This window comes from Polyodon spathula, chromosome 10 (genome assembly GCF_017654505.1).
Source record: "Polyodon spathula isolate WHYD16114869_AA chromosome 10, ASM1765450v1, whole genome shotgun sequence".
Taxonomy (NCBI): domain Eukaryota; kingdom Metazoa; phylum Chordata; class Actinopteri; order Acipenseriformes; family Polyodontidae; genus Polyodon; species Polyodon spathula.
In genome coordinates, this window is record NC_054543.1 from 22832913 (window position 1) to 22964246 (window position 131334).

Here is a 131334-nt window from a genome sequence, read left to right on the forward strand (position 1 = left end):
GCTAGTGGAGGCGAACGACAATCTTATCATAAGAACTTAAGAAAGGTTATAAACGAGATGGCAGGCCTCCCATTTTCTGTTCTAAATACCTTTAATCTCCATTTGTGACCTGGTTCTTGTTTCTTTTTTCATGTCGAAAAAGTCCTGTGGTTTGAGATTGTCAATACTTGTTCAAGACTGTATAGAATGAAGCCGTGATCGAACAGCCTTTATATTAAATACATACATCAATTATTTAAACAATGTAGTAAATACGTAATGTTACAATAAAGTTAATATAAATTACATCAAAATAACTCTGTATAGGTAGATAATCCAAACAAATGTAAATATGGGACATTTAAAAACGATCAACCTCATTAATAAATGGTTAATTTGATGTGAAAATGATTAACCCTAACCACACACACACACGCGCATAATTTAATGAGATGTATAATAATAATAATAATAATAATAATAATAATAATAATAATAATAATAATTTAAAAAATCCCTAGATAATTTTGTTTATTTATTGCCTTAAAAATAATTAAATATATAAATGAGTGTGTTGTCACGGCAATTGGCGATCAAAGAAATAATAAAATAAAATAAAACAAAATAAAATCAATAAATAACAATGTCATAGCCTTAAAGTCATAACTTTGAAGTCATAATGCATTACAGGTGTTACTGGGGAATGTTGTGTGTGTTTTCAAGTACGTCACTATGATAAGCTGCAAGGTTTGGAGACAGCATTTCTCTAGAAGTTGCGTGTGACGTCAGAAAGACAGCAGCCAAGAGCAGCCGACGCAGCAAGCTCTGGATAACAGAACGCAACAACTGTTCCCATTTTTCTACGGGTGTTCCGCCCAGTGCACCAATTGTCACATGAAAGTTACAACGCCTTCAATTATGAGGTAATGTAGCCGCACCTCTTCCACCACCACATGTCCAGCTCCAAGGTTGCAGTTATACAGTCTTGGTCCTGTCCAGTGTAAATGTATTTACTAACAAACCAATCACGGCCAGCACATTTCCCCACATCATTGGTGATGTAACTTAAAAAGTGAGTATGTAGATTTAAGAAAATGCAGACTCATTTCTTCAATAATTGTCAGGTTTATTTAAACATGCAGGGAATCAGGTCCCAGATACACACAAACAGATTGAATGAACAAAAGACACATTACATTTTTATAGCAAAACCCAGATTGGCTTTCCCCTCCCCAGTCCTGGCTGTGGGTCAATCACCAAAGACTACATCTGGCTGATCTATGGCCATTTCAGGGTCTGTGTGCAGTGTGAGTAGTGTGTGAGTAGTGTATATAAAATCTAGTGTTGTGTGCAAGCAATCCAGTCACTTAAAACTGGACTATTCTGATTACATCTTACCTTAGAGTCTGGGGCCCCTGTGAAAGAGGGCGAATGAATCCTAGTCAAGTCTTCCTCCCGACCTGTGAGGGCGCTGTATAACAGGAACAGTGTGCCCCAGACTAGATGGTTTGGCAGTTCATTCCGGGTTCAGTCGGAAGTTGGCCTTCCAGAAAGGGGGCGGAGTCACAATACCAGAAGTCATCGCCTTAATGCGGTAGGAGATGTGTTGAAGCTGACACCCTGGGATCCTTCAAGAAGCTGTTTGATGAGATTCTGGGATCAATAAGCTACTAACAACCAAACGAGCAAGATGGGTCGAATGGCCTCCTCTCGTTTGTAAACTTTCTTATGTTCTTATGTGTCAGCCATGGATTGGAGAATACGTGATTGCACTGTTAACGAACGGGGCGTGACTGAAGGTATATCAGGGGATATGGTGAAGCAATTTGTTCCTTTGTTATGATTACAGAAAGACATGAAAGAAATTATCGAATGGGAAGAGCCTCTCTGACCTGTCAATCACTGAGCACATATAAAAAAGCTGCCCTATCAGGGCCCTGCTGTGAGGGGCAAGTCCCTCCCACCTCCTGCTGAAGAGGGATGTCCTCACAGTAGCATATCGCCATTTTCTCTCTCACATCACTGAGACAACACTAGGATCGCTTTGCGCTCTCCTTGTGCTGGGACTTGGCTCTTTTGCACGGCGAAAACACTCGGGATCGAGTCTCTAGCCTGCAAAAACTGATTCGCTACGGTAAGCTTCTACATTTTCTGAGTATTTTGAGATTGCTAGTCGCCTTAGTCTCCTCAGGTAGATTCTACTGAATAGAGCTGGATTCAACCCCTCTATTGAGATTGGCACTAAGCTCTTTTCTCTTCTCTCGTAGTCACTGTGCTTGATCGCGTGAGCTATTGTGTCACCTGCTGTCGGATGATCCTCCTATCATGCTGCACCGACCCCAATGCTGATTGATTCAGCTCCAGCTACATCCAGCTCGGTGCCGACTCCAACGGCGATTGACTCACTCCGCGCCGACCCCGATGCCGACTCGGCACCACCTACAGCAGTTCGGCGGCGACCACCCTCTTCCTTGTTGCTGACACCGCCGCAGATTGACTCGTCCTTACCTCAGCGCCGACGATGGTCTATCGACGCCGATGGTTACTCGGCACCGACGCCCACGCTGCCATGTCAATGCGCTCTGCAGGGTCCTCCGCTGGGTTTCAACAGTGTGACTAGTGTGCAGCGAAGCTCCCAAAGGAGGATGGGTACACTCGCTGTGTCCGGTGCTTGGGACCGGCTCATGTAGCCAAGGCGCTGACAGGAGAGTCGGACAGCTCTCCTTGTCGACAGTTCACCAATAAAACCAGGCGCAGGAGGGCAGCCATCTCCCCATCGGACTTCCATTCCTCGGGGCGTGGAAGGGCACTGTCTACTACAGCCCAGAGTCCTTCTCAAGGGACCTCTGGAACCCTGCCTACTACAATGACAAGGGCACACCGTGCCCCCATACCCCTGGTTCACCCTCTCCTACCCTACCACCGGTACGGAGGTGTAAATGCCCCTACATGGAATCGCGGTCGACACTGCCTAGGCGACACCTTTCGAGGGGGCATTCACCGGGCGGTAAACACTCACCGAGGAGGTACTACTCAGGCTCAGGCTGTGAGAGCCCAGCAGGCCATGCTTGAGTCCCATGCTGCAGGCTCAGGCTACAGGGCAGCCCCAGCCCCCGCTCTCCGTCTCCGGCCCCACCTAGACCTCCAAAGGCCCGACAAGCTCTCCTTCACTGCCTCAAGGTTGGACATGTCCGACCTCGTCACTACAGTCGGGCAGGCCACAGCTGGGGATTCCACACCAACCCTCCTGCATACCTCTCAGAGGGAGGAGTTTCGTGCTCTGATGCAGCGCGCATCTGCTGCCACTAATGTTCCCTGGCCGGTGGAGCAGGAGGGAAAGGGGAATTGCTTCCTTAACAAAGAGGGCACCCTACACAACATGCTCTTCCTCTCTGTGAGGACTGCTCCCTCTGTCTCCAGAACAGCGGAGTCCCTGCTGCACACCGCCGGAGCCCAAGAAGCAAGCCTGGGAACGTTCCCTCTCATCAGGGACATGGTCAATACGCTGGTGCAAGAGTCCACCTTCACCAGAGGGGATAAAGACCCTACCTGCACATTCAAGTCATGGAGGACTAGCATGGGGAAAGCATATGCTTTAGCGACATTGTCGGCGAGAGCGGTGAACGCCATGTCCATCTTGGTACTTTACCAGTCACAGTTAGCGGCAAGACTGCAGGAGTGGGCAACGGAAACAGATGCATTGGAGCTTCAGGCGGTGACAGGGGTGATGACTGACCTGATGGGGGAGCTAGGTCAGTCATCAGGGAGGTCTATGGCGGCGCTGGTGGCCGCCCGCCGACATCTTTGGTTGACCCAGGCCAAAGCAGTGGAGACAGAGAAAGCTGCGTTACTGGATGTCACAATAACACTGGGGCAGACGTTCGGAGCAATTGTGGATGCGAGCCTTAAGAGGTCCCATGGAGGTCGCTTCAAAGTTCTCGCGCCTTCCTGCCTATCGCCAGCACCCTAGTTGGCCTTCCCAGTCTGCAGGGGCAGCTAGGCCTGAATGCCGCCCTCCACCTCAGGCCAAGCAAGCAAACAGAGGGAAAGCCGGTGGTAAGGGACCACCGCTGGCCAGGGGTAACCAGTTGTCTGGTTGGAAAAGATGTGCCCTCTCCCAAGCCCAAGAGATACCGGCTGCCACCTTCCCCCCTCACAACCGGACTGACCACTGGACACAACCCATGGCGAGGCTGCACCCAGGACTCCTGGGTGCTCACGATTATGAGACTCGGTATTGCGCTACAATTTCGCTTAGGCCCTCCACCCTTCAGGGTGTGCTCTCTACCACCGTCGGACCAGCATGCGTGATTCTCCTCCAACAGGAGATCGCCAATCTTCAACAAAAGCATGCTGTGCGCTTGGTAAATCGAAGCGATGCCCTCAGCGGGTTCTACTCCAGGTACTTCCTGGTACCCAAGAGGAACGGCAGTTTCCGACCTATTCTGGACCTCAGGTTCCTTAACATGTTCCTCAAACAACGGAATTTCAACATGTTGACCGCACAGTATATCTTCCAGTCCGTCCAGCTGGGCGACTGGTTCACATCGATCAACCTGCAAGATACCTACTTCGATGTCCCGATCCATCTCGCGCACAGAAAATATCTATGCTTCGCCTTTCAAGGCAGTGTGTGTGAATTCAGCGTTCTGCCATTTTGGCCTCTCGCTGGAGCCCTGCACATTTTCCAAGAGAGACACTACAGTCTGCTAGGGCGCCTAGCACCAGAGCCCAGTATTTGTATAAATAGAAGGTTTTCCAAAACTGGTGCATTTCTGAGGGTCACGACACTGTGACTTGCCCTATTGAGACTATTCTGTTTGATGCGGGGAAATCTGCATCTACTCAAAGTCTACTTGGCAGTAATATCGGTGTGCCACGATATAATTGACTCTGTGTCCGCTGGGTCACACTTCCTGGCAGTGCAGTTTCTTAAAAGGGCCTGGAGGCTACATCCTCCGATGAAAAGCATGGTCTATAAGTGGGATCTGGATCTGGTGCTGTGGGTCCTTATGGGTCCCCCATTTGAGCCCATGACCTCAGTAGAGCTGCGCCCTGTTTCCCTCAAAGTGGCATTTTTATTAGCCATTACGTCTGCCAGAAGAGTAAGTGAACTTCATGCGCTGTCCATTGCTGACACCTGTATGGCTTTCACAGGTAATGACTCACGGGTAACATTAAGAACTAACCCGGCCTTTTTGCCAAAGATATTCTCTTCATTCCGTATTAACCAACTAGTGGTTTTGGAATCTTTCAGACTCCCCTCATGAGTCAGGGGAGGATCACAGACAGCACACGCTTTGCCCGGTCCGGGCTCTGAGCTGTTACCTGGATAGGACAGCGTCCTGGAGACAGTCCAACCAGCTGTTTGTCTGCTATGGGTCCCGCTCTAGAGGTCAAGCCCTTTCGAAGCAATGTCTGGCACACTGGGTGTCAGATGCCATACATTTGGCGTCAGGGGACATTAGGGCCCATTCCACCAGGGGCAAAATGACTTTGTGGGCTCTCTTCCATGGTGCCTCCTTGGATGAGCTTTGCAATGCTGTTACATGGACAGGTAGTCAGACATTTGCACAATTTTACCACCTTGATATTGCAAACCAAACAAGGCCCTCCCTGGGCTCTAGGGTGCTGCAGGCAGCGTGCCCTTAGGCGTCAGGATGGCTTTAGAGGCTATCGCTGTGAGGCTGTACTGTTGGTAACCTGGAGCCACGACAACTTTGGTACGGCTTCCCATTCGGTAATGGTTGTCATTCCACTTGAAGGGGAACGTTAGGTTATTACCGTAACCCTGGCTCCCTGAAAAGAATGACCACCAATACCCTTTGAGGTCGTGTCCCCAACTGACCTTCGATTTCGAAAATGGCGATATGCTATTGTGAGGGCACCCCTCTTCAGCAGGAGGTGGGAGGGACTTCAACCTCACAGCAGAGCCCTGACAGAGCAGTTTTTTTGTATGTGTTCAGTGATTGACGGGTCAGTCTCATTCTGTAATGGTTGTCATTCATTTCAGGGAACCAGGGTTATAGTAATAACCTAACGTTTCTGATGTTTTGTTTTGTCTCTCTATTAACTGTCACATTTGTCATTTATATAAGACTAAACTCTAGGAGCTGTAGCTAAACAACCAGCTAACAAACCCAGACTACACTTCACCATTGTGCACGTTTAAACTTGTAATTCACCACTTACACTAATACAGTACAATTAAGAGCAAGATACAAACTACAATGGCTTCAGTCCTAATAAGAACAAATACAAAACACAGTACGATTTGATATCGGGGTAATCCAAGAGCAGAGAACAGTGCTGATAGTCACATCAGGATTAGACAGGAGTGTAAGTGAAATACAAAATACTACAGATTGGATTAAGTGCAGGATTAAATACAGTAAAACAGGGAGCAGATATGTGCAAGTTAAAGTGCATTAAAGGCAGAGTGCTATATTGCACAGAAAGGAAGAGTTAAGTTTTACAGGTGTTGTCTGAAAAAGTGTGTTTTGATTAGGCACCGAAAGGTGGTCAGGGATTGGACAGTCCTGACATCCGTGGGAAGGTCGTTCCACCACTTTGGGGCGAAGGTGGAGAAGGAGCGGACTCTGGAGGCAGGGGAGCGTAGGATTGTTATAATTGAGCAGTGCATCACCTCTACACCTGCGCACTGCAAACCATTTTGCCGCAGCCCCCTCGTAGCTTTACAGTTCTGTTATTTATTATCTCCTAATGTGCTTGTCTGTGACTCTGGCCCTCATCAATTGCCAGCAGTACATGCATTTTGTAACGGACAGTCTGCAACCTTGTACTTGGCTTGATTCATGCCAAAGCTGCCCGATTCCAGCCTTGCTGAAGCACCCCCAGATCATCACCAATTCTCCACCACATTTCACAGTGGGTGCAAGACACTGTGGCTTGTAGGCCTCTCCAGGTCTCCGTCTAACCATTAGACGACCAGGTGTTGGGCAAAGCTGAAAATTGGACTCATCTGGGGGTGCTTCAGCAAGGCTGGAATCGGGCAGATTTGTCTTTGTGAAGGACGCATGAATCAAGCCAAGTACAAGGTTGTCCTGGAAGAAAATTTGCTTCCTTCTGCTCTGACAATGTTTCCCAACTCTGAGGATTGTTTTTTTCCAGAAGGACAATGCTCCATGCCACACAGCCAGGTCAATCAAGGTGTGGATGGAGGACCACCAGATCAAGACCCTGTCATGGCCAGCCCAATCTCCAGACCTGAACCCCATTGAAAACCTCTGGAATGTGATCAAGAGGAAGATGGATGGTCACTAGCCATCAAACAAAGCTGAGCTGTTTGAATTTTTGTGCCAGGAGTGGCATAAAGTCACCCAACATCAATGTGAAAGACTGGTGGAGAGCATGCCAAGACGCATGAAAGCTGTGCTTGAAAATCAAGGTTATTCCACCAAATACTGATTTCTGAACTCTTCCTAAGTTAAAACATTAGTATTGTGTTGTTTAAAAATGAATCTGAGCTTATTTTCTTTGCATTATTCGAGGTCTGACAACACTGCATCTTTTTTGTTATTTTGACCAGTTGTCATTTTCTGCAAATAAATGCTCTAAATGACAATATTTTTATTTGGAATTTGGGAGAAATGTTGTCAGTAATTTATAGAATAAAACAAAAATGTTCACTTTACCCAAACACATACCTATAAATAGTAAAACCAGAGAAACTGATTATTTTGCAGTGATCTCTTAATTTTTTCCAGAGCTGTATATATATATTCCTGATTGTGGCGCTGCATTTCTGCCATATAAAAATGTGAGAAATGTCATGTGTGTGTCCATCTGTCTGCGGTTATTGGTCTTATACAGTTCTACGTTTATGCAGCATACAGCGCTGTGAACACAGTTTATATTTTCTGCACTCTTAAATTAAGGATAGTTCATACACACACTAGTACAGCCAAGGTGGTCCGTGAGCCCCCTCAACTCACTGATATGTGTTTGTGGGTTGCTTTGAGCTCCCTATGAGAGATCCGGAGACAAATAAGCCCTGTATGAAGCTAATCTGATATGAATCATATGCAATGTACGTATGTTTTCAGTACCAAACAATAATAAGTGTCTTCAAATTCAATTAGATAACTTTGTAACACCAGCCTGTCTGTGCCAATGTTCTCTTTACCGTTAAACCTATAATATGACATCAGGTGTGTTATTCTATTTATTATTTATTAAACTGAATCCTGTTACTTTGATTATTAAGTGGCTTACTTAATATAAAAGTCAAGGAGTTAACAACAAATAAACTATTTGTTTATTTGCAACTGCCCCTGATAATTATTTCTTAATTTTATTTAGAACTTTACAGCAAAACTGCCCTTTTAATAATTCTAAAATAAAACCAAACACAAAGACACTGCTTATTGGAATTAGTCTGTGTAACCTATACTTTACATAACACAAAACGTTTGCAAATAATTATATACTTTTATAATTATACTTTTAAATAAAATCAGTTCAGTCTCTGTAATTTCACTAAGTCCAGATTTAGGCTTCTTCCAGTGTAGAACGCAGTAATTCATAGTCACAACAGTCCACAAGCTCATTGAATGTTTTAAATATAGCAAACTGTCTCTTAACTCCTGGTTTATTTAGTTACCCAACTCATTAAGCTGTGGCTCCTGGACTTCCCTGCCAGCTAACACTATCTCTGGAGCCTTCCTAGCTTCCCTTTGGGGTGCTAGATAAACTTTAGCTGAGTTTAGTTGGTTTCACTTGTCTCTGTGACTGTCTCTTCTGCTCTGCTCTGCTTGTCTGCTGAATCAGGAAGAGTGCACTCACACATAATCGTAAATCTCAAAAAACTACTCACTTCTAAATCTTTTGTAGTCATTTTTATATTACTTTAGTATAAATACATGTTAATTTGGATTCATATGTTGTTTTTTTCTGACTTTATGTGAACGAAAAGACACACATTTGCCCGTTTTCCCATTGGAAATAGTGATATTTTGAAATATCACTGTCCTAGTCACAAAAGCAAAGTTTGTAGGGAATAATAGCCATTTTCTATACTTTTGAGGCATAAGCAATTAGGAAATAACACTTACTACCCAGGAACAAAAATTGTGTTACATAGTGTTAGCAATCGAGTCACGGTACAGCTGCATAAAAGCTACATGTTTTCACCCACTCGGTTGGGTGTTCGGTGAGTGGAGAAAGGGATTGGAGACGGAGGTAATAAATAATTAAATAATAACGTTATTAAAATATAATAATTAAAATATCTGCTCACCGTGTTTTGTGTAGTGTTAGTCTGTTTTGTTTGTCTCTTTTGTTTTGGCGAATGTGCCGTGTTCTGTGTTTTTGTGTTTGATACAACCGTTTATTTTCTGGCTGTCTGTTCATTTATTAAATGCTGAGCGAAACTATTCGCTCAGTTCCACCAAACTCCACCTCTCTCTGTCGTTTATTTCCTGTTTCTGGTCTGACGTCACCCACTGCAGCCGTCTTTGTGACAAGGGTTATGACTCAGGGAGCCACCCCTCGGAAGGAAGACGGTCCCAGAAGACTGGGACATGAAAAGAGAGAGAGAGAGAGAGAGAGAGGTACCCAGCGTCTGAGACTTCTGTAAAGGGGCGCTCGTTAGACCCCCAATTGGCCGAGACTTCATGCTGTTTGGGACCTGAAATAAGAACGAGGCATAGAGTTTAGTATGGGACTCGAGCACGGAGTAGCCATGTCCCAAATTGAGTGTAGAAGAGAGCCTCGAGTGAGGCAAGATAAGTGCAGGAGCTGCGAAAGGACAGAGTGTGGCCAGGGGTCCGCTCTGACTCACATGGTGAGAACCCCTCTGAAGGTAAAGAGAGGCTGATGCCTAGCCCTGAGGTCGGGGAAGTGAGACTCACTTGACACCCAAAGGATGGACCCCTGGCTCCTCACGAAATCTCCCATATGGACAGAAGACAGCACATGCCAATGCATAACACAAACAAAAGACCAGGAGGACAAACGGAACAAGCAAGAGGATGGCTAGTAATTTAGTAGGATGTGACTATGTGTATACCTGCTGCTCAGTGGAGAGGAAAAAACCCCTTGATGCTAATTAGGAGAAAAGCTGTAGTGGCCCCGGCAGACAGGAAGCCCCCACTCCGGGCATGCTAGCAATTTTAGAGGAAGCAGCAACTACATCAGAGAAGGATGAATGAATGTAGGAATCCGCTGCAGAGGAGGACCAGCTCCCCCACACTCGTGATCAGGCTGGGCGGGGGGGAATGCGGGGGGTGAGTCGAGGAGGGAGGCCCGCTCAGAGGCGAGGGTGGAGAGGAGGGAGGCCTGCTTGGAAGCAAGAGTGGAGTTGAGGAGGGAGGCCTGCTCTGGAGGCGAGGGTGTAGAGGAGGGAGGTCTGAACTGAAGAGGCGAGGGTGGAGTCGAGGAGGGAGGCCTGCTCTGGAGGCGAGGGTGGAGAGGGAATTGTACTTTATTCACAGGGTTATTGCATTTATTTAGGGTTAGAGTTAGGGTTAAGGCTGAAGAAGAAGAAGGAAGCGATAAGTAGGACAGAATGCCGGCTAGAAAGGACCGGACCTAGGATAGAAGCGTGGGTGTCTCAGAACGGCACTGAATTTGAATCAGCTGCTCCGAGTTTCAGCTTGCTTGTTATCAGGAAAACACACGCGGCTGCTTAAAGCAATTAAAAATGTAATTTCTCCTTACTGCTTCTAAACTGCTCTGCACTTTTCCACGTCTGTACTTCTCCCAGGCTGTCGCTTTCACTCGCTGTCGCTGGAACGACTGCCTCGTTTATAGCTGCGTTGTTCTGCTGTGCTGTTGGCTCCTCCCCTCCCCGTGTCTCAGAACGGTGCTGAATTTGAATCAGCTGCTCCGAGTTTCAGCTTGTTTGTTATCAGGAAAACACACGCGGCTGTTTGACTTTGAGCTGCAGTGTTTCCCCAATGTCCTGCGTTTTCTGATTAAAGCAATTAAAGATGTAATTTATCCTTACTGCTTCTAAACTGCTCTGCACTTTTCCACGCCTGTACTCAGGGATGCCGCTAGGTCTATTTTAGAGGGGCTTTAGCGCCCCCCACCCCCCACATAAATCAATATATCAGTCAATATATTTTCTCTGTGATTTCTGTTTTTTCGTCAACCGCTCCATCGCATCTTAAACTTCTTAACGGGCGGGCACTAGGACCTGGGGGAGGCTGCTGCTGCAGAGGCTGCTGCACGCGCTAGTTACTGTTAGGCCTGCTTGTAGCTAACATTTTGGTTAACGTTAGCTACTTCTGTGGCTTGAGACTGCTAGCTAACAGTAAACGGACAGGAAGAGGCTCTGACAGGACGGATTCATGCAGATAGGCTACGATGAGAATTTGTGGTAAGTTAGAACAGAGAGAGAGAGAGTATTCACTACTATAGACTTCGGTCATAATCAAACCTTTTTAACCAATACGTTTTTATGTGAGGCTGCCTGTAAGTTACAGTGCAACAGACGTTGCGAGCTAGCTAACGGTAACGTTAACGGTGTCTTTTAAGTTAAACATAAGTTATGTGGCGATGATATCTAATTAACATTGTATTTAATGTAGTTTTGCTATCTGTGCCAGGCTATAAATGAGACAGATGACGTAACATCATGCACATATCTTTTTATACTCAATTGCTTTCATTCAGTAGGCCATTGCAAAACAATTATCAGTAGATCATGTGTAGAAAAGGTGACATAGTATTGATCACAATGTCATTGTATTATCCTCAATTTCTCAACTGTAGGCTAGCTAACGACTAACGTTAGATGGATATACAGAAATTCTTCAAGAGAGGCAGTGCCAGCAGCTCTGCCGAAGGCCAATACGGTGAGAACTGAAGATTTTACCAGTTCAAACAAACAAATTAAAACTTAAACTGATTAATCACCTATTAAGCCTTGAGTTATTGTAAATATGAGTTTAATAACAATACATGTCAAAACACAGCAGGCAAGAATACGTGAAAGAAGCTGGAGGCTGACAGGGCTGAGGGAGCATGGCTGATGAAGGTTAGTGATAAAAAAAGCGAGTAGATGTTTAAGCTTTCAGTTAAATTTGTACAGTATATGACAGCATATGTCTTACTTTTGTTAGGCATAAATAAATGATGTTCATGATATCTTAAAGGGTCATGCAGAAAGAGAGGCTACTGTGTAAGGCAGAGATCAACATGCGAGCTGTATAAGTGAGAGAGAGAGCAAGCATGCCCAGAGAAAGAGGGACAAGAAACAAATCCAGAGCAAGAGGAACAGCGAACAGATCCAGAGAGGGAGGGACAACAAACAGATCCAGAGAGGGAGGGACAACAAACAAATCCAGAGAGAGAGGGACAACAAACAGATCCAGAGAAAGAAAGTAATCAAGCCGCTGCAGCAACTCCTTCCAGAAATGAGAGCGATTTAGGTGACAAAGACACTGGGCCCAGACAAGTGAAACTGAATAGCTACCCACACGAAAGTTTTGGTACACAGAAAAGGGCATTTCAGCACTGCTGGTTTGAGAAATACAACTGGGTAGAGTATTCTGTCCACAAAAACGCAGCTTTCTGCTTTCCATGTAGAGTTTTTGGCAAAAACATTAAATTTGATTCTTTTGTCAGTAATGGCTGCAAAAATTTGAAAAAAGCTTTGTTTATCTTCGGTAAACATGTGATGGCACAAACACACAGAGACAGTGTTGTGGCATGGCAAAGCTACTAGGCAACTAGCAATCATGGGAACATTGCTCAGATTTTAACATCTGCCCATGCTAGTGATATTGCAGAGAGAAGGGTGTATCAGGAGAATTGTTGCGGTCACCTCAATGTTAGGAAGACAGGGACTCTCTTTCCATGCCAGTGATGAATCTAGTGAAAGCACAAATAGAGGGTACTTCCTAAAATGTGTGGAGCTTTTGAAGGAGTTTGACCCTTTCCTGCAAAGGTACAATCCATCAAATGCGACGTATCTCTCTCTCCAGAATCTCAGAATGGCATGATCGAATGCTGTGCTCAAGAGATTACGGACACCATAGTCTCTGAGATGTCAAAGTCTGGAATGTATGCCAGTATGGCGGATGAGGCCAGGGATGGGCAGTCTCAACAGTTGGCTCTGTGTGTTAGGTATGTGACAGAGGGGACAGTTAAGGAGCGTTTACTAGCACTAGCAGAAATCAAGTCATTTGATACCCAATCGATAGCAAATGAGTTGCAACAGCAGCTCCAAATGAGAGGGGTAGCAGGCCTAAAGTGCGTTGCACGGACCTATGATAGTGCAGCTGTCATGAGTGGGTCCAAAGGAGGTGTGCAAGCACATGTCAGAGTGCTGCATCTGGAGGCAATTTATGTACATTGCTATGCTCATGAGCTTAATTTGGTGTTGTGTCATACTTGCAGGGCTATTCCAGAGGCTGCTGAGTTTTTCAGTTTCTTGGAGAATGTGTATTCGTTTTTCAGTACATCCCTAGTTGATCACCACAAGTTCAAAGAAGCTCAGTCCAAACTTGGACTAGCATCAGCTGAACTTGTACAGCTCTCAAACACTCGCTGGGCCTGCCAGCTGCGGTCCATAAATGCAGTCCTGGACACTTTAACTGCTATTTTTGTCTATCTGCATTTGATCCCCCATGGCTGTTGGTCTGAGAGCAAAGCTCCATAAGTTCTCCACTGTGTTTTGCTACTGATGTTTCAGTCCCTTCTTTCTATAACTGAGGGATTACACAAGTTCCTCCAGAAAGAGACTGTATGACAGAACCAAAGCACTCTGTGAAATTAACAATATTCCAGAGGCAGATGCAGCAAGAAAGCGCAAACAAAGGAAAATGGGAGATTTTGTGGTGGAGACCTCCTTGGGTTTAGGCACAGAATTGTCATGTTCCCAAACAATGAAAACAGAGTTGTTGCTTCCCTGCTTGGACAGAATGGTTTGTGAGCTTGACCAGCGGTTCTTGACTGTAGATGCAGGTCTGCTCAAAGACATACAGGCATGCAGCCCCAACTCAAAAAACTTCCTAGATACATCATGCTTAACTGAGTTTGCCAAGCACTACGGTATTGATGTTAAAACAGAAGAGATGTTGGTGCCCAGAAACTTTCTTGCCTGGAAAAGAGAGGCTGGATGTCCTCCCAAAGATATGCTTGCTGTGCATAACCTCCTGGATGATGATATGTTTCCTCCTCTGAAGGAAATCATTCAGGTTGCCCTCACAATTCCTGTGAGCAGCTGCTCCTGTGAAAGGTCCTGTAGCACTGCACCGGCGGCACTCCTTGTTGCGTAAGACAATGGGTCAGAAAAGGCTTGCAAGTCTTGCAGCCATGTCCATTGAGGGTGAAGTGCTTGGGCCACTAAGCCACAATAGTGTCATTGACCGCTTTGCCACCTTTAAAAATAGGAGGCACACTTTGATGCGTCCACCCACAAAATAAGCATCAAGAGAGAGAAGCAGGAGGAGCAGTTCTCTAATATAGGTTGTAATATTTGTTTGGAATCTTATTTTTTTTATCAGATTTTATTCCTAATTATTTTTCAGTTTTTTTATTTTATTTAGCTCATTAGTTGAATTTAGTTTTTCCCCATTGTGGATGATACTGTTTAAGATGTTCCATGTGTCTGAATTATTGGGTTAATTTTGAGCAACAATTAACAAAAGGGTGAAACTTAAATAAAGATTTTTTTCTAATGGTATAATATGACCTGCATGTCTTCTCATTTCTCTCTCTCTCTCTCTCTCTCTCTCTCTCGTGGAGGATTGTGGGAAGGGCTTGCAGAGGTGTAACGCCGGTGCGGTATGACCGGCAAATTTAAAACTTTATTTATTTATTTTGTTTGTTTTGATAGTTACTTAGTTGTTCTTCTTGGGGTATGTAATTGTTAGTTCGTAGGTTAGTGGTGTGTGTTTGGGGATCCCGTAATGGGGTCTCATTCAGGAGGGCCGGGGGCTCTCACCCGCCGACACGAGGTCCGTTGCCTGCTTGACCCTGGGGTTTCGGTGGAGGAGTGTCTGCTGGCAGTAGGAGAAGTGGGGGATTTGAAAATATTAGGTCAGCGTCAAGAATGAATAAAGCGCTGGTAATATTTTTAGTGGAAGTGTTGCTGGTAAGCAAGCTGGTAGAGGAAGACTTTACAGTAAAAAGTAAATTTGTTCAGGTTTCCCCTCTAGTAACCCCGGTAATGAAAGTTGTTTTTTCTAATGTGCCCCCATTTTTAAAAAATGAGCCATTAGAAAAGAATTTAGCGCGTTATGGTAAACTTGTGTCCCCAATTAAGGAAATCCCACTGGGTTGTAAAAATAACAGTGTTAGGCACGTCATGTCATTTAGAAGGCAGGCGTTTGTGTTATTAAAAGATCCAAATCAAGTAATAAATGTAGCCTGGAATTTTAATGTAGAAGGAATGAATTGTGTGGTGTTCGTCAGTTCTGAGATGATGAGGTGTTTTTACTACGGAGAACAGGGACACCAGAGGAAAGCCTGCCCGAGAATGGAGGCTAGAGCGGAGACAGGGCAGGATCAGGGCGATGCTGGCGGGGAGGAAGTTGGGGGTGAGCGGGAGGAAGAGTCGGCTCCCCCAGCGCAGCCGCAGAGTGAGCCTGTGCTGACTGAGGAGGAGGCGATCCAGTTGCCGAAGGAAACCAGAGCAGAACCACCAACACCAAGGCCTCGCACAAAGAGACCCAGCCGTAGTCTGTCACTGACGGGTTCAGAGGATAACACAGCTACTACTGAGAATGGTGAAGAACCATTCAAGGTAGTTGTTAAAAAGAAAAGATTTCAACAGAAGGCTGCAGAGCTGCTGGATGGCAGAGCGCAGCCAGTACAGAACTCTGAACCAGTGCAGACAGGGAGACTGAGAGCTCCAGACGGGGCGTCAGTCCCTCCCAATGTGGAGGAAGAAAACACAGTGGACGGTGAGCCGTGGGCGGTACAAGACTCTCAGCTGGCTGAATCTCAGCCGCCTGAAATAGTGACAGATGTGGCAGAGACCGGTGTCGAGGAGTCGGAGGGAGCTGCAGAGGAGCGGATTCTCGGGGGCGAGCGAGAGGACAGCGCGGAAGAGATGGAGGGGGAGCACTCTGACTCCTCGTTTATCTCAGACATCCCTGATAGCCAACCCGTCAGTAAGAAAAAATTATACACGCTTGAGCAGGTAAATGATTTTATGACAGAAACAAGGGAAAAGGGGAGTAGAAATAGAGAGTTTTTTGCCTGATTTAAGGTTATTTCTCCACTCCTCTCATGTTATCACAAGGAAAGCAACAATAGAAGAATTTGATCAGCCAAAACGTTATAGATTAAAAAAAATTGTTCAGAAAATTAAGAAGGATTTTGATAGTGGTTCAAAATCTCTTGTTTGAAAATGGCTGTGTTTTATGAAACTTCTTTTATTACTTGTTTTAGTCTGTTAGTTTTTTTAGCCATGATGGAAAAGTGCGTTTTTGTTTCTTTTAATCTAAACGGCTGTAGACAGTCTTTTAAGAGGACACAGCTAGTAGAGTTTTTAGAGCAGAAGCAGGCGGGGGTGGTGTTTCTGCAGGAAACGCACTCTGATCAGGAGAATGAGGAGGCGTGGCGAGCGGAGTGGAAGGGGCTGTGTGTGATGAGTCACGCCGTTAGTACTAGTGCAGGAGTAGTCGTGCGTTTTAAACCCAGCCTAGGCGCAGTTTTATTAGATATGAAAGAAATTGAGAAAGGGAGGATTTTAAAAGTAAGAGCTAGGCTGGGTAGTACAGTATATGTTTTTATTAATATTTATGCCCCCAATAGAGGGGGGGAACGAATTTTTTTTTTTTATAAATTAAAGCAAGCTCTTTTTAATATTAATAAGAACAATGTGGTGGTACTAGAAGATTTTAATTGTACTGTTAATTTTAATATTGATAGAAATAATGATGAACCACACCCTCAGTCCTCCAGAGAGTTGCCTGCAATGTTAGAGTCCCGTGACCTGGTTGACATATGGAGATGCCTGCACCCCAGTTCAAGACAGTACACCTGGTCTCAATATCACACAAACTGTGTATATAGAGCGAGATTAGACCGGTTTTATACTTCTAAAAATGATTTAAATAAATTAATCAAAGCAAGAATCATCCCCAGTACTCTCTCTGACCACCACTGTCTATTAATTACAGTAATAATTTAATCAGAACCCCACAGAACATCTTACTGGCATTTCAATGTAAATTTACTACAAGATGTAAAATTCAAGCAACAATTCAAACTTTTTTGGATAATTTGGAAAAAAGAAAAAGCACAATATAAAGATTTAAGACAGTGGTGGGACATTGGCAAAATACAAATAAAATGTTTTTGTCAACAATATACTATAAATGCAACCAGGTCACTGAACACAGCCGTGAGAGAACTGGAGTCAAAAATCCTCCTCCTAGAGAAAAGTTTAAATTCAGAATTTAAAGAACAGACCCCAGAGAACCTAAAAGAGCAGAAACTCGCGCTGGGGAGCTTGCTGAAGAAAATGGTGAAGGGGGCGATTGTATGTTCCATATTCATGGAGTTGAGAGACATGGATGCCCCCACCAGTTACTTCTTCAACCTGGAAAGGAAGAGAGCGGACAGTAGACAGCTGTGCTGTATCAGGACTCCTGGTGGGAAAGAACTGCACACCCAGGAGGAAATCATCAGAGAGGCGGTGTGTTTTTACAAGGAACTTTATAATAAAGAACTGTGCTACCTAGAGGACACTGAACGGCTGCTCCAGGGGTTACCCAGCCTCAGTAAGGAAGAGCAGATTCAGCTGGACGTTGACCCAACAGGAGATGACCGCTGCTGTTAAGCAGCTCTCCAGTGAAAAAGTTCCCGGGATCGATGGACTGCCAGCAGAATTTTATAACATTTTCTGGGATATAATGGGGAAGGATTTGCTTCAGGTTCTGAGAAAGAGCCTCAGCCACAAGGAACTGCCTCTTAGCTGCCATAGGGCAGTGGTTACACTGCTGCCCAAGAAGGGAGACCTTTGCCAGCTTAAGAATTGGAGACCTGAGTTACTTTTATGTTCTGATTTTTATCAAAAACAATCGCTAATAGATTAAAAACAGTTATTGGAACTGTGGTACATATGGACCAAACATATTGTATACCAGGTCACTCTATTTTTGATAACTTGTTTTTTATTCAAGATTTTTTAACTGTAAATGATATTTGTGATTTTGATGTAGGAATGGTCTCCCTGGATCAAGAGAAAGCTTTCGATAGAGTTGACCACACCTACCTCTTTAAAACACTGGAGGCCTTCGGGTTCAGCCCTGGTTTTATCTCTTATATTTGGCATTTATATTCCAACATGTTTAGTATTTTAAAGATCAACAATGGGCTGAGTCAGCCCTTCCCAGTGTGCAGGGGTAATAAGCAGGGCTGCGCCCTGTCTGGTATGCTGTATTCACTGGTTATAGAGCCCCTGCTGTACCTGCTGAGGGTAGGGTTAGCTGGATGGACAGTGCCCTCCTCGCCCTCCACACCCTCCTCTGCCACAGTGAAGGTGTCTGCCTACGTAGACGATGTGACTGTGTTTGTGAGTGGGGATGCAGATATCCAAGCAATGCAGCAGACTCTAAATGAGTTCCAGAGAGCATCTTCTGCCAGAGTAAACTGGGCAAAATGTGACACCTTCCTGTCGGGCAGCTGGGATGAGGGCACCCCTCCTGTCCTGCTTGAGGGGCTGGAATGGAACAGAACAGGCATTAAAGTTCTGGGGGTGCACCTCGGAACAGAGAACTACATGAAAAAGAACTGTGAGGGTCTGTTGGACAAGGTGAGGGGGCGGCTGCAGAGATGGAAGGGACTGCTGGCCCAACTGTCCTTAAGAACATAAGAACATAAGAAAGTTTACAAACGAGAGGAGGCCATTCGGCCCATCTTGCTCGTTTGGTTGATAGAAGCTTATTGATCCCAAAATCTCATCAAGCAGCATCTTGAAGGATCCCAGGGTGTCAGCCTCAACAACATTACTGGGAAGTTGATTCCAGACCCTCACAATTCTCTGTGTAAAAAAGTGCCTCCTATTTTCTGTTCTGAATACCCCTTTGTCTAATCTCCATTTGTGACCCCTGGTCCTTGTTTCTTTTTTCAGGCTGAAAAAGTCCCTTGGGTCGACACTGTCAATACCTTTTAGAATTTTGAATGCTTGATTAGGGCGCCACGTAGTCTTCTTTGTTCAAGACTGAACAGATTCAGTTCTTTTAGCCTGTCTGCATATGACATGCCTTTTAAGCCCGGAATAATTCTGGTCGCTCTTCTTTGCACTCTTTCCAGAGCAGCAATATCTTTTTTATAGTGAGGTGACCAGAACTGCACACAATATTCAAAATGAGGTCTTACTAGTGCATTGTACAGTTTTAACATTACTTCCCTTGATTTAAATTCAGCACTTTTCACAATGTATCCGAGCATCTTGTTAGCCTTTTTTATAGCTTCCCCACATTGTCTAGATGAAGACATTTCTGAGTCAACAAAAACTCCTAGGTCTTTTTCATAGATTCCTTCTCCAATTTCAGTATCTCCCATATGATATTTATAATGTACATTTTTATTTCCTGCGTGCAGTACCTTACACTTTTCTCTATTAAATGTCATTTGCCATGTTTCTGCCCAGTTCTGAATCTTGTCTAGATCATCTTGAATGACCTTTGCTGCTGCAACAGTGTTTGCCACTCCTCCTACTTTTGTGTCGTCTGCAAATTTAACAAGTGTGCTTACTATACCGGAATCTAAATCATTAATGTAGATTAGGAATAGCAGAGGACCTAATATTGATCCCTGTGGTACACCACTGGTTACCACACTCCATTCTGAGGTTTTTCCTCTAATCAGTACTTTCTGTTTTCTACATGTTAACCACTCCCTAATCCATGTACATGTGTTTCCTTGAATCCCAACTGCGTTCAGTTTGAGAATTAATCTTTTGTGTGGAACTTTGTCAAAAGCTTTGTGGAAATCTAAATAAACCATGTCATATGCTTTGCAATTATCCATTATCGATGTTGCATCCTCAAAAAAATCAAGCAAGTTAGTTAGACATGATCTCCCTTTCCTAAAACCATGTTGACTGTCTCCCAGGACACTGTTACCATATAGGTAATTTTCCATTTTGGATCTTATTATAGTTTCCATAAGTTTGCATATAATAGAAGTCAGGCTTACTGGTCTGTAGTTACCTGGTTCAGTTTTGTTTCCCTTTTTGTAGATCGGTATTACGTTTGCAATTTTCCAGTCTGTCGGTACCACCCCTGTGTCAAGAGACTGCTGCATGATCTTGGTTATCGGTTTGTAAATTACTTCTTCTTTTAATTAAAACACATTTAAATTAAGACAAAACCAGAAACTTGTATTGTGAAACCACATCTGCAGTGTAATATAGTCCCAAATTTAATTAATTTTTTGTTTATTAAAAATAAATTGTGCACGTTAGTTTATTGTGAATTTCTGCACTGAAAGTGCCATCTCACTAGAAACTGGAGAGCTGAACACAAGATGTGATGACAGGCGGAGTTTCAAATGATACTAAGGAAGTAGGAGAGCAGCTACAATGGAGACTGAAGTCAGATCTTGAGGTGAGTTTGTAAGGTCGTTATATGTGAGGTTCACATATTCTAGTACTGTTTTCAGGCTTTTGGATCGCAAAATATGTTTGTTAGTTGTCGGACAGCCTCCATATGAATATCCTTTTTTTAAGTACATTAACCAGCCCATGCTGTAGTTTTTTTTTTGGGGGGGGGGGGGTTTCAGTCTTTGTTTTCTTCTATTTCATTTAGCTGTTCCTCATCTACTGTTGTGCCTGTTCTTGCTGTTGCACTTATTTATTTATTTTCAGATGGACTGCTGTCTTCACTCAGAAAGTCGGTGTTGTACCAATTATGTGGATTTTCATCCTCAAATATATTAAAGGAAATAAGTGAAATGCCACTCATTTTTGGCAGTGATTTATAACTAATAACAAATAAAATGGCAGTTTGTCATGGAATTTAGAATGTAGAGGTGCGTAGTGATTTATTTAGTGTGATGTGGCTCATCAGTATGCAAGCAGTGGTATACGCTATATGTACACGCATGGTCATGTGATGCTGTTTAACCAAGCAGAGGTGTTTATTTATATAAAAACAATTTCTGATAGTATAATGTTTTTAGAATAGCGTGTTTCTTAAAGGTTAATTTAACAACAAAAACAGGAACCTACTACGTTTTCTTTATATATATATATCTCAAACTTTGCCCCAAATTTCTTAAAAAAAAAAAAAAAAAAAAAAAAAAAAAAACTATAATCACCCACTGTACAGCACGAAAGCTAAAGCAAGTTGTGCTTACAATTGAAAAAAAAGTTGGAAATACTTTCACTTCTGGATAAAATAGCACAATATTTTGGAATTTTAAAGAAAACTGACTGATATTAAAAAGTCTGTTGTCTTTGATAGTAGAGATGGGACTTTTTGCTCGAGAGAAGTACTTGAGAATTACAATTTCCGAGTACTCGAATCAAACATCACTCTCCTCTACATACTGTACTAGTGTACATAAATCTCCCAAAAATTGCCACAAGTCCTATTTGAAATGCCAAATTAACACACAATCAAGTAATGTATTAAGTAATTAATAAAATGTTTGCTGCCTTGTGTAATTAATTGTATATGGTCAAGTATTCCCAAATCATGTATAGTATTCAAATTCATGTATCCACACAACTTTACATTAAATTGTAAAAAGAGATGCCTGGCCTACTTGTTTGCACTGTGTCACGGGGTCCTTTACTGTGGTGCAGTAGTTCCAACATACAAAAAAACTGTACCAAACAAACAGCTGTTCGGTCCAAAAAGCTTACAGAACTACTTCAAGTGATAAAAGCCTTCAACCTAAGTAAAGATTGGGGAATGGGGTTCATGAGTCTGTGGTAATTGCAGCTTATTCTCCCTTTGAAAGCTTTGTATGAACAGCTGTAGCACGATTCTAAGTTTTTCCAGCCTCGCTGTTATTGTTTTATGGGTCGGCATAGTATTGGGATCATCTTCCACTGATTTAAAAAATGCTGCATTCACGATTCACACGCACTGTCCTCATAGGGGATACCGTGATCACGCCCTGTTCAGCGAAATCTATAGCGAATGTTATGGGTGTTTGCTTTTTATTGTCATCAGTAACTCCATCAACAATTCTGCATATTTTCATTTCAAACTGTGAACACTGAACTTGTGTTTTTGTGGTACGGCAATTTTGTTTGGCAATTTACATACCATGGTTTTCTCGTCTGTTCCTCAAAATACTTGCAAACGTGGCTTCCTTTGTTTAGAGATACCACTTCAAATATAGAACCAACTCAGAAAAAAATGTTTATTAACCCTTTGCGGTCCTATGCCGGACTAGGTCTGACATTACAATTTTCCCTTTCCAGTCTGATGTTGGACCCTGTCTGACATTAAAAATGACGTAAAGCACGGGTCTCTAGTTGTTTTTTCTCCTGAAAAAGTAGAGAAAACCTTTCAATGGCCGAGTGATACCGATAGGCGCCGAATGAAACCGAAAAAAGTGCGTATCTCATAGCCCCATCCACTACAGCGATAACACAGACATAACAAAAGAGGTAGCTGCTTATGCAGCCAGTGCTTAAAGAATATCACAGACATTTGCAGAGTTTTTTGGAATGCATTATTGATAACTTTGGTGATTAAACAAGTGATCAGGAGATGATTTATCAGTATGCATGTCTGTAAAGAGGTATGTGAAAAATACAGCGAACAAGGGGTGGGGCTTGGCTGTAGATGCAGTACTGAGTGTCCTTTTGCCATTCAATGCCCTTTATACCGGTTTTAAAAAAAAAAAAAAAAAAAAAAAAAAAAAAAAAAAAAAAAGAATAAAATGTACACAGCGCGTGTAAAATAAACTGCGCCTGAAAATAAATTGGACCCGACGCACCTGGCAAGCACTGAATAAATGCACAGGGTTAAACGTTATTTAACCTCGCCATGGAATTGATACCATACCATGTCTACTACAGGCATAAACACACACAGTGCACCAATGAAGCGCCAGATCGACAGAGAATAAAACCCGCCCCGGTGTCAATCTTTCTGTTGCACCAATTAAAAAAGCTACTTGAAGGCAATTGCCAAACCTTTTTGCGACGGACTACTGATGATAAATGACTAAAATCAATGCATAAAATATGCGCTTGGTGACATGTCACGTGACCGGTTATACGTCTAGCATATTATTATACGTTTTACCACTTCTTTAGAGTTTATACGTGTAACGCCCCTCCCACCCCTGTTAAGAGTCTGAAGTACACAACTCCTAACCCACTGTAAGTGACGAGGCCTGGGTTCCCAATGCTTATTTAAATTATAATTTGTCTGTTAGAGATATAGTCGTACTGTTTCTTAATGCACATCTAAATACACATGTACCCCTTAATAGGAATTATTATCAATAATAACACACACACAATCAATAGAAAAAGGCTATGTCTTAAAACAAATAACATATTACCAATATTAGAAATAATATATTTACTCAAATAATATGCGTTGCTATACAAAATAATTAAACACTTACACTACAGTGGGCCCACACACACATGCACACACGTGTACTGAATACGTGCACTAATATAACAGAAATATCACGTTGCAGGCCTGAACCGTCGCTCGGGTACGTAGTGGCAATAATAAAAAAAAAAAAAAAAAAAAATGCCCCTTCACTTATTTATATCAAATAAGCAACAAAATTATACTTAAAACAAAAAAAAAAAACGGTGTTTTGAATGTAAGCAGTACTCACGACCAGCAACACAGTTCAGTTTCTTTCTTACAAGGTAAGTTCGTAGAAGGACATAACAAACACAACGACAGCTGAAAAATAGTCTTTTCCAACGTGGCCAGACGTACTCGGGGCTTTCTCCTGGTCACCCCGAGTGCTATCTGGGTCTCGGCAGCAGTTCCAGACGCCAGCAGAAAAGTAAATTAATAATAAACAAAAAGACTATACCATAAAATGACGACTGTCTACAGCAAACATTTGGTTTACTGAAATATATTAGCCTCTTATACTCTGCTAATAAAGTACAAAATATATCGTTCAGATAATATTTATTTTACTATAAAACTTTTCTTTCACTCCCTCACATTGCCTCTGTTCCTTCGCACTCTCTCGAACCTCCTTTGTCTCTCGCACAAACCCAATCAAATTGGTAAGTCCCACCCCCAAATTCCACTACCTGTTGGCTAATTGGTTCAGAGGGGAAACCTGTCCAATAGAATTGTGCTTAGGTGTAGCAAGCTAGTAAATGTGATTCTGGTGCATTCTAACTATGTTACAAGAAATATAACATTTTTATTTAAAGGAATAGCGCAAATTTGCAGCCGGGCTACATACAAGGGATGGGAATTTTAAACGTATTTGTATGCTGATAACATTTGACTGAGAAACCAGGATACTTATAACAGGGTGCAATCCCCTGTATAAAATGTATTATTTGTTTTTGTTATTCCAGTTTGTCAGGAATAGGGAAAAATGCTGTCCCTGCCAAATACACGTGCAGACTGGCTAATTAATAATCAATTAAGCCCAGCCACAGTCTCTCCACTTGTGGGAGACATAACCAGAGCAAGGAGTAGAGCACAACCACCAAACCCAGGACTACAATTCTGTTACTTCTCGAACTAAAAGCAGATAACTACCTCCAGAACAACCAGAGATGATTACCTGCCAGCCCAGCATCTTCAGCTGAACAAGAATAACAATTGTTTATAGCCTTGCTCTGTCTGCTATTTGTGCAGCCATTAAAAGGTAGCCCCACAATGCTGCCTGTTCACAATACTTCAGAGGGCTTTTAATGCAACAAACCTCAATGTAAAAATATATTTTAAAAGCCTTTAGAATTTGTTCACTGTGTGTTCTGACACCCACACAATAATAAAACAATGAAACAAAATGGGTTTGGTTCCAAATTTCAATTTATTGAGACTTGGTTTAACTTGAAGTCATGAAATTCAGACAATAACTAAAGTTTATTCATCATTCAAACATCTTCATGATTTAGCCATTTACACCTGTTACTCAAGCAATCCAGCATTTGTACATTTTTTTTTTTTTAAAACATGCAAACCACCCTCAAACTGTTTAAAAAAAGAATCACAGCTTCGTGCAGTTTAAAACTGCATCTCCATTAACAAAATGGCACAAAGAACAGTTCACGATTACATGTTTAACAAGATTGCCATAGAAAAATCATATATTACAATGGGCAATATATTTCAAGACCAAAAAAAGAAAACACTAACATATTTCAAGCTCTCAAGATATTTCATAACTTGTGTGACCATGTAAAAGTTTTTATTTATTATTATTATTATTATTATGGTTGTCACAAACTCTGATGAAGAAAAGGTGATGGGGAGGGGAGTAATGCATTAAAATATTGTAAAATTAAACTTAAGGCTTCCTTTTTAAAATTGTTTAATTTATGTCACACAGAACCAATAAATGTCAGTCACACGTTCCACATTCTTTATCTACGGCTTTAAGGCTGTTGCCCACTGGATCCATTCCGTCATTTATCATCTGTCATCCCAAAAAGTCGTGCATCAATCCAATGCACACTAGATGCATGAATATCATACTTCAGATCACTGATGTGTACGGGTGGCTTTGTAGTAAATATACCTAGTTTCAGTATTTTAATAAAAAAATTAATACGATTATGTTGTTAATTGTTACATAACTTTAAACACAAAAAAAAATAAATTTAGTGCACTAAGATGGAAGTTAAAACATTTCCTAATTACATTTCTATTAGATCTATAATAATGTATTGTAATACATTACAAATAATTATATTACACAACTGCATACAGTTGTCATAGCATCAGAAACCATGAGACCAATATTTTATTTCAAACACTCGCTCCTGTATAAATCAAAAAATTGGGAAGCTAGCAGTGAGCTACCGAAAATACTTATTCTGTGTATGGAGCTAGAAATTATCAATTTCATACCCTGCCACTCTCTTCTATGTGTTAAAAAAAATATGGTTGTTATAACCTATACTGCACAAAATCCACTTGTTTATATATGCTACTAGTTCACAATTTCTTGTTTTATAATACATATCATTCATGCCCAAGTCCACGGCAATGTCTTTCCATACGTTTTCTTTGTAATCTTTGTTGTATTTAATCGAAGTAATTCTTGTTTAGCGAAACACAATCAGTTTTTTCATTTTGTTAGGGAACTGTAAGAATCCATCCCTCTTCAGTTGTTTTTCATTGGTCAATATAAATTTTTAATGCACATCAAATCTAACTTGTTTTGATTCCAAAACTGATGCATCACCATCATACAATTACAGACTCAGTGTGCATGGTGCAATAGGGAATGCACATGATCGATTTTTTCTTCTTAGGACACATGTTAAAATCAGATGCATGATCAGATCCAGTGTACAATGGCCTTTAGAATTGTACAGCTTACTGTTTGTATTTTACTACAACAATTGTGCTACAATATGGGAAAGCATGCTTTAAAAACTATTGGTACTAAGTTATCAAAGTTTATTTACACGTGTAGCATTCAACCCCGATTACCTATTACATGTTTGTGCAAGAAATTATGTATATGCCATATTTATATTACAGCATCAAAGAAAGGGGATTTACTAGAAGAAAGAGGCTGCAAAAGAAACAAGCTTGGTGATAAAGAATATATGTAAATATAGCTAGGGTAAAAGCTTAATTTAAAAATATATTTATATATATATTGCTGCATGTATGCAACAGAACAATAGTAAACTGAAATTCCAAAAGTTCCAAAAAATAATTGCAGTTTGATATACAAGCTTTTGGACTTCTGGCCCCTGCAAACTAAACAGGATTTACAATAACTTAGCAGACTGTTTCCAATCAAGCACTTCACATAACAAGCAAGATTTAGACGTCACCAGTTCTATATGCTAGTGAATCTGTAAACAATTTTTTACGGTTTTTATACACTAGAAATTCATAAGATGCGGTGAAAGGCCATTTAGAGCCAGAAGAATAATACATTTCAGCAGGAATTGGTCCACAGGTTAAAAATCGAAATTTAAAATGAATTTAAAACACTACCTTTTGCAAAACACCCTTTACAGTGATGACATACATATTGTATATTTTGAAAATCCCTTTACAATGTGCATCTTTGTTGCCAGCAATGTAGAATGATAAACTAAAGATTGTCCAATTTAGGTTGCGGTTTCTGCTCTACTGCATCGTAGCGTGAAAATTCAGAGAAGAATTTCAAAAAGTCCTTTGTCAACTATTTTTTTTTTCTTTCTTACACATGAAAACAATGTACTCTCCGAGAGAAAAGCAAAAAAAAATAAAAAATCCCACCCCGCCCCCTTTAAAAAAAACAAAATCTAGAGACATTTCTTTTCTCCACCAAAAGCTAGTTTTCAGATTTAAAATAAATATTCTACTTTCCAGGTGTAAACATGCTCGTCTCTTTACATTCTCAAATTAAAGGTTGAACCTTATTTAACTGATTTTTTTTAACAAGTATATTTATGGAGAGTTCCAGCTCACTGTGTCTGATAACCTGCCATCCCAAAGCCCGCTTGGTTTGGCATTACAGCAGGAGCCCCCTGTCCTTGCGCCGGCTGAGCACCAAAACCTCCCACCCAGGCTGGGGATTGAGACTGCCTGGAAAAGAAACAACAAAGTGACAGGTTTTTTTTTTTTTTTTCTGGGAGCGGGGGGGGGGGGGGGGGGTTGGGGGGTGGGAGTAACTTTAAATGCTTTGTCTCAGAGGGTATTTAAGAAGTTTGTTTATAACCTTGATATGTTCTGTGCTGCCGCCGCCAACAGCGAATCCCTGAAACAAGAGGCTACATTTTAGTGGGTTTATTACAGGGCGCAGACCTGCTTATGTCTAACTCAGTTTGCATTTAGACTATCACTTAACACTAACTGCAATAAGACACATGTGAAAAAATCTTAATTGCAACAAATATAGTTTATAAGAGGATCTTCTGCATGTAAATTCTTTTTGGTCCCAGCTACACACGTTTTACATCTGTAAAAATATATCTTAGCTGCTGTTTATAAAATATCAATATTCAAATACTGCTTTCAATGCAACTTCCTGTTAAATAAATGTAATTCTTAATGCAAATAGGAGCAAAATGTTTAATGCCCTAGGTGGTCACCTAGTGACATACAGAAACTACAGAAGACATTACCGTAACACTTCAATTAAACCCCTCCGACGTTTATTTACAGTATTTGCCAGCAGACCAGGACCACATTGGAGACTAGCGAATACGTTAGATCTCTAGCTTCACATGGTTCATGCGGTCATTGAGAAGCCGCTAACACACAACCTTGTAACTTGTATCTTGTAAAAGATGTGTCAGGGGGAACCAAGTAACAGTTTTGTTTTATAACATTACATTGTATTGAACACCATCAAGTATAAAGCGAAAGTATTATCATTGTCTTTTTATATACAGTGGTTTGAAAACAATTAAATCCACTAAAAGGTAACCCTGTAAATATCAGAACATAGTTGTGTTGACTACGCTTAGAGCACAACAATAATAATAATAATAATATTAATAATAATAAACCTCAAACCTGTACATTAATACAACAAAACATATTAAAATACACCAAGAGGTTTGTATCTAGCCTACTTTCAGCACGCTTCAAATTATCAAAACTTTTAATAACGTAATAAATGCAGCGGTTCCCCTACCATTCTACAGGCCCGGCGATACGCCAGGTCAAAAAAGGCAGCCGCCGGGCTTACAAAATTGGAAATAAAAAATTCATAATTGCGCATGTGAAGTTAGTTTTCAGGTTTGTTTTAGTGGATCAGGCTCTGCAAGGCTCCTGTGACGCCTCGCCACCCGTTATGTAACGAGACGTATTTGGTGTTTACGTCATGTGAATGACCCTGTGGTTGTACTGAAACATGATTGGCTGTGAAACTACTGCCAATGCAAGAAGTGGCCAATTATTGCATTGAAATCTGACTGGGTGAGAAATGATACACAACGAAAGAAAATCATCATTTACAGACACTCCGGTAAGTATCATAACGATTTTTTTTTTCAACAGTTACAGTAGCCTAAATTAGTTTGATTCCAGATCAAGCATTACATTACAAAATATAATTTGTTGTTTATTAACATTTTACATCTGCAATGTAACTTTAATGATGACATGAATATCGTGAGATAATTACTATAAAATGTTGGTTGGATCATATTATTATTATCATCACCAGTAGCTAGCTAGCTAAGTTACTAATATTTGGGGTAATGTTGAGACTACATCACATACGCGGAGATAAATGATTCAATTTTATCAAAATTATTACATACTGACATTTAATTGTAATTAGGCCTGACAGTCTGAAAGTAATAATGCTCGTCTTGCTTTCATACCCTTCGCATTCAGGGCTGGTTACATTTAACTAGTATATATATATATATATATATATATATATATATATATATATATATATATATATATATATATATATATATATAATATATATATAGTATGGGCCAGTATGCCAAAAAAAAAAAAAAAAAATCAAATCAAACTAACTAATCCTAACTTTCCCGCCGCATGTCATATTTGTAGTACAGTCTCTGAGACTCCATACCAAAGTGCTGTGTTGGTGGTACTCATTCCCGTGACTAGGGATGTCACGGTATCAAAATTTGACAGTATGATAACCGTCAGAAAATATACCACGGTTATCATCATACCGCGCATTGTCATTTTTTTATAATCCGTTTTTAAATGGCTATTTTAAAGAAATACACTCAAGTCAAGTAATTTAACAAGAAAAATAACTAATTTAAAGTTTTAGAACAAATACAACACACTGGTACTACAGTTCTATCAGGCATTAGCTAACTGGACATAGTGTTCACTCTAGCTCACACAGGCTCAGCAAAATAATGCTGCTTTTTTTTATTTCAAATTACTGTGGAGAAACACCAAAATATTAAATTTTTTGGGCTCAGCCTGGAACGAAAGGGGGTAAGGATGTGACCACTGCAACTGAATACCCACTTCATCTTTATCAGTTTGGACGGCATCCTATTAGTCAGGTTTTTAACCGGGGGTATGCGTACCCCTGGGGGTACTTCTAAGGGTTACAGGGGGTACATGCAAGACGGCTCAGAAATGCACAGATAAAAACGAAAGAAAGAGAAAATAATGATCTTGAATTTAACAGTATTATATATTCTCTAAACCACAATGTATACCTATTTAATCTTTGTTTAGCAGCTCAAAGTGAACGGCTAAGGAAAAAAACAATCATGTCCACATTTTTCAGCTGTATGCATGTGGTTTCGATTGCGTGGATTTCCACGCTGATATATAGGTGAATCAGGGGCCGGTTGTACTAACAAGATAAAAAAAAAAGGATGTGATCCGGGCTCACTGGAGCCGGATCTTGAGAAGGTGTTGTACTAAAAAACTGACCATGAGCAGGCTCCACTGATTCAATTTTTGATCAGATTCTGGCGCTGCGCATGCCGTAACTAGGGAAACTGACCAATGAGAAGCCAGTTAGCCACCAAACACACAAACAGCTAGCTGCAGCATCGGGTCAGGGCAAATTATCAACACACTTTGAGCAATTTGAATCAAGAGCTGATGACAGCTGCCACTAGATCGAGGTTGTTGGAGAAGGCAAGCTCATTAAGAGAAAAAGACAGTGTTCAATCCGATTAAACCAATGATTTAATTGTAATCGATAGAATGAAAAACAGCAGTATGACTGTCAACACACAAAACGTGTGTAATATTTAGTTATGACACTGTTTTCTGTACAGCAATATTTTCTTAATACAGTATTTATGGCTACTTTTAAATGCACCGTTACTTAGATAGCGTTAATGTTTTCTACACTGTTAAAGTATCTCCGTTTTCATATAATAAATCAGGGAAACATTTTTGTGAAATCCTGCAACTATTTGAAAAGTATATTAAGTTACAGTTATGTCAATTATTTAACTAGTGTGCTTATTTAAAGATTACTTTAGCAATTGTAAAAAGAGTTTCCTTTACATATTTTGATGGGGTCTGTCAAACATATATTTATATATGTTTGAATATATATTTCAGTCTCATTCGTTCAGTCTCTAATTCGCAACCATCAACCGTAGAGCAGGATCAGAGCTGAGTTTTAAGTGGAGGAATCACATTATTTTGTTAATTCCTTTGTTCAAAACTAAAAACGTTTAATTTCTCCATTTACAAAATGTTCAAAGAAGCTCTGATCTTAGTCTTAGATCGAAATAGGATCAGACCTTGTTTGTTAATTTAATTATGATACCCGGTGTTAGTCTGTACCGTCTTAATTCTTCCTCGTCGAAAACCTCAAGGGTTTTGCCTATCTTTAAAAACCCCACCTATATGTGTCTGAAGGTTTCGAATAAAATTAATTACATTTAGTTCCTCCATTTTTCAAAAGTGGGATCAAGTTCTGATCCTGCTCAAAAGCAAGATCAGGTTTGAGCTCAGACTGAGAACTGATCCATTTAGTACAAAACAACTAGGATCAAGATCAAGATCTGAGCCTGGTTCCGGGATCGGATCCCTTTAATATAACCAGCCCCTGGAGTCTGGCGATTGCCTAGAGAGAGGTCTGTGCTGCTCATAATCTCACCAATTCTCACCAGAAAATAGGAGACACTTTTTTACACAGAAAATAGGAGACACTTTTTTACACAGAGAATTGTGAGGGTCTGGAATCAACTCCCAAGTAATGTTGTTGAAGCTGACACCCTGGGATCCTTCAAGAAGCTGCTTGATGAGATTTTGGGATCAATAAGCTACTAACAACCAAACGAGCAAGATGGGCCGAATGGCCTCCTCTCGTTTGTAAACTTTCTTATGTTCTTATGTTCTTATAATCTTTGCCATTTTCAACTTGCCGTATCCGTGAAGCACAGTGTTTCTGCTTTTTTAGAAGCATAAATGCTCTGGTAAGCATACACAGTCATCATACTTTGATGGTTTTTGTTTATTACCGTGGCTGCATTTTATTAACAGTAATAGCGACTGGTTGAATGTGTGTTCAGTGTTTGATACATTTCGTACTTGCAAAAGAAAAGCAAAGGAAGTCAGAAAGTGAAAAGCAACAAAGTTATAGAGAGTCCCTTTGGACCATTTTTAGTTAGTAATTAAATTAGTTTTATCTTGAGGTTAATGTTTTTGATACTGTACATTTTAAACAGCATACAATTCTGCTGAGATGGGAAGTAAATAGTAACGTGATAAACATTTACAGTGCAGACTATTTTGTTATAATGACTTTTCCCAATAGAAAGCTAAAGATTCCTAAATACTACCTTTTAATTCTTTGCATCCAAGTTTTAAGAATGAAACTTACTGTTTGGTTTTCTGTCTAGGCAATTTGTCAGTCCCACACTTGTATAAAATTATATATTAAACAAAATGGGAGAAAAAAGAAATGTGTTAACCAGATTATTCTGCTTTTTATTGCAACTGTGGTACCATTCATTGAGCAAAAATTGTAAAGGGTACTTTAGCTGAAACCTCCAGGCACAAGGGGTAGTTTCAAAAAAAGGTTAAAAACTCCTGAGTTAAGAGAAGCAAATTGTTATCCAGCAATAACCAATCGAGTGCGCTCTAAGACATGCAGTGGTCACCCACTGATCTGTCAGCAGAGTACAAAACTAAATGATTAGAAGACGGCGCCTGCAATTATTATTTTTTTTGGACTGCATGTTAACAGGAACAAACACAAAAGGAAAGATGAAAAGTTAAGGTGGGTAGGACACAGTTGCAAATGGTGGTCCATTAAATGGGAATAAAACTGTTAATTTTTTAATAAATAAAACCAAAATCTCTATAACATTATCAACTCGAGGAGTATGTATCTGTGGAGTATCTGTGTTTAGTTTACTGAAAATCATGTTTGCTAGAGATCATTGTTTAGTAGGGCTGTTTATATTAAATACATCATCATTTATTTAATAGCCTACTTGGATAATCTCATGCATGACAGTTTTCAGAACTTGAGATGTCTGTGTTCATTAGTTAGTTCTAATGAACAGTGGTTCACCGATGGACAAATGGTGAATAAAAAAAAAAAAACGCACCCATATCACCTTAAATCGTGTGAACTCGGTAATCACAGTATAGAAAAATAGTTGCTGTTTCAAAACCGTGGTTTACTGTGACATCCCTACCAAAGACATGGCAAATCTTTTACAAAATCGGGTTTTCTACAACTAAGCAACCAAAAGGAAAGCCAAACAGAAAGCGTTGAAATCAATAAATCAAATAAATTATTGAAAAAAAATTAAAATGAACATGTAGAGTGAACATCTGGCTTCATTATGACTGAAAAAAATAACGTTGTGTTTGTTTGGTGTCATTACCTAGACTTGCAGATTTGACATGTGCATTCAACATGTCGTTTACATCATATCCAGTCTCACAGCAAGACGTCCCGATGGATACCCAGATACGTGATCGAATAGTTTCAGTTTTTGATTTAGGATCCGATGTGTTCAGGTCAAAAATGCCATTCACAATCTTTCCAGGACTCGCTGGTATCACTCAGTAAGATTGGTGCTGACTTGGGAGAGGCTACACAAGCGACAACACTTTGAGAAGGATTGTTACTTTTTAGGATTATGAATATTATTTTTAATAGTGTTTATTATTAGGATTAGGGATGGGAATTTCAAATAGTTTCCTATTTGAATAAACAGGGTGCAACATTTTTGTGTATTCAATTACCCAAACTCTGGTCCCTTATGCTCCCAGTAATAAAAGGGAAATACGTGCATACAAGCAGACATCATAACGGTGTAAGCTGGTACAGTTCAGCCGGGTTCACAAACTGTACAAACAATGTCCAAGATGGGATTTCTTCGTTCCATACCCTATTTCCTTACACACAAGCTTTTCCATTTGTTTACTGAATTAAAGCACAGAACTCAATGGAGGAGCAACATCACAGCACGTATCTAGCAATTAAAGCAACAGTAGCATAATATTACACAAACCAAATAATTTTTGTGTAGTGTATTGAGAATAAAACGTTAGGTTATTACCATAACCCTGGTTCCCTGAAAAGTTCCCAGGTAACAGCGCAGAGCCCAGACCAGGCAAATCATGTGCTGTCTACGGTTCTTTGACTGCAAATGTGAAAATGGTTGTCACTTGGAGCATTGTTTAAAATGGGCAGTTTAGTATTGGAAAGTAGAAAATCCAAACCACTATTTCACAGTTCCTAAAATAAACACACACACACACATATATATTCTCTATACTGGTCCAAGAGTTTAGCTGTTTTCACCATGTTGCAGCGGCAAAACTAAATCACTTAGAATTACCATCTGTTCCAGTACCAACAGTCTGAAACTTTCTTACATCAGATGTGACGTAAACACGTAAATACCTGCTTTACACAATGAGATATAAGTAGTCAAACTAAGGTAAAATTGTTATTCTCCTTCCTTCTGTTTCCTTTTTTAAATTTTTTTTAAGAGTGTGTAGCGACTATTCAAACAGAAAAGCTAAATAACTGGACATCTACCAATCATGTGATTCCACACGTTGGTCAACGTCAAAATAAACCAGAGAAAGCAAGCAGTTTGATATCCACACCATTTATATTAAACAATGTATTTATGTTTTAAAAAACAGCACATATTGCACAAAAAAAAAATGAATTACCATGGTTTAAACTTCCAACATGACGTGCTTGTAGAGCACACAGCCTTAGCCCGCTGCGCTACCTGGCAGTTGTTGAAATGCGTTAATTTTTTAATCTTACATCCATGCCTGATCAGCTTTTGCTGAAAACAGGTTTCTGCTCGATTCTAGAAATGCTCTATTTCCTGTTTGAAAATTTCTGGTTTCATATTTGGTAGAATGTAGCGCTCCGGGCAGATTGTTCCCCAAGAACTGATCTAGGATCAGTGAGAGAAACAAAAAACAAAAAATACCTTGTCTTTGAGTCCTAATAGCGGGAAGGCAAACTGTACCCTAACTTTCTGTGTTTTTCTCTCACTGATCCTGGATCAGGATCTGCCTGCACCGAATGTAGTTCCTCATTTAACACTAGAACCACTGGGTTTATGCCAGCAGTAATCATTTTGACTGGGTACAATTTAAACAGCTTTGATATAAAAATGAAACTATCAGACACAACTCAAAATATTTATTTATTTATGAACATTATATCAAACATTTGCATAGCAGAAACACTATTTAAATGAAAAAATAAACAAGTCTTTTCTTTTTGAAATTCGGGCATATAATGCATGACGTAAAAATTAAAAACTATAATAAAATAAACATTTCAAAAGAAGCTATTGTACAAAACAGGTGTAAACTGATATATGTACATACAATATTATAAAAAGGTAATTATTTACAAAAACAAGGATTTTTTTTCACATTAGCCTACTGCATGACTTCCAAAAATGAAAACTAATAAACATTTCAAAAGAAAATAGTGTAACCAGCTGTAAACTGGTTATATGCAGGCCTACATACAGAACTGTAAAGTCTAAATCATTACTGATAAAAAAAAAAAAAAGTCAATAACTCTGTTCACATTGTGTAACGGGAATGGGCATTCAAGGAAACATACTTCAAAGTAGCCTCCATATTAGCACAATCCACACAGATGTAACGCTTATCAACTTGTGTGCATTTACCATATACTGCTCTTTCACACTGAGCACAGATAGACGTTTTATTTTTATTGCATTTAGTTGTCACTGTTTTCTGTTGCGTGTGTCACTTGATGCGCACTGTATCCAGGTTGAGCTGCGTTTTCCTGACGCTTTGCAGCTTTCTGATCGAAATGTTTCTGCCAAAGCTTCCATGGCTAGCATCATAAGATGATATTTGCCCCTGTGCTTTCATCGTACAAAATGAAGAAACTGACGGCTGCCATGTCCAGTACATTGTAAGATACAGCAAGTGGACACCGGTGCTTTCACGGAGAACTAAGTTTTGCGCAGATGGTGGAAACTCTCTTCTCGCTTTGTTTACTGTTCCAACCAGGCTATTTTTTTTTTTCTTCAATTGTTTTGCTAATTCAGTGAAATAAAAATGGTCATTGGCAACATGCACCCCTTTTCCTAAGCACGGTTACATCAGCCTAAGTAACACATTGCCACGCAGTCTCTGACCAGCTGGATGAATTTCATCTTTGCACAGGTATGGGTATGATCTGCTGCCAGCCAAAACCTGATCCCAAATTTGACAGGCTTGTTTGACGTGTATTGTGTCCACCGACACCATGCTTTTGTCAGAAACAGCTGCTTGCCCATGTATTGTTTTATGTTTAGCTTGAAACAGGCAATGCTTTTTTCAGATAGGTCGTTACAAATTCCTGCTGCCAATGCAAATATATCTGTCATTGCTTTCAAATCAAAACGCAAAAATATCAAGATTTCTCAGCAGCAGACTAATAGCTCGCGCAGACAGCCAGACGCCAGTTCTCCAAGGAATTGCTAGGATTACAATAGAGATTTGGAAAACACATATCTAGACTTCAAGAGCAATATTTTATTCAAATACATAATGCTGTAAACTCAGCAGAGGTAGAGATAACAGACTTGTATACATATACAACATAGCGTATTTATAGGTTTGGCAAAAGGATGTATTGTAACGCCGTCAAAATGAATACTTTTGGCGGTTCTAGATAGAAGTGCTTATAACTTTTTATTGTGCAACTCTGACTTTCAAACGCCGTCAGGATATTTAATATATCTACTTAGGAAAAGTCAAGAACAGACAACCGCTGATCTTTAACACACGCAAAGTACTGACGGGCACGGCTGGACTAACTCGACATTGCCACCTGTTGGCAAATGGAGTGCCGTACTCGGAGCCAGTTTTCTACATAGGTTAAAGTGTAGAAGAGGATGCTGGAAGTGAGAAATATGGTAAGGGAAAGCTGAATTATCGTTGTGTTTCATTATTAGTTATTGTCAAGTTCCAATATTGTTAAATGCATTACCCTGTAACTTATTACCCTTCCATTGTTATTTTTGTAATATATGGATGTCACCTTGAGAGACAGAGCAGTGCTCTAGGGTGGGGAAGGGCTGTCTGTGTTATGTGGGTGTGTGTGTATGATGCTGATTTGTTGTTAGCCGCATAATAAACTGCATTAAAAATGCGAGATCCTTTGTGTGTGTCTCCAATAATTCTCATGCTCGCTACAGTATTATAAGTATATAAATAAATTAAGAAATAGCAAGCTAGAAAAATACACATCATATTAATTGATTTGGCTGATGTGTTTATCCACAGCAATTGACATGTATATACCTATATAAAAAGGACAAGGTTTGTGTAAAAGTATATATATTAAGAGGAACGATAGTTCCTCATACAAGTTAGAAAAACTTGTCGGAAATAGGGATGAAACGAATTTCCACGATATGAATAGTTGCATGCCCACTTTCACGATACACCGATTATCACAATAGTAGCTGTTATTTTTCAATTACTTTAACTGAATAAAAAGAAAAAAAAATAACAAGTTGTCTTTTTCCCCCACTGTTGAATATGGACTGCAACACAAGGCAGCTACAGACTTTAAAAAAGAGCAATAATCTAGCAAGAATGAAAAAAATTACTAGCACTCAGGTGGAAAAAAAATAAACTAATAACTACTAAGTGTGAAGTTTGTTGGACAAACGGTTTTCAAACAGCAGTTTGTTGTTAGGGGCGCGTTTCGATACGATTTGTGGCAGCCATTTTGACATTAATTTATCACAGCAACTTCTGCTTCGTAAAATTGATGCAGGTTTTGATGCCGATGATATATGCCAAGTTTCAGATCAAATCATTGGTTACCAAGAATAAGATTTCGAAAGGTTTTATCGAAAAATGTGTCACGGCGCCAACTGCAAGGACGCAGCAGCAATTTTTTTTTCAGCATCTGACAGCCAATTTATCCAGCTTGTTACCTGCCAATTCAGAACCTGATCCTATCAGTCACACAGCTTCGAAGCAGCAGCAGTTTAAAGTTTTAACAATAGGCTTCCCAGCCTTTGGCTTGGAAGCCTAATTAAAAAAAAAAAAAAAAAAAAAACTAACAATAACAATATTATTACTAATAATAATAATAATAATAATAATAATAATAATAATAATAATCTTTAACAATAACAATAGGCTTCCCAGCCTTTGGCTTGGAAGCCTAATTAAAAAAAAAAAAAAAAAAAACTAACAATAACAATATTATTATTACTAATAATAATAATAATAATAATAATAATAATAATCTTTAACAATATCAATAGGCTTCCCTGTAGCAATACAAATCATCTTCTGTGGAACTGCTGAAGTTGCTGATTTTAAACTTGGCATATTGAGAACTAAACACGCTTAGACGGGTACTGATACTGGGGCTTGGGAGCTGTAAAACTGTCTGACAGTTCTAGTTTAATTTATAATTTAAGAAAACACATTTCAATACCGTTATCAACTTTGCCCGAGGTAGCCTGTTTTTCTGGTGGCATAATAGCCTATAACGTGTACATTTTACTGAACGTATTGAAATGATATACTCATAATTGAGGGTGGAACAGAGGACAGTATAGGGAGGGTGCCGCACTGGAAAGAAAAAGTATGTTATTAAAGTGACCTTGCTTGTTGACTGCTGACGTTTTTTTAACTCCACCAGGAACTAAGTATAGAAGGGCATGTTTGAAGTTGTTCCTGCTTACGTGGTTGTGCTTTTGCCAAATTCGTACATCCTATGGTATCATATTTCCCGGCTATACATATATTTTGTAGTGAAAACACACCCTTGGGCTGTCAGTTAAGTCTCAAAGTATCAATCGATTAATATGGGCGCACAAAATATAATCGTTCTAGTAATTATCGATGATTGCACCATACATTTTCGGTGCATTCCTCTCCCTGTTACGTTATTATTTTAATATCATTGCTGCTTAGTAAAAGTGTGTGCACAACAACTGAATGCAAGGGGTAATTACACCTAGGTAGCTCAAGAGAAAAAGAAAAAGAAAACACATTCCAATGGGAAAAAGGGGCAAATGTGTGTCTTTTCGTTCACATAGTCAGAAAAAAAACATATGAATCCAAATTAACATGTATTTATAATAAAGTAATACAAAAATGACTACAAAAGATTTAAAAGTGAGTAGTTTTTCGAGATTTACGATTATACTGTATTTACATTAATACAGTAAATTTTCCCATTGGAAATAGTGATTTTTAGAAATATCACTGTCCTGGTCACAAAAGCAAAGTATGTGGGGAATAATAGCCATTTTCTATACTTTTGAGGCATAAGCAATTAGGAAATAACACTTACTACCCAGGAACAATGTTGTTGAAGCCGACACCCTGGGATCCTTCAAGAAGCTGCTTGATGAGATTTTGGGATCAGTACGTTACTAACAACCAAACGAGCAAGATGGGCCGAATGGCCTCCTCTCGTTTGTAAACTTTATTGTCTTATCAAAAACAAACAAAAAAAATAATTGTTACACGCTGTTATCCAGTATTTGTATCCATGTATACAATGAGGAATGGAATAGATTTTTTATTTAATCATAGAAGCCTTAGTACACACCGATGATTTTACCCTTATTTGGAGAGAAAATCATTTGTTCTGCTTCCAGCCACGTTTACTGAGTATGCAACTGTTGTTTTCTACAATTATCGAATACTTAAAATTAACGATACGATTATCACGAATATTCGTAACAACAATAAATCGTACTATTGAAAAATCGTTTCATCCCTTATAGCATCTGTGGAGTAGCGGTTAGCGCACTGTGCTCCTGACTGGAGGGTTGGGAGTTCAGTCACAGCTGCTGGTCCAGTTAAAGATCTGACTGTATAAATGAGCTATGTATGTCATAACTGTAAGTTGGCCTAGATAAGTGTGTCTGCTAAAAAAAAAAAAAATACTCGTGCCTGGTTAGTATTTGGATGGGAGACGGCCTGGCAATACCATGTACTTTAAACTTTTCTTTGGAGTTTTACTCAGTGGTGGATGTCGATGGTATATGCAGGTAAACTGTGTTTACCCACTTTAAATTTGGGCAATATATTGTTTACCCACTTCTCATATAAAGGATACAGCGTTTACTCACTTCTACTTTCCTGTGATGTGAAAGTCCTGTGTTAAGACAATATGTTTTAACGGTGAGCGTCTTTTACGTTCAGAGAATGTGAGCAGAGCGGTGACAATTCCGTTCATTGCTCATAATAATATCCTCCTCTCCCCTGCTCCAGACAAAATGGTATTAAAAAAAAAAAAAAAAGTAAATAAATTAGCTGTTTTTCCCCCCATCGTGTTGCGGATTGTAGATGAAAATATGCATTGGTCATTCAGAAAGGAATACCATTTAAATTGTCTTCATAAATCGCACTACTTAACCCAAGTAAAAAAAAAAAAAAACCTATGCAAAAAAGCCAATAAAGTGCTCAGATAAGTTGTAGCGGTGGCTAAAAGATTAGCTGTATTACTATGTGTTTAAAATGAAAGGGACTGCTACTATAATGATCCTCCCGACTCCACCTCCTAGAGGGCAGAGGGCAGTTTACCAGGACAAAAGGACTGCGTGTGTGAGTGCACTCTCTCTTCCTGATTCAGCAGACAAGCAGAGCAGAAGAGACAGTCACAGAGATAAGTGAAACCAACTAAACTCAGCTAAAGTTTATCAAGCACCCCAAAGGGAAGCTAGAAAGGTTCCAGAGACAGTGTTAGTCGGCAGTGAAGTCCAGGAGCCACAGCTTAAGGAGTTGAGAAAGACAGTTTGCTATATTTAAAAAGGCCTTAAAACAAAAACGTTCAAGCTTGTGGACTGTTGTGGCTGTGAATTACTACGTTCTACACTGGAAGAAGCCTAACTCTGGACTTACTGAAATTAAAGAGACTGAACTGATTTTACTTAAGTTATATGATTATTTGCAAACGTTCTGTGTTCTTATGTAAAGTATAGGTTACATAAACTGATTCCAATAAGCAATGTCTTTTTGTTTGGTTTTATTTTAGAATTATTTAAAGGGCAGTTTTGCTGTAAAGTTCTAAATAAAATTAAGAAATAATTATCAGGGGCAGCTGCAAGTTGGAGACAGTCTAAACGAGTGAAACTCTTAATGTAATTGCTCTTCCAATGATAAGGCTTACTGTGGATATCAGTGCACTGAATAGGTTAGTTGGATTTTATGAGTTTACGTCTCATTGAATGTAACCAAGTGTAAACCTGCGACTCCCATTTTCTGCTCTGAACCAAAACACACAGACAAATTGTTTATTTGTTGTTAACTCCAACTTTTATATTATATTAATATTATATTATATTTATATTAAGCAAGCCACTTAACACCGTGTAACTATTTTTTTTTTTTTTTTTTTTTTTGTTCCTGGGTAGTAAGTGTTATTTCCTAATTGCTTATGCCTCAAAAGTATAGAAAATGGTTATTATTCCCCACAAACTTTGCTTTTGTGACCAGGACAGGTACATTTCAAAATATCACTATTTCCAATGAGAAAACTGGCGAATTTGTGTCTTTGTTCACATAGTCAGAAAAAAACAACATATGAATCCAAATTAACATGTATTTACACTAAAGTAATACAAAAATGACTACAAAAGATTTAGAAGTGTAGTTTTTCGAGATTTACAATTTATACTGTAAATTTACAGTATAATCGTAAATCTCGAAAAACTACTCACTTCCATACAAAAGTATGGTCAAAACCACAACCATCTCATTTAACAATGGAGTCACTCATACCTTTGAACGTTTACACACAAAGTTTGAAATCGTGGACATTGTCTACGTTGTTTAGAGAGCACTTCCCAGTCACTGGTGTTCATTCAATCACCATTCACAAATGCCAGGGTAAGACTCTAAAAACAGTTAGGATGGATCTTGGTAACCCCATATCCTCCTATGGACAAAGTTTCGTTGCACTTTCCAGAGTTGCATCTTAAGCAGTGTCCACCTTATCAACTTTTTGACCCCACCTGCATTTAGGCACCTCAAACTCCACTTGCAGAGTACAATAGGCTCAGAGGGATTTATTGCCCTGTTGATAAGCTTGAAGGAGATCATCACGCACAAGGGATACAAGGTTAGATTGAGTGCATTTCATTCAGCGAGCTATCACTAATGTTCAGGAACAACAACAGCCTCAATTGTCTAAGAGAACACTTGCAGTTACACATCCATTCAGAGCCTTAGCAACCCCAATTTCACCTCATGCTATGCAAATGCAACATTGCAGTTCCTTCTTCACTTGTAGCCTCTGAAGGATTCATTAAAACATAGTCAGCAAGAGATTATCAGGAGCTTTGTTTACCACTGTGCTCACTTGCCATCCACTGCATCTCTAACTACTGGGGATATTTGTCACTTCTTGGTGAACCCTTCAATAGGTGAGCAGCAACAGTTTCTCACCACACTGCCTGAAATTTCTTGCATGGTTTCAGTCATAATAAGTGAACTTATTCAGTCAACAGGAAGAATGATTGCAGTGCAAACCAGACAATGCCAAGTTTACTGCTGTGCAGAAGAGCAAACATTACTCTTCCATTATCATACACCAAGGACAGGGTGTTACTTCAAGACACTGTCTTTTCTTGCTGTGGGTGCTACTGGAAATTGGGGGCATGCAAATGATGCACTCATTCAAGTCAAACCATAGCCAACAAATGGAAAGGACATGGCCTTTTATCAGATTGAATGCTTTACAAATGCCTTGCATTGGCCTAACTTCACAACGCCTCTATAACAAGGAGAATAATGTTTTTTTTCACCATTAAAATGTATTAGTATACTACCCTTTAGCACTGACATGCATCTGTACTTTAACCATTCATAACCAGGGTTCGATATTAACCATGGCTCGGTGGCCCGGGGCCGGTACAGAGCCCAGTTTGGCCGGTAGTTATGAAGCACCACAGGTTGGTTACGTTTAACTAATATATATATATTATATATATATATATAGTGCATATGGCTTCCATTTTATGAATAAAAATGGGCCAGTAAAATGGGCCAGTGTGTCAAAAAGCTGAAGATTAATTTACAAAACATTTAAAAACATAACGAAACTAATCCTAACTTTCCCGCCGCACGTCATATTTGTTGTAGTTAGAATCTGAGACTACGTACCGAAGTTCTGTGCTGCTACTCGTTCCCGCGGCAAATCTTTTACAAAATCGGGTTTTCAACAACTAAGCAACCAATAAGCCAGAAAGGAATGAAATCAATAAATCATAAGAATGTAATTATGAAAAAAAAAAATTAAGACAAACATTTAGAGTGGAGGCTTCCTTATGACAGAAAAAAAAAAAAAATGTTTAGCATTGTTTGGCGTCAGTTTCCCAGACTTGCAGATAAAACAGCATCTTTATTTGTTGTGAATTCAACTGGTTTACACCATGTCCAGTCTAGATGTCCCGCTGGATACAATATCCTGATGTCTGACTTTTTGATTTGGGATTCGATGTGTTCAGGTCAAAAAATCCAAAACTTGGGTAACATTGAAATTAGAAATTTAACGTTATGATGAATATAAAGACATACTAATTGTTAAACACAACGACACAGTAACTATAAGAAAAGGCAAGATACTTGGAGTTGGAAAGGAGTTTTTATTTTAACTCTGGACTGTAATTCAATGTAAAACATCTACTGTCGACTTCCTGTGAATGGATGGAATAACGTCAACATTTGCACTGACCATTAAAAGTACAACCAGGTATCCTTGTTTTGGATTATTTACAGGTTATTGACTAAAAAAGTGACATGACTTGGATTCATCTGATGTCAGTACTTGTTGGCTAGTTGTAATTAGTAATTTTAAACTACTGTAATGTTGGGATGTATTTTCTACTGTTTTGGCCAGGTTACAATATTTACACTTAAGATTTTATAAATATTATTTGTTAGAATTAAACATATGTAGAATATTTAGGCTGCTATATGATAGGTGTTATTTTATTCTCAATACACTAGAGCAAACATTTTGGTGGTTTGTGTATTATGATGCTACTGCTGCTTTAATGGAAAAAAGATATGCACTGTGTCGTTGCTGCTCCATTGAGTTCTGTATATTAATTCAGTAAACAAAAGGAAAAACTTGTGCCTAAGAAATCTCATCTTGGACACTGTTTGTACACTTTGTGAACCCGGCTAAACTTTACCAGCTTACACTGTTATGCTGTCTGCTTGTACACATGCATTTGCCTTTTGTGTAATCGAATACACAAAAATGTTGCTCCCTGTGTATTCAAATACGGAACTATTTGAAATTCCCACCCAAATCCGAATAAAAAACTATTAAAACAATATTCATAATACAAAATAATAACAATCCTTCTCAGTGCGTTTTTTGTGCAGCCTTTCCCAAGTCAGCGCCAGTCTTGCTGAGAAATACCAACGAGTCCTGAATGGCATTTACCTAAACACATCGGATCCCAAATCAAAAAGTTAAACAATTCAATTGTGTATTTCGATATTCATTGGGACATCTTGCTGTTAGGCTGGATATGATGTAAAAAAAAATGTTGAATTCACAAGAAATAAAGCTGCTGTTTTATCTGTAAGTTTGTGAAACTGATGCCAAACAAAGGCAGAACTTTTTTTCACTGTCATAATGAAGCCAGATGAAGCCTCCACTCTAAATGTTCATCTTCATTTTTTTTTCCCCATAATTACATTCTTACGAGTTATTGATTTCAGCGCTTTCATTTTGGCTTATAGGTTGGAGTTGTAGAAAACTCAATTTGTAAAAAATCTGCCATGCTGCGGGAAAGGAGTACCAGCACATCACTTCGGTACGCAGTCTCGGAGTCTGTCTGTACAACAAATATGACGTGTGGCGGGAATGTTAGGATTAGTTTGTAGTTATGTTTTTAAAAAATGGTTTGTAAATTAATTCAGCTTTTTGGCACACTGGTCCATTTTCCTGGATTCATGAAACTGAAGCCATGTGCACTACATATATTACACTAGTTAAATCTAACCGTTCCAGTCATGCTTACGGGGAGGCGAGGCGAGGCAGCGCAGGGACCTTGCAGAGCCTGTTCTGCTAAAACAAACCTGAAATCTAGCTTCACACGTGCAATTATAATATATTCTCTCTCATATATATATATATATGCTAAATACATGCAGAAATCGAAAAAAAATTATCTACATCATGCGTCACTATTTAAAACTTAACAGCCTGTGGTATAACTGGAATGCTAAAGTGTTACTTTTCTGGCAGGCCAAAAAAAAAATAATCTTTTCGAAAGAATGTTTAAATCGATAGAAGATAACAATCACCATCCAAACTGGTGAAATACTTTAACGTATGCATCTTTGGTGACTAATGTGGAAAGAAACTAGAGATTGCCCAGTTGAGGTTGTTCTATTGCAGTGGTACTCAACTCTGGCCCTTGAGACCCAATCCAGTCTAGGTTTTTACACCAAGCAGGTTCTAATGTAGTTAACGGAAGTTGGCAAGGGGCAATTAACTAATTTTGGACCTGGTTGCAATAAAGATCAGGTGCCTCATTTATCAAACTTGATGTAAATTGGATTCTGATTTTGAGCGTATGCTCAAACCCATAAATTTGAGAACACAAGGAAAAAAATGGGATTTATCAAATTGGCGTACGCCACATCTACGCACGGTTTTGTTGATAAATCACACTCATTCTATAAATGAGCGCAAGTGCGCATGCTTCAATTCCCTGCCCTCAATTAGCCTTCTATGGTGCATAAATAGCGGCATATATCAATGTGACAATGAACATTCTAAAAGAGAAAGAAAAAAAGTTCTAAAGCAGCAATGGCAGGTGCACAGCTAAGGAAAACCAAGAAAGGAATCAACTCCTTTGGTCTGGAATCAACTCCCCAGTAATGTTGTTGAAGCTGACACCCTGGGATCCTTCAAGAAGCTGCTTGATGAGATTTTGGGATCAATAAGCTACTAACAACCAAACGAGCAAGATGGGCCGAATGGCCTCCTCTCGTTTGTAAACTTTCTTATGTTCTTAAAGGCAAATTTCACAGAGTGAGATTGAGGTTCTGTTAAGCGAGGTGGAAGCTAAAAAGTCCTCCCTTTTCAGCAGCTTAAGTAGTAGCCTGTCAAATGAACAAAAAGATGTAGCTTGGCAGGAGGTCACCGTTGCTGTAAACTCAGTTTGTTCTGAGAGCTAGACCATGAAAAAAGAAAAAAAAAAAATGGTGGATGTAGCGGAGGTGTCGGGGCCCAAGTGTGGATCTCAATCCAAGGGTTGACCAGAGGAAGGGTGGAAGGGTGCTGACTGATGTAGGCCTAAAAACGCAAGAGGATGCCGTGACCGAAATTCGAAATTTAAACAAGACATTACTCGACATTAACACAACATTGCAGGCACTCGTCAGCAGTATCTCTGAGCTTTCTAAACAAACAAGTGAAAAACAATAAAAAAAAAAAAAGCTTGTCTGCCATTAATGCTAAAAGAAAAAAGTTGAAAATTTCACCAAGTCATAAAATGTCGTCATCATGTTATTCTTTGGATGTGCATCGTCGTAATTATATTAACCATATGCTATTATCACATTCTGATTATCCACTTGTGCTGATGCATTTATATGCTAATATATCTATTCGGACATTAACAGCAATAAAGCTATAGCCCTGGAATAACTATTGTACAAACGCCCAATATCTTATTTTACTTAACAAAACATGCTTCAAGTGTGCAATTAGGGGTGTTGTGATATGACAATAAAAAGATAATCGTGATAAAAATTCTGACAATTATTGTATCGTCAATATTTTTCAGTATCGCTGTAATTTATTTATATTTATGATTAGTCAACCTCAAGTCATAATTTGTAATGCTAAATTATTCATACAAATAAGTTCAAATTGCAGTGATTTTAAAAAGTAATCTGCCAGTACCATACTGTATACTTTGTTCTGCATACTCTCTTCCAGTATAGAAACTTTGATCTACTTTTCTAATGCTGTGATTGGTCGTGTTACGTGGCCCACTGTGTAAGATCAATTACGTTTGAATCACATGTGAGTTTACGGCACGCACTGCACTACATGATAACAAACAGTGAAGAGGGAAGCCAACTGTACCCCCCCAAAAAACAAATTAAATCAATAATATGGGATTATTTTGGTTTTAAAAAAACGACGGTCAGATTGTTGAAGAGGGGGGTCCAATTTGTAAAGTATAGTTAGTGTTCTCTGCAAGAGCAGCAACACAACAAATATGTTTATGCATTTAAGAGATCACCACCACTGAAAAAGCCTGGACAATTTTTTTTTGTTAAAAAAACAACAAAAAAAAAAACAATGGGGGTGATGACTCAGTTCTTTCTGTAAGGCTTATTTTATTTTACTTTGTAGATGCTTCAAATTATTTTTTATTTCATAGAGTTATGCATTTCAAATAATGAGTATTGGATAAATATCTATTGTATTATAAGCACCATATTTTTTTAGTTTAAGATTAGGCTTTACTGATTTCATCCCTATTATAACTTAATAAATAGTAAACCTTATACATTTGTAAGGGTTTTTCTTTGTAGTTCTTTGCAAATTATCGTGATAACACACAATAATTGTATGAGAATATCGTGACACCCCTACATGCAATATAGCTTTTCAGCCACTGGAAGCAGTGTACAGATGGTCAGAAGTTTGCGTAGAGGTACATACTTTTCCACGTCAGGTTGAAATTTGATAAATCACAAAGTTTGCATGGAAGCATATACACAGTTTACACACAGTTGATAAATGAGGCCCCAGAACTGGAATTGATCTCGAGTGCCAGAGTTGAGTACCACTGCTCTAATGCATCAAAGTAAGGACATTCACAGACAACTTCATATAATCCAGCGCAACACTGAACTAACAATGAAAATGTACGGAGACATATCTAGGATTACTTACTCAACACCAAAACCTTGTTGATTCCATGCCTGGCCATACATGCCATACGATTGCATCTGCCAGCCATTAGCCATGTACTGTCCATACTGCTGTGGGTTTCCATACATCTGACTCCACTGCCCCCACTGGCCATACTCCATCTAAAAGGGCAAATAAATATTAAGTTTGATTATACTTAGAATGGACAGAGCAAGTCCTGAATGCAAATACAACAGATACACACCATCGTAGCAAAATGACTGAAGTGACTATAAAGGGCTTATAGTTAACCTACTTGGAATTGTGGAAGCACAGGTGCGATTAACAGACAGCCCTAATAGTTATACAATAAACTTTGAGTAAACACTTAGAAAGCACATGCTAATTGTAGCAAATACCTTTGCAGATTAACAGAATTCTGTATTTACAAATATGGTCTTGTATTTCATTTATTTTTTAACCCTCTGCGGTCCATTTATTCAGCTCCTGTCAGGCACATCAGGTTCAATTTATTTCCACACACGCTGTTTAAAAGTAATTTTACTCAAAGTAAAACAGGTTTAAAAGGCACTGCATATCAACAGGATACTCAGTACTGCATCTCCAGCCCAGCCCCGCCCCTTGTTCACTGTATGTCTCACATACCACTTTATAGTCAGTTTTAATGCGGTCATCCTGAGAACTGCACGTAAAGTAGTTTTGTTAGTTTGAAGTCTTGCCCTACCTGTGGAAAGTTTTTTGTCATGTCGGGTGATTCTTTACCCCAATAACACTTCACAACGTGGCCTTCAATGCTAGTCCCGTTAACTGAAACAATGGCATGAGCTGCACTTTCATGTGAAGAAAACCTGCAAAATACAATTCAATAGTGAGTAACTGAGGAAAGTAAAGAGCTACTAAAACTTTTATCCAAGAAGCAGAAAAACTACTTTACATGATGTGTAAGAAGATATATGTATTTGTGTAATAAAGGCAAAAGAAACAGCGGTACTGTTATCAATAAATCATATGTAAAATCAAAGGCGGTTAATGTATTTCTTTATGCAAAACAGATTTGTCTAGAATAACTATGAACCATTACCCTGCCTTTTAATTATGGCTACTCATGTCTTACCTGATAAATGAATACCCTTTTTCAGGGAAAACTCGGATTTCCATTATTTGTCCAAATGGTGAGAAAGTCTGACGCATTAGTTGCTCTATACACAAAAAACAAAAACATGAAAAGTACAATACTAACCAGCCTTGAACAAAAAAATGCCTCTGCACACAAGTTAATATCAAGAACACTGGAAAAAACACATCATCGTTTCCCATGCTTGGGCAAGTGTTAATAATGCATTTTTAAATCTGCTTCAGCTTCTAAAATCCTTGTAAGACTAATACAATGACTTAACCCTTTAAGGACCGGAATCATGTTAACACAATCATACTGAAGTGTGCTTCTAGGACCGTAGTACAGGCTTAAAACGCATATCATTGCTTAGGGGAGTGACTGACTTTCACTTCCTGATAGTTTTTTTGTGTGACGTCAGAGAGGAGCATTTAGTGTTTAGAGAGTTTACAGCAGCTAGGCAGAGACAAAAGCAAAAACAATCGCAGGAACTTGTTCAGAGCCAATAAAAAAAGGGGGAAACACCAAATCTGATGTATTTGACTTATTACATGACAACATTTATTCTGTCATGTTTTTATATATATGTTTTTACAACATTTATAAATATCAAGAAACAAGTAGATAGAAGCATATAGTATTTCAAGAACTAAATGCATCAGGTACATTTTCCTTATTACTGATAATAAAATGAATAACTTATTTTATTTCTAAACATTTATTGAGGACGAAATAATAAAAAAAAATTTAGATCTTCAAATTTTCATTCAGATAATACGAGTGTTTCTGGGACTCTTATTTTGCGCAATACAGTAACGTTAGTGAGCCCAATTTTGTTACAGAACATTAACGGGTTTGTAATTATAAAAAGTTGTTTTAAAACATTCCTGGGTCCAATTGTATTGTCTACCCCTCAGGTAGTCCTCATGCAAATACTTAAAAAAAAAAAAAAAAAAAAAAAAAAAAAAACACAACACTGTCTGAAACCAACCAAGACGCTACTGTAAAAAATAGATTGTGAATTCTCTAGGAAGAGTCAACTGCAGCCAAAACACAGCTAGTCCTGGGGACGCATCCTACTGAAAAATACTTCATCCTGAAAGGGTTAATGATCTTTGACTGACTGAATAAAGCAAACAAATGATCCAACGGTCTAAACAGAATGACCAGCAAGCAAGCTGTAACTTGACATGAAATTGCAAGATTTGTGTCTGGCATAATATTTTGGTTGTACCTACAAAATAAATGTCAATGACATTTAAAAAAAACGATTGGAAATGTGATACTGAATTTCCCTGTACCTGATCAATGGTCATTATTGATTGGGCTGAAGGCTATCATAGAGCAATACATACCTGTTAATCCTGACTGAATGCCTCCACAGTAGACAGTGCAATTCTGGGGGCTCGACTGATTCACAACATCTTCAAATCTCAATTGCTTAGAGCTGTCTATACATTAACAGTACACAAAAAACATGTTCAAGTATTTAAAGTAACACAAAATGTCCATGGCTAGATTGTATTTTATTATTAACTCCGACTGCCTTCATAAAACAAGCAATCCATAACTGCTGTACCGGTCCACATAAAACATGTAATCCTCCAAGACAAGAAGGTTACTTACTTTCTTGGACATTCTTTGGTGCAGGTGGCTTACGAGTAGCCCAGTTAGTCCGAATCTGTCGACCTCCCAACCACTGTCCACCCATGTGTACAATTGCATTTTCTGCATCCTGCCAATGGAAAATAAATACAATAAATAAATACACTCATAGTAGTACACTCAACTACAAGCACAGATGGAATGATATGGATTAAAATCATTCCTGGACCCGACTTGTACCGAACAGGTTTTCTGGTGCAGAATTGTCAAGCAACACTCGGGTCTGGTCCGATTTTGTTTACTCATTAATACCCAAAAACTGTTGATCACTATTAAAGAGAGAGATGGCCGTTGCTCTCTTTAGTACTAAAAACCATTGTTTATAATTCCAGTTGTGTGGACTGGCTTCCCCCAGCAGCACATGACATGGCTTGCAGAGCGCAGCAGCAGACATATGATGCATATTGAAGGTGTTTCTTTTATATTCTTAAAGTCTGAGTAATGGATTTGTTTATAAAGGACGTGAAAGAAAACTTCAGAAAAAAGAATTCCATCAACAAAAGCTCACAGAAGTCTGTGGTGTGTGGATTATTTGTTGTTATTGTGGACAAAGGAAAACAAGTTGCTGTGGAAAATGTATTGATTGCAGGAGTTAAAAACAGGAACTTGAGTCTTTAAATATAAAGTGAGATGCACTAAAGCAAAGACATCAACCCAGGCTCCTATTGCCTGATATAAAATTGCCAGAACAGGTACAGTGCCTACAAAATAAGGACTCAATAAAAGACTTGCCTTAAAAACTGTGCAAAAGATTTACGACCATATAGAATGTTTGAAAGCCAGTCTTTGAGAACTTGCGCAGTCAGTTGTTGACATAGGTGCTGCACATGGAAAATTTAATGCAGGAGATCTCTTTAAAAGGGCAAGTATAGTTTACAGCTTTAATACTTAAGTTTGAAAAAGTAAAATTTAGCTTTTACAGTAGACATTGCTGGAACTGTAGTACTGTGTTGTGTACTTCAATAGTACATTTAGTATTTGTTTTTTCAAAACAGAAATGTTACACTTTACTGTAATAGCATTTACCCCTTTGTGGACTGTATATAGTTGTGTTATTAATACATTTAGGATCCTTGTTATTTGTTTTGCAAAACACAAAACGCTACATCAGTTCTATTTGCTTGTGTTAAGTTTGTAATAAAATAATGCATTTACAAGATCGTATTTCAGTTAATTTGATTTTCAGATAACGTATATCTTTCTTTTACACAAACATATTACAGCGCTCCCTCGCTATAATATGAGTGTTGTAGCTGAAGAGCGTTATAAATGGGGGAGGAGGAGGTGGTGGCGATGCGGGACACACAACACACATCAAAAATGTAACGTCCCGTGAATTAAGCATGCATAAAGCACCATGTAATCAATGCTATACTGTTTACAAAAAAAGCTCAACATTCCCACTCATGGATCATTTTAATTAGCGGCTTTTACACTATAAATAGCCTGGCTAAATGGTGGTCAGGATAGGGGAAGAGGGAATGGGCTCATCCCAGGTTCAGCTGCCAGAGCAGGGCTGAAGCGTCTTGTCTCCCAGAGAAAGCCACAGTTGTTTATAGATTGAACACCGGTACTGTGTTTACTGTACAAATAGTGCATGAATCACTAGTATAGGGAATTGCACATGCTGTAGGATTGTTATATCCAAGGCAAGTTACAATCGAGAGCCATATAACGAGGAAGGACTGTACAGATTTAATTTTATAGTCCTCTGTGTAGGTTCATAATGGAATAAAAACTGTTTGTTGTTCAGCTAGATTTCCAGGTTGACTGGGGAAAAACAAAACAAAACACTGTTTTAATACTGTATCTAGTCAGTGCATATACTAAGCTGGGGAAAGGAAAAGCGTTCCACTGTTTTTTCCGGGCCGGTTCAGATCTGGATCTAATAACAACAATTTTACATTTTACATACAATTAAATAATTGTCAGTTCGTGGTCGGGTTGACTAATTTGGACCAGTGAAGACCTCTAAAATGCATTTAAAACATGACTACCAATCAAAGCTTTTAACAATGCATATGCTCAGCTAAGGGAAGTAAATTGTAGATATGCATGGTTATTACTAGAGTGAGTGCCTTATGTTAGATTTGTTTTAAACTCTTCTTGTTAGCTCAGAGGTGCTTTACAGAGAGTACAATTAGCAGTCACTTGAGTTTACATGTTAATCATAAAAGCCAAGTCTGCTTAAAATAAATCAATAAGCTTAAAGGAAACAAAAAATCAAACAAAACTAAAACATTGTGTGTGGCAACACATGGGGTTAACTAAAATTAAATAAAGAATCATTCAAGTCTGCCACAATCACAATGGGGTTTAATGTGGTATGTTATTGCTCATATTTCTTTCTTTGTTCTTACAAAGCCTTTAATATGAAGTGGGTTCATTTTCAAAATGACCTTTTATTAAAGCGTTCTTCAATTGGCAATTACAAAGTGATTGTAACAGTGTGTCCTGCATTTATTCTTTTTTAAAATTATAGATTAAATCGCTTATTAAAATGTTGCACCCTCATTTGCACGCAGTTTCTTCATTCTGCATGCACCAAAACACATACATTAAACCAATTTTTCTACTAAATGGCTAGCAGGGATCAATCAAATTCTTAAAAGGGGAAGAAAACATCAGGGAAAAACAACAATTCTAAATATAATAATAATATTCAAGATATATTTACCAGGGCGCGAAATAACTAACATCACCAACAGCAATTGCCGTGCTGCCCAACCCGTTTTGCCACAACACCTCTCCAAATTTAAAAAACTTACATGAAAAATGTCCTCTGTGCCCGCCGTCACTGCCGGAGGTGTCCTTCAGCAGCACATCTGATCTACAACCCATTCACAAACTTGCTCAAAGTCAGCTGGCCCATTCTGTCACAATTCAATTATGATGTACTATTGTTGCTATTCTTTTTACTATACCCCTCCCAGCACTAAGCCACGAGAACGACGTATCATTGGTGAATAAAGAGCTAACAGAGGGAGGGGCGCTATTAGTTGTAAGACCTGAAAAATCTGAATTGGACCGCACTTAAGTTCCAGGGTTTTCAGTCACAGAGTTGTTGTCTGGCAGCGTCATTACAGTTGTGCAGTTTTTCCCCCGACCGTGAGCAATGCCAAACCAGCAGCGAATTAAAAGAAAGACAGAGCTGGCTAAAGCAGCAGTTACGTGTTCAGGTAGGAAATACGTGTACAGCAGCTCGTCCCCCAATACTAACATCAAATAATAACTGCTATTTCACCGACAAATCTCACCCCTCCCAATCCCCTCTCAATGTTGTGAGAATTTGGACCAGTAGCTGTTTATTTATACTGTACATTAAAAAAAATGTTTTCAATTTTAATGAATACAGCAAATTACCAGTGTATATAAAATCAGAATGTTCCATAGGACCACATTATACTAAATTAAGGAAAGCGATCTGTATATGGATTTGTAAATATACCGTATATATTTTAATTTATAGCTTAGTAAAAAAATAAAAGTGGTATAAGGAGATTGGATTCTATTCTTAAAATTGCAATACTTTGAAACGCAACGTGCAATACGCATAACAACTCCTTTAGGGTCTTCAGTGTATATAAATTGCTAATTTATATGGACAATTCAATGTTGCTGGGTTATTCCTCCGAAACACCCAGGCTAAATATGAACACAATAAGTAAATAATGAATTTTGTTCAAATTCTTACACAAGAAGCTAGTAGCTATGACATGCGTTATGAAATGAGTTGGAGAGAACACTAGTAATCGAAACACAGTAGTTCCCTTTCAAGTGGATTGATAACCATTACCGAAAAGGAAGCGCCTCTCTGACCCGGCAATCACTGAGCAAATATAAAATAAGCTGCCCTATCAGGGCCCTGCTCTTTGGGGGAAGTCCCTCCCACCTCCTGCTGAAGAGGGATGTCATCACAGTAGCATATCGCCATTCTCTCTAACCTCAGACACAACCCCTAGATTGCTTTGTGCTTTTTGTGCTGAAAATTGGCTCCCTTGCACGGTAAAAATGCTCAATTTGAGTATCTAACCTGCAAAATCGGATTCGCTATGGTAAGCTATGACTTTTACAAGTATTTTGAGATCGCTAGTTGCCTTAGTCTCACTTCTATAGATTGTACTGAATAGAGCTGGTTTTGACCCCTCTTCCGAGACTGGAGCTAAGCTTATACTCCAGTAATCTCATGGTAGCTTTTATTGTGCTTGAATCGCGTCAGCTATTGTGACAGCTGCTGTAGGTTGACCTCGCTGTCACGCAGCGCCATCCCAGATACAGATTGACTCAGCTCCAGCTACCATCCAGCTCGGGCCTATGTGCCCTTCTCAGCCTCAGGCTCTCATAGCGCTTACCACGCTCGATTGACTCTACGCCTACCACAATAGCTCGGCACCGAGCGTGCGCTTCCTCGGCACCGACCGCGACGCTGATCGACTCTGTGCTGACCACAACACCTCGGCACCGACGCCAATTATTCGGTACCGAAGCCTACTGCTCGGCATAGACACCCGTGCGCCATGTCAGTTCGCTCTGCAGGGTCCTCCGCTGGTTTTCACCAGTGTGCACTGAAGCTCCCAAGGGAGGATGGGCACACTACCTGTGTCCGGTGTTTAGGACTGGATCACGTAGCCAGCGCACTGGCAGGAGAGTCGGACTGCTCCCCTTATCAACGGTTCTCTAACAGAACCAGATGTAGAAGGGCAGCCCTCTCCCCAGCGGTTTCCCATTCCTCGGGGCAGGGAAGGATACGGTCCGTGGTAGCCCAGGGCCCTTCTCAAAGGACCTCCTACTAGTGGCGAAGCAGAGCCCCCATACACCGGGTTCACACTCTCCTAACCCACCACCAGAGTGGAGGTGTAAACGCCCCTCCACAGAATTGCGGTGAACACCGCAAGGCGGCACCGCTCGAAAGGGCGCTCACCAGAAAGAAGAAATGCCAAAGCTCTGCGGAGCGGCGCTTTGAGAAGCTGGCTCAGGCCGTGAGAGCCCAGCAGGCCCTGACGCAGCTCGCAGCTGCTGCCACGGATGTTCCCTGGCCTGTGGAACAGGGAAAGGGGAATCAATTCCTCAAACAAAAAGGGCACCCACAACATGCCCTTCCTCTTCTGTGAGGACTTTTTGGAGCTGGTTTGCTCTTCCCGGAACCACCCGGCGTCTGCTCCCTCTGAACAGAACAGCGGAGTCCCTGCTGCACACCACCAGAGCCCAAGGAGGCCTGGATACGTACCCTCCAATCAGGGACACGGTCACTGTGCTGGTGCAAGGGTCCACCTTCACTAGAGGGGATAAAGACCCTATATGCCCATCTAAGCCATGCACGACCAAGTGGTGGAGACACAGAAGGCTGTGTTGTCGGATGCCTCTAACACCGGGGCAGACATTCGAAGCGACTCTGGATGTGAGCCTTGAGAGGTCCCACAAGGCCAAGAGATCGCTTCAACGTTTTAGCACCTTCCTGCCTATTGCCAGTGCCCTAGATGGCCTTCCCAGCCTGCTGGGCCTGAATGCCACCCTCCACCTCAGGCAAAACAAGCAGGCATAGGAAAAGCTGGCAGCAAGGGACCACCGCCAGCCAGGGGGACCTGTTCTCCTGCTGGAGACCGAGGCCAGGGCCTAAAAACGATGTGCCTCCTCCCAAGCCCAAGGGAGACCGCCCCCGAGGGGCTCGGCTGCAACCTTCCCCCCTCACAACTGGACTGACCACTGGACACGACCCATGGCAAGGCTGCACCCAGGACTCCTGGGAGCCAACGACTATGAGATACTGTTACGCTCTGCAATTCCGCTTAAGCCTGCCACCATTCAAGGGTGTGCTCTTCACCAACGTCAGACCAGCATGCACGATTCTCCTCCAACAGATGATCACCAGTCTTCAACAAAAGCACGATGTGTGCTTGGTAAGGGCGACTGGTTGCTTGGTGTCTGGGCGACTGGTTCACATCGATCGACCTGCAAGACGCTTACTTCCATGTCCCGATCCGTCCCATGCACAGAAAATATCTATGCTTCGCCTTTCAAAGCAGCGTGTATGAATTCTGCGTTCTGCCGTTTGGCCTCTTGCTGGCGCCCTGCACATTTTCCAAGTGCATGGATGCAGCACTGGCTCCACTCAGGCTGCGGGGTATTCGGATCTTGAAATACCTGGATGATTGGCTAGTTTGCCCGTGTTCCAAAGCACACGTCGAGGCACACACCAGACAGGTAACTACGTTAGGGCTCTCCATACATCAACAGAAGAGCAACTTCGTACTGTCTCAGTCCACAGTGTTCCTGGGGATCAACTTGAACTGTGAGCATGCTTGCCTCACTGTCAAAAGACAGGATTCGGTCATTGGAAGTCATGCTCTCCCAATTCAGGGAGGATGCTCTTCTACAGGTCAGAATGTTTCAAAGGTTGTTGGCTGATGGCAGCCGCCTCGAGAATCCTTCCCCTAGGGCTGCTGAGAATGCGCCCGCTTCAAGCTTGGGTGAATACGTTCAAGGTGCACCCGGTCTGCGATTCACACCTGTTGGTGCGAGTGTCCAGACAATGCCGGAAGACACTGGAGTAGTGGCTCCGCCCCGACAATCTGCGGCTCGGATCTCCCCTCACAGAAAGGAAGTTGTCACTAAGGACGCCTCCAGCCTGGGCTGGGGAGCAGTCTGGAATGGGAGGGAAATACGAAGTCAATGGAAGGGACCTTGGCAGGAAGCGCATATAAATGCCCAAGAACTGCAAGCAGCAGCCCTGGCGTTATCTCATTTTCACCAGCAGTTAGTGCACAAACATGTGCTGGTCCGGACGGACAATACGGCAGTGGTAGCCTACATAAACCCCCAAGGCGGTCTGCTCTCACCTGTCCTTCACCATGCAGCGCACAGACTCCTGTCTTGGACGCACAGAAACTTGCGTTCCACCAGGGCAGTTCACCTCCCCGGTGTGGACAACAGAGCAGCAGACCTCCTGTCCAGAGGAGCTCCAGACAGCTCGGAGTGGAGACTGCACCCTCAGGCCGTGAAACAGATTTGGGAGAGGTTTTGTACAGCACAAGTCGACCTCTTTGCCACAGCAGAGTCCACTCATTGCCCCCTATGGTTCTCTATGGGGAGAGAAGGGGGTCCCCTGGGAGTAGATACGCTAGCTCACCCCTGGCCACAGGGGCACTTCTATGCGTTCCCTCCGCTACCACTATTACCCGACACTAGAGATGATCAGGGTGGAGAAAGCCCAGGTTTTGCTGGTCGCACCCAGATGGCCGAGGAGCCCCTGGTTTACTCTCCTCTCCAACATGTTGCGGGGCCAACCGTGGCAGCTCCTGCTCCGCAAAGACCTCCTGAGCCAAGAGGAGGGGTTATTATGGCACCCGAACCCAGCTCCAACTCTGGGTTTGACCGTTAAACATAGCTGTCTATCCAGACAAGGTTTGCCAAACGCAGTGGGACAAGGGATGTCACAGTATCAAATTTTGAAGGTATGATAACCATAAAGGGGGCGTGTGAGCAACAGCCCTAGCAGCTGCAACATACAGAGATAAGTACACATAAACAAAGGCGGTAGCTGCTTCCACATCCAGCGCTCAAAGAATATCACATTTGCAGAGCTTTTTGAGATGTTATAGAAATACAATAATGACTTGGATCGCATTATTTAGAACTTTGGTGATAAAACGAGTGATCAGGAGAGGATTTATCAGTATGCACGTCTATAAAGGGAGGTATGTGAAAAATACAGTGAACACAGGGTGGGGCTTGGCTGGAGATGCAATACTGATGTCGCTTAGCATTGCAATGCCCTTTAAGCCAGTTTTACTTTGGGGGGGGGAATTAAACAGCATGTGTAAAGTAAACAGCACATGTGAAAATAAATTGGACCCGACGTACCTTACAGGCGCTGAATAAATGGACCGCAAAAGGTTAAAGTTTTAAAACAAATACAACACACTGGTACTACAGTTCTATCAGACACTACATAACTGGACGTAGTGTTCACTCCAGCTCACAAAGGCTCAGCAAAATAATGCTGCTTTTTTATTTCAAATTACTGTGGAGAAACACGAAAATATTAACATTTTCTGGGCTCAGTCTGGAACGATAGGAGGTAAAGATGTGACCACTACAACTGAATACCCTCTTCATCATTATCAGTTTGGACGGCATCCTACTAGTTAAGACAGGGGTTTTTAATCGGGGGGTATGCGTACCCCTGGGGGTACTTCTAAGGAGCATAGGTGGTACACAGGATGTTCAAATAAAAATGAAACTAAGAGAAGAGAAAATAATGCTCTTGAATTTAATGGTATTATATATTCTCTATACCAGCGGTTTTCAGACTGGTGTACGCTTACCCCTGGGGGTTCTCGAACGCTCCTCAGGGGGTACGCAAGAAAAATCCTGTAATGGCGGACAGATTTTTCTTTTTTTTTTTTTTAACCACATTGTAGTACTTTGCAACTTAGCAATCAAATTTCATGACGTGTGTGTGTGTGTGTGTTTAACTAACTATAAATCGCCCATAACAGCATTGGCTAAAAAACAAAAACACATACCTAACAACAATAAAACTGGTAATCCTGGAATCGCCTGTTTTATTATATTATATATATATATATATATATATATATATATATATATATATATATATATATATATATATATATATATTTTAACGCAATTCATTTGAATCAAATAAAACACGGTGAAGCAGCAGTGGAATGAATGTAGCCCCTCTCGAACAATAACTTTACATTCAAAACGCAGACAAACCCCCAACCAATATAGCCTGCTGTATGCCTGATATTAACCAATGTAAATATCAAGTATGGAAATGCAAACTGTAAATTGATCGATGTGCCATCGAAACCCAGCTTGTGGTGTTGCCTGGCAGATCGGAGGACAAGAATACCTATCAATGCCAGCTGTTTCTGGATGCATAAGTACCCTGCTACTGGCAGGCTGCTGTAATGGAAATAGCAATGCAATAAAAGGAGATGATACTTTTTTTGATCGGGACTGAACTACATATTTCTGTTTAGAACAGAGATACTACTTTTTGATCGGAAAGTAAATAGTAGCCTAATGTTTCATCTGAAAGAATGGTCAGGATAGCAGCTTCCTGCAGCTTTTATTTTTTAAACATGCATTTTAAAACAGTGTAGCAGCTATCACAATTGTTCTTTTGAATTCCTGCCCTATAATCATTATATAAATGTGTACTGTAGATGTGGATGGAGTTGTGTGACCGCTGGGTGTTTCCCATAGTGGTACCTTGGAAATGTCCTGCAATTCAGTGCTTGTGTGAGTGCTGGAGGGATGTGCGCAGAGTTAAGGCTTGCTTTTTAAAAGCATTACTTAGTGCCTCGCAAACCTGGTTTTGTGCTTGGCACATACCTTCGAACATACCAGGATCACGCATATTGCATTATGCATACGTTTTATTTCTGCACAGCGGATTATGGATTATGATGCGCAAAAGGACATTTCGAATATGGCAACTTGGCACAACGGCCATTTGCGACGTGCATACTCCTCTGCGTGGTGCGCAAACCTTTTGAAGATCGGGCCCACAGTGCCTTTTTCTTGCTCATATTTGAGTATTTGTGTTTCATTTACTGACAATCACATTTGCTAGCAATCACTGTTTAGTAGGGCGGTTTATATTAAATACGACGTCATTTACTTAATAGCCTACTCGGATAACCTCATGCATGGCAGTTTTCAGAACTTGAGATGTCTGTGTTCATTAGTTAGTTCTAATGAACACAGTGGCTCACCTATAGACAAATGGTGAATAAAAAAGCACACCCACATCACCTTAAATCGTGTGAATTCTGTAATTACAGTATAGAAAAATGTTTACTGTTTCAAAACTGTGACAGTTTATACTGCGGTTTACCGTAATACCGGTATTCCGTGACATCCCTAGTAGAGACACTACAGTGGCTAGGGCGCCTAGCACCAGAGCCCAGTATTCGTATAAATGGAAGGTTTTCCAAAACTGGTGCATTGCTGGGGGTCACAACACTGTGACCTGTCCTATTGAGCCAATTCTAACTTTCTTACAACACCTGTTTGATGCAGGAAAATCTGCATCTACTCTGAAGGTCTACTTGGCAGCAATATCAGTGTGCCATGATAAAACTAATTCTGTGTCCACTGGGGCACACTCACTGCCAGTGCAATTTCTTAAAGGGGCCCAGAGGTTCTGTCCTCCAATGAAAAGCATGGTCCCTAAGTGGGATCTGGAGCTGGTGCTGGAGGTCCTTACGGGTGCCCCATTTGAGCCCATGGCCTCAGCAGAGCAGCGCCCTGTATCCCTCAAAGTGGCATTTTTATTAGCCATTATTAGATAGAAGTGTAAGTGAGCTTCATGCGCTGTCCATCAATGACACCTTTATGGCTTTCACTGGTAATGACTCACAGGTAACATTAAGAACTAACCCAGCCTTTTTGCCAAAGGTGATCTCTTCATTTTATATTAACCAACCAGTGGTCTTGGAAACTTTCAGAACTTGCTCGCATGAGTCAGAAGAGGATCACAGATAGCACACGCTTTGCCCGGTCTGGGATCTGCATTGTTACACCTGGATAGGACAGTGCAATCAGCTGTTTGTCTGCTATGAGTCCCGCTCTAGAGGTCAAGCCCTGTCGAAGCAACGTCTAGCACACTGGGTGTCAGATGCCATACACTTGGTGCATGAATAGACGGACTCCACTATGCGGCCCATTCTACCAGGGGCCAAACGACTTTGTGGGCTCTTTCATGCGTTTTTACCACCTTGATGTTGAAAAGCAAGCGAGGCCCTCCCTGGGTTCTAGGGTGTTGCAGGTGGCATGCCCTTAGGCGTCATGAGGGCTCTGAGGCTATCGCCATGGGGCTGTACCGTTGGTAACCTGGAGCCACGACAGCTTTGGTACAGCTTCCCATTCGGTAATGGTTGTCTTTCCACTTGAAATGGAACATTAGGTTATTATCATAATCCTGGTTCCCTGAAAAGAATGACAATCATTACCCTTCGAGGTAGTGTCCCCAGCTGACCTTTGATTTCGAAAATGGTGATATGCTACTGTGAGGATGTCCCTCTTCAGCAGGTGGGAGGGACTTCCCCCTCACAGCAGGGCCCTGATAGGGCAGCTTTTTCCCATTCAGTAATGCTTGTCATTCTCTTTCAGGGAACGGGTTATGGTAATAACCTAACGTTCTGTTTAACTAGTAACATGTGATTTCATGAAAGGGGTTAGAATGCTCAGAAGCAGCATTCCACTTTCTTGAATAGAGTGTCCAAATTGAACCATTAAGCAGAATGAATATTATGGCCTCCAATAAATTCAAATGCGGCTTGCTTTATTATTAATTAGTTCTTTTTAGTTTTTTAGTTTTATGATGAGTATGAAATCGCCTTGGTATCCTTGGGTTGGTTTTTTTGTTTTGCCTCTTTGCCCCCCTAGAACTGCCTTGGTGGCCCTGGATTTTTACGCCCACTGAAGGCAATATTGCCTTGCCCTTAATGAACTTAAATTCATGCAATGATTTACTAACCCCTAAAAATGAAATATTTAATATATTAGAAAGCTACTTGTTCACAGTTGTTAAAAAAAATGTAGGCAATTTTTTGTAAAAGTAGTTGTCCTTCATTAGAAATGCTAGTTGCAGCTATGCACGGTTGAAAGGTCATGGCTAACGACCAATACTTAGACAACGCGCCACAATACAGGAACAAATGATCACTTCACTTTAATAACCCTTCTCCTTCCTTGTTTACAACAGTGTATGTAAGCTACCTTCAAATCAATAAACTTTAGTTTAGTCACACACTCTGTCATTCGCGTCAGTTCTCCATAACGTTGAATTTTTTTTAAATTTTTTTTTTTTTTTTTTTTTTTCAGCTTACGATATTTAACTTCTTCAAATAACTACTCCTCTCCTGTAACTTGTATATTTCTTTATGGTTACTGTTTAAATGCTTGCTGTTCACCCTGGTCCACTACTGACACTGAATACATTTGATGTATGCGTGCACAAAGTGGGGTGTGGCCCCTTCAATTTTTTTGTTTACCCCACCTCTGCTTCCATCTGATCATGGAAAGTCTTGCACCGCTGTCATGGCAAATCTGCCATGCCATCAACTGATGTGCTTTCATTACTTAACTTGCACCCTTGTTGCGCAGTAATTTTTAGAAAAGACGGTGCGAATGAGTGTCAATTTTAAACAAAAACTAAATTTACATTCCACAATTAAGATTACCAGCATGCACTTTTAACAGCATTACAGTGATAAATATTTGTTTTGTACTATTAAATGGCAATCAGAAATCGTATCATTGTAAGCGGTTACAACACTCCCTCGCCCCTGCCATACACACATCACAATCGGCCTGTGGCCCACCAAGATTTGGACATTGCCTTATCTGGCCCTCCAATGAATGTAATTGAATATCCTGCTTTTATTAGGAGACCCTTTCTTTATGATGAATAATGCTTCCATTCACATTCCAATTGAAAACAAAAGCACAAATTAAAAGTAATGTAACCAGCTAAGTTAAACAATATCCTTGCGCTCAATTAACCATTAACTTGTTTGACAAACAGTCACCTGTTAAAGGACATTCAGTTGCTGACACAGATTGAGGGGCTTACCAGTTTGTTGTAGAAAGACACAAATCCATAGCCCTTTGATTTCCCTGTTGTCATGTCCTTCACAACACGAGCATCCCTGCAAAAAGAGGTGACAAGCTTGTCAGACAACTGGATGCTTGCCAACTGAAGTTAAAAATAAAGGAACCACACACACTGTACTGAAAGAATAGATTTGTTTTTTTTTTTATATATATATATATATATAAAAAGACTAGTATTTAAATTTGCCAACAGCTTGTTCAACTGGTAAGCAAAATGAAGTTGAAGAAATATAAATGTAAACATGCAACCTACACTTAGTCAAATAGTCATTCTAATAAAAAATACACAGCAGTAATTTAGATCTTTACTACATATGGTGTTCTTTTATCACTTAATAGTCTACCGTCTAATATTCTACTGACTATGGTCAAGGTTTTTATGAAGTAAATCAATATTTCTTACTCTGTTTACCATGCATTCATATAAATTCAGCTATTGGTGTTCTGTCTACCGATACAAATAAGAAAATACATTAAAATTGAGAAAAGAGAAAAAAATAGGAATTAAAAGGCATACATCGCCTGTTAACAGATTTCTTTATTTTTCCTGGTCAATTCTTTACCATCATTATGGAGTTTGGGCAGCTGTAAATTTCGAAAAATTGACATTCAGAAATTTAAGAAAGGAGAATAAAAAACTAACAATACCAATAACCACACCAGTACGAAACAACAAATTTACACAGATAAGCTTTAATAAAACGTTAAAAAAATGATTGGAAATACTTTGAAAAAACTGCACTGAATATAAAAATGTTAAGATGTAAAACTATTGAAATATATATTTGTATAAATAAGAAAATAGAAATGAGGGAAAAAAAATCTACAACTGAGTTTCCAGTGTGCACAGTTCCTTGCAGTTAGCCTTCAAGATCCTGTCCATTATGAGCAATTCTGTAAGATAACCAGAATGCTATTACTTTTAGTTGCGACTCAGAATTACGAAAAGCTGAAGGTTTCTTGCTTGCTTTCTATATCAATTACTTGTTTTTTTCACATTGAAAACTACTTACCATAATCAAACTCAAAACAAAAAGAATGAATCAAAAAGCAATTGTGGCCCATTGAAAAGAAATAAAAGGGGAGGGTGGGGTAATTAGAAAGATGGTAGATGAAGTTTGTAACTCAGTGTCTCTGATTTTTTAAAATTTTTTCCTATCAGTAATGTGCTTCTAAAGAGACTACGTCTGTCAAGGTGTTTTATATAAAACGGTCTTTCAAAAATATTTATTACTAGAAAAATGTACAATGATACAGAGTAGCTATATCCTTAATAGCAGCTTTTAAAAAGTACAAAATAATTTCTGATCAAAACCATCAATCTTCATCATCATTTGTTTGGCACCATTTAAAAGCTACTATAAGGACAGCAGAGCCATAATTAAAATGTAATACAAGATAGTGTGTTAAAACAAGTTATGGTTGCATAATTAGGGAGTCCACATAAAAATATTCCATCCATTATGTTTAGATGGGGCAGACTGGAGACTTGTTAAAATAGAGGCTTAACAATAACTTAATTACAGATTACTCTGTCAAAAGGTCCACACCACCTAGTAAACCATTTTGAGGATTATTTTTACTTACAGCCTGAGTTTGCCCATCCTAAAATGTACAGTCCATTTAACAGACACAGCCTTTAGTTCCTTAGTCTGTTTAAACGACACTATTAAAAGTCCTGAGATGGGTAATAATACTTTAACTTAATTATGTCAGTGCTTTTGAAAGAGCTGAGATTACATGCTGGAAGTCAGTACAGAGCAAATGACTAATGCGTTTGTTACTCTTATTCTGTACAACAATATTTCTAGAGTGCTTCGGGAGAATGCACGACTGTCAAGGCTACACTGGCAAAAAACAAAAAAACAACTTGATCTTCACAATGTGCAGAAAAGGAACACTATTCAGATTACCAACAGTTTGTGTAGTGTGCCATGTGTTTTCTAAATATTTAGTTCTACATTTCTCTTGCACTACTTTAAGTTGTTTTGTTGTGGTTACAAATTACAAACCACAACAAAAGCTCAAGTCCAAGCTCATTATTATTATAATACATATGTGCATGGTTTCTTTTGACAAGTCCATGAGCTTAAAAGCATGGGTGGAGATAGTCGTGATTTTGTTGTTTTTACTTATTTAACTGGTCTGGTCTGAAAAGAACATTACCGTAGCTCAGTCTACACCTTCATGTATAGGTTAAATATATATTAGACTGCCTAAAACCCAATCAGCCCATAATGTATATGCACCACCACATTTGGATATATGCTACTACATCCGTATAGTTGATCAAATTAAAAAAGCAAAAGTAGGGCTTTTGGAGGGGGACAGACGACTGACTACAGGGTGTATGGTTGAATGTAAAAACCAAACTAAGACATTTCTGTATAAAAAGGTTAAGGATGATAAGCGACTATTTAATATAAGAAATATCAACTCTTGTCTTTCAATATTACAAAAAAAAAAATATTGGAAACAATATTGCATTTGAATTAGTTACCATTCTGTAAAAAGTGTTTGACATCATAGAAGATTAGCGCTTTTAAAATTGTACACTTACGAGATTTTACCAAAAGGAGCAAAAGCAGCTTTGATATCTTCTGTAGTTATCTCCGGGCTCAAATCTCCCACAAAGACATGGAAGTGATCTGAAACAGGCAAAACAAAAGGATGAAAGTGAGGTTTAAAAGGTAATCAATAATTAAAATTATGTATTACTATCAACATTCATATCCAAGATTTGTCTGGTCATTATAATTTGCCTGTATGGAATAATGACAGCATCCCATCAACTGAATTTGCATGTACAAAAAGGGAAATTTAGCATAACAGTAGATCAGCACAGCACACAGGTAAACATGTCTTAGGTAAATATAGTCTTAGTCTGAAAGAAGGTAATTTCACAATGACACAGCTTCCACTTACAGGAAACACATTCAAAGTTTCACATAGTGACATCATTGCTAGGAAAAGGACGCCATAACAACAGACAACACTTAAGCAGGAGTGAAATGTATAGCCAACTGTACAAGTGTATCTATAGTATTCAAATGAAACCTTACAAATTACATTACTGAAGGAACAAATTGAACTTACTGTGAGGCCAGTTTAGAAGATTTAACAGACCTGTTAAACTTGAAATGGGTGGTTTTTTACATTGTTAATATTTCACAATCTACACATTAATAAAATGTCAGACCCCTTAAATCTGGTCAGTAGATTATAGCTGGGTTCATAGTCATTGGAGCCTGAAAGAGAAAATTATTATAGTACATTGGACTATATCCAGCTTTGTGCTACAACTTAGATTTCATCTTCATAATTCTCACAGGACTATAAAATCGAAAAATCTCTGCTGCAAAACTAGCCATAGATAAAAGAACCTAGAGTGACCGGACTATAAAATATTTTAGCACAGCATTATGAAAAGCAGAGCCATTATACTGTAGAACAGTAAAACAGACACTGATGAAGTCAATTATGCTCATGATTTCTAGATATGGGACAGGAGTAGTTTAGGCTGTGTTGTTTTGCCAGTGTAACTCAACAATTTCTAAGGCTTCGTAAAGTTCTTAGTATGTTCTACATCAAGCCCACAATTTTCCCTAATGAAACTATTACAAAAACAAAATAAGAATTATCCAAGTCCAGCTTTCAAACAAGAGGGAAAAAATCACTTGACATAGAAAAAAATTAAATATCTTTAAAGAAAGAAGAAAAGAGGAACTTACAAAAAGAGAACGCGAAAGGCACAGGAACAGTTATATACAAAAAAATAAAAAAGGGAAACAATAGAATTAAAATGAGCAACAATTGAAACGGGACATAAAATAAAAAAGAAATAGGTAAAATACACTTCATACCCAAATGGACGTATAAAATAAAGACTACAGGTGAACAATATGGAATTTTTTATTTTAAAAAACCAATAGGAAAAACACAATGTTTTGCAATAGTAAGCTTAAATATTTGTAGATTTTTCTAATATAATAATGAGCACAAGGTGATGCTTTTCTTACACTAACATTTTAAAAATGACAAATTACTGTTAAAGATACCAAAGAAACTGCCATATCCTGTTTTCTGAATTGCATTTCAAGTACTTGAAGTTACATCGGCTTTTAAGTAGTAACAAACCATCAGCATCATAGTACTTGTTAATACTAACCACTAATACACGAAGGCTGTAACAAACCTGCTTTGGTTCCTTGCTCCTCTTCCATTTTGAAAGATGTGCCTACAAAACATCTTGCGTTCACAACATAACATCTTGCAATAAAACAGATCTATTTCATATTTGATTTTAAAAGGAGTGGCTCGATACAGGATGATAACTGTCAACACTGTTATTCAGTTCCTCTAAACCCCTAGTTTTCTTTTACTTTGAGAAACAGAAAGTGGAACTTACTGGACGTGTCTTTCTTCTGGCTACTTGGAGTTGTTGCCCAATTTACCTTGACCTCCTATTAAAAAAAAAATACATTTTAAAAAGCGACATTTTACCATTAGAATCGGTTCAAAATCATAAGTATTCATTAGCTGTATCCAAAGTTTTACATTCAAACATACTGAGACATTTACCAATTAACCTTCCAAAGTTATTCGTGTAACTACTAAGTGAGCACGATACCTTGGGATACAAGTGTATAAACCCTCTGTTCCTGGGAAGGTGGAGTATTTTAAACCCACTGGTCTGGGTATCAATTCACTTTATCAGGAGTTTCTTTTTTTGAAAAAACAAAGCATTTCCAGGGTCGTACTATAACAGGAAGACATCTCTGGTGGAACAGTTGGTAAACGTTAAGCAAAAAGGAACATGATCTGTATCATTGACATGGCCAATGGTTAAAACTCCAAACCGACCCCCCTCCTCCAACCCGCAAATACTGAAAATATTAAACTGGCCTCCCAAATTAAACCTACAGACATTGTGCAGTTTATTTATATTACAAAAAATAAATAAGATGCCATGTGTCTCAAAATAAAACTTAATTCAAGTAAAAACAAACAAATCTCAGGACTATAGATGCAGTTTCTTTGTGATCGGAGCAATATTAAAAAAAAAAAAAAAAATCTAAATAAATAAAAATCACTGGGTAACATGATTACACCACGTGTGGAGAAGTTATTTTCCTTCCAAGTGCTATATAAAAAAAAATCATCATCATAAGTCATGTGTCTCAAATTAGAATAAAGGGTCAATGGCTAAGACTGAACACACAAAACCAGACCGTGAAATAGCAGATCCCACTACAAGGAGATGCTGTGAAAACTTGAATAACGACACAGAAAGAATGGAATCTATTTTATTCCACCTTGCTCCCTCTACTTCCTTAATGGTCCAAGGTCATGTGCTTAACCACATGCTTTCTCTCCTTAGTAATACACACTCGCAGGAGGTGCATTTCAACACAGAGTAGATCAGTTCTTCCACTGCTTAAGGGATCTTCAGTATCTTCACTTAGCGCTAAACAGTAAACCAAGCCTTTAATGCAAGAAATGCAAAATGAAGGACCAGTGTTTACCTTTCCCATTATCTTCCTGCCATTCATTGCCGCCAGTGCAGCAGCAGCATCCCTGTGTTCGTAGAACTCCACAAAGCAATAGGGATCATTGCTTGTTTGCTGCAAAACAGAAAATCCAACAGTAGCGTTGACCCTTCTGCTATCTGGTTGCTGAGAAAAAAAGCCAGGAGAGTATATTATTGCACAATATTGAGCTCAACATGTAACATTTTAAAGTACAGCTATGCGTAGTCATTACTGCAAACACATAGAAGTCCGCAACAATCGTATAAATTTTACACCAACATATAAAATTAGTTTGTGATGGTTTACTAGATTTTTCCTTAGCATGGCCTTCATCCTCCCTTAAAAACATACTGAAGCACTGGGCCAGACAGACATGCATGCTAATATGAGGCAACAGGTAGTTAGGAGCTGTACATCTCAGTTATTATAGTGAAGTAATATGCAATTATATATTATATATATATATATATATAATATATATATATATATATATATATATATATATATATATATATATATATATATATATATTATAGTATATATACATATACATATATAATATATATATATATATATATATATATATATATATATATATATATATATATATATATATATATATATATATACACACACACATTTTACATTATACACACAAACACACTATATATACACACACACACACACACACACACACACAGGGAATCGTTTTTATAGTTCAGTCTGTAAATTCCCCTTACACATCTATATTTGTGCTTAAGTTATTGATTAAGGTTTAAACACAAAAGGCCTCTTGTTTTGAACCTCGTTTTCAAATTATGCAAATTAAACCTATTTCACATAAGTGCAAAACAGCCAAGGTGGACAAGAAACAAGAGCAAAGAAAACTAAAGGGCCATTTTAAAATAATGTGGCTTAATCCTAATGCATATCAATGAATATATTTTGTATGACAAACAGTTTACAAAATGTCTTTGCAGAAACAATTACACACTGTTCACTTAAATGGCAAAAACTGCAGTTAGCTTTCAAAAGCACATGATTAAATCCCACCCGTTGCACACATTGTTTAGGTGTGGACCCTTACGAGCTGATCATGTCCGTCTGTCCATCCATCCATCCATCCATCCGTACATGCGCGATAATGTTAGTTTACCTACCGTAAACCTAATTCCCTAAAAGAGAAGATGGCCACCAAAACATTGTTATGGGAAATATACGCCTGCCTATTGGTAGGGGTCACTGAGCTCTTTCTATCAAAGCTGCCAATAGGCCCCCTCCCCTCAGTGACCCCCTCGGTCCTGCCTACCAAGGGTACATAACCGTCACGAAGGGGAGCCTCACCCTCTTTTCGCGACGAAACAGTGATGACAACCGACGCGACCTCGCGGTTGGTGTCCATCTTTTCTTTCAGGGAACCAGGTTTATAGTAGGTAAACTAAAGTTCCCTTTCAATTCGAAGATGGCCCCCAAAACATTGTTATGGGAAAATGAGTTCCAGAGCAGTCGTGAGGGAGAGAAGAACGGCAGACAGAGCTGGTCAGACTGACGCTGCGCTCTCGTCCTCTCCACATAACATCTCAATGCCCGAACCGCGTACAGAAGGTTCAACTTCCTATCCTCCTCCAAAGCAAACTGTGGAGGATGAAAGGACTCCAGTTCCACAGACAGATTCATGTGGAAGGCTGTAACCACCTTGGAGAGAAAAGCAGGGTTTGCACACAGTGACACACTGCTACCATCATCCCAAATACGCATGCAGGAGCTATGCACAGACAGCGCCTGCAGCTCACTAACCCGCACTGCGGAGGTGATAGCCAAGAGGAAGGCTGTCTTCATGGACAGATACTGCAACTCAATGGAGTATATAGGCTCAAAACGGGACCTCTGTGAGAGCCTCCAGTACAATCTCAAGGCTCCACTCGGGGAGAGTAGCCCTCCTAGGAGAGCGCAACCACCGAGCACCTCGGAGAAACCGGGTAGCTAGGAAATGCGCAGGGGACACAGAGTCAACGGAGGCATGGCAAGCAGAAATAGCTGCTAGGTATACCTTCAGTGCGGAAGGTGATCTACCAGCCTCAAGCAGATCTTGCAGAAACTGCAGGACGACAGGCATGGGACAAGAGATTGGATCATAACCGTTAGTAAGGCACCAATCTTGGAAATATTTCCACTTATAGGCGTACAGCGGCCTAGTGGAATGCGCCCTAGAAAAACGTAAAAACATGTTTTAATTAACAAAAAGTAATTTTTATTAAATATCCTTTCGCCTCCGCCTGAACTTAGAAAAAAGTCCCTTAAAACATAAAAAAATAAAACTAAAAATGCATTAATTAAAAAAATGTCAAGATGTTGAATTGACCATTGCCATTGAAACTGCAGTTTTGATTTGTTACACTTCTTGTAATATTCATTAAAGTAAAATATTACTGCACATTTTCATCATGACACAGCACAAATGAGTCTGCCTTAAAATCAAGCAGCACAAATAAGACTGCCGTTACTTTAAATCACACAGACCCTTCCTCATAAGACTTGCAATAGTATCAGGTGAGTGCAGTGTTTTTTTTTTTTTTTTTTAATAATCCTTTCTTATCCGGGGTTGTAATAGGAGGTATCCATAACAGATTTGTGCTACAGCTTCACAGTGGCGAGAAAGAGGTGGTTTGCATGGAATACCCAGTTACTTGTCAAACTGAATGCAATTTACAGCTTGGTAACGTGGAGGACTACCTGGCCAGTGTTAAGAAACAATTTAAAACAATGTAGGGCACAGCAGAAAACACGATACCATCGTACCTGGATACATTTAAAAGGTATGACAGGAATTGTCGAGATGAATTTATAAATGTTCAGCATCAGATTACATAGCTGCCAAGGTGGTGGGTCCAGTGGCAGCAGGCAGGCAGGCAGGCAGGCCGAAAAACGGACAGCGGGAGCAATGGCAACAAAACATCTTTTAACCCCAAAGTCTCTTAAGAGGGACCCAAGTATTTTGTGAAAAGCTGAAAGTTTGAGATTTTTAAAACTATTTATTTTCATAATGGGATAGTTCAGGGGGAGGAACAGAATGATCAGAATGGCGAGTTTGAATTGATTTGAATACTTTTGCATTTTTTCTCACTACTTTAATCACTAGTGTCCGGTTCAGATTCATTCAATATCTCATGTACACTTTGGTTTCCCAAAAGTTCAACATTTACATAAATCTCGGTCATGTTTATTGCGATAAATTCCAATATGTCTGCTGTTTTTGTTTTTAAAATTAGTGTATGGATATCTGCCAGTAATTTGTCCATTTTTGAAAAACGTGCCGACCGATGGTGATATGCTGTAAAGTCAACACCCCCGTGTGACCTGTTTTGACCAATCAGGATAGAGTATTTAAAATACCAATTAATTTTGTGTGTGTGTGTGTGTATATATTATATATATATATATATATATATATATATATATATATATATATATATATATATATATATATATATATATATATATATATATATATATATAAAAACACACACACAGTACCAGTCAAATGTTTGAGTACGCCTGCTTGAAACCAGGTCATGATTGCTTTTAACTGAATAAGCTGGTCTATAAACACTTAATATTTCATTATACGATGTGTACTTATATAAGCTGATAATCATAAGTGAACTGCATTCCAAAATTTACTTTTTAAATGAAAATGTAAATCTTGTCAATTTCAATGAAATGGTCACCCAAAGCAAGGGGATTTCGTCTGAAGCCCAAGTCAGTTAAAAGTCTGAAATATGTATAACACGGTGTTAGAACACTGACCTATGTATAAAAGGGTCTTTGTTAGATGTTCTCTGAGTTAACTAGCATGTTACCTAATTAACCTTTTGTCACAAATTATTGTTAACAGGTGAGGGTCCAGGATTACTATAAATACAGGTAGCATAGGTACAAGTTTGTCATTCCTGAATGTAAGGGAGCAGAAAATGGCAAAATACACTCAGTTAAGCAAAGAAAAGTCAGTCTGTAATTACTTTAAGAAATGAAGGTCAATCTTTAAGACAAATCGCAAGAACTTTGCAAGTGTCTAACTGCTATGGCCAAGACCATCAAACGATTTGAAGAAACTGGCACTCGTGAGGACCAGACAAGGTCAGGCAGGCCAAGGGTGACCTCAGAATCAGAGAACAAGTTCATTTGAGTCACATGTCTGCGAAACCGGTGATTAACTGCCACTGAAATACAAGCTCAGCTAAATGCTACCAGAAGTACAGATGGTTCAACATCAATTCAAAGAGAACATTCAAAGAGGAGATTAAATGTTTAAGAGATACAAATGGCAAAATCGTAGAGGAAGAAAAAAAAATAGCAAATATGTTAAATGATTACTTTTCACAAGTTTTTACAAAGGAAGATACTGACAACATGCCCCACATGTCATCCAGTTCCTGTCCAGTTTTAAATAACTTTAGCATAACTGAGGCAGAAGTGTTAAAGGGACTAGGAGCTCTTAAAATAAACAAATCCCCTGGGCCGGATGAGATCCTCCCAGTAGTACTCAAAGAAATGAAAGAAGTAATTTACAAACCGCTAACCAAGATCATGCAGCAGTCTCTTGACACAGGGGTGGTACCGACAGACTGGAAAATTGCAAACGTAATACCGATCCACAAAAAGGGAAACAAAACTGAACCAGGTAACTACAGACCAGTAAGCCTGACTTCTATTATATGCAAACTTATGGAAACTATAATAAGAGCCAAAATGGAAAATTACCTATATGGTAACAGGGTACTGGGAGACAGTCAACATGGTTTTAGGAAAGGGAGATCGTGCCTAACTAACTTGCTTGATTTTTTTGAGGATGCAACATCGATAATGGATAATTGCAAAGCATATGACATGGTTTATTTAGATTTCCAGAAAGCTTTTGACAAAGTCCCGCACAAAAGATTAATTCTCAAACTGAACGCAGTTGGGATTCAAGGAAACACATGTACATGGATTAGGGAGTGGTTAACATGTAGAAAACAGAAAGTACTGATTAGAGGAAAAACCTCAGAATGGAGTGTGGTAACCAGTGGTGTACCACAGGGATCAGTATTAGGTCCTCTGCTATTCCTAATCTACATTAATGATTTAGATTCTGGTATAGTAAGCAAACTTGTTAAATTTGCAGACAACACAAAAATAGGAGGAGTGGCAAACACTGTTGCAGCAGCAAAGGTCATTCAAAATGATCTAGACAAGATTCAGAACTGGGCAGACACATGGCAAATGACATTTAATAGAGAAAAGTGTAAGGTACTGCACGCAGGAAATAAAAATGTGCATTATAAATATCATATGGGAGATATTGAAATTGGAGAAGGGATCTATCAAAAAGACCTAGGAGTTTTTGTTGACTCAGAAATGTCTTCATCTAGGCAATGTGGGGAAGCTATAAAAAAGGCTAACAAGATGCTCGGATACATTGTGAAAAGTGTTGAATTTAAATCAAGGGAAGTAATGTTAAAACTGTACAATGCACTCGTAAGACCTCATCTTGAATATTGTGTTCAGTTCTGGTCACCTCGCTATAAAAAAGATATTGCTGCTCTAGAAAGAGTGCAAAGAAGAGCGACCGGAATTATTCCAGGTTTAAAAGGCATGTCATATGCAGACAGGCTAAAAGAACTGAATCTGTTCAGTCTTGAACAAAGAAGACTACGTGGCGACCTAATTCAAGCATTCAAAATTCTAAAAGGTATTGACAGTGTCGACCCAAGGGACTTTTTCAGCCTGAAAAAAGAAACAAGGACCAAAGGTCAGAAATGGAGATTAGACAAAGGGCTATTCAGAACAGAAAATAGGAGGCACTTTTTTACACAGAGAATTGTGAGGGTCTGGAATCAACTCCCCATTAATTTTGTTGAAGCCGACACCCTGGGATCCTTCAAGAAGCTGCTTGATGAGATTCTGGGATCAATAAGCTACTAACAACCAAACGAGCAAGATGGGTCAAATGGCCTCCCCCCGTTTGTAACCTTTCTTATGTTCTTAATGTGTCTGGAGAAAATATGATTGATGGCTATTTAGCTTCAGCATCACACATTAAACAAAAGGCTACTATAAAGCTGCTGAACAGAACGTAAAATAAACAGCTTTCAGAAACCAAACTGGAAAGTCAGCCCAGACAAAAAGTATTTCTGCCTGCAAGTTAAATCAGTACTTAAACGATCTAGCACAGCCACCTCGCTGCTTACTTTTTCGCAGCGGGAGTTTTAGACCCGGATAGCCACATTCTCTATGTTTTGACTTGGGTACTAATCAAATTAATTATTGGATGGGACAAATAACATGACAACGAATGTGCTGCATACATTGCCTTTATTAAAGTGTGTCAGATGCCCTTGGGTAACAGAGTTTTGTGCCTGTTTCTAATTGATTTCCACATCTGTATAATTTGGCAAAACTGCCTTAACTTCCATCCAATTCAGTGGATGCAGGACGTGCAGTCTTATGTATGGGCAAGTCAACTGCAGGGAGATGCTACATGCTTGTGTAGCAAATGACAGCACTCTGTTTTAGTAAGAAAGCAAGTATCACTATTTTTAGGCTTTATAGTGTTCTGAAATACTGTCTACTTAGGTTTCTTTAATGTTTAAACACGTCCGCGAAATCCTAATTTTATTCCGCAACCTACCCGTGAAATACGCAAATTTACAGCGATTTAAGTATATAAGTAGGGGTCTACTTAAATCGCGGAAAATTTAAGTATTTTTCACGGGTAGGTTGTGGGATAAAATTAGGATTTCGGGGACTTTTCCCGGACCTGTTTAAACATTAAATAAACCCAAGTTCTGTTCAACAGCCTCCATAGTAGCCTTTTGTTTAATGTGTGATTATGAAGCTAAATAGCGATCGATCGTATCTCCAGACACATTAAGATATGCAAAACAATTACCTCAATCTGCATGTAGTTTCTTTGGGGAAACATCTTGAAACGATCATCAGACAAAATATACTTTGCTTTTTTGTCATCCATTTCTAATATTTTACCTCCAATGCTGAAAACTAGATTTTAGCAACCTAAATGCAGCACCAACTTTATCCCACCCCCAACTGCACAGGTCACAGAAAAGCAGTAAAGATGCACTGACAGGCTGATTAAAACTTCGTTGTCATTTGAATAGTAAAGAATGTTAACCGCTTTGGATAATTTCTTTGTAAATGTTATTTGTGCACGTTTTTTGCTTAAGTGCAATGCACACAAGACGACGAAGGAATAAAAAAGGGTTATCTACAAAAGGAGGATACACAGTTTGCGTTGTGCAGTAGTTCATTTAATTTTTTTTTTTTTTTTCTCTCTGTACTTGTTTGTATGTATTAGCCCCTAAAAGAAGTTCCATTTTAGTTTCGTCAGAACACAAAACTTTTTGCCACATGGCTACAGAATCTCCTGAGGTTTTTTTTTTTTTTTTTGCATACTTCAAAACGGGATTCATGGTGGGCTTTCTTGAGCAATGGCTTCCTTCTTGCCACCCTACCGTATAGGCCCAGTAGAGGGAACCTACAGGAACTGCTGAATTTATCCTGAAATCATGTGAATCACTACAATTTAACACAGGTGGAGGCCACTTAACTTGGTGTGTGATTTTGGTTACACCTGAGCTAATTTAGGATTGCTATTACAAGGGGGTGGACATTTATCCAACCAAGACATTTCAGTTTTTATTTTCAATTAATTTTCTACAAATATCTAGAATATTTTTTTCACTTGGAAGTTGTGGGGTAGGATGTAGATAAGTGAAAAAACAACTATTTTAATGCAGTTTAATTCCACGCTATAAGGCAACAAAAGGTGAAAATTTTGAAAGGGGGTGTAGACTTTCTATAGGCACTGTATGTGTACAGTTCTGTATATGCCTTCCACGTCTACAAGGTTATTTTAAGTCAACTGCTCAGCGATTTTGGACAGATCTATCTATACTTTACATTACCTAAAAATTAGTTCAATGAAAGACATGCTCACAAAGATTCAGGATTTGACTGGTGATTTATCACAGTTCAGTTTTGATTGTCTGTTGGTTTAAAGGTGGCGGTGTCCACGCCCCCACCCCCCCACCACCTACCTCTCAGTTTACAGTAATTTTCAGTACAGCCTGAGATCACAGTAATCTTTTCTAATACTCAGTGTGTGTGTCAGTATGTGTACAGTTCTGTATATGCCTGCATTTCCATGAGGTTATTTTAAGTAAACAAATATTATGGCAGAAAAAATCATACAGCTCCAGTTATATAAAAATGTCTGCTTTTTGGGGGAATTCTCCATGAACTACTGTGTGATGTTCACCGTTACAATTGTATTTCATAGAGCAAGCGATTGTGAAGAGTTTTGTCTATACTTTTCATTACCTAAAATAATTAGTTCAATTGAAGATACAGTTCCAACACATTCAGCAACACGTTCAGGATCTGTGATTGTTGTTTTAACACAGTTCAGTCGTAAACATAACTTAGTTCCAATTCTTAAACCAACTGTACTTGTGTGACTTGTAAAGCTCATGTATTGTACATTTTGTTTCGATTGTCTTCTGGTTTAAAAAGCATGGTGCATTTTTTTTTATTTTTATTTTTTTTACTTCATATGGATGCTGCAACAGGGCTTCAAAAATGTTTTCTGAGTTTACATTATGTGTCTTTGTATACTATAATGTGTGTATGTGTAAAATAATATTCATTTATTTCCACTGCAATTACTGTGTTTTAAGTTACATGCTTTAGTGAAACTGTTCTTACTAGACACCAGCGAAAAATGGCTGCTTCAAGACACATTTTAACTAGACTATCGTTTTCCATGGTAACAGCTGTCCCCAGTGGTAAGGATGTGTCATTTCAGGGTGAAAAATTGGCAAAACTGGCAAGTCGCCCATATTGATTGGGTCATGACGGTCATGTTTTTTCATGTAGGAACTTTTCCTGAGTAAATTTTTTAGAGGATACTACAAAGATAATGTATACCCAAGATTCATGTCAACCACCCAAAGGGTTCATAAGGCGTTATTGTTTAAGTGTTTTACGCAAAATCCAACATGGCTGCCACACCATGTCCATTTTGCCTTACATAGAATCAATCGTGGACATTTGCCCACTATTTGCACAAATGCACAGCTGTACTACTTACCGTTCATGAGACTTTTGAAAACTGTCTAAAATTTTCAGTAAATCCAAGTTGGCTGCCACACCATGTGACCAAAGGCCACCATATTGACCACGGCACAACGTTCCAGTCTTGTGCATTCGTGACAAATTTCAAAAAAGTTTTGGTGCACCCATTTAAAAGTTATAGGCATTTGTAATTTTTATGGAAGAAAAAAAAAATAAAAATAACTAGAGGTTGCAGGCAACTTTAAGGCTTCCAGGCATTAACAGCACATGTAACAATTTTACTTTATTTTTTTGTTCCTGGGTAGTAAGTGCTATTTCCTAATTGCTTATGCCTCAAAAGTATAGAAAATGGCTATTATTCCCCACAAACTTTGCTTTTGTGACCAGGACAGTGATATTTCAAAATATCACTATTTCCAATGGGAAAACGGGCAAATGTGTGTCTTTTCGTTCACATGAAGTCAGAAAAAAACAACATATGAATCCAAATTAACATGTATTTATGCTAAAGTAATACAAAAATGACTACAAAAGATTTAGAAGCGAGTAGTTTTTCGAGATTTACGATTGTACTGTAAATACAGTATAATCGTAAATCTCGAAAAACTACTCACTTCTAAATCTTTTTGTAAAGACGTGAATTTCGCAGTGACCCCTCAGTTTCACGATTTCCGCAAAAATCACAATTTAGGTAGATTCCTAATTATAACTATCACTGTAGTTATGAAACAAAAAAAAATAAGTCGCCATAAACAGTATTCTTGTCAGTATAGTATACACATTCACTTCAGTTCCGTATGTACTCTGAGAAAAGATCCTCGAGCAGGTTCGGAAGAATTTAAACTAGAAAGGAAGGGGGGAGAAATCAACAAAAAAACAGAAGGGAGACCGCATCAAAACAAGAACAACAACTCAGGTAAGACAACCATTAAATGTATTTATCTAAATGCTAGAAGTATCAGAAACAAAATTCTAGAACTTGAAGCTACTGCACTAACTGGTAACTATGATGTGATAGGTGTTACAGAAACGTGGTTGTCTGAGAGTGATGGGGACGAATATAATATTTGTGGGTATACACTGTATAGGAAAGACAGGCAGGACAGAAGAGGAGGAGGGGTAGCGCTATACATAAGAAACAGTCTTGAAGCCCAGGTGTTAAACCTGGACAAAGAAAATAAAACCGAATCAATATGGGTCAGAATAACAGACAAAAATTCAAAAGGCATAATAATAGGAGCATGCTATAGACCGCCAGATTCAGACGGTGAGCACAATAATCTGTTATACAATGACATTAGAAATGTGTGTAGCAAAGGAGAAGCCATACTAATGGGGGATTTCAACTTCCCCCAAATAAAATGGGAAAACCCGGTGGGTAGCGCGAAGGATGAAATAGAAATGGTGGAAATGACAAATGACTGCTTCCTAACACAATTTGTGAAGGCACCCACTAGAGGGGAGGCATGCCTTGATTTAGTCTTTTCAAATAACGAAGATAGAATAACTAAAACAGAGGTCAGAGAACCACTGGCAAACTCAGACCACAACATGGTCTCATTTGAAGTGTTTTTTAAATCCCCAAAAGTAATGACTAAAGCTAAGGTTTACAATTTTAGAAAAGCAAACTATGAAGGTATGAAACAGAGACTAACAGAAGTAGATTGGAGTAAAATAGAGAAAACACCCACAGAAGAAGGATGGTTGTTCTTCAAAAATGTAGTACTAGAGGCGCAAAACAATTATATCCCTAAAGTAGACAAATCTAAATGTAAAACTAAATTGCCAAAATGGTTTAATAGATCAATTTAAAAAAATATTCAGCGAAAAAAGGCACTTTACAGAGCATTAAAAAAGGACCAAAAAGAAAGTACGCAGAAAGAGTACACAGAACTGCAAACGCAAGTCAAAAAGGAAGTTAGAAAGGCCAAGAGAGAAATAGAAATGAACATTGCTAAGGGAGCTAAAACCAATTCCAAAATGTTTTTCCAATATTACAACAGCAAGAGAACATTCAAAGAGGAGATTAAATGTTTAAGAGATACAAATGGCAAAATCATAGATGAAGAAAAAAAAAATAGCAAATATGTTAAATGATTACTTTTCACAAGTTTTTACAAAGGAAGATACTGACAACATGCCCCACATGTCATCCAGTTCCTGTCCAGTTTTAAATAACTTTAGCATAACTGAGGCAGAAGTGTTAAAGGGACTAGGAGCTCTTAAAATAAACAAATCCCCTGGGCCGGATGAGATCCTCCCAGTAGTACTCAAAGAAATGAAAGAAGTAATTTACAAACCGCTAACCAAGATCATGCAGCAGTCTCTTGACACAGGGGTGGTACCGACAGACTGGAAAATTGCAAACGTAATACCGATCCACAAAAAGGGAAACAAAACTGAACCAGGTAACTACAGACCAGTAAGCCTGACTTCTATTATATGCAAACTTATGGAAACTATAATAAGAGCCAAAATGGAAAATTACCTATATGGTAACAGGGTACTGGGAGACAGTCAACATGGTTTTAGGAAAGGGAGATCGTGCCTAACTAACTTGCTTGATTTTTTTGAGGATGCAACATCCATAATGGATAATTGCAAAGCATATGACATGGTTTATTTAGATTTCCAGAAAGCTTTTGACAAAGTCCCACACAAAAGATTAATTCTCAAACTGAACGCAGTTGGGATTCAAGGAAACACATGTACATGGATTAGGGAGTGGTTAACATGTAGAAAACAGAAAGTACTGATTAGAGGAAAAACCTCAGAATGGAGTGTGGTAACCAGCGGTGTACCACAGGGATCAGTATTAGGTCCTCTGCTATTCCTAATCTACATTAATGATTTAGATTCTGGTATAGTAAGCAAACTTGTTAAATTTGCAGATGACACAAAAGTAGGAGGAGTGGCAAACACTGTTGCAGCAGCAAAGGTCATTCAAAATGATCTAGACAAGATTCAGAACTGGGCAGACACATGGCAAATGACATTTAACAGAGAAAAGTGTAAGGTACTGCACGCAGGAAATAAAAATGTACATTATAAATATCATATGGGAGATATTGAAATTGGAGAAGGAATCTATGAAAAAGACCTAGCAGTTTTTGTTGACTCAGAAATGTCTTCATCTAGACAATGTGGGGAAGCTATAAAAAAGGCTAACAAGATGCTCGGATACATTGTGAAAAGTGTTGAATTTAAATCAAGGGAAGTAATGTTAAAACTGTACAATGCACTTGTAAGACCTCATCTTGAATATTGTGTGCAGTTCTGGTCACCTCGCTATAAAAAAGATATTGCTGCTCTAGAAAGAGTGCAAAGAAGAGCGACCAGAATTATTCCGGGCTTAAAAGGCATGTCATATGCAGACAGGCTAAAAGAATTGAATCTGTTCAGTCTTGAACAAAGAAGACTACGTGGCGACCTAATTCAAGCATTCAAAATTCTAAAAGGTATTGACAGTGTCGACCCAAGGGACTTTTTCAGCCTGAAAAAAGAAACAAGGACCAGGGGTCACAAATGGAGATTAGACAAAGGGGCATTCAGAACAGAAAATTGTGAGGGTCTGGAATCAACTCCCCAGTAATGTTGTTGAAGCCGACACCCTGGGATCCTTCAATAAGCTGCTTGATGAGATTTTGGGATCAATAAGCTACTAACAACCAAACGAGCAAGATGGGCCGAAAGGCCTCCTCTCGTTTGTAAACTTTCTTATGTTCTTATGTAGCAGTGTTAAATCAGACCCGATTTCTCTCTAAACACAGCCCTATCAATACATCTTAAACAGTAGAACGTATAACTGAGATCTCTCATAAATATTAACATCCTCCTGAAATCATATTTATGGTAGCCTTACAGAATAAAACATACTTTGTGCATACTAAGCCATTATAATACTTTTGTCTGAAGACTTTGAATTTTCCCATTGACTTGTACCAACACATTTTCACAGGTTTATAGTAGAAACACTTTTACAAATAACCAAATGAACATCTGTCAGCCTACCTGTAAAGACGTTGTGTTTGGGCTTCAACTTATAATACAAACTACATATACACAAACTATATATATATATATATATATATATATATATATATATATATATATATAAAATGTGTATGTACGTATGTGTATATATATATATATATATATATATATATATATATATATCACATACACATGTTACTTATATATATATATATATATATATATATATATATATATATATATATATATATATATATATATACACACACACACATACACATACACATACACACACACACACACACACAGTACCAGTCAAAAGTTTGAGTACACTTGCTGGAAACTAGTTTTTTTCATAACTGACAATGTTTTACGTAGTATATGTTGCTGTAAATACTTGAAAATGAAAGCACATGTTACAATATACAAAACATAAGGAGTATCAAAGCAATGTTCAAGAAAATTGAAAATTATCTCTAAATCTTGGATTCCTCAAAATAGCTACCCTTTGCCTTAATAACAGCATTACAAACACAAGGCATTCGGTTAACAAGTTTCAGCAGGAAATCACCAGACATGTCTTTCCAGCTCTTCTGCAGCAATTCCCAGAGATGTAGGGCACTTGTGGGTAGCTTTGCTTTGACACTTCTGTCCAGTTCATCCCATACAAGTTCTCTCTGCATCTTACAAATACTCGGCGGTTGGACCCAGATATTTCAAATTTTGACTCATTGTCCATAAGACCGACTTCCACTCAAATGTCCAGTTTCTGTGTTTTTTGGCCCAGGCAAGTATCTTCCTCTTATTCTGCACTCTCAACAATGGTTTCTTTCCAGCAATTCTTACAGTTAGGCCAGCTTCATGCAATCTCCTCTGAACAGTTGATGTTGAACCATCTGTACTTCTGGTAGCATTTAGCTGAGCTTGTATTTCAGGGGCAGTTAATCACCGGTTTCGCAGACTTGACTCAAATGAGCTTGTTCTCCGATTCTGAGGTCACCCTTGGCCTGCCTGACCTTGTTCAGTCCTCATGAGTGCTAGTTTCTTCAAATTGTTTCATAGTCTTGACCACAAACTTTGGCCCTTATCATCCGAGTGAAGTTGTCAGCACACAGGTTCTAGAGGCACATCATGCCACGATTAAAAGAAATCCCCGAAAGACCTCCGGAAAAAAGCTGTTGATACCTATCAGTCTGGAAAGCATTACAAAGCTATTTCTAAGGCTCTGGGGTTCCACCAAACCACAGTAAGAGCCATACTGTCCAAATGGAGAAAGTTTAGCACAGCAGTGAATCTTCCCAGGAGTGGCCGTCCTGTCAAAATCCCTCTAAGAGCAAGGTGTAAAATCGTCCAGAAAGTCACAAAGAACCCTAGAACAACATACAGGGATCTGTAAGCCTCTCTCACCTCGGCTAAGGTCAGTGTTCATGACTCCACCATCAGAAGGACACTGAGCAAAATGGCACTGATTCATGGCAATTACTCACTGCTCACTAAGAAGAACATGACTGCTCGTCTCAAGTTTGCCAAAAAGCACCTGGTTGATCCTCAAGAGTTCTGGAGCAATGTTCTATGGATAGATGAGTCAAAAGTGGAACTTTTTAGCCAACACAGGCCCATTATGTCAGGCCAAAACAAAACACTGCACTCTACAGTAAGAACATCATACATGGTTGTGATAGTGCCATGATTTGGGGATGCTTTGCTTCATCAGGACCTGGACAACTTGCCATCATTGAAGGAACCATGAATTCTGCTCTGTATCAGAGAATTCTACAGGAGAATGTCAGGCCATCCGTCTGTGAGCTGAAGCTGAAGTGCAGCTGGGTCATGCAGAAGACAATGATCCGAAGCAAACAAGCAAGTCTACATCTGAATGGTTGAAGAACAAGAAATTTAAAGTTTTGGAATGGCCTAGTCAAAAGTCCAGACCTAAACCCCATCGAGATGTTGTGGCAGAACCAGAAACGAGCAGTTTATGCTCGAAAACCCACAAATGTCACAGAGCTGAAGCAGTTCTGCATGAAAGAGTGGGCCAAAATTCCTCCACGGCGCTGTAAGAGACTGATCAACAACTACAGGAAGCGTTTGGTTGCCGTTATTACTGCTAAAGGTGGCGTAACCAGTTATTTATTTTAAGGTGGCGATTACTTTTTCACACGGGGGCATTGGGTGTTGCACAACGTTCTTAAATAAATGAAGTACGTACCAAAATGTTGTGTTATTTGTTCACTTAGGGTCCCTTTTATCTAATATTAAATTTTGGTTGAAAATCTGATAACTTGGTCAGAAATATGCAAAAACACAGAAAATCAGACGGGGCAAATACTTTAATGGCACTATCTGTATATATTTTTTTTTTTTATTAAGAAAACTTTTTACTTTGTGTGAAGAGATAAGGCAGTTAAAACAGTAAATATGACTATTGATGAGAATTATTTACAAATTAGTTACAAATTACAGGTGGAACCCTAGTTAATTTGGAATTTAAAACTTGTAGAGACAAGCTGTTAAAGATGTGATACTGTATCACCACTGATTTAATTTCAAGTCATAAACTATGTTTCTTTGTTTTTGGGGGAAACAGCCACACAAATGCAAGTGTAAACTGTAGGACCAACAGCACTATGGAATACAGCCTGCTGTTTTGACAAGTGTTGAATCTTGTTTTCAGTACTTTATTCAGTTTATAGTTTTTCCTTTTAACGTTTAAAAAGAAAAAACGTGAAAGCAATGAACTGACATGTATGTGCATACAAATAAAAAATAGTGTTTCATTGTCTGAATCAGTTTTAAATTTAAATGTACTTGTATATAACATCAGTACCACTGTTAGATGTGCTTTCCAGAGTGACGTTAGTGTAATTCAGCTTTGGGGCCATCAGAAAAATACTAATTTTTTAAACAAACCTTTAGAGTGCAATATATGCATGTCTATTGCTTTTTTTGTAAATATCTGAACGTTCACTAATACGTTAACTTTTAATTGTTGAAATGATAGCATGTTTCGGCACATTTTTTAGGGGGGGAGACTACTCGAGCACTGGATTTACCCTTGCCTTCAGCAACACCCCTGGAATAAAAATACTGATAATGGCTAAAGAGTCTGAATTTCGTCAGGCAAACAAACACCTAAATCTACAAGCTAAACATGCAGCTTGTCGTGGCTTAATTTATGTAAATCATAGAAAGGCGATTTCAAGAACAGATCTAAGAAACTCTGTATGTCTACAACAAAGTAAAAAAACATCTACTAACTTGCTCTTATAGTATGGTTTGAGTAGTTTTTCTTTCGTAGACGAGGAACAAACATGGCTAATCTCTGTAAAAATAACTGTTATACTTACTGATGGCACTGGCCGTGAATGTCACTCAAACATCAGCATTACAGATAAAAAAAAAACACCAAGGTGGCCTTTAGACAGTTTGAAAATTGTCCTATAAAAACCTTTAAGCTGTACATTTCCAAACTTCACCCTGAACAGCCATGACTATTTCAAATTCCATGCAAACTATTCCATGACTATTTCAAATTCCCCCCCTTTTTCCAGCTTCATTCAGCTCCTATCGGTCTCACTCGGCCATTGAAAGATTTTTTATCAGACTGAAAAGAGAAAATTGGAATGATGGACCTGGTCTGACAAAGGACTGCAAAGGGTTAATATAGTTTGGAAATAATTGTCATACTAAAAAATTAAACGTTTGAATTTATATAGAGGTATAGAGGGTTGACTGTACACAGAAATTAAAATACATAATAAATAATATACAGAGGATATAGCAAGGCCCAACTGAAAATATCAGATCTACTTTACAAACCACTGCTTCTTCACCTGCATGAAATCGTAGCGGTCAGGCTAAAGAGTAAATAACTCTGATGTTTTCAGCTGGTCCATGATGATGGCATATTTGATTTATACAGCATGTCTATCGAGTTACTTTCTGTACATTTTATGCTATTTTTCTAAGTTTTCAGACTATATTGTGACTTTCCACAATCTGCAGAGTACTGTCACGTCAGTGTCTTACTAATGGTTATATTACCAAAGGAACTCTATTTTTATTGGTTCCTTGTTTCTCGTGGCAAGTGTTCTGGGAATCTCAGCCGAGATTCAAAAAGTGATGGATTTGCCCACTCAGTGCACAAAGTTGGCCAAAATCCTTAGGGACATCTGGCTGCTAGATTTTAAAATTTGGTCAAATAAAAATTTTGGTGCCAAGTAAATACTCTTATTTAAAATATTTCAGGGACTTCAGTTTTCCCCCATTGATTAAATTTACACTCTAGTGTTTTTTATTTAGCAAAATGCATGTAATAACTAGTTTATAGTCACTTCAAAACGGCACCAAAACATTTTGGATTTCAGTTTAGAATTTTACCGTTCCAAATCAATCTGCCTGAAAAAATGTAAACACAGCAAAGCATGCATTCGCTTGCGTAGTTTACCTATTTATGGTTTATTAAAGAAAATCTCTGATCTCTTTGCACACACCCTATGAACGCTAGCTGTCAATGTGGTATGTGTACTCTACCTATTTAAATTCAGAATAGCAAAGTAAAAAAAAAAAAAAAAAAAATCTAAGGAAAATAATGGTTTGCAATCAGCAGCAATAGCAACTATGGTTTTAATGACAAGTTGTAAAAAATAAAAACTTGATATCAGTAGCTCATTATGAACACACTGAAGTTACTGAACAAAGCACAATTAGCAACAACACGTTGGCTGTATCAGATATTATCAATTATATTACTTTTGCCAATACATTTTATGACGTAATAGTAGTAAACAGTTTCCGATACTTTTATCTATAACATGCAAAGAGAAACCATTCACAAACCAAGACCATTTTGTGTGTACAAGGTACTAGCTCTGTGTAAATTAATTACTATTTCTTAGAACTGCTACATATAGGTTTGCACAGACATTCGGGCAACTTGGTGCGCACACATATAGTAAACGCTTAGCAACCTCAGAGCTGCTGAAAACAACTGAGTTGTTGTCACCTACTTTTAATACAATGCCAAGGAGTTGTGTGGTTGTTGGATGCCACAACAATGACTACATGAAAGACAAGTGGCTGTCTTTTTTTAACTTCCAAAAAGGCGTTTAAGCCCAAACAGAAGGGAAAAGTGGCTTTCTGCTATACATCGGCAGCATGAAGATCGGTCTAAATGGAGTCCACCAGACTAAAGAACCATATGCAGCGAACATGTTATTCATGCTACACAGTTATACTTGCAGTATAAATTACAGTAATAGACAAACACCTAAAATAATCACAATATTGTTACATGTTAGTAGTGCAAAGATTAATTTTAGTAATAACAGCATTGTGCATTAATTTACTCAAGTACTTTTTTAGTACTACGTACTAGTTTACCAACATTAACATCAAGAAGTGCAAGATCAGTGATAATCACGGTCCGTGAAACCATACGAAATCACCCAGGTTCCTAGTTTAAAAGGTGCATTCCCAAATAAATATGATAAAGCACTCAGCCCAAAACAATGTTAACGAGGTGGGAAGCGCTAACCTACTATCGCTAGCCAACACTCTCAGGGTGCGGTGCCAAAGCTGGACAGGGCACCGCAATAAAGAGCATTACAAATTAAAAACTTTACAACAAACGAACAATAACAATCCCCGGTGGGACACTGCTGCTGTACCCTTGAGCAAGGCAGTGTACTTTACCCACATTGCTCCAGTAAAAGAAACCCAACATATACATACATATATACATACATACACACACACACACACACACACACACACCATTATATATATATATATATATATATATATATATATATATATATATATATATATATATATATATATATATATATATATACACACACACACACACACACACACACACATATATATACACATACACACATATGTTTATTGTATGACTAATATTGTAAGATTTCATACAGTGAAGAGATTAGATTTTTGGGGGCTTAAGTTCGGTAGGTAGTATGGGCATTGCTTTAAACCCATAACACTTAATTTTAGTTTGTATCTTATTTTTTGGGGGCACGTAGGTTGTCAACATAATAAGCCATGTCCATCGGTTGGATGTTACACAGCTTGACAACAGTTTGTTTTCAGCAGCTACCAGTTGCTATGTGGAAGTCACTTGACGCCACCAAACCTATTGAGTCGTTTACGGTGCCGCTGAGATACTGAACAACTGGCTACCAAACCATGCATGTGGAATAGTGCTAGTGCTTCATAAAAATCAGGAAGGGGAAAAAAAAAAAGAAAAAAACCATCAGCAAAACCAGATTTTATTTCATACCTGACCTACTCACTCTCACAGTCGTCGATGGCGAATGCATGTCAAATTATTGCAGAGACTAATTTTGGTCACCGCTGGCGACCCACAGCTCGCAAATTTGAGCCCTGCCACTTAGGCCACAAATTATGAATAAAGACATTTATTTATCAGTCTAGTTGCTCTGCCTCCCTATGATTGATACATGTAGTCAAATTATATCTAGATAAGGAGCAAAACAAACTTCTATTATGTACTTATATGTGTGTGTGTATGCATACACACACAGGCAGTAATCGTGTACAGACTGAGCAATTCTTACCTCTGTAATCATTTTACAGCTCTTGCATGGTCCAATCTGACTAAACAACTGAAGAATTAAGACTTCTGTCACGTCTCTGGACAGGTTACCTACATAGCTGCAAATCAAAGAAAAAAGCAGGGCAGAAATAATCATTAAAATTGCAAGGATGTGGCGAGACAGGAATTATTTTAAACAGTGTTAATATATTTATTTTACATTTAATATACCATTTGCTTCCCAGTTTGCAGGAATGTGTAGCGTTTTCTTGCAGAAAAAACTTTGCTAAAGCTACCTATTAAAATGAAATCCTCTAAATGTAACCATACTTTGAATGTAAGGCTCCATTTTGGGTAGTGGTTAGACAACACACAGCTAAATAATCCAGTTGCCCAATGACCAGCAGTAATTTGATTTAGAGTGCTAGATAACAACACCTACTTTTACCCACCCTCCAAAGACAGGACAAAGTAATCTAACACAGTTACTATACTGCATGTTACAGTAAAGATAATAGTTTCAAACTTATTCCCTGATTAAGGCAGCTGAAAAGTGACAGGGGATTTCAAGTAACCTCAAGCATTTCCTGCAAGATCAACCTGCATAGCTAAGCATAACAATACAGTGTTACATCAAATAATTGATAGCTATTATAAATACGAATGGACACTGGAAAAAGTGTCTCGTGGTATATGGTATACAGTATCGATAATCTTAAGGCACCTACCCACCAGACACGATGCGACAAAATTAATAGAACCTATACTTTTGAGAAGTATCTTTCACACGACAGGTAACGTGGGAACAGCACTGGAGCGACGTGAATTAAATAGGATTGGATCCTATTTTTTGCGATTTGTCCCGCGTCAACTAGAGCAATGAGATAAGCACTTCAGTGCAAGTAGTCCACAAGGTCTGTGAAGCAATTTCCAAAATGACGGCGGAAAAGAAACACATATTTCCTGTGGACAGATACCCAGAGCTTTACAACAAAGTTCATTGCAATTACAAACATTCAGATATGAAAGATTACAGATACTACAAAAGATTTAGAAGCGAGTAGTTTTTTGAGATTTACGATTATACTGTATTAGTGAAAAACTACTCACTTCTAAATCTTTTGTAGTCATTTTTGTATTACTTTAGTATAAATACATGTTAATTTGGATTCATATGTTGTTTTTTTTCTGACTATGTGAACGAAAAGACACACATTTGCCCGTTTTCCCATTGGAAATAGTGATATTTAGAAATATCACTGTCCTGGTCACAAAAGCAAAGTTTGTGGGGAATAATAGCCATTTTCTATACTTCTGAGGCATAAGCAATTAGGAAATAGCACTTACTACCCAGGAACAAAAATTGTGTTACATAGTGTAATTAGTTAAATAAAGTCCACCCGTGTGCAATCTAAGTGTCACATGATCTGTCACATGATCTCAGTATATATACAACTGTTCTGAAAGGCCCCAGAGTCTGCAACACCACTAAGCAAGGGGCACCACCAAGACCAAGAGCTCTCCAAACAGGTCAGGGACAAAGTTGTGGAGAAGTACAGATCAGGGTTGGGTTATAAAAAAATATCAGAAACTTTGAACATCCCACGGAGCACCATTAAAGCCATTATTAAAAAATGGAAAGAATATGGCACCACAACAAACCTGGCAAGAGAGGGCCGCCCACCAAAACTCATGGACCAGGCAAGGAGGGCATTAATCAGAGAGGCAACAAAGAGACCAAAGATAACCCTGAAGGAGCTGCAAAGCTCCACAGTGGAGATTGGAGTATCTGTCCATAGGACCACTTTAAGCCGTACACTCCACAGAGCTGGGCTTTACGGAAGAGTGGCCAGAAAAAAGCCATTGCTTAAAGAAAAAAATAAGCAAACACGTTTGGTGTTTGCCAAAAGGCATGTGGGAGACTCCCCAAACATATGGAAGGTACTCTGGTCAGATGAGACTAAAATTGAGTTTTTTGGCCATCAAGGAAAACGCTATGTCTGGCGCAAACCCAACACCTCTCATCACCCCGAGAACACCATCCCCACAGTGAAGCATGGTGGTGGCAGCATCATGCTGTGGGGATGTTTTTCATCGGCAGGGACTGGGAAACTGGTCAGAATTGAAGGAATGATGGATGGCACTAAATACAGGGAAATTCTTGAGGGAAACCTGTTTCAGTCTTCCAGAGATTTGAGACTAGGACGGAGGTTCACCTTCCAGCAGGACAATGACCCTAAGCATACTGCTAAAGCAACACTCGAGTGGTTTAAGGGGAAACATTTAAATGTCTTGGAATGGCCTAGTCAAAGCCCAGACCTCAATCCAACTGAGAATCTGTGGTATGACTTAAAGATTGCTGTACACCAGCGGAACCCATCCAACTTGAAGGAGCTGGAGCAGTTTTGCCTTGAAGAATGGACAAAAATTCCAGTGGCTAGATGTGCCAAGCTTATAGATACATACCCCAAGAGACTTGCAGCTGTAATTGCTGCAAAAGGTGGCTCTACAAAGTATTGACTTTGGGGGAGTAAATACTTATGCACGCTCAAGTTTTCTGTTTTTTTGTCTTATTTCTTGTTTGTTTCACAATAAAAAATATTTTGGATCTTCAAAGTGGTAGGCATGTTGTGTAAATCAAATGATACAAACCCCCAAAAAATCCATTTAAATTCCAGGTTGTAAGGCAACAAAATAGGAAAAATGCCAAGGGGGGTCAATACTTTCGCAAGCCACTGTATGTATGATTTATTGTCATATGTGTTGAAGTACTGTCAAAGAAACCACTCAATTTCCAAATCATGTTGACGAATATGTACCAGTCTTGACCATAGTTTTGTCAATAGTGATTTTTAAGAGTTGTATAGATCTGGCAGTTTTCAAATCTGCCACATCGCCTCTGTGTCACTTCTGGTGTGTATGGTCATGTCCCAGAAATGTTTTTTGTCGCCCAATTAAATCGCATCACATCTGGTGTGTGGCAGCCTGGCTATATCAGGGAATCAGTATGTTGCTAGTGTAGTGTAGGATATGTCCACTCCACTTATACCAACTATCCTTGTATCCTATATTTTTATACATCTGCCTCAAATGAGTTGTGAAGCATCCCCTGCATTTTATGTAGAAGTTATATAGGTCACATGACAAATGTCCTTTCATCTCATAGGAATTAAACTTAATATTTTGGCTAAACAACCTAAACTACAGATAAAGTATAAAAAGCTAAACACAGCATGTGCAACATAAAACGTGTCTCCAGTAATGCTTGAAAAAATATTGTACCAGTCCAGACATCGCTGCTGTACAAACAGCAGGTTATATTAGTGGTGGTTACAGCTATATGCTCATGTGGAGCAACAACAACACACACACACACAATTGCCGCAACATGCCAACAAGGCCTTATATTTTAAAACGAGTCCCTACGGGTTTTCTATGCTGTATCATTAGCATTTCCCCAAGTTCTGGAAGACACAGTGAATACTGTTACCAGTGGCACTGGAACATTTTTTAAAGTGGGGGTGCTGAAAGCCATTTAACAAAACTGGAACCCCCTGTATATGATGGTATCCACGTTGCCGCACCCCTAGCACCCCTAGTTCCAGCGCCCGACTGTGACAGTTTCAAACCTCAAGCCACTGCTTTGTCCCGACAACACGCAGATACACCAACAGTACAGCACAGAACTTGCTATCATACAACAGTTTTAACACTCTCTTCGACTTCTGTGCTATTGGATCGTTATTAGCACATCTCGTTGGTGGGAACCCATAAAACTAAGAGATGATACACATCATAAAACTGTAAATAGGACAAAATCAAATATTATATAGGAACAAAGATACAACCGGGTAAAAAGCAAATGCCATGCATTTAGCAAACTCCCACAGTTAAAACGAACTACAATGAGAACCAAAAATGTTTTTCAAAATCTTAAATCTATGTTAATTTTTTCTTTATAAAAAACGCAATTTATTTAAAAGAAAATTGAAATCTGAAGCATTGCAACAAAAATACAACTGCTGAACGGCGTATGCAACCATGGTGGTGAACAAGACAACACGGACTCTACCATCTCCTCAAATACCATGATCCTGAATACAGCAAAATATTAAACAAACATAAACACACATAACGGTTTTAAATCCTGAATAACCTAAAAGCATGCCATTGTATAACTTGGCCATCTGTGCGTGTGTGAAATATTCCAGATGTTGCCCGAGTCTTACGGATGCCTCTTCATCTAGCTGTCTAGGTACGGGGTGGCTTTGTTAATATTAAAGTACAACAAAGTTATTAAAATACAACTGGAATATGTATTTGATACTTACAGGGTCTTGGGGTAGCTGTCGTCATCCATGTTCTGGTATACCGGCCTGTTATTACTGTGCAACCCCTGCGTACTTTGGTGCTGTACAAACTGACTCCAGCGAATTTCTTTCTCTGGTAAAAGGCAGAAAATGGCGGAAACCGGCGAGCCAGGAAACCCAGGCCTGCACATGCGCATTGCCATTCCCCACAAAACTAGGAACGGAAACGTATGACAAGTCACCAAATTAAAATGTTAACGTTTTTAGGTGTAAATAGACAAAAATGTATCAGCTATTTTGTCACGAGTTAGCAATTCTTGGGTTAACGTTGATATGGACACAGCAAAGTCTCACTTGTTATTTTTTATGCGTGAATGACTGGTGGGTTGCCGGAAGTTGTAGTTTTGGCGTTTCACGTTGTGACCCGTCATCGATACGACTGAACCAGATACAAACTACAACTACCAACAGGCTTGACCTGCACGTTTGGCACAAGGTGAAAGTTTACCAGTATTATTATGGGATGTTGTTGAAGATGTTCGGGGTTGTTTGTACTGATTCTTGGTGTTGGTGAAATAAACCAAAAGCAAGAAACATTGTAATGTGTAACGTGTGCTACATATGATCGTGTAGCCCATCAGACGAAGTACTTAACTGGCTAATTAGCATTCGTTGACAGAGTTACACAACTGTCCCAATAAATTGAAAACTACTTGTCAATGTAGTTTACTGTATTATTGTGTAATTGCTGAGTATAGCGACATTTTGAAAACTACACTTACATGAAGCTTTTTATCATTTACTGACTGAATATTGTTGAGTGACTTTCTTTACAAGAAAATGTAATTATAATAGGACCCAATGTGACAAATAAATTATAATTCATATTTTACTATAACAGTCAGCAATGAGCTTGGTATTTTAAATCTGGCAATGTTTGATGATTTTACCAAGGGCGTGCCCTGTATTCTGGAAATGCGTTAGTGGCCACTGAAATCACAACACATTCTAATACTTGCAATAACTTGTGGTAAAAATAGGCAGTCATTATTGTTTGGATAAGAGTTGAAATAAAGGCACCTGCCCAGAACACGTACGCACAGATAGACATGGTGCAGAAAGTGGTGATTCCGAAAAGACTGAACATGCAGTGATTCAGTCTGGAATAACAGATCTCAAAATGATATCTACTCACTGTCCTTTTACTACATTCGATGTCTATATTATCACCCTGCACTAGACCTGGTGTTAGACCTTGATAAGGATGAAAGTGCTGGGTTTTATCATGAATTTAGTCCTGGGTCCGGACTGGCCATTTTGTTTTATTTTACAGCTGAAAAGAAAAATGAATGGCAGTATTCCTACCATGCGCAAAACTATTACAGTTAATTACCCCTCACATTCACAAGAACATAAGAACATAAGAACGTTTACAAATGAGAGGAGGCCATTCGGTCCATCTTGCTTATTTGGTTGTTAGTAGCTTATTGATCCCAGAATCTCATCAAGCAGCTTCTTGAAGGATCCCAGGGTGTCAGCTTCAACAACATTACTGGGGAGTTGATTCCAGACCCTCACGATTCTCTGTGTAAAAATGTGCCTCCTATTTTCTGTTCTGAATGCCCCTTTGTCTAATCTCCATTTGTGACCCCTGGTCCTTGTTTCTTTTTTTCAGGTCGAAAAAGTCTCTTAGGTCGACATTGTCAATACCTTTTAAAATTTTGAATGCTTGAATTGTTTAAGACTGAATAGATTCAGTTATTTTAACCTGTCTGCATATGACATGCCTTTTAAGCCCGGAATAATTCTGGTCGCTCTTCTTTGCACTCTTTCTAGAACAGCAATATCCTTTTTGCAGCGAGGTGACCAGAACTAAACACAATATTCAAGATGAGGTCTTACTAATGCATTATACAGTTTTAACATTACTTCCCTTGGTTTAAATTCAACACTTTTCACAATGTATCCGAGCATCTTGTTGGGCTTTTTTATAGCTTCCCCACATTGTCTAGATGAAGACACTTCTGAGACAACAAACACTCCTAGGTCTTTTTCATAGATTCCTTCTTTAATTTCAGTATCCCCCATATGATATTTATAATGCACATTTTTATTTCCTGCGTGCAGTACCTTACACTTTCCTCTATTAAATGCCATGCCATGTGTCTGCCCAGTTCTGAATCTTGTCTAGATCATTTTGAATGACCTTTGCTGCTGCAACAGTGTTTGCCACTCCTCCTATTTTTGTATCCTCTGCGAATTTAACAAGTTTGCTTACTATACCAGAATCTAAATCATTAATATAGATTAGGAATAGCAGAGGACCTAATATTGATCCCTGTGGCACTCCACTGGTTACCTCACTCCATTCTGAGGTTTCTTCTCCAATCTGTACTTTCTGTTTTCTACATGTTAACCATTCCCGAATCCATGTACATGTGTTTCCTTGAATCCCTACTGCGTCAGTTTGAGAATTAATCTTTTATGCTGGACTTTCTTAAAAGCTTTCTGGAAATCTAAATAAACCATGTCATATGCTTTGCAATTATCCATTATCGATGTTGCATCCTCAAAAAAATCAAGCAGGTTAGTTAGATTCCCTTTCCTAAAACCATGTTGACTGTCTCCCAGGATACTGTTACCATATAGGTACTTTTCCATTTTGGATCTTATTATAGTTTCCATAAGTTTGCATATAATAGAAGTCAGGCTTAATGGTCTGTAGTTACCTGGTACCGTTTTGTTTCCCTTTTTGTGGATCGGTATTACATTTGCAATTTTCCAGTGTGTCGGTACAACCCCGGTGTCAAGAGACTGTTGCACGATCTTGGTTAGCGGTTTGTAATGTGTGCTTGGTGCTTGTTGACTGTAACCTGCCGCGGCTTCGGCCCTGTTCCCCTGTTGTCCGCTACGCGCTGCTCAGACGTGAGACCACGAGGTCAGGGTAGGCACCGTGCCTAGCTGCCTCGGTCTTTTTTAATACCGCAGTGCGTAAGACTCTGCCTGTGCTACTTCGGTACCACAGTGCCCATTGACGCTGTACCGATAAATAGGCTAGTGCATCGATGCGGCACGGTACTCGGTGCGCTCAGTGCGCGTGGTGCCTGACGCTGTACAGTACTCATTTACATCTCATTTACATCATATTTACATACGCAATATGTGGTGCAAGCTGTAACCCTTGGTGCGCGGTCCACGCGGTGCATATTAGACTGGTGCTGCACAGTACACGTGGTGCTCGGTGCAAGCGGTGCCCGGTGCATGTGGTACAGATTAGAACGGTGTTGCTTGGTACACGCGGTGCACACGGTGTTCACAGTGCAATGCTTCTAACCCGAGATGTTTTTATTACACATTACTTGGTGCACGCGCTGCACGTTGTACTTGGTGCTTTTTACCCAGTGCCACGCTACTCCCGGTGCCCACAGTTCTCGGTACATGCGGCGCACACAGTGTTACAGCGCAATGGTTTTTAACCCGTGATGTTATTATTGCACGGTACTCTATGCATGTGATGCATGTCATACTCGGTGCTCTTAACGCCACTCCCTGTGCCCCCAGTGCTGGGTGTAGACGGCACACACGGTGTTACAGCGCAGTGGTTGCTAACCCGGCGCTATGGCTGGTAGGGCTGGCTTCTATGCCTGCGTGGCCTGTGGGACCAATATCCCATAGGAGGACAGTCACAGCATATGTGCGCGGTGCCTAGGCCCTGATCTTGCCTCCTCAGCCCTAAATGGCGCCTGCGACACATGCGCGGCTTTTCTGCCCCGCGTGCTTGCGACCCACCTGGAAAGAGTCGCGCGGAAGCATTCTTCGTCCCCCGCAGCAGGCCCCTCCCACTCATGCCTCCCGATGCCATCACAGAGCCCCTCTGGGGAGAAACCCTGTGCTCAGGCACCCATTTCTACCCACAGCCTCTCCCTGTCGCCTCTGGCTAGACGTATGAAAAAGTCCCAGCAGGCGTGGGATATTATGGATATCAAAGCCTCGATCGGTCGCATCATGGAGCTTTTAGAGAGACAGGCCCCACCAGCTTCGGTCGTGGACCCCAGTGTGGCGTCCCCCCAACCCCCTGAGCTGGTCACAATCTCTGTGCCGCCCCCTGACCCCTCCGGGGGAGTACAGAGCAAGCAGATCGACTGGGCTCTCTGCTTAGATGAGGACGTGCTTTCCATCGCCGCCTCATGGGGTAAGTCCACGTTCCCTCCGGATATGGAGTTCGAGGTGGAGCCTGAATTCCAGGCTGATACAGCCCCTAGTTCCGAGGCTGCCCCGGTTAATAGCGCGCCACCACTGGCAGGGTCCATGCCCGTGCTTATGGAGCGCACGCTGGCGTACCTGCAGGTCCCCTGGACAGCACAAACAGAGCCATGCCGTTCTGTCTTTCCATCACATGACATGGCTCCCCAAGCTCAACCTTTCCCAGCGTTCCCCAATTGTATGGAGGAGGTGCATTCCTCTTGGAACCACCCTGCTACAGCGCCAGCGCAATTGAGATATAGTTCTTCTCTGGCCTCGCTGGAAGGGGCGGAGAAGCTGGTCCTGGCTGGGTTTACCCCTATGGACTCCACCATTGCGAACTTGGTTAAGGCGTCGCTGGTGGGAGGTACGCCCAAGGACCACATGTGCCCTAACCTGCAGTGCAGGATAACGGAGACACACATCCATAGAGCCAATGTGGCGGGAGCCCAAAATACCCATCTAGCGAACAGGTCCAGCATGCTCATTGCATACCTGGACGAAGTTTTGTGTGATGCCCCGCTACCAGAGCCGGTGGCCATGAAACTGCAACTTCTGTTGCACACGTTGCTCCAGATCTGCAGTGTCATACCCTGGGCTGGAGACTGGCGGGCCTAGTAGTCACGCGCAGACAGCTGTAGCTGTCGCAGGTGCCTGATGCTGATAAGGCCGCGCTTTTGGATGCGCCCATATCTCCAGGCCACACCTTCGGTCCAGCAGTGGAGGAGATCCTACAGCAGAGCCTTCGGGAGGCATCGAGGCCGGTAACCGACAGGGCCCCTGAAGGCTGGCGGCCTCAACACTGCACAACAGCTGCATTACTGGCGCGCTTGCACCTCTGACGTGTGGGTGCTCGCGATCGTACAATATGGTTATGTTCCTAACTAGCTCGCAGGATGGATACGCCGTTTACCTGCCAAAAAACACACAAAATAGAAACTCACACAAGTTTCACAATACCTTAATATGACTGCTCACTCACACAGTCTGGCTCTTCTCAGCAGCCCTGAGCAGACTGGCTGCCTCTCTTAAATACCCTGCACCAGGCTCTAATTTACAATTACCACCAGGTGCAGGGAATAACTAAACAACAAAACAATCACTCAATTAAACAATCAAATAATTAAACAATTTAAAACCCTTAGCCCATTCACCCAAATGTGCATTCTCACAAGGTTTTTTAAGCAGGGAGGATTTTAACCCCCTCCCTGCTATCTCACAGTGCTCCAGACCGAAGTGGCAGCCTTGCTGGACAAGCACACCATTCGTCTCGTAGATCCCACCTCTCTCGGAGAGGGCTTCTACTCGAGGTACTTTCTGGTACCGAAGCGGGACGGTGGCTTTCACCCCATCCTGGACTTGCGGTTTCTAAACTGGTTTCTAAAGCAGAAGGGGTTCCACATGCTGACTCGTCGTCACATACTCCAGTCTGTTCGGCCGGGCGACTGGTTCACCATGATGGACTTAGGGGACGCATATTTTCACGTTCCCATTCGTCCACAGCACAGGAATTATCTCCGCTTCGGACATCGAGCTGGGTTTATTACGCGTGCGCCCAATGCAGTCATGGCTCAATGCGTTCAGGTTGCATCCCAAACGCGACAGACACCGTCGGCTGACGGTGCGTCTCATAAGAACATAAGAACATAAGAAAGTTTACAAACGAGAGGAGGCCATTCGGCCCATCTTGCTCGTTTGGTTGTTAGTAGCTTATTGATCCCAGAATCTCATCAAGCAGCTTCTTGAAGGATCCCAGGGTGTCAGCTTCAACAACATTACTGGGGAGTTGATTCCAGACCCTCACAATTCTTTGTGTAAAAAAGTGCCTCCTATTTTCTGTTCTGAATGCCCCTTTGTCTAAAGTCCATTTGTGAACCCTGGTCCTTGTTTCTTTTTTCAGCCTGAAAAAGTCCCTTGGGTCGACACTGTCAATACCTTTTAGAATTTTGAATGCTTGAATTAGGTCGCCACATAGTCTTCTTTGTTCAAGACTGAAAAGATTCAATTCTTTTAGTCTGTCTGCATATGACATGCCTTTCAAGCCCGGAATAATTCTGGTCGCTCTTCTTTGCGCTCTTTCTAGAGCAGCAATATCTTTTTTACAGCGAGGTGACCAGAACTGCACACAATATTCAAGATGAGGCCTAGTGCATTGTACAGTCTAGTGCATTGTACAGTTTTAACATTACTTCCCTTGATTTAAATTCAACACTTTTCACAATGTATCTGAGCATCTTGTTAGCCTTTTTTATAGCTTCCACACATTGTCTAGATGAAGACATTTCTGAGTCAACAAAAACTCCTAAGTCTTTTTCATAGATTCCTTTTCCAATTTCAGTATCTCCCATATGATATTTATAATGTACATTTTTATTTCCTGCGTGCAGTACCTTACACTTTTCTCTATTAAATGTCATTGCCATGTGTCTGCCCAGTTCTGAATCTTGTCTAGATCATTTTGAATGACCTTTGCTGCTACAACAGTGTTTGCCACTCCTCCTACTTTTGTGTCGTCTGCAAATTTAACAAGTTTGCTTACTATACCAGAATCTAAATCATTAATGTAGATTAGGAATAGCAGAGGACCTAATACTGATCCCTGTGGTACACCACTGGTTACCACACTCCATTCTGAGGTTTTTCCTCTAATAAATACTTTCTGTTTTCTACATGTTAACCACTCCCTAATCCATGTACATGTGTTTCCTTGAATCCCAACTGCGTTCAGTTTGAGAATTAATCTTTTGTGCAGGACTTTGTCAAAAGCTTTCTGGAAATCTAAATAAACCATGTCATATGCTTTGCAATTATCCATTATCGATGTTGCATCCTCAAAAAAATCAGGCAAGTTAGTTAGACATGATCTCCCTTTCCTAAAACCATGTTGACTGTCTCCCAGGACCCTGTTACCATATAGGTACTTTTCCGTTTTGGATCTTATTACAGTTTCCATAAGTTTGCATATAATAGAAGTCAGGCTTACTGGTCTGTAGTTACCCGGTTCAGTTTTGTTTCGGTACCACCGCTGTTTCAAGAGACTGCTTCATGATCTTGGTTAGCGGTTTGTAAATTACTTCTTTCATTTCTTTGAGTACTACTGGGAGGATCTCATCCGGCCCAGGGGATTTGTTTATTTTAAGAGCTCCTAGTCCCTTTAACACTTCTGCCTCAGTTATGCTAAAGTTGTTTAAAACTGGATAGGAACTGGATGACATGTGGGGCATGTTGTCAGTATCTTCCTTTGTAAAAACTTGTGAAAAGTAATCATTTAACATATTTGCTATTTTTTTTTCTTCATCTACGATTTTGCCATTTGTATCTCTTAAACATTTAATCTCCTCTTTGAATGTTGTCTTGCTGTTGTAATATGGGAAAAACATTTTGGAATTGGTTTTAGCTCCCTTAGCAATGTTCATTTCTATTTCTCTCTTGGCCTTTCTAACTTCCTTTTTGACTTGCATCAAAAAAAAGAGGTTTAATGTAAAACTAATTTTGGCAATTTAGTTTAACATTTAGATTTGTCTACTTTAGGGATGTAATTGTTTTGCGCCTCTAGTACTATATTTTTGAAGAACAACCATCCTTTTTCCGTGGGTGTTTTCTCTATTTTACTCCAGTCTACTTCTGTTAGTCTCTGTTTCATACCTTCATAGTTTGCTTTTCTAAAATTGTAAACCTTAGCTTTAGTCTTTACTTTTGGGGATTTAAAAAACACTTCAAATGAGACCATGTTGTGGTCTGAGTTTGCCAGTGGTTCTCTGACCTATGTTTTAGTTATTCTATCTTCGTTATTTGAAAAGACTAAATCAAGGCATGCCTCCCCTCTAGTCGGTGCCTTGACAACTTGTGTTAGGAAGCAGTCATTTGTCATTTCCACCATTTCAATTTCATCCTTCGTGTTACCCGTCGGGTTTTCCCATTTTATTTGGGGGAAGTTGAAATCCCCCATTAGTATGGCTTCTCCTTTGCTACACGCATTTCTAATGTCATTGTATAACAGATTATTTTGCTCACCGTCTGAATCTGGCGGTCTATAGCATGCTCCTATTATTATGCCCTTTGAATTTTTGTCTGTTATTCTGACCCATATTGATTCGGCTTTTTTTTCTTTGTCCAGGTTTAACACCTGGGCTTCAAGACTGTTTCTTATGTATAGCGCTACCCCTCCTCCTTTTCTGTCCTGCCTGTCTTTCCTATACAGTGTATACCCACAAATATTATATTCGTCCCCATCACTCTCAGACAACCACATTTCTGTAACACCTATCACATCATAGTTACCTGTTAGTGCAGTAGCTTCAAGTTCTAGAATTTTGTTTCTGATACTTCCAGCATTTAGATAAATACATTTAATGGTTGTCTTACCTGAGTTGTTGTTCTTGTTTTGATGCGGTCTCCCTTCTGTTTTTTTGTTGATTTCTCCCCCCTTCCTTTCTAGTTTAAATGCTTCTGAACCTGCTCGAGGATTTTTTCTCCAAGTAGACTGGTTCCCTTTTTATTTAAGTGCAGTCTGTCCCGTCTATACAGATAGTCCTCGTAGAATGTGGTCCAATGATCAAGATAGGTGAAGCCTTCTCGTGTGCACCATGTCTTCAGCCATGCGTTTTGATTAATTATTTCCAGCTGTCCATATGGTCCTTTGCAAGGTGCCGGTAGTAAACCAGAAAATACCACAGTTTTGGTTTTCTCTTTTAATTTCCTTCCTAGCTCTCTGAATTTGTTTTGCAGGGATCTTCCAATGTTGTTTGTACCGATGTGGACATCTACTATCGGGTCCTCTCCTGTTCGTTCTAGGAGCCTGTCCACGTTCTCAGTGATGTGCTTGACCGAGGCTCCCGGAAGGCAGCACACTGTTGTAGTAAGGGGGTCCAAACTGCGAATTGAACTTGCTGCGTTTCTCAATATGGAGTCCCCAACAATCATGACCTCCCTTCTTTTTGCTGTCTGGTCGCCACTGTCAATAGGGTCCTGGATGTTGTTCCTTTCATTCTCTTGTTGTTGGTTCTGCTCATCAAAATTCTGAAGGGACTCAAATCTGTTGGTTGTTTTGATTTCTGGTGGTTGTGTTTGACGAAGTTTCTTTTTTTCCCTGCTTCTGCCTACCTGAACCCAGCTGTTCTGACCTTCTATCTCCCTGGTGGCTTTCAGTCTGTTAGGGGTGATGCAGACTTCCATGAATTGTGGGTGTGCCAGTTCCTCAAGATCTTGTTGCTGACTCACTTCTTCCAGCTCCATTTCTAGCATACTTACTAGTTTATGCAAGTCCTGGATCGCGCGGCACTTTACGCACACCTGGTTTAGCTCCGCTGGGTTTTCTCGGATTTCCCACATCAAGCAGGTGTCACAGATTACTGGCTTGAAGACCATGTTGAGGGTTTTTTTTTTAAAGTTTAGTTTCTTCTGCAGCCGTCAACCTGCTTCTAAACTGCTCTGTACTTTTCCATGCCTGTACTTCTCCCACTTGCTGTCGCTGGGAAGACTGCCTCATATAACTGCGTTGTTCTGCTGTGCTGTTGGCTCCTCCCCTCGCCCGTGTCTCAGAACGGCGCTGAATTTGAATCAGCTCCGAGTTTCAGCTTGTTTGTTATCAGAAAAACACACGCGGCTGTTTGACTTTGAGCTGCTGCTGTGTTTCCCCAATGTCCTCTGTTTTCTGATTAAATCAATTAACTCCAATTAATCTCCTTACTGCTTCTAAACTGCTCTGTACTTTTCCACGCCTGTACTTCTCCCATTCGCTGTCGCTGGGAAGACTGCCTCATGTGTACGGTGGCCCTGCGCTGGTGTAGGATTTCCTCTCACCTGCGCCCAGGAGTCCGAATGGGTACGGTTTACACCCGCAGGGTAGTAATCACGGACAGCTCCAACTCAGGTTGGAGCATGGTCTGCGAAGACAGAGGAGTCAGCGGACCCTGGTCGGGCTGCAGGACGTCCCTGCATATCAACATGTTGGAGCTGCAAGAGGTGTTTTTTGCGCTCCAGTACTTCCTACCCGTGGTGCGGAACAGACATGTGCTGATCCGCACAGACAATACATCAGTGGTGGTGTATGTCAACCACCAGGATGGCCTTCGGTCCCCAGGGTTGCACCACCTAGCCTTCAGGCTGCCAATTTGAGCCCAACAGAACTTGCTGTCCTTTCGGGCGACGCATGTTCCAGGTGTGGAGAATCGAGCGGTGGACCTCCTCTCGAGGGAGGGCCTGCACCCCTCGGAGTGGCGGCTTCACCCCCAGGTAGTGGAGCGCATTTGTTTCGGGAAGCTTCAGGTCGATCTCTTCGCCTCGGCAGAGACAACACATTGCCCCCTATGGTACTTCCTCCACCGCTGGCGGTCCACTTGGCATTGAAGCCCTAGCCCATGTATGGCCCAGGGCGGTCCTTTACGCGTTCCAGCCTCTGCCATTGCTCCCGGCCTTTCTTGAGAAGGTCCGGTCAGAGAAGGTATCAGTTCTCCTCGTGGCCCCCAGGTGGCCCAGGAGAATATGGTTTTCATCCCTGTGCCAGCTATTGGACGGCCCACCCTGGGAAATCCCGCTTCACCGGGATCTCAGTCAGACGAGAGGCACACTTTGGCACCCGGTTCAGGGCAGACTCCAGCTATGGGTCTGGCCCCTGAAAGGGACCACTGGTCAGCCTTACGGCTTTCAGACACGGGTAGTCATGGGTATGCTGCAAAATGTAAGGGCGCATTCCACTAGGTCACTGTATGCCAGTACGTGGAAACGGTTTCAAGATTGGTGCCGTTCTAATGGTCATGATCTAATCTCCTGTCCCATGCCCGCCATCTTGCAGTTTCTGCAAGATCTGCTTGAGTCTGGTAGATCACCTTCCACACTGAAGGTTTACCTAGTGGCTATTTCTGCTTGTCATGCCCCCATTGACTCTAAATCCCCGGGAGCCCATTTTTTGGCTACCCGATTTCTCTGAGGTGCTCTGCGATTGCGCCCACCTAGGAGGGCCACTCTCTCCAAATGGAGCTTTGAGATTGTACTGGAGGCTCTCACGCAGGCCCCGGGTAGATAACCGCACATTTCACAAGAGGTGTGGCTACGTCATGGGCCCTCTTCCAAGGTGCCTTCATGGCTGAAATTTGCAATGCGGCTAGCTGGGCTACCCCGCATACCTTTGCCAGGTTCTACCTCCTGAATGTGGTAGATCCCTCATTGCCCGCTGTGGGCACTAGGGTCCTGGATGTTGCACGCTCACACCACTGACCTTGATCAGGCAGGACTTGGTGTCCCTCATATACTGCCGCTCCTTTCTCCCCCGCCCATAGCAGACAGTCCGTCACCCACGCCTCTGCCTCTGATAACCACCCCAAACAACCCGACAGGTTTCCAAGGCGGTTCCCGATGGACTTGGTCCCCTTGGTTGCTCCCTGGACTGAACTTCTTACCATCACCAGAATCCCCTGAGATATCAGGATCTTAAATCCATAGCCAAGACCGGCAGAAGGACAACCGGGACATGACTGGCTGCCAGAGGTCCTGATTCAGCGCACCTGGAGACAAGATGAGATTATGCAGTACAGTTTAGTGAGCAGATGACCCATCATATGCGCCAATACAAACCCTCTGCTGCAGAAATAGGGCACATTATGCGGTGCAAATTAATGCTTCGCTGGGAGGACATTGAAGAGAACTTTGACGAAAATCTGACGTGGAAACCAGCAGGAGATGGAGAATATCAACCGCAGTTTGAACAGTTGCTGGACAGACTGAAACAGCAATACCCTGCTAAGACCAATTGGGACGCTATACATAGCTGCACACAGCACTCCAAAGAGTCTCTAGAGGAATATAGACAAAGACTGGAGTCGTGCTTCCGCAAACACAGCAGACTCCGACTAGGCACCGATGAATACAACAGTCTTCTAAAAGCAGCCATAATAAACGGACTCGTACCTGCCCTGAATAAACAGGTACGGATGACATGCATTGGATGGGAGACGGCTCCCCTCATTCAGGTTATCGAACACTGCAAGCACGCTGAAAGACAACAGAAGCAAGAGAGCAATCAAAAGACAAAAGACAAAAAAGAAGGAGTCAAATTGCAAGCAGCTCAGCTGGCTTATTATCAGGGCGAAGGACCAACCCAAGACGAATACCGACGCGGATGGGGCGGACGTGGTGGGAGGGGTCGGGGAGGGGGAAGCGGAGACGGTGGCAACAAAAAGTTTCAGAACCAGAATAAAGACAATAGTTGCTATAATTGTGGCCAGGAAGGACATTTTGCTAGAGATTGTCAGAGACAGCAGCAACAACAGCAAACCAATGGGAGTAACTGGCAGAGCGCTCCCCCACCGCAAGTATCACTATACAAACCGAAACCAGAATGAAACAAGGCAGGGACAGCTGACACCAAAACAGCGAACAAGCAGTACGTGCTAACTTTTTCTAAACCACAAGAAGCCCCCACCCTTGATCTCTTCGTGAATGGCAAGTCATTTGAATTCTTAATTGATACTGGTGCTGCAATGTCTGTCAAATGCTAGAGCTATGCCCAACCCAATGATATCAAATTAATCAGTAAAAACAGTGGGAGCCTCGGGGGTAGTATTGGGGGAGAAAATCATGATGCCTTTACCCGTACAATATGAAGGTAAAGCGTTTATGCATCGGTTTATTTTCTCCGAGTGCTGCCCTTGTAACCTAGCGAGGCGAGATGTACTATGTAAATTCAATTGTGAAATTAAATGTGAGCAAAAAGGAGTTACCGTTTCGTGTCCCTTGATGATGGCCCAAATGATTGAGACTCGTAGTTGGTTCTATTCATGGGATGTACAAAATGGAGGCGAACAAATTGAGGAGTTATTTAAAATGGCTCGACAACATTGGGGTCATGAAACTGGGTTTATATCACCTTATGCCTTACATTGCACTGCCCTGTACTCACCTTTATCAAGAGATTATGAATTTGAGATAGATAGAGAAAAAGTGGTTAGCACAACCTCCATCTAACAAAATAATTACGTGCACAGCCTTGCATATAGGTTTACGCTTTTGTGTTGCTGACATTAAACTAAATAACGATCAGTGTTTACTTTACCACACAACTGACTGTGCCACATATTATCGTAGCAAAAACCGATGATGTAGAGTGGAAAGATACTGGTGTCTGGTTTAAGTCTGTGTTGCAGGTGACTGACTGGCAAAGTGAAGACGGGTTCAAATTCTCCCCCAATGCTCGGTTGTTTGCGCTCCTTTCTTTTGGGTCGCGCCTGTCCAACAGGGAATCCATGGGACAGAGAACCAAAATGTGCCCCCTGGGGAGGCACTGGGAGGCATGTTTTCACCCTTGCTGATTGGACTCCCTGATTCTCTATGGGCAAAAGATAAGTGTGATATTGGCCTTATGAAAGGGGCAGAGCCCCTAACAGTCACACTGAAAAGCACACACCGGCCTAGCCGCGCCCAGTATCCTCTCAGCAAGGAAGCAGAGGAAGGCATTGCTCCTGTGCATGTGTCTTTGGACTCTAGAGGAACCATTGTGCCCTGCCCAGACTGGCCATGCAACACCCCGATTCTCCAGGTCCGCAAAGCCTCGGGAGAATGGCGATTTGTCCAAGACCTCGGGTAAGTAAATGACGGGATACATGCAAGGGCCCCTATTGTGCCAAACCCAGTTACTGTTTTGTCAGCTGTTCCCCCAAGTGCAAAGTGGTTTACTGTTATTGATTTAGCAAATGCATTCTTCAGCATCCCTGTTGCAAAGGACTCACAGTTTTGGTTTGCTTTCACCTTTATGGGGAAACGATGGACCTGGACAGTTATGCTTCAAGGGTTCACCGAGTTTGCCTGCCCTTCCCCGTTCATGTTTCCCCTATGTAGCTAAGTTGGCATACAGCCAAGACCATGTGTCGAAGGGAGGGGTGGTGAATGTTGTTAACAATTTTTGGTTTGCTCCAGGTTTTTTTTTTTTACATATGCTAACCAAATTTTGTGGTAAATGTGCGATTTGTATGACCAACAATGTAGGCTGCAGTATGCCCATGTCCGTGTCAGCTCATCTGAGGCCTGAGGGCCCCTTTGAACATGTTATGATGGATTTTATTGAATTGACACCTTGCCAAGGTTACAAGTACTGCCTTGTGATAATTGATGCTTTTTCTAAATGGATTGAAGCATGCCCCTGCAGACATGCCACAGGTATGGTAGTAGCAAAAAGCCTGATGAGAGATTATACCCCGGTGGGGTCTGCCATCTAAATTGACTTCTGACAATAGTTCTCATTTAGTGAATAGTTAGTGCAGAACATTTCTGAAAGCCCACAAATTGTTAATACTCTTAATATTACTATGAAAGTCTTTAAGGTTAATGAATCTCACGAAGTACATAAACAAAGAGTTAAACGTAGCCAGTTTTTCTCTCCTAATGGATGTTCCTTTAGACTCACGCAGGTCCTCCAAACGGAATAAGCTGGGAGGTGCGCTCCCGCTGGTTTGGGGTTTCTCAAAATGCACACGAAATTAACAAAGTGGCATATGAATTGGAAACATTGACTAACCTAACCACTGAAGGCTTTCAAATAATGCAACCTGAAATGAGGGCTATCAGAATCATGGTGATGCAAAATCGAATGGTACTGGACATGTTATTAGCTGAGCAAGGAGGTGTTTGCCACATGGTAGGTGAACATTACTGCACATACATACCTGAGGGAGACACAAACCTAACTGAAGTAGTACAACATTTATCCACAGTCTGAGAGAGACTGATCAGCGAGCATGCCCAGGATACTGACTGGGACCCTTTCTCCTGGATCCAGTCTCTGCTGGGAGTCTGGGGAGCAAAGTTGTTTCACTGGGTTATATATGGCGTAGTGATATTATTGTTGTTTTTGCTTATCATAACCTGTGTGAAAAAGTTATGTACTGTTTTAAAAATGCCCCTGCTTACTAATGATGGCCAGTGTAATGATCCAAATGATGACCCTTTATACGTTGGGCCATCACTTCATTTATATTATAATATATGTTAAACTTTGTAAATATTGCTTTAACTTGTACTATTGTGTGTGTTGGAATCATTTTCTGAATAAGGTGGAGACATAGTCTCAAAAGGGAGGGAATGTAATAGAGTAATAGAAATGTTATAGAAAATAGGATTGGCTCGACATAGAAAAGTACTGGAATCCTGCACTCCTATAACCTTGCTTGCATAACCTTGTATGCTTTATTTAAGATAAAGTTTATTACGCAGAACAAGGTACCGCAAGTCGTCTACACTGCAGCTGTGAGCTCAATGGATAACAGGATGAGCCAGACATGTCTCTTTGCACGTACACCCAAACCACCCATTCTGTTATCTGCTTGCTTAGCTATATGCCACGTGTGCATAGTTATAAATTTTTCCCTTATATGCTAATATCTGAATCATTGGCTAACCCTCTGCCTTGCTGACAGTTTTAAGGTATATAGGAAACTGATCTAACTCTGTAAGTTAGAACACTACTTAATGATTATCTAGCACCCTGTCTGTTGAGAGTGTTTTTAGTTTGCAAACTTAAGAAAAAGGCTTGTTTGTTTGGAACTCGCAGTCTCTCTTCCTTTTATGAGAATTTCCACGACAGTTTACCTACTGTAAACCTGGTTCCCTGGAAGAGAAGATGGCCACCAACCGTGAGGTCGCTCCATCGACATCATGGTTTCATCGTGAAAGAGGATGATTCTTCCACTGCATGGCGGTACCCTCAGGAGGCGGAACCGAGGACGTCACTGGGGGAAGGGGGTCTATCGGCAGCTTTGACATAAGAGCTCAGTGACACCTACCAGTAGGCAGGAGAGTATCCCATAAGGATGTTTGGTGGCCATCTACTCTTTCAGGGAACCAAGTTTACGGTAGGTAAATTAGCGTTCCCTCAGGTCTGCCCTCTAAGATGAAACGAGCCAGCTGGCGGAAGCTGGGATTACTGGACCAAGCATGGCCTGTGAAACAAAAACAAAACTAACTTAAAAAAAAAAATTGGAAAAGGAAAGATTGTAGGAATCAGGGAATCCTTGGGCAGACCCCCGAAACGCGTAGAGGTGGAGGGAACACTGTTCCCGGGCAGTGCGGATAACGACGATCGGGGTAACGCTGCCGAGTGCAGCACCTTTATTTTGTAGTTTTGTTACTGTGTTTTATTTTCCCTTTTTCTTTCGCCTTTTGTTCTTTGTGATTTATTATTTCCAGAGCACCTGCGAGAGCACCTGCCTGGACTGTGTACCTGGACTGGTATAACTGTGGTTACCGTTGCCGATACTCAAGCCATGGACAACAGCGACCTTTGCGGGCTGAAATAAATGAGTCAGCTTGAGCACTATCTACTTGTCAGTGAATTGCCCACCACCCTTCCACACGTGGTGTCGAGGTGGGATTCATTGGCACAGCCCACACAAAGCAATGCAATAATAAAAAAATTAAAAATAGAATAGACCTGCAGAAGTTTGCCACTTTGATGGACCTCCTGCGCCAAACCCTAACTGAAGTGGTGCAGGGGGGTGCCAGAGCGGCCGCAGCCCACAAAAATGACGGCAGAGGATCGGCCAGACGCCGACCTGGAGGTGTTCGAGGCCATGGCGATCTCTGCCGGGTAGGTCCAAGCGCAGTGGGCTTTCTGCCTCCTACCACAGCTGACGGGAGAGATGCAGGTGACGGCGAGGACCCTGGATCCGGAGGCGATGATGGAGTCACTCACGGGCTGCTGCAGTGTTGAACCGGGGTCTCGCGCAACCACCCTACCGTCGAGCCCCTTTGATGGCTTCAGCATTTCAACCTTCTGCTGAAGCTTTACGGTGGGGAACCAGTTCACCGATGTGTGGAACAAGCTGGGAGGTGAACCACATCGACCGGGAGTGCCCCGTTATGGGATGTGACCTCAGCCAACCAGGTAAGACTGTTCCATACATCAGTCACTCCAGCAGATGGGTTTTGTTATTCCTGTGCCAGTGGATGATACAAAAACCCAGGCTTTCTTGGATTTAGGGTGTGGTCAGTCCCTAATACAGGAGAGCCTAATCTCACCGGGGCATATAAAATGTATTCATGGGGATGTACGCTCATCCCAAGATCAGTATAAATATAGGAATTGGCCAGCAGGTGACTCAAGTACAAGTTGGGTTGCGTCCTCGACTGCCAGTACCAGTGTCACAGGAAATAAGTTAGCCGTGAAATAAGTTAGCGTTTGCGTTTTTTTGAGCCTTTATACACATGCGCGAATCTTAGACCTTAAAGGTAAGGTTCTCTGCGGAGATTTTTTGTCTGTACACTTTAATTCAGAACAGATTTTTATTGCGATCTTTCCTTGTGTTTAGTAAATTATTTTAAACTTAAAAATGTTGTCAGGATCTTTATTAAAATGTACATTACAAGAAGAATCGAGAAGGTAAGAACCGAAAACAAATCATTGAAATATGCAGACAGGCTAAAAGAACTGAATCTGTTCAGTCTTGAACAAAGAAGACTACACGGCGACCTAATTCAAGCATTCAAAATTCTAAAAGGTATTGACAATGTTGACCCAAGGGACTTTTTTGACCTGAAAAAAGAAACAAGGACCAGGGGTCACAAATGGAGATTAGACAAAGGGGCATTCAGAACAGAAAATAGGAGGCACATTTTTACACAGAGAATTGTGAGGGTCTGGAATCAACTCCCCAGTAATGTTGTTGAAGCTGACACCCTGGGATCCTTCAAGAAGCTGCTTGATGAGATTTTGGGATCAATAAGCTACTAACAACCAAACAAGCAAGATGGGCCGAATGGCTTCCTTTCGTTTGTAAATTTTATGTTCTTAATACTAATAACATGTTTTTCATATTATTGTTTAATAATAGGTTAACTTATGTAGTTTACAAAGTTTACATTTAATTGGTGGCTTCTTTATATTATAAGTTTTATTCGTACATTTAGCGAAAGAGAAATAAATCAAGTACATGCATTATTTTGTATATGGGTTATGACATAAGCAGAAATAAGATTTTGTTGTGTGATTTATTTTTATGTGGAGTTATATTTGTGTTTAAAATGTAATAACAACAGTTTCTAATACGACATATTATCTATTATTTAATGATAGGTGTTAAGTTTAATTCCCAGTTTACAAAGACGTGGCAAACTCTCACCAGAGTTCATTTTAAATTTGTGATTGCCGTGGATATTTATATTAGGTTTTCTTCATACAAATAATACGTAAGAACATAAGAACATAAGAAAGTTTACAAACGAGAGGAGGCCATTCGGCCCATCTTGCTCGTTTGGTTGTTAGTAGCTTATTGATCCCAAAATCTCATCAAGCAGCTTCTTGAAGGATCCCAGGGTGTCAGCTTCAACAACATTACTGGGGAGTTGATTCCAGACCCTCACAATTCTCTGTGTAAAAAAGTGTCTCCTATTTTCTGTTCTGAATGCCCCTTTTTCTAAACTCCATTTGTGACCCCTGGTCCTTGTTTCTTTTTTCAGGCTGAAAAAGTCTCTTGGGTCGACACTGTCAATACCTTTTAGAATTTTGAATGCTTGAATTAGGTCGCCACGTAGTCTTCTTTGTTCCAGACTGAATAGATTCAATTCTTTTAGCCTGTCTGCATAGGACATGCCTTTTAAACCCGGAATAATTCTGGTCGCTCTTCTTTGCACTCTTTCTAGAGCAGCAGTATCCTTTTTATAGCAAGGTGACCAGAACTGAACACAATATTCAAGAGGAGGTCTTACTAGTGCATTGTACAGTTTTAACATTACTTCCCTTGATTTAAATTCAACACTTTTTACAATGTATCCGAGCATCTTGTTGGTCTTTTTTATAGCTTCCCCACATTGTCTAGATGAAGACATTTCTGAGTCCACAAAAACTCCTAGGTCTTTTTCATAAATTCCTTCTCCAATTTCAGTATCTCCCATATGATATTTATAATGTACATTTTTATTTCCTGCATGCAGTACCTTACACTTTTCTCTGTTAAATGTCATTTGCCATGTGTCTGCCCAGTTCTGAATCTTGTCTAGATGATTTTGAATGACTTTTGCTGCTACAACAGTGTTTGCCACTCCTGCTATTTTTGTGTCATCTGTAAATTTAACAAGTTTTCTTTCTATACCAGAATCTAAATCATTAATGTAGATTAGGAATAGCAGAGGACCTAATACTGATCCCTGTGGTACTCCACTGGTTACCTCACTCCATTCTGAGGTTTCTCCTCTAATCCCAGGACTTTCTGTTTTCTACATGTTAACCACTCCCTAATCCATGTACATGTGTTTCCTTGAATCCCTACTGCGTTTAGTTTGAGAATGAATCTCTTATGCGGGACTTTGTCAAAAGCTTTCTGGAAATCTAAATAAACCATGTCATATGCTTTGCAACTTATCAATAGCGTTTACCTTTCTTAAATCCACGCAGAAGCGGTTGGTGCCTTTCTTGGCCACTATGACAATTGAACTGCACCACTCGCTCCTGGAAGGCTCAATCACCCCGAGCTCGAGCATATCCCATACCTCTTTGCGAACGCCACTTCATCGACTTTCTGGGATCTGGTGCGGTCTCTCTCGTACTGTGACACCTGGTGGAGAGATAGTGTCATATTCAACTAAGTTTGTTCTGCCGGGCACGTCAGAAAAAAAACATCGCTGAACTCCTCAATAAGCTTACGCAGCTCTCTTTGCTGATCCGGAACAAACTGTTGCCCCATTGAAATCACTCTTGTGCTCTGGGTCTCTGGACAGGGGCCTAAATCATCCTCCATATTGCCTGGGGCTATAAATAAGACCTCCCTTGCCTGCCAGGGCTTTAACAAATTAACTTGATAAATTTCACTTTCTTTCCAGCGATCGGGCTGTCTAATTTCATAATTTACTTTCCCTATAGCCTAAATCACCTCATACGGCCCCTGCCATTTAGCACACAGTTTTGACTCTGATGAGGAAAGTAGCAGCATTACCTTGTCCCCTGGTCGAAAAGTTTGAATCCATGCATTTTAGTTGTTAAGCTGCTGCTGTCAGTGCTGAGCCAATCTGAGGTTGTCTTGGGCCAAACGACCGACCAAATCCAGGCGATCTCTTAGTAGGAGCACATACTTCACTACATTTTTAGACGAGCCTTTGTGCTCCTCCCACCCCTCTCTCAGCAGGTCGAGAATGCCGCGAGGCTGCCGGCCGTACAGGAGCTCAAAGGGGGGGAACCCCGTTGAACTCTGCGGCACTTCTCTCACCGCAAAAAGGAGGTAGGGAAGAAGCGATGCCCAATGTTTCTGCTCCTGTGTTACGAATCACCTCAGCATTGACTTTAAGGCCCGATTAAAACGTTCAACCAGATCATCCGATTGTGGATGATAAACGGACATCCTGATGGGACGTATTTTCAATATTTTGTACACCTGCTGTAATGTATTGGACAGAAAATTGGTCCCGTGATCGGTCGAAATCTCCTTGGGGATTCCTACTCTAGCCATAATCTGCGCTAACTCGGTGGCTATTGCAGCGGCACTAGAGGACCTCAATGGAACTTACTCTGGGTATCGCGTTGCATAATCCACCACTACTAATATATGCATATACCCAGAGTCAGAAGATAGCAAAGGGCCCACTATGTCCATTGCAATGCGCTCGAAAGGAGTGGAAATAATTGGCAGTGGGACCAAAGGGGCGGGGCGCACTCGACCCGGTGCTACTCGCTGGCAGTCTGGGCATGTGGCTACATATCTCGACACATCAGTATGAAGACCGAGCCAATAGCATCGAGCCAATATTCGTTCCCTCGTCTTCTCGGCTCCGAGGTGCCCCGGAAAGGGGATATCATGCGCCAGCCTCATGACCTCGGTCCGACAAGACGGGGGAACCAACAATTGTGTTACAGGCTGTCCAGTGGATGTGGCTTGGTTTACTCTATACAGTAATTGCCCTGTGATACTGAAATGTGGATATACTAGCGCCCCAACGCCATCAACATCCTTACCTTCAATGGACCGGACCTGCCCCCAAGCGTGCACCAGTGATGGGTCGTTATGTTGGCCCCACACTAGGTCCGCACTTGAGTACCACAAGTCCTGTACATTGAGAGGGGCTGGAATAACCTCTGCCCTAGTCGGCACAATAACCTCACCCTCTCTGTCACACTGCATTCCCACTCCCTTCGACTGGCATTTGTTACCATTGCAGCACTCTCCCACCAGACCCCAGCCTTGTCTCAAAGACGCTTGCTCCCATTTCGCGGTCCATCTCTCCTTATTTGTTTTAATAGGATGGAAAAGAGGGGAAAACATTTCATTATGAAAAGGAAACATATCACCAATCCGTTCCTTTTTCTTTTTTTCTGCCACGTTTACGTGTGTGGCTGAGACTGCCATTATTTGCTTCAATTGTTTGAATTTTGGCCAGTCTTGGCCCAGAATAACTGGGTATGGCAACCGTTCCGCCACCCCGACTACAAGGTGATGTTTTATCGGTCCTACCGATAAATATACATTTAATGTGGGGTATGCCGCCGTGTCTCCATGGATACAGGAGATGGCCACCTGACCTTGTGGCTGCCACGACACACCGCCCAAGAGAGCTGTCCTAATCAAGGTTTGCTCACACCCCGTGTCCACTAACACGTGGGTTTTCACATTTCCTAAAACCACGTCAATTAAACAGGGCCCCTCCCGACCATTTTCCCCATGCTTACCAGTTCCAGGTATCCAATTGCACGCAGCCACATCACACTCCATGGCAGCGGGGCATGACCTGGCCCTATGTTCTAGCTGGTTACACCTAAAACAGAGAGGGGGGACCGAGGGGGCATAGGTTAAATATCTGTCCCGCTGCTGGTAGGGCAACGGGGCAGGGGCAACACCTCTACCCCAGCTGGGGGCCAACCTCGGTCTCCATGGGGGGGGGAGGCAAGGGGGCCCACCGGGGTCTGCGGTCTCGGTGGTCTTGGTCCCGGGAACGAGGGTGGTGGTGTTGGAGGAGTGGGAGGGAGAGGTTGGTTACTGCCACCACAATGGCTTCCCCCATTTGTTGAGCGGTCTTCTTCTCAGGGGTCAGCCAATGGACCATGTGGTCGCACAACCGCTCTGCGACCACCCTGGGGCATGTCTCCGGGGCTCTCCGGTACTCGCGGAACCGCGTCCCGTGGGTCTCCACGGTGATGTTGAGGCGGCAGAGAATAGCCTGCTTGACCAGGTCATAGTCGGTGGAGTACTGGTCGTTCAGGGCTTGGTAGGCTGTCTGAGCCTCCCCGATCAGGCAAGGTTCCACCTGGCTTGCCCAGAACTCCCGCGGCCATCCCGCCACGGTCGCTAGCCACTCAAACGCCACCAAGTATGCCTCTGGGTCATCCTCCGCCGTCATTTTCATGGCCCGTGCCTTTGGGGGCGACATCAGCGATGTTACGGTAGGGGTCGCTCCTGCGGCAGTGGCCAGCTCTACCCGTTCAATGAGCGCCGTGTAGCGCTCCTCCCTCCGTCTCTCCTCTGCATCCTGTCTGATCTCCAGTGCCTGCAGCAGCTCCGCCAGTGCGTCGCGGTCTATCCCACCTCTGGCATCATGTGTGGCAAAGTGGTTGTTAAGGGGAACAAGTGTAGCGGTGATGCGATGCAGGAGTGATGAACAGACAACGGTAAGACAACAGTGTGTAAAGCGTGGGGAGGGTGAATAACACAGTATAGTACGGAATAGAAAACAAAGGCATGGTCACCAGTCCTGGGTGAAATTTAAACGTGCAGGTGCTCTGTGCAGTGGTGCTCCAGATAATGCTTTTCGTGGTGACAGCTCCGGAGGTGTGCTTTAACTAAGTCTAGTGGTGCGACAAAGACAGACAATTACAGACAGACAAATAACACACAATACATATAACACTTTTTGTTCTTTTACTCTTAGAGCTCCTCTCTCAGTCCTTCTCTCCTAGCGTTACCCAAACAAAGGAAAAGATCAGCATTACCCTGGCCCTTATATGTACTCCCGCATGACATGTAGGTAAATGGTTGCAGCTGCCTTATTACCTGCAGCTGCCCCTCGTTTACCTTTCAGGTCAATACGGTCTTACAACAGAGTCTCGCTTCTTTCCAGGCTGACTGACTTCCCGGTCCCGGAAACGAACTGTCAGGCCAGCCCTTCCAGATACTTTCATTCTTTAGCGCCCTCACAGGTAGAGAGGGAGATTTATCACCAGAACTCGTATTTCTGTCACAGACCCATATTGATTCGGCTTTATTTTCTTTGTCCAGGTTTAACACCTGGCCTTCAAGACTGTTTCTTATGTATAACGCTACCCCTCCACCTCTTCTGTCCTGCCTGTCTTTCCTATACAGCATACTTACTAGTTTACGCAAGTCCTGGATCATGCGGCACTTTACGCACACTTCGTTTAGCTCTGCTGGGTTTTCTCGGATTTCCCACATCATGAACGTGCCACAGATTACTGGCTTGACGACCATGTTAATGTTTTTTTTTTTTTTTTAAGTTTAGTTTCTTCTGCAGCTGTCTGCACTGCTTCTAAACTGGTCTGCACCGTTTCACGTCTTTTCTTTTCTCACGCTGTCGTTTCCATTCGCTGTCGCTGGGAAGACTGCCTCGTTTATAGCTGCGTTGTTCTGCTGTGCTGTTGGCTCCTCCCCTCGCCCGTGTCTCAGAACAGCAATGAGTTTCAGCTTGTTTGTTATCAGAAAAACACACGCGGCTGTTTGACTTTGAGCTGCAGTGTTTTCCCAATGTCTTGTGTTTTCTGATTAAAGCAATTAAAAATGTAATTTCTCCTTACTGCTTCTAAACTGCTCTGCACTTTTCCACGCCTGTACTTCGCCATGCTGTCGCCTCAAATGAACTCAAATGAACTAACAGTTTGTCTAATCAGAGCTTTTGAATTATTTTTAGCTCTAAGTGGCTGGTTGCACAATTAGCACTATTCTAGGACTAGCTAATGTTAACTCAGGTAAGGTAGTCCAAGATTAGTGCTGATCAGAGTTTATGAAATGAGCCAAAAGAGTTGGATATTTTATGTTATCTCTAAAATTGTGTTAAGTAACTAATTGTTAGTTCAACTGGGCAATCAATTTAATAACACTATGTAACACAATTTTTGTTCCTGGGTAGTAAGTGTTATTTCCTAATTGCTTATGCCTCAAAAGTATAGAAAATAGCTATTATTCCCCACAAACTTTGCTTTTGTGACCAGAACAGTGATATTTCAAAATATCACTATTTCCAATGGGAAAACGGGCAAATGTGTGTCTTTTCTTTCACATAAAGTCAGAAAAAAACAACATATGAATCCAAATTAACATGTATTTATATTAAAGTAATACAAAAATGACTACAAAAGATTTAGAAGTGAGTAGTGTTTCGAGATTTACGATTATACTGTATTTACAGAATATATAAATAATAAGTCTAATGCAAATAGTTGAGCAGATTGCACTTGACCCCAAGTCTGGCTTTAACACATTTTCCCAAGTGAAAAAATACATATACTAATAAAAGGAAAGCAAAGTTAAAGAAAAAAAAATATAATACATTATTTGTCTTCCACACGTAGATATTACTGACAGAACATGAACATTCATTATATCACGGATACAAGGGTGTGACAAGTGTCAGCATATGAAGAAAAGACGGTAGCCCCAGAGATGACACCAATCCTCCCAGCTGAGGTCTGGGAGATTCTTGGTATTGATCTGACAGGCCCTTTGCCAGAAACTAGTTCTGACACTTAGTATATTTTAACTGCTACCTGTCTTTTTTCCAAATATGTGGAAGCCTTTGTTTTGAAGGACAAAACGGCTAAATCCGTGTCATGTTGTTTAAGAACTCTTTTCTTTTGCTATGGACCATCAGGTAAAATAATTACTGATCAAGGCAGGGAATTTATCAATGAGTTAAATGACTTACTGTTTGAGGAATTTGGCGTGGAACATTTAATTACCTCTGCATAGCTCTCTCAGATGAATGGGCAGGCTGAAAGAACTAATCAGACAGTTAAGCGAGCTCTGTCTAAATTGATAAATGAAAAGCAGGATGACTGGGATGTGTTTCTGGAGCCTGTACTTTTTGGAATTAAAAGCAAGAGTCCACTAAGTACTATCCTTTTTTACTAATGTTTGGTAGACATCAGAAATATTTTTCTGAAATTGGCACCGTACCAGGAGGATCATTTGCAGAAGGTGATCCTGATGTTTGTAAAAACATTGAAGAACACAGGAGCCAGATGACTGACATTTTAAAAAAATGTCAGGGGAAATATTTCTGCATCACAGGATAAGCAGAAACTTTGTTTTGAGAAAAAAAAAAAAAAGGATATGAAGTGTTTCCAGTTTGCCAGGGGAGATGAGGTGCTACAGAGAAATATGGTGAAGTGGGCAAAAATGGGTGATAGATTAAAATTTGATTGGGTTTGTCCATATGTAATAGAGGGTTTCCAAGAACTGTGCAGTTCTTAAGAACATGAAAGGGAAAATCATCAGAAAAAAAAGCTTCCCTGATACATCTAAAACCCTACATACACATTTCTCGCAGTCCCTCCTTTGTTTTAGCAGTGTCCACATCTCCCAGCCCACCTGCCAGTGATGGGGTTGGAGAAAGCGTATGCAGCATACCCAGAGTGTATAGAGGAGGAAAGGGATTCTGTTGCAGAGGATATGGAAGTTTCTGTACCATTTGAAGATCAGCAATCTGACAAGGGTAGATATATAGATAAATAGATGGATATCTATGTTAAGTAATGTAGTGGATTACAAAGTAGTTGTCCTGTGTTTTATCTCCCCTTTTATAATGCCACCTTGCTTACCACCAGGTATTCTTTCTGAACAGACATCTACCAATAGAAAAACTGCAACTTTTACCTGTTATATTGCCACCCCGATGCCACATTTCTAAGCCAAGCAAACTTGTATATATATATATAATATGTATCTGTCTATCTATCTATCTATCTCTCTATCTATTTATCTCTCTATCTTTATACAGTTGTTGACAAAAACATAGTTAAAGGTTATATTTACATCTAGGCCATGCTAAAACCAAATCATAGTAGCACTCGCAGTGTTAAAATGTAGCATCATCTAGGGTGATTATACCTGACTTTTAACCCCTTGGAAGACACGTGCAAAAATATTACTATTGATAATAGATATATGATAAATACATTAATGGGTTGCAAAACAGTGAGTGTCATTAACTATGGAATGTAATTAATATGTTTATATATTTTTAAAAAGTATTTATTATGTTATTTTTGCCCCCAGGTTTTGAGAAGCCACCTGAAAAGCAGTTAAAGGCTGTTTGCACTGTGGAAGTCCATCCTAAACAAATTCCTAAGTGCAAATCAAAAAGAATCAGCAGAGAAATAGATACATTATATCTAAATGTTATCTCTGATGGGTTATGGCTTTTAGATGAGCATATTGACTAGGCCAAGTACCTATTAGGTCAGGAATATCCTGCAATAGATGGGTTACAAAGTTGTGTCCTGTTTCACTCTCCCATGATAGGCACATTCCAAAAACCCTTTGTTCAAATTTTAAATGTAGAAAACAGTCATTGGGTCGCAGTTTCAAATGTGCAATCACAGTCTGAATCTGTCGTTCAAATCTATGACAGCATGGGTACAACTGTCCCACCAGAGCTTAAACGCTCCTTACGTGCCATGCTGCACATTACTGACCTTGAGATCACCTTAGAGCACATAAACGTGCATTTGCAACAGGGCAGCAGTGACTGTGGCTTGTTTACTATAGCCAATGCGCTTGTCCTTTGCCAAACAAATGATCCTGGAAATTTTGTTTGGAGTCAGCACCAAATGAGGGAACATTTAATTAAATGCTTTAAGTCTGGGAAACTGACAATGTTCCCTTGCAAAAAAAGGACAAATAACAGCTATGTAAAAACAACAACGGAGTTTCAAAACAAACTGTAATATGGCAACCACCCTTGCAACAAAATGGTACTGTTGCTACACTGACTGCAAATGAATCCCTGGGTGCATATTTGATAACAGCTTTAATATGCACAGATACATGTTTTTATTACTGTGTGAATCGTCCAGAAATTTGTTGTAAGTATAACACAGGATTTCGCATTTTTTAAAACGGTGATTTAGCTCTCTTTGTACTGGAACTCAGAGTCTGCATTATGGGACCTGGGTTTACCTTGGAAGGGTGAGTTTACTTTTTTTTTTTTTACATTTTTAACATATATGATTATAATTTACTAATATATGTGTTTGTAATATAAACACAAAATAACTATTCATTAATAATTTAATTTAAAAAACCCATCCTTTTATGGTTTATGTGAGGGGTCTTTGTTAATAATAAAGATTACTAATACAGCACATGTTTTGCAGTACACACAGAAACTGTAAATAATTTTACAAAAAAAACTAGACTTTTCAAAAAAACCTTCCTTTTATGGGTTATATGAGGGGTCTTTGTTTAAGTAAAATGTTGTAAATTCCGGACAAAAAAAACCAAAGAATTTGTGTTCAATATTAACATCCCACTCTTTTGGCCAGTACCTTGACGTGGTGAGTGTTTTTTTTTTTACTAAAGCTGGTCTTTTAACCCACTCACACAACAACTGATGCAATCATCATGATTATTGATAACATTTTTTCAATGCAATAAAATAATTAATTCAAACTTCTGCCACTTCTTACAGAGCAACATATGCAGATTCCACCTTTTCATTATCAGCTATTCCATGCTGCTTCTAGTCCAGGCCCCTATCCTCACCTACTGATGTCTCAACCTCTTAGCTCACTCCTATCTCCAGACTCTTGTCTCTCCCTACACCCTCCTTGCCCTCTCTACTGAAATAGCTGTACCCCCCCCCCCCCCCCCCCCCCTTACTTCCGGAGCCCACTTTCTCCACCCTGGCCTCTCAGAAGTGAAAGGAACTACCAATGGATATCAAGACTGCACAGCCCCCGGCCACCTTCCCTGACCACCTTCCAGCGCCTCCTCAAGACTTCAAAGCGCTCAGATATATGTGACTATATTAGCTACATCCATTGCTGGGGCTCACTGTTTACATTTGTATTTGCACTACTTGCATTAGTTCTCAACTGTATTATATTTCTTTTTAATTACACTGCTTGTAGTTTCTCTTAACTCTCTTGTTATGTTCAAAATTTAAGTACAAGTGTTATGTTTTTGGGTCATCTTGATCTAATGCAATTACAAGTTATAGTTATAGGTATCTGTACAGGCTGTACAAGTCCACTTTCCCTTCACTTATATCTCCTCTACCATGTGGCAACCACATGCTTCATATTTACAGAATAAAATCACAAAAAAATAACCGAAGAAAACTTATATTTTTAACAATATCTCCCCATAAAGCTCAGGTGCATTAATTAACATCATTATTATAACCAAAGAAACAATAACTTTTACACTCTATGCTTGCAATGTGATTTATTATTTCTTACTATAACAGGGAGTAAGATTTCCATTAAATAAAATACTATATAACATTTTAAACACTGTCCTACCTAAAATAATAATAATTGAAAGGGAAGAATTGAGATCTTCTGCAATAGGGGTCTGGAGACACTTCAGCCCACTCCACTTTAAAAGGTACTGTAGTTACGTCTGAAAGAGTTGTGTATTTTGAGTTGTTTCACTCTTTTTTTCCCCCACCAACAGAGTAAAAACATTACTACAAAAAAAGAAAAATAGCTCAATGGAGACATCCAAAGTAAGTAAACAAGTCTCTGTGTGTTAAATGAATAACCCCTATATATGTATAAAAAATGATACTTCAAGCAGATTATCTGATTCTGACTACATACTGTGTCTATTTAACAAATGATAATCACAAAATACACAAACTGTTGGTTTTATGTATATATAAGTACACTTTCTCTAATAAGGGTGCTGTGTTTTGTTTTGTATGTAACTGTTGCAATCAACCTACTGTAAAAAAAAAAAAAAAAAAAAAAAAAAAAAAAAAAAACATCTTGGTATTTCTTTGCAGAAACATCAATCTGGATTGTTGGGCACAGTTTTCTGCACTAGGGGGAATGCCGTGTCAGACAAATGCTCGGGCTGGACCTGCAGCTGCCAAACTCCTCTGTCCGTTGGTTCAGATGGAGGGGGCTTAGGTGGCATTTTTTTTTTGTTTTGTTTATGATTTATTTTTTAATTCCCCTTCTTCCAAATCTGATATCCTGGTGATTCATGCTGGAGGCAATGAATGAATGGTAAATTGAAAAGTGTGGAATTAGTTAGAAAAATGAAAAAAGATTTAACAAATTTGCATGAGCTATTTCCAAATACAAAAATCCTTTCCTCGTGCTTCACCCTGCCACGTCTGTGGAAAGATGTAAAAGCATCTCCAAAAATAAACAAAGCACGTAACTGGTGAACAATGTAATTTCGGATTTTTTAAGGGGTTTGGGATTTCAATTTGGCACCACGAAATTAAATTTGGGCTTTTCAGGGGAGGGGGGGGGGGGGGGGTTGTCCATATGAATGACACTGGTACTGATATATTCCTAAAAAACCTCCAGTATGGAATTAAACCACACCTTCTGTAAATATATCCCTCCCTTCCCATGCCCACCCATTTTGATCAAGTCTACATGGGATAACTAAATCTGTTTTAATATAGAAAACGTACACGTTTTTAGTGGAAGGTGGTGTTTAAGGTGTATATATAATTTGAGATATGCACAAAACGATTGGCTTCTTATGCATACCGTCCTGAAAGTGCAGTTAAATTATTTATACGAACATCTGTAATCTGAGCTGACATGGTGGATGTACTCGCACAGCACCAAGTACTGTACTAATAGTCATGGGAGCTGATTTCTTAGCTCGCTTCCGTGACTTCCGACTCGAGCAAGGGTGTGATGATGTGCTTGTCAGGTTCTTTGACCAAGCACCTGTGGTTAATGGTCGGGTGGTCGAACCCAGATACACCGCTGCGTACCCTCACTTTGAAATTAATCGAGATCTATTGTATCATGTTTATAAATTACCACAGACCAGGGAAGTGCGTCACCAATTGTTCATCCCTCAGCCCTTTAAAGAGGATTTGCTGCAACTGGCTCACGCTATTCCCCTGTCTGGACATTTGAGGAAAGACAAGACCACAGCTAGGCTTGTGTCATGGTTCTTTTGGCTGGGGCTGGATGGTGATGTCAAATGTTTTTGCAAACGTTGTGGGGAGTGTCAGAAGGCCAGCCCTAGAGCTGTCCCACGAGCCCCATTGGTGCCCTTGCCACTTGCGGAAGCTCCGTTTGAGCATATTGGAATGGATGTAATTAGACCGCTAGAGCGCAGGGCTGCAGGATACACCTATTCATCACCTATTGGTCATCATGGATTACGCTACGTGTTATCCAGAGGCCATTCCCCTCTGCTCTGCGTCTGCTAAATTTGTTGCCAACGAGCTAGTGAAGGTTTTCTCTCAGGTAGGGATCCCCAAGAAAATATTGACTGACCAAGGCAACAACTTTATGTCCCAGCTAGTCCACGGAACATGTTAACTTTTGAGAATTAAGATCATTAGGACCTCGGTTTTTCACCCCCAGACCATGGTCTTGTGGAGCGTTTTAATAAGACCCTCAAAAACATGTTGCGCAGATTCATTGACAGTGACGTGAGCTACTGGGACAAGCTGATTCCTCCCCTTCTCTTTGCTATCAGAGAGGTACCTCAGGCTTCTACGGGGTTTTCGCCATTCGAACTGTTGTATGGGAGGAGACCCCGGGGTGTACTCGATCTGGTCAGAGAGATGTGGGAGGAACAGCAGGACAATTCGATGAATACTGTCCAGTATGTGTTGGACCTGCGCAAACATCTTGAGTCTGTAGGGAAATGGGCACATGATAATTTGCAGCAGGCTCAATTCAGACAGGAGACCCAATATAACAGAGGAGCCCAGTTACACAGGTTTCAGCCGGGGGATAGTGCTTCTTTTGTTACCCAGCTCTGAGTCTAAACTTATGGTGAAGTGGCAAGGACCTTTTGAGGTTACACGCCGGATTGGGAAGGTGGACTATGAGATCTGCCAGCCGGAGCGACGGAGAGAAAAGCACATTTACCATGTAAACCTCTTGAAGCCCTGGTTGCAAAAGGAGGATGGTGTTTTTGACTCCCTTCGGGTTGTACCAATTTAGGACCATGCCCTTTGGGTTGCACAGAGCACCAGCCACTTTCCAGCGGATTTTGTGGCCCCAACAGCAGTACTCCGCTGCTTACATAGAGTGCTATGCAGTCCTGATTTCAGTGGAAGGTTCACCCTGCAGACGGATGCGTCAGAGACAGATCTTGAGGCAGTGTTGTCTCAGGAGGTGCGAGGAAGCAAGCACCCGGTCCTGTATATCAGCAGGAAGCTCCTTCCCCGCAAGAAAAACTACAGTATCATCGAGAAGGAGTGTCTCGCAGTTAAATGGGCAGTCGAGTCACTCTGGTACTACCTTCTGGGGCGACACTTCACCCTGATTACAGATCATGCCCCCTTAGCATGGCTTCACCGAATGAAGGATAACAACGCCAGGATCATGCGGTGGTACCTGGCCCTGCAGCCCTATGCCTTCAGGGTAGTCCACCAAGCAGGGAAACTGCATCAAAACACAGATTTTTTCTCTCGGGAAGGCATGGGGGTGTAGGATTTTCAAATGGACCAGTGGTGCCATTCTGAGGGGGAGGATATGTAACAGGGGAGACCTGCACTGACTCTCTGGGCACATTCATAGTGCTGCGGGAAGAAGGCAGCAGCCCTGCAATATCCGCCTGTCAGTCATGGCATTGACACGGAGAGGTGGGAAAGAGGGTGTGTGGGTTTTCCCCCCCTCTGAGTGGCTGAGGTGCGGGCTTTGGGGGGTTGGTGTACTGATAAAAGGATGCTCTGGAGTTCCCTCAGGTCTACCCTCTAAGACGAAACGAGCCAAAACAACCCGCTGGTTGGACCGGGACGAACTATGGTTGATAAATGGGGTCGCGGTGTTATAGACCAGGTTGTTTTGTGGCACAAAATAGCTGATTTTCCACTAAAAGGAACTCTGAGTGAAAGTAAGTTACAAGAATGTAGAGAAAAGTTAGAAGAGTTTGAGAAGACAAAGAAAGAGAAAAAGAAAAATAAAGTTGACTGGGATAGTGTGACGGAGAGTGAATGAATCCAAATCAACAATCTCCCTCTCGACCGGTGAGGGCACTGTACAACAGGAGCTGCGGGCTTCCTACTGAATGGTTGGGCAGTTCATCCCAGGGACAGTCGGGTGCCGGCCATTCAGGAAGAGGGCAGCGTTACGGTACCTGGAGTCATCGCCCTAGTATGGTGAGCGAAGTTTCAGTCATGAATTGGAGGAGACGTGATTGAACTAGCTATCGGAGGGGGCGGGGCTTAGGGTACTTTTGGGGGACGTGACGCCGTAATCGTCTCCTTTGTTGTGGTTAATGGGAGGAGACAAGGACGGAACCCTGAATGAAGTGTGGGTTCATTGAGAAGTGTTGTGTTTGTTTTGCCAGACGGCTGATACGAAGCTTGAGCTGCAGCGAGAAGCCTGGACCTGAACGCGCACGAGCACCAGCACTCAGAGAACCGCACCTGCACCAGAGCACCCAGTTTGGAGACGTGTTTTCTGTGGTTATTATTTCGGGACAGCAAACCCTTTGTTTTGTAGCTGGTAATACCCATTGCTGGGTAGATCCAGCTTTATTATTTTGAGTCCAGTTTTTGCTGGCAATACCCATTGCTGGGTAGAGCCAGCTTTATTATTTGAAACCCGGTTTAAAGGGCATTAAAAGAAACCTTACCAGTAAACTTTGTGTTTGTCCTTTGTTGGAGCACCTCAAATCACCTATACACTGGAGCACTGCAAACCACTTTGCCACAGATAGTTATAGGAAATGGGAACAAGAAGCAAAAAGACAAACAGCATTGCAGGCTAAAAGCATAACGGTAAAAGCAAGTCAGAAAGATAGTACTGAGGAAGAGAAAAAAGAAAGACTGAGAAATAGAGATTGTGATGAGGAAAGGGACCCCCCCCCCCCCCCCGTATTGTGTTCCTGTTCCCACAGCCCCTGCTCCTCAGCCTGATCGGCCCGTCCAAGTCCACCAACAGCCCCCGCCCGCGGCAGAGAGTCTGCCACCTGCGCCTCCGCCTCTGATATGCACCCCAAGCAACCCGACAGGTTTCCAAGGTGGTTCCGGATGGACTTGGTCCCCTTGGTCATCCCCTGGACTGAGCTTCTTATCATCGCCAGAATCCCCTGAGACATCAGGATCTTCCAGCACGCTGACAACACGGTCGGGACCAAAAGGCAATCCAAAGAACGCCATTATCATGGCCCCTTGTGCGCCAATACAAACCCTCTGCTGCAGAAATAGGGCACATTATGCGATGCAAATTAAAGCTTCGCTGGGAGGACATCGAAGAGAACTTTGACAAAGATCTGACTTGGAAACTGGTAGGGGATGGAGAATATCAAGTGCAGTTTGAGCAGTTGCTGGACAGAATGAAACGGCAATACCCTGCTAAGACCGATTGGGACGGTATACATAGCTGCACACAGCACTCCAAAGAGTCTCTAGAGGAATATAGACAAAGATTGGAGACGTGCTTTCGCAAACACAGCGGACTCCGACCAGGCACAGATGAATATAACAGTCTGCTAAAAGCAGCCATAATAAACGGACTCGTACCTGCCCTGAATAAACAGGTACGGATGACATGCATTGGATGGGAGACGGCTCCCCTCATTCAGGTTATTGAACATTGCAAGCAGGCTGAAAGACAACAACAGAAGCAAGAGAGCAATCAAAAGACAAAAGCCGAAAAAGGAGTCAAATTGCAAGCAGCTCAGCTGGCTTATTATCAGGGCGAAGGACCAACCCGAGGCGGATACCGACGTGAACGAGGCAGGCGTGGTGAGAGGGGTCGCAACAGAAACTTTCAGAGCCAGAATAAAGACAATAGTTGCTATAATTGTGGCCAAGAAGGACATTTTGCGATTGTCAGAGACAGCAGCAACAACAGTAAACCAACGGGAGTAACTGTCAGAGTGCTGCCCTACTGCAAGTATCACTATACAAACCGAAACCAGAATGAAATGAGGCAGGGACAGCTGACACCAACACAGCTAACAAGCAGTACGTGCTAACTTTTTCTGAACCACAAGAAGCCCCCACCGTTGATCTCTTCGTGAATGGTGAGTCATTTGAATTCTTAATTGATACTGGTGCTGCAATGTCTGTTATAAATGCTAGAGCTATGCCCAACCCAATGATATCAAATTAATCAGTAAAAACAGTGGAAGCCTCGGGGGTAGTATTGAGGGAGAAAATTATGATGCCTTTACCCGTACAATATGAAGGGAAAACGTTTATGCATCGGTTTATTTTCTCCGAGTGCTGCCCTTGTAACCTAGTGGGGCGAGATCTACTATGCAAATTCAATTGTGAAATTAAATGTGAGCAAAAAGGAGTTACCGTTTCATGTCCTTTGATGATGGCCCAGATGATTGAGACTCATAGTTGGTTCTATTCATGGGATATACAAAATGGAGGCAAACAAATTGAGGAATTATTTAAATTGCCTCGACAACATTGGGGTCATGAAACTGGGTTTATATCACCTTATGCCTTACATTGCACTGCCCTGTACTTTACAAGAGATTATGAATGAGAAAACATGGTTAGCACAACCTCCATTTAATGAAACAATTACGTGCACAGCCTTGTATATAGGTTTACGCTTTTGTGTTGCAGCCATTAAACTAAATAGCGATCAGTTTTTACTTTACCACACAACTGACTCTGTGCCACATATAAGCGTAGCAAAAAACGATGATGTAGAGTGGAAAGATACTGGTGTCTGGCTTAAGTCTGTGTTGCAGGTGACTGACTGGCAAAGTGAAGACGGGTTCAAATTCTCCCCCAGTGCTCGCGCTGTTTGCGCTCCTTTCTTTTGGGTCACGTCTGTCCAACGGGGAATCCATGGGACAGAGAACCGAGATGTGCCCCCACGGGAGGCACTGGGAGGCACGTTTTCACCCTTGCTGATCGGCCTCCCCGATTCTCTATGGGCAAAAGATAAGTATGATATTGGCCTTATGAAAGGGGCAGAGCCCCTAACAGTCACACCGCTTTGGTGCAGAATCTGGAAGGTTTTTTTCCCCCTGGTGGAGGGAAACTCAAACAGTATGTGGATGATTTGCTTTTATGTTCTGAAACTCAGCACGCTTGCGAAACTGATACAAGAGCTCTTTTAGAGTACCTAGCTTCTAATGGCCATAAGGTATCAAAAAAAAAGCTGAAGCTTGTGTCACCATCTGTAAAATACTTGTAAAATTGGACCTGGAGCGTGTCACTGCAATTCTGACACTGCCCCAGCCTGCCACAAAAACACACATGATGACGTTGCTAGGTATGGCTGGCTACTGTAGAGCTTGGATTCCAGATTACACTGAAGTAACACAGCCCCTAGCTGACTTGCTACATAGCCATAAGATGACTATGAAAGACACAATTGACTGGACTCCTGACGGACTGACTGCCCTAAAAAAACTTAAACAACTCTTGTCCTCTCCGCCCTGTCCTGGGTTACCTGATCACTCTAAACCTTTTAACCTGTTTGTTTGTGAAAAGTGAGGATTCATGTCGGCAGTACTGACACAAGAGCATGGGGGAAAACAACATCCTGTGGCTTTTTACTCTAAGCGCCTTGGTAACATAGCCCGAGGGCTAGTCTGTTGCTTGAGAGCGGTGGCCGCCAACACTGAAGCTGTGCTGGCTAGTGCTGACCTGGTTGCAATGTGCCCTCTAACTGTATATGTTCCTTGATGGCTCGGCACACCGCTCTCCAGCGGGTGACTCATTAGTTGCATATGCAGTAACTACTGCCAAGACCATGTGTCAAAGTGAGGGGTGGTGAATGTCGTTAACAATTTTTGGTTTGCTCCAGGTTTTTTTACATATGCTAACCAAATTTTGTGTTAAATGTGTGATTTGTATGACCAACAATGTAGGCCGCAGCTCGCCCATGTCCGTGTCAGCTCATCCGAGGCCTGAGGCCCCTTTGAACACGCTATGATGGATTTTATTGAATTGACACTTCGCCAAGGTTACAAGTACTGCCTTGTGATAATTGATGCCTTTTCTAAATGGATTGAAGCATTCCCCTGCAGACAAGCCACAGCTATGGCAGTAGCAAAAAAGCCTGATGAGAGAGATTATACCCCGGTGGGATCTGCCATCTAAATTGACATCTGCCAATGATTCTCATTTTGTGAATAGTGTAGTGCAGAACATTTCTGAAAGCCCACAAATTGATTTATGCACTCACTGTAGCTACCACCCTGCAAGCGGAGGCTTGGTGGAGAGAGCGAACCAAACAATAAAAACTAAACTAACTAAGCTCATGGCTGAAACAGGGCTCTCCCGGGTTACAGTATTGCCATTGGCCCTGATGTACATGCACGGATGCAGGCACAGTACTACAGGGCTAGCACCCCATGAAGTATTGACGGGAGACCCAATGCGGATGCTGAACACACCTTTTCCTCAAAATAGGCTCACCCTAATGGGATGTGAGGATGAAATGGTAAAATATTGTGCTTCTCTTAACAATGTTCTGAAGTCTGTTTTTCCCAGGGTAAAAGCCGCCCTAACCGAACCGAAGGAAAGGGCGCTCCACAAGCTCCTGCCAGGGGACTGGGTGATCATCAAAGACCTCCGCCGGAAGCATTGGCATCAACAACGCTGTCCTTTCCAGGTGCTCCTGACAATGCAGACAGCGATGAAAGTCGCTGAACGATCAATGTGGGTCCACGCCAGCAATTGCAGAAAAGTGCCCTACAGCCCGAAGGGAGATGTATCGCCCCCTGGAACAACGTAGACGCCTCAGATGGGCTTGGGACAGTCAGCTTTGGATCCCCAGAGTCCTGACTGTTATTTTTCTTGGCAGCTTATTAACTGTGTCTCTCATCTGGCTCTTAACTGAACTTAAAGATAATAAAAAAGAGCCAGATATTACAAACCGCAGCCATGCTTAAAATCACACAGAACTCAGAACAAAAAAAAATCTGCAAGCGGGATGGATATGTTGGGTCGTCACTTTGGTTATATTATACTATATGTTAAACTTTGTAAATCTCGCTTTAACTTGTACTATTGTGTGTGTTTGAATCCATTTTCTGAATAAGGCTGAGACATAGTCTCAAAAGGGAGGGAATATAATAGAAATGTTATAGAATATTAGAATATAGGATTGGCTCGACAGTAAAGTACTGACATCTCGCACTCCTATAACCTTGCTTGCATAACCTTGTATGCTTTGCTTAAGATAAAGTTTTGCCTACATTGCAGCTGCAGCTGTGAGACAATGGATAATAGGATGAGCCAGACATGTCTCTTTGCACATACACCCAAAGCAGCCATTCTGTTATCTGCTTGCTTAGCTATAGGCCACGTATGCATAGTTATTAATTGTTTCCCTTATATGCTAATATCTGAATCAACAATGGCTAACCCTCTGCCTTACTGACAGTTTTAAGGTATATAAGAAACTGATCTAACTCTGGATGTTGGAACACTACTCGATGATTATCTAGCACCCTGTGTGTTGAGAGTGTTCTCAGTTTGCAAACTTAAGAAATAAAGGCTTGTGTGTTTGGAACTCGCAGACTCTTCCTTTTATTAGAATTTCCACGACACCATATACAGCCATTTTGCTAACACTTTATTGTAAGCACTACTTATTAGCCATTTATTATGTACTTATTCGTGACTAATTAGCACATAATACATCATGTACAGACTCATAATAACGGTTTGTTAGGGAATATGCTTATTCTCAGACATGTCTTACTAACAGGTTACGGGACAGTAATAAAGGATTTACATGCCTTATACTGAAATGAATACTGTACTTGGTCATATTAGGTCCTACTAGCTGCTTATACATGATAAGAACATAATAACATAAAAAAGTTTACAAACGAGAGGAGGCCATTCGGCCCATCTTGCTCGTTTGGTTGTTAGTAGGTTATTGATCCGAGAATCTCATCAAGCAGCTTCTTGAAGGATCCCAGGGTGTCAGCTTCAACAACATTACTGGGGAGTTGATTCCAGACCCTCACGATTCTCTGTGTAAAAAAGTCCCTCCTATTTTCTGTTCTGAATGCCCCTTTGTCTAATCTCTATTTGTGACCCCTGGTCCTTGTTTCTTTTTTCAGGTCGAAAAAGTCCCTTGGGTCGACATTGTCAATACCTTTTAGAATTTTGAATGCTTGAATTGATTACTACCTTGGTAATAAAGCAGCA

General features: G+C 40.7%; 1 protein-coding gene across 6 annotated transcripts; it reads right to left on the reverse strand.

Annotated features, from left to right (window-relative positions):
• Positions 1-26460: 26460 nt before the first annotated feature.
• Positions 26461-93161, reverse strand: LOC121321993 (nucleolysin TIAR). Of its 6 annotated transcripts, none has more exons than XM_041261392.1 (13): positions 92890-93161; positions 88581-88677; positions 68842-68940; positions 67725-67779; positions 65877-65964; positions 63276-63351; positions 50624-50732; positions 50353-50448; positions 48998-49082; positions 48608-48731; positions 47905-48044; positions 27763-27801; positions 26461-27629 (listed from the first exon to the last, which is right to left on the reverse strand). In XM_041261392.1, the coding sequence occupies exons 1-13, from the start codon at positions 93069-93071 to the stop codon at positions 27509-27511; spliced, it is 1311 nt and encodes a 436-aa protein (XP_041117326.1). In that variant the 5' UTR covers positions 93072-93161; the 3' UTR covers positions 26461-27508. The 6 variants fall into 6 exon arrangements, with proteins under 6 accessions (XP_041117326.1, XP_041117324.1, XP_041117327.1 ...); XM_041261390.1 differs by having other exon boundaries at positions 68842-68991; positions 92890-93160; XM_041261393.1 differs by lacking the exon at positions 27763-27801 and having other exon boundaries at positions 92890-93160.
• Positions 93162-131334: the final 38173 nt, after the last annotated feature.

What these genes read in the sequence shown, in the direction of transcription:
- LOC121321993 (XM_041261390.1), bottom strand. Translation starts at nt 93,071, where the DNA reads ATGGCAATGCGCATGTGCAGGCCTGGGTTTCCTGGCTCGCCGGTTTCC. An exon ending in CCAGAAGAAAGACACGTCCA is followed by an intron (nt 65,965 to 67,724) that starts GTAAGTTCCACT and finishes TGCCTGTTTCAG; the next exon opens with ATCACTTCCATGTCTTTGTG. An exon ending in AAAGGGTATTCATTTATCAG is followed by an intron (nt 48,732 to 48,997) that starts GTAAGACATGAG and finishes TGTATTTTGCAG; the next exon opens with GTTTTCTTCACATGAAAGTG.